Consider the following 144,179-nt stretch of genomic DNA (forward strand, 5'->3'; position numbering starts at 1 on the left):
TCAAGAGTCACTCCTACCAGAAACTGCTCAGTGACCAAAATTTCCTCTTTGGCTACTGCAACCGAAATAAGTCAATTATTTAACTGACATCATGATATTTCAGGCAGTCGCTGGCCCTTGGCTCAATGCAGTCTTCCTCCTCCAAATGCTGCAAGAAAGGTCGGACCTGATGCCAATCCACAGGCTTGCAGCTACTGCGGTGGGTACCAGGTCTAGTTCTACAAAAACAGGCGCTTCATAAAAGCTATACCAACATTTTATTTCTCTTTCTGACCCTCCTTTTCTCTCATTTCTTTAAAGTTTTGTGCCATCGGTCAAGTTTATCCACATGGTTTTGGCTTTCTTCAACGCACTTCTAACAAAGCAGCTATCCAGAAATATCTGGAGGGCTCAGAAGCGGTACGATTGCTGTGTGCCCCGGTGCCCCAGAGCGCGTCCTTAATGAGTGCCCAATGCCAAAGTGAGCAACCTTATGAAATGCAGCTTTTACAAGAAAATTTCAAAACCATTTTCCTTATCAAAATAAACAGAAACTTAAAAGTGAATCCTTTCTGCCTTTCTTCCCAGTCTTCACATCTCTGAAAGCCTGGGGAGCGGGAAGGAAACGTTTCTTTCAGTGAGATACTTGTGTTTCCCTTCGTCTTTGAATTCTTAAAAGAATATTTTTTCATACTCTTCCAAATCTGCACGCCTTTCCCCAACTCTCACCTTACCTTCTCTTCCTCTCTTTTCTTGATGACTATTTTCTTTCTTCCTCACTGTTTTTCTTTCTTCTCGTCTTCTCCTAGCTCTGCTCCTCTTGTTTCACCATCTGGTTCTGTTCTCCTTATCGGTCTCCTTCCCTCTGCCACAGCCCTCATTTTCCCCTCACTTACACCTTCCCCGTCTTTTTTTCTCCTCGCCTTTCCACTCGCTCCTTTCCTGTCCTATTTCCCCCAAGGTTTTCAAAGCGAAACACAGCTAGGGCCAGTTTTCTCTTCCTGCCTGCTACTAATTGAGCACTTCATGAATTCTCTCTTCTGGTGGTGGCTTTGCAACTTTCTAGCTCATTGTTAAACGAGACGGGGACAGCACCAGGCAAACGCACAACTAAAAGCCAACCAGCCTCAGCCAGAAAATTATGCTAGAGGATGAAAGTCACAGTTCCCACTGGGTTTTTTCTATTTTAGCACTTGCTTTTTTAAAGTTCTTTACCATTTTCTGTGCTTCTTGAAGGTCTGAGTTGGACTTTAATATACGGTTAACAAAAATCTTATTGTGAACCGTTATACATATTCAATGTTGAAGCAACAAGTAACTAAATCGGTAGCCTTTTTGTTTTCTTATCGTGCAAATCTACTCCTGAATGCTAACAAGCAGGTCTTTATATACTTCGTCCACTTGATAATAGACTAATAATCTTATCACGATGGTTTCTTGAACTTGAAACTAGGTGTACAAAGTTAAGGCTGGAAATATGGGAAATTACGAAATTATATAACATTGCAGAGATATTACAAGGAATTTCTTATATTTCGCAGGGAAATATTGCCAATTATTGTAGCTGTCAATTTAACAATAGGCTTATTCACTATGGTGTTTGATTAATGTGAAATTATTCAGTTGGCTACCTTGTAGTTGGCCTATTTTTGTGTCCAATTAGTATGCTAATAATGGTAATTATGTTCTATACTGCATGTCTCATCACCTAGAGGGTTTTTAAAATGATAAAATAATGAGAATAAACAAGCTGATGCTGACATTCACTGGGCCATTCTAATTACTTACTGAGAGCACACTAGGGAATCAACACTCAACCAAAGAAAATGATTCTTGCTTACTTTGTTAAAACTACTCTTTTCAAAGAGCATTAATAGTTTGCTGCTGTTTTCTTTATTACAAGGGACTGCACTATTTTCCCTTTTATTTGCCCTGTTAGTATACAGTACCAGGAAAAAGAAAAAAAGATAATCAAATTATGTTTGACTGGAGTGATAACTGTTTGCAGGGGGTGTCAGAAAAAAACAAATAACTGTAATTGCTGAATTATACACCTCTGTAATGGCTACCATTTATTTCTCCAATGTGCGATAAACATACCATCACCTTTCTCACCAAGCAAACGCGGCATTTTTTTCAGCGTGCCGCTATTGCCAGTGCTATACCCCAGGGTGGGCCTTCGCTCCCAGGCATCGCCAGCATCCGAACCCACAGCCATTCTGTGGAGCGGGCTCTGCTCTTTCCCTCCCATTCTCTTCCCCCACTTGCAGACCCCTCGGCGGGTTTTTTATTGAGCGTTGGATGTTTGTAAAGATTATGCCCTACAAAATCTGTTTTCTGATGAAATTGCTCGTGATGTGTAAGGGGCATTATCATAAGCAATAAATAACAGCACGTCCACTTTATACTAGCAGCCAGTTTTAAAACTATGCCTGGCATCTGTGTGTAAACATGCAGACACCAGAAATACATACACAGGGTTTAAAAAAAACCACATGTATTTGTTAGTCCTCCCTTATTCAGCAGTAGCAGTACGCCTGCTCACTGGCTTCAGAAAAGTTTGCCCAGGACGGCACTCAGAGACATCTGTTGAACGAATGCCAGAACAGAGTCTAGGGATTTTCCAATTTCAGCACAAACTAAAACAGAGTTGGGTACAGAGGGTAAAACTGAGCAGCATGTGGGAATTCAGAATCCTTTGTACATCAATTCAGGATTATGCACAGCATCAGAAAAAGAAATTTTTTAGAAGAATGACAAGTTGGTGACAACTAGCATATAATAAAGAAAAAATTATATGAGAAATTACTATCACGTATACAAGGGAAGCTGTACAAGAAATTAGAGTGGTCAGAGGAACACAAGGAAGGTGCAGACCTGAGGCAGACAGACAGACACCAGTTTGTCAGGTACTCCCTAAGCCTCAGCAAATTAACTGATTGTACAGAAGCTGGGTTCTGAAACACCCCCAAGGTCTGAAAGCCAAACTGCCTTGGAAAGTTTAAATATAAAACTGAGATGTGACTAAAAAGATTGTTTAAAGGTAAATCCCTATGATGACAATATAAAGAAAAACTATAAACAACATTATATGTTTATCATGATGCTAATATTTTACCCCACATACTAGCAAGCTTGAAGACAATCCATCCTAAAGCCTAGCTGGGGTGGTGGCTGCAAGCACTCTTTGCCAACACGGAGCAGGGGCTGTTTTTAATAAAGGATGTAATACGTGACACGTTAACAGGGAGTCATTTGTGCACCCTATATTGGTTACTCCTTTCCTGTCATTTTGAATTAAGTCTCAATATATTTTACTTGTTAAAAGTAACCGTAACTACCAGCAAACAAAAAGTTACTATAATCTGGAAAAAAATGATTGAGAGATAAGGTATTACAAAATACATTTTCTTTGCAAGATGTGAGATACACGTTCAGCTTAGAAATACAGACGCAATGCTAAACAGAAGCTCTTTGGATGTGCCGGCTCTCCCTCCCCACCTCCTCCTATCCCCAGCAGGAAAATTATACCTTTGTCTCATTGAATATGAGCTTATTTTTTTTTTTGGGGGGGGGGGGGGGGGGGGGGGGGATAATCGCAAATGTTTATCTTCCACCCCACGGCACTGGGGTTTATGCAGAGAGGCTGCTTGCAGACAGAAGTGGGTTCGGAGCGTCGCAGGGACGTTGAATCGCTGCTCGATGCTGCAGCGTTCTTACCGATACGCGAATTCTTCTTCATTCTCATTGTTTTGGACGTTATTTTTATTTCAGAACAGCAAGTTAAAGAAAAGGGAAACCCTGCAAATTTGTCTGAAATCAGGAGTTATTTGTGCCTTTTGTCCATTAGGGAGATAACCAGCAGTTTTTTTGCCACAACCGGTAAAGAATTAGCCCTTGAATCAATTCCTGAGAGAAATACAGAGCGACAGCTTCACTCACAGGTATGTTGAAAGTGTTTAGCGCAGTTTAAAAGAGTCACCAGCACCAAAGAAGTGCAGCAAATATATTCCATAGTCTTCAACTGTTTTTAAAAGCAAGACTGAAAGATCAAGAAGGTAATTTTAAAGCGAAAGCTGGTAGCCCAGGAGCTAATAATTAAATGCTGTACAAGGGTGATCCGGATCAACTCATCTGTAAATCCTGTAACTTTTACTGAGAAACGAGTTGTTATAAGTGACAAATTATGCCAGGCTGCACATAGCTTTTACTTGACGATAACCTCAGCAATTAACATCACAAGGTAAATTCTAGGGTGATATCTTTGATTTAGCATGCAGTTTAACACAATATACATCATTAGCTTTGTGAGCCTTTGCCAAATTAATCAGCCATTAGGAAGAACAAGTACATTCAAGTAATAATAAATATAAATATGTACATTTGTAGATAACAGATATATATATTATTCATATACACTTTCTTATAGCATGTAAATCTGAGGGGGAAGAAGATCACAAAACAGGAAAATCTTGCTCCTAACTTGCTCCTAACTCCTAACTCAAGTCTCCAGGTTTCACTGAAAAGGAGAACTACTATTGCTTTGTAGGTATACTGAAATATATTGTTCACTACGTCATCCAAAGCCACAGTGTTAGAAAGCTGGTTGCTTTTATAGATACAGGTATATTGCACTGATAAAAAAACTGCAGAAAAAGTGGACTTAGTTCTGGTGCTTCAGATCTCAGCAACTACAAATCCAAAGATCGATTTGCAAAGCCAGGCTGCTATCTTGGCATTGACTGCAGCTGCTGGAAATTAGGGGGGTTTTAATGCTAGCTAGCAAAAACAGTTGATATTTCTCACTGCTGTGTTCCTGATCACTATTGGTTGAGATTTTGTAGAGGCAAGAGGAAGACTGCTTGTTTTTTTCTTGTACCACGAGAGAATTAGGAAAAAAATGATTTTTCTCTTGCTGTTTTCTCAGCACTGCATGACAAATTACCTAGGAGGCATATTTTCCTTTTGTTACCCAAGGGTGAGTTGGAGGGGAGGGTTCATTACTTATTTAAATTGTCATTGCTAGTGTCAGTTGGCTTCTGAGCACTTTTGCAGCTAAGACAGGCACCTACAGATCTTCCTGGGAATTTGCTCCCTGTTAACAATTTCCCCTAAGTAAAAACTTTAAAGGTTCCAGCAGGTAAAAAAGGAAAAAAGTTCAGAAAACTACACAACCCTAGGTAGACTTTTCTGCAAGTCAGTCCACCTCCAAAGCTTGGGAGAGGAGAGCTCGCCGAAAGCCTGATACTGCGAGGCACTTCCCCACGCTGCCGAGCTCTTGCCAACAGCCGATAACTGGGTTAATCAATGAAAAAATTTAACCTATGCTTTCCAGAATAAGATATCCTGAAGGTTAGAGAAACCTGACTTCTGCAAACAGCCACCTGAGCAATCTTTGGCTCTTTCATTGCTTTCCCATTATCACCCATCTGAAAGTCACTTCTTTTTTGGAGGGCTACATGGGGTTGAATTAACCTCTCTTACTGGTCATGAACATATCTGTTGGAGACATGGGGGAACGCCTGAATTTAACACCCTCTCCACTCCCCTAAATTGAGCAGAGATAGGTTCTACATAGCAAGATGACAGTATTTCACCCAGGTCTTCTGCTCATCCTCTGCACATATAGACTAACAATTAAAGGCAGAAGTCTTTTTTTTTTTTTAAATCACTATTTGGATAGAGCAGGACAATGAAGTACAGAAGAAATGATGTGACCCTCACCCCTACAACCACTGCTGCCAACTGCAAGCAGTCATTCACCCAGCCATTTATATTTTAAGCCATTTTAAGTCAGGCCTCATGTATTTTTGCACTCTAACATCCGATTTCCCAGCACATGACATCAGCAAGAAGTGGAATAGATAAGTATCTCCCACCAAAACATAGTTCAATGACCTAAATTACATATTCAGCAATGGGAACGTTGTGAATCCTAAATCTCACAACCAGCTCTTAGGGATCAAAGGCTGCTTCTGCTACGGCAGCACTTTTTGGAAGAGGAGCGATTCCTTCCTCAATTCCGACTCTCTCCTCTGCTTCCCAAGATCAGCCAGAGCAGCGTAATTGAAAAGGCAGTGCAGAAACAAATAAATTATACAGAAGGCATTAATTAATGTAGGTTATAAGCCAACTTTGGACACTTCCTTGTGCATGAGTAATGCAGACATCAGGGCATTATGTTCCTTCTCTGGGCTGCTGCTTTTAGAACTGTAATTAAATCATAACATGCAGTTTTGTATATGTATTAATTTATAAATTCATTCCTGATTTGCCTACACCTATACTGCTCACTTCAAAATGCGCAGCGTATTATTACGGTTAATCACTTCATTACTAGCTAGCACCGGGTTTTTGTCTTTTCAAGTCTGAAGAGGTAATGCATTAAAAGTAACATTTTTCAATGGACGCGAACGACTTAAGATCCTGGCCTCCATTGACATCTCTTCATTATTAGGCTCCCGAATTTATCCAACAGGATTTTACTTTAAACATCTTGGACAGAATTCTTAGCCATTTTTGGAACAATCCAGTGATCTGGAGGGTTTGGACACATTTAGGGCTGCCACCAACCAGGGCAGAACAAGTGGCCGTTTCAAACCCAGGTCTGCAGCCTCCTTGGGCCACCAGGTCAGTGAAACAGCCGAAGGGACACTGATCTCTCCCAACCGTAGGTTATAGGCTGGTACCCCATATTCAAGCACTAGACACAGCACGTACACTTTTCCTTTTGCATAGGCATGCTACAGAGTTACAGACCCCTGTTCCATCCCACCTCAGACAACCTTCCTGTCCTTCGTTTGACCAAACATCTCATATGTAAAGTCACTCCAAAACTGGTACAGGCAGCGACTGAAGGCAGTAGAAAAGTAGAGCCAACGCTGCTGAATACCAGGAGATTGACCATGTGGCAACCAATCTTCTACCTACGTGCTCAGGGCAAAAGCCTCTACAAGGGAGCTAGACGGAGCAATTTAGTTTTTATTTTCCTAAAGATTCGTTTTTAAGATCCTTCTGTTTCCTTGCGTGTTTCATTTTGGTTTTACCTTTCAGGGAAATGTATGCTCCATGAGGAAGTCTCCCATACTTCTGCTCAGCCCTGAAACCCAAATGCTCTCCCACCCCCTCCTCCCACAAATCTGAAGTAATTAATTACACAGTTAAAATACGACTGCCATTCCTTTGCTAGAAACAATCAGCGATTTCTACTACCCAGTGCTACTCACACGCATTACTTCAGTGCCAAAAGCTTAAACCCATTCTTGGCTGGGAATCGGCTTGCCGGGGGAAGCACCGGTCCCTGCAGCATACCGTGCCTCCCTGCCAAAGTAATTGGGGCCAGGCAGGGAGTACCCAGGCACTCAGAAGCCTGGGTCTGCACATGCCACTGGAAATAGAAAATAAAATGTTGCAGCCATTAGTGAGTTGTCATTAATTGTTCTCCTGGTGAATGAATGAATGAATATCTTTGAGGGAAGAATTCCCATCTTCTCCCAGTAATAATTATTTCTGCTCGCCTGACAAGACATCTCAAACCAGGAAATTCACACAGAAGGAAACAAATCCCTGTTTTATTTTGAGTCTTGTTTAGGCTTGTCTGGCACTTGAAGTATGTGCCATGGAAGTGGGTTAAATGAGAACTGCCAGCAGTTTTATTCCCCGGCAATTATTTCTAGTGCAGAGGCCTTCTAGCACATAAGCACTTGGATAAAGCCTGTTCTCCATAACAAGAAAAACCTTCACAACACTGACAGCCCTCAGACCCCTACAAACACTCCCTGTCCAATCTAAAGCAATCTTAATCTGAAGCAGAGATCAGACAGCAACATTAAGAAATCCCGTACACAGCACTTTAACCTAAGAATTTTAATAACCAACCACAATTTTTCCCCCTCAGTTTTACAGGGAGGGTATTTGTAACCCTCAACTTAGAGACAAGATAACGACCTTTTTGGGTTGGGAGAACCCTTCTCCCGAAGATCTAGCATTATATGATTATACTTTCTTAAACAGGAAAGTTCAGACTGCTGATAATTTTCTCAGAAGATGCTAAATAACAGAACAATACCCATGGCCCTGGCTGACCTTGCGTGCTGGTTATCAGTGGGCTGTCTCTATTGCCACAAAAAGATCTACGTGTAGCACCCTAAGCTGGCTTCTTCCTCCAGCAAACAGAAAACACCAACTGCTAATAAATGCCAGTAACATAGAAGTTCCATGAAGCATAGGGGAAAGACCCTCCCCTCCCTTAAATATTTCCCCAGAAAATATCCCAAATAGCAGGTGGAACTTCATGGCTCAGCAGTGCAAAATCGCACCTCTGACCATCTGCTTTAATAAGCCCTGGGCTGGGGCAACCAGAAAGTTGTTGCAATTCTTGCGGGGCTGCTCTAAGCTGGTATTTCAGTGAGCTGCCAGCCAGGCTGAGAACAACAAAGGGCATATAGCATATGGCTGAAGGATGTATGTTTACAGCTATATTGAATATTGATGTATGCATAGTCCACCAGCAATAAACTCCAGAATACGTAGTCAAAAATTCCGACTCATACATCCTTTCTGTGAAGGCTCAAGGACATGGGGAGGCCAGATTGCTTCTGTATACATGATATTTCTTCACATGCATCTTGGAGTTAAACAGTGTGAAGCATAAGATCTGCCCAGAGGAGGGAGAAACAAAGAGCAATTCTGCAGGTCACTAAAAGCTATAATAGGAGCTATTATGTATTGTGCTATGCATCTCCAGAATTTGCATTGGGTGGGAAAACACGTTTTGAAATAAAACATTTTCAGAATAAGTGATTAAAGCACTACTTAACAAAAAAGTATTTTTTAAAAAAATCAGATGCTGATATGAGAAACTACTAAAAAGAAAAAATATCAAGTGTTTTGACTTGCAGTTTATGAAGAGATCACCACAGTTGTGTATTGATGTACAAGAAGCCTGAAGGAAATCAGTCTTTTATAGCGGTTATGCCACAATAGTTCTGAAGTTACTGTATAACAAACTCTTCCTAGCAGTCATTTCTTTGCCCTGTGAATCAGTACTAATAAATGACAAGAACAGGACTGACCAACTTCCATCTCTTATCAAAGGGTAATGGATGTGGTGCCTCAGGTATCGCTTTGATGCTATTTTTCATCAAAAATAGTAAATTATGTAAAATCCTCTAATCGCACTTCTTACTGCAGGGGGTTTTATACCCGAAAAGGTTGAAGATCCTGAAGTCGTGATAGCCCTTGCAAGTAAATTAAGACATTTGTTTCCATACTGACAAACTCCAGTCGTAATTTACATACTTTTCCAGTAAAGGGAAAAGAAAGCCTTTATTTTCTTTCCAGTGCCCAATGCAGCATCGCTTGTAGCTTTATACTAATTGCATATCCACAAAATCACAAAGCAGGACCCCAGGAATGAGACTAGCTATAAAAAATCTTGATATTTCTTTAATTGCTTCTTTTTTGCCGAGTCTTGCACAAACATAGAACACACCAAGAATATCCACACAGAAAAGGGACTCCTGCTGAATTGCATTTCAAATTCATACGCCAACATACTCCCATCACCACTGAATTATCATTCAATTGCCACTAAATTATTTGAAATTAGTGTCCCAAAACCACTACAACCAGTCCTTTTTAATCAATGTAATAGGCTACATGTCCCTTCCTCACAAAAATGTTCATGCTTCCCCTCAATGATACTTACACCTATGACTATATTGTTCTTTAATTTATGTTCTGCCCAAATAATTCTGCCTTTATGCATGAACACCATCAGCTTTACAATTAACAGCAGAACCATCAAAACCAGACATGCCTCTCCTAATCACCTTTTGCTTCCAACTCCCTGAAGAATCACCATCCATCTTTTCCTTCCTCGTAACTCCACCTCAAAACACCTCCGCACAGGCCAAGGTCCACCATCAGCAGTCCCTTCCCTGGCTTTTGCTGTTGAACAGCAGAGTGGACAGCACCAGCAGAAGAACTTGGACTTTTGCCTCAGCTTCCTGTTCTTACAAAGGCAGCACCAAGACAGGCAACAGCTTTTCTTGTCTTGACCAGCTCAAGTAAGTCTGCCTTTTCTCTTCTCAGCCTTGGAGTTCAAGGCTGGCTAGAGGCTGAGGAGCAAAGGAGCCCATCTCATGGCTGTACACAGATGGAAACTTCACACAACATCCACTTTCTCACCCCAGTGGAGACACTCCTGAGAAACCATGCTTCCAGTCAGAGGCGATATTCCCAGGAGCCCACAAACAAGTCAAGAAAAGTGGTCCACACAAAAAGCTCACAGTGGGATACAACTTGCCTGGAGAAGACAGCACTGATACATTCATCATCTACATCTCTTCTTGGAGCTCTGTCCCAGCTTTAGAGACTGCACTGTTTTTCTTCACTTTCCCCTCCGACCATGCCCTGTCCTCTTCCCAACTGAACCCAATCCACTGCTTGGCCCTTACTCTACTGCGTTACTCCTTTTCTCTCCCCCAAATCTAACAATTGCAGAATGAAGAGCTGAATGACTTCCCACCAGGCAGATATAGCCTGTCAGCGTGAGATGTGCAGCCTCCAAGTCTAGTTACAACGTTTCAGGTGAAACACTTACTTTGGAACAAGAAAGGGAAAGAGGCAGAAGCCGACATGAATTCTGGTACATCCAAACCAGAGTGCAAGAGAAACCTACAGACTAATTAATAATTTATTCCAACACCTCTACTAAATGCTGTGACTAAAACACCATTGGGAGATTGTTCCATCTTTCTTAATCACCTCCCGGAGCATTTTGCCTTGACAAAAGTTGAATAGAGGCTCTGCAGCACCGCTGCTCTAAGGAGCAGGACCTGGATGCTCCCAGGATTGCTCCGGGGCTGCAAGCTGGATGCAGCGGAGATGCAGCGTGGGGGGGTCTGCTTGAGCCCACCAGCACATTGGCCTGTGGAATCTGAACAAGTAGCACTTAACACAGGTTAACATCCCAAATGAATTATTACTCTGCAAAAATAAGTTATTGCAAGAATTATTGCAATTAGGTGTATAAAATGAGGGGAAGCACACTGAAATCAAACCATAAGGATAATACTTAGATAACCTTTAAAATGAATATGGGCAAGATATGCAGAGCAAGTCCAATAACCAGCTTTAAATCTCGCCACATACTGGGAAAATAGAAGCAAAATTGTTTCTGTAAGACTTTATATTTCTCTGAAATTATCATGCTAAAACATCCCACTGCCACCACTCTGCTCTGACACAGTATAAACAGACATATTTAAAATATGTATTACATACATGGACTTAAACATATGAATCCAAATAAAGGAGGAGTAGAAAAAGCCCAAATAAAGCAGAAGAAACTCAAAGACTTTGAGGTTTTCTTTTCAGCTGCTGTGGGTGACGGGTGACAGAGCAGGGAACAAGAGACCCAGTTCTGTTGCATTAATATTCAACTTGTTCTACTAGAAAAAACACACAACATAAACCCTGTTCATTTTAATTAGCTTTTATGGCACTGCGAAAGGTTTAAGCTCCAACAATGGTTCTTCATCATTTGTGGTCCACATCCTGCAAGTCACCGAAAGAGTTCAGCAAAGCAGCCAAGGAAGAGGAGCTGGGAAGATCCCCAGGAACCACACTGGCCACTATGTCCTTACGTTTATGGGCAGCTCTTTGGCAAATTTCATATTCCCTGTCTTTCCAGATCGTTATATTTGCACATTTCTTCCTTGTTTTTAACACAGCTCACAAACAGGCTTCTTGGTATTTTGGCTTTTGGTCAGAGGATGACAGATGCCCTGAACTTGACAAAGCCACAGCAAAGTTTGGAGTTTTTGAAGCAGAACATCAAAAATATGACTTTACAGGAAACAGAAGCAGTTCCGGGGAGCATATAAGCAACTAACCACGGAGTCACACCCTCCTCCTTTTTCTGAGAAACTATGAAAAAAATAAGAGAAGAAAGCAAATGCTGGGAAAAGCATGCAGAAAAACAAAATGCCTGATTCTTCCCTTCAACCACTGTGTTTAGGTTCAGGTCAGCCTCCAATGGCAGTACACGATGATGGAACAAGTTGACCTTCTCTGGCATAGACATGATTTCTCAAGCAAATTAACCTTTTTCTCACCTACAGACAGAACAACAAAAACAAAACAAACAACCCATAAATCAACCGGTAAACCTGTTATTCTAGAAAAGACAGAGTAGTGAAGTAAATTCTTCCAATATGCCCTTACATCATTCATACAGACAGAAAAACAATTACAAAACAGATCAGATCCTTTCTTTAATTGATTGCACTCAGAAGTCCTTTCCTTGAGAAGAAAAGTTGCCAAAAAACAGTCAACCGGTATTTCAGCTCTGGACATCAGTGAAAACATAACTGCCTCTGGACCATTATTTTTCTTTCCAGCAGTCTCTACACTACTGCTTTGGATTATCACACACACATAAGAGATCATTAACAATGCAGCCTGGAGGTTTGGGGAGTTTGATTTTTTTAAACTGCTCTTTTTTAGCAGAAAGAGGAAGACACATGCAACACGCCTCTCCATGCCATGAAACGCATCAGAGCTCAGTAGTGCAGGTAGGAAGCCCATGGTGGACTGTGGAAAGAAGAGCTAGAGGAAAGCAGCAGGTTAAAAATCAAAACCCTCCTGTCACTTCCGTGATCGACCTTGGCCATGCCCTAAAAAGTGACATTGAGTTTCAGCAGGAGCTGAAGAGGAGATTCTGCTCCAAAGTGATGACAGCTCCAAAACCCAAGTGGAAACCGGCTGAGGAATAACAGTTAAAGCCATGGGAAGCCTAGATTTTCCACATTTAGCACAAAAAGTAGAGCTAACCCATGCTGATGATGAGCATTGCACTTGTTCTGTTTTGAACAATGCATTAGTTGAAATCTTTCATTCCTGTACCTTAATCTGGTGAGTTCAGGTCCAGCTTTCAGCACAGTCTGCCTCACTAAACAGCTGTCATATATTGTCCCAGCCTCTGGGACGATAATCCTCACACACACTGACAAAAAAAAGGCTCTCACCCAAGCTGGAACCTACACAGCCCTCCTCTCAGCTCCTTCCCGGGCGTTTGGCTGGAGGAAATCCTTGTCACTTAATGCAAACTCAACCTGTCACACCACCTACGCTGCGGTGTGCTGGGACGGTGGTAAGATTGATTGCCCCGATTGCAGTGTGTATAACATCACGGTGCCACTGTATGCCACCTCGCAGGACTGCTGCTGCTCAGCAATGTGAGATATCGGGAAGGAGAAGAATGGGTTGAAGTCAGGTTTCTTCATCATTTCAAATTATCCAAGTACAAGAAGTTATAGGAAAATTGTACCCCTAATTAATTTGTGAAAAGGCTCATGCTCCCACTCCCTGTGCTGCAGGGGCTGGGGAGATAACAGCTCTAGTCCCCAGAAACCCAATTGCTGAGAAAAATCAGCTCTTTCCCAGTTGTCCTTCAATACAATTCAAAATAAAATTTCTTATCATGATCTGTCTCTTCCTATAATTCGCTGAAGACCTTGTTTTCATTTACTATTTCCCTTTTTTTCCAGGTACATCTTCTGTTCCCTTCTCTTGCACACAGGGACAGAGAGCGCGTCTCCAGTTCTCTCCAACTCTGCCTTGAATTGCTTGTTCTTATCTTCTAATTAAAAAAAGATGCAGTGATCTGGATTGAAATCCAATTGAATTACCTGACACAGAGTGGTCTAATGGAAAGTACAAACAAACCCAGAAATATTTTTATTGTGTCAAGTGCCTGGTTTCAGATCACAGCGTGCTTTTGCTAAGTAGACCATTGAATTAATGACTGAACATATATCCAGACAAAAGCCACGAGAAAGCGCTAATCCTTTTGCTGGAGAAAGTTTATCACGCTGAGGTTAGGTTACAGCTATGGCAGAGAGACCATATACATTTTTTTAGATTATATTCCACTAAAAGATTATCCGTTAAGTGAAAGAAGTATCTTTTGCACTAAAAGCCTTAGTACTCTATGTAACTAATGATAAATTAAAGCTGGCCATGTAAATAAGCAAGGTGTGGGTTGATGCAATTTTGCACTTTACTGAAAAGTGACAGAGTAATCAATTCAAATACACTACAGAAATATTTATTGTGAGAACCAACATTTACAATTAAAGCTTTCTCCCCCTCCAAATAAATACTTATTTGTGAAGAATGCTTTTTCAATTTGAACCGAAAGCACACATTCTGATTGCAAATTTCACTTAAGAGTAAATGCCAAAGAATAAAAAAAAGAGGTTTAGGATGTTTTCATTTAACACAAGAAATCCTCGTTCTTCTCTGTCTGCTGCCTTTCTGAGGAAAAATGCAGTAGGTGGAAGATAGAAAAGAAAAAGCAATGAAGGTAAAGACATATTTTGAAGTTGCTCTTTATGAAAAATTAAATACACTCAGATACATCATTTACTGTGCTTGAAAGTGTTTCTTGAAAGCAGTTGGCATTCCTATTTTATTCTCCAAAATATAAGTACTCAGAAATTATGATAAACAAATGTATGCAATCATTCAGTAGAGAGCAAAAAGAACACCAGATACAAAAACAAAACCTAATAAGCCATGACATTGATAAGGTCACTTAAAGTCAATATTTTATTAGAAGTATTAATTACATATTACTTCTAATTGCATATTACATACACCTGGGAAAACGCAATCCAGGAGTGCAGCCCAGGCTGGGGAGCAGCTCTGTGGGAAGGGACCTGGTAGAGACCAAGCTCAGTCTGAGCTAACAGCGCGCTGCCACAGCAAAGAGAGCCAAGAGGATGCTGGGTTGCATCAACATGGGCTTGTCAGGCCATCCCTGGAATATAGCATTCAGTTTTGGTCCCCGCTGCACAAAAAAGATGTGGACGGGCTGGAGAGGGTCCAGAGGAGGGCCACAAAGATGATCAGAGTACAGGGAAGCCTGCCATACAAGGAAAGGCTGAGAGAACTGGTTTTGTTCAGCCTTGAGAAAAAAAGGCTGAGGGGAGACCTTACCACCACTTTCCAGTATTTAAAGTGTCTGCAAGTATTATTTTCATCATCTGACGTATGAGAAGATGATGGCTTTTTGTAAGGAGTTCTTGAGCAAGGCTTCTGTAAGCGCAGTTATGACTGGTGCTGCAGGTGTGGGGGAGAATCAGGGCTGTAGTCTTTCAGGATTTCACTAGGATTAATGTTCAACCAAAAGTTAGAAAACAAGCAGATTAGATTTTAGCAGAGCAAAGTTGGGAGACTAAGTGCAGGGTGAAATTCAACATGATAAAGCTGGGGAGAGAAAGGACACGGAGGAAATAGAAAATGTTCAAAGATAAATTAATGTATGCCCAAGGGTTATGCGTACCAACGCGCAGTAATTGCACTGGGAATGTTCAAGTTGTTTTTTCTATTTTATTTTTAAAGCCAGTGTGAAGGAACAGAGAAATGTAAAAGTAATCAACAGTGGAAAAAAAGGCAGACACGAGTTATAAAACATCAAATACAGAGCAGGATTGGAACAATTGCATAATGAAGTTGAGAGCATAAAAAGCGATAAGAAAAGCAAAGGCAGCAAATGAAAGGAAACTTTACAGGGAGGGTAAAATAAAATTTGAATATTTTTCAGGTACAGTGCAGAAACAAGAGGCTGGAAAGGCACTCCGGGTGTCTGCCAGAGCAAGGGCAAGATATTATCCAAAGAAGCGACCACAAGAAAAGACTGAATTATTGTTTTACAATTTGGAAAGTAACTCAGATTTAAAGCTTCTCACAGAAGAAGACAGCATGGAAGAAATAAGCCCAACATGTTTTCTGTACTGCTATTAAGTAGCGTCCTAAAGAAAATTCCAGGCAGGGTGATGATGGCTGCTGGGCAAACATCTGCACCAAGCTGGCCTGGTCCTGAGGGCAAGGTGACAGGCAAACACGACGCTTTGCCAGGTGGTCTCCTAACCTCAGCGAGCTCAGGGAACAGCAGCCACCCAGCAGGCACACATGGGCCTGCCAGATTCAAGTCTTCCTACAGTAAATCCTTTCCTCGGGAAGCCCTAACATGAAAGGGGCTCCAAAGCAACAGCCTTTAGAACAGGCTGATACTGATAACTTTTACAGAAAGAAGCTGACACTGGGCTGCCGTGCTAATTCACAGCTCTAGCTGGAAGGAACAGAGTTTGCTTCTCACTCTGAAGTGGCTAAGTTTCTCCCTGATGGAAGACTTCCAAATTCATGGACTAATGCACACGACCTTAGAGGTCAGGTAGAAGTTTCCTGTGTTCCAGGGACACCATGCATGTAATAAGGTGCAGTACAGACACTAGTCGTATTGTCTTCCTTGGGCCTTCCCAAGGCAGAGCTCTCCACTCCCAGAGCCCAGGTGGACCTTATCAAGAAGGAAGGCAAAGTTACACACATGCCACCCCCAACCCAGCGAGGGACACCTCTGCTACTGCCCCACAAAGGTAAACTCCACCGCCTGGTGTCTACCATCAGCTGCACCAGGTCAGGGGTGTCCTCTTGTGTTTTCTTCTGAAAACATCTCACATCCTATAGTTTAACAACATTTAGACCTTGAAGGACACATTGCCCCTGAATTTAAGATGCTATTTCAACCTTTCCTTCACGTAATCTCTTCAATTAAAGTAACACTTTACTGAAATAGTCTCACAAGAAGCAGTGACTGAGTCACAGGGACCAAAACACTGACAAAAGCAATTCAGAAGCCAACCAGGATTAAGCATTGCAGCCAGCCTCCCTACACAGATCAACCATTCTACTCCAGTCTGATACAAGTATTAGGGGTTTTATGCCCTTAAGCAGTAAAGGCATTAACAGGAGATGGAAAGCAGAAACAGGACAGGAGTGGTAGATCTGATTCATTGTGCTTATTATCTGACTTTGAGGTGGTGGTCAAGGTCTTCTGCTCATAGATACAATATGTTTTCCCCTTTCCTGTAAGGACATGAGGGATAATTTAGTCAGCTTTGAAAACACATGGGTTTAAGTTTTACATCTCAAGCTAGCATGATAACCTCAAGTGTGATTCAAGTGCTCACCAAAGCAATTGTCTGGAGATCTCCCATCCCTTCCTCTCTGCCAGCTACCCAGCGCTAGGCATTATTTGCAGGGCTGGATGCTGAGCAAGCTCCAACAGATACTCCTGACTACAGTATCTGCTCCGTGGTTCTCCCAACAGCAGAGACTAGGACACCAAACTCATTAGCATTTGTGTTTATCAAGTTGCCTTAGCTATATTTTGAGCCTCAAGGTCATTTCAAAAAATAGAGATATGTCCTCTTTACGGTATCTTGGTTTTACAGGTATTTAAATGACTAAGGAGAACCATGAAGTTGTAGACATTTCGTGTCAAATTAATCTTTCTTTGAAGTTAAAAACAAACAGCAGGTCTTTTACCTCGTATGCTTTTCTAAAACAAGTGAAGCTACCTGGTCTGAGAGCTCTGCATCTTCCTTTCTGCTGCCACTAGAGGGAGAAACCTGTTCCTGGGATCTCCTGGCTTCTAGGCTATTTTTGGAACAGAATCAGAAATATTTGTTACATGGAAAAACGTTTGTCTGATTGCACTAAGCATGGACAACACAAATGGAGAGCCTCTAAATAAAGTGGGGTATACATTCTCCCCCCTCCCCCAAAAAAACCCTCCAACTACAATCCTCAAACCTTGTGAATTTAAACACTGCTGCAATTGTTCTTCTTTGCTGGGAATACAAATCCTTCCACTGTGTTTGCTCCCATTGCATCCAGGGCAGTGGAGGCCGAACAGGAAGAAAGGAGAATACTGATTTTCTATCAATATAGAAACAAAGGATGTTTTCTAGTGGCTTAAACTAATTCTGATTAAAAAAACCCAAAATTTGTTACCTGTAAGGAACATTAGAAATTCATTCTGGACTGAAAAAATCCTAAAGTAGCATTTAAATAAACTAAAAATTCTAGAATTCTGAATTTGCAAATCCTCCCTTCCTTTTCTTATCCTAATTCAACCAAAAGACTTCTGCTGATGAATACTTTTTATGTCACTATATTTTAGACACTTGAATTAATAATGATTGCTTTTGATAAGTATTTATAGCAGTGACAGTGTCATTCCACTGGTATGGAAAATGTCTTTGCAAAACATTTTCAAACACGGGTGCAAAAAACTTTAGCCAACAAAATCTACCCTCCCTAAGCAGAAAATGTCCTAGCCTCAGACATGCTGAGTAACCACCAAAATGTGCTTTCAAGCGTGGGTTGCTGGTGGCCAGCAATGAGCAACCAGACCTGGCTTCATGACACAGAACGTGACAGCCTTAGCGGGAAAAAAGGCCATTTTCCCAGACAACGGGACAGTTTGCAGATTCAAGGCTTGACCACATTCTTTCTGCAATACTCATTGTCCTTTTTCTCTACAAAAAGGAGGAGAATCACTGACCCTTAAGGCCAAGAAGGATCTCTGCATATCTTAGGCTTCATTGAACTGCAGGAGCAAACAATACCACATTCCTAGAGAAAAACTTACCCCAAAACTATTACTTCCTTTCCTTCAAAGGCGATTGCAAAGGGGGTCTGTTAACAAGTCATGGAATAATTCTGTTTGGAAGGGGTTCATCTGAAGGCTTGCTGATCAAACCACGTGTGGAAAACAAGGCCACCTTGAAAGGCAGAGCCTCTTTCATTCAAGCTTTGCATATTGACTTCTTCACTGCAAGGACACACGGGTGACTCCTATTCAGCTTGTCCACCAGGACCCCAAGGTCTTTGGCTGCAAAACTGCTTCTCACCCAGTCTCCAGCCTGTATGAAGTTACTCCAAAACAGGTGCCAGACATCACATTTGTCTCTGATGGCCTTCGTGAGGGTTGTCAGCTTTTCCTGGTTTGTCTGTCCCAACCTTCTAGTGCAGTGGCCAAGGTTAGCAACTAATCCCTCCCAAGTCCACTATGTTTTATCCTACAGAAGTTTAAGTACCTTGCCTACAGTTTTGACTGGAAGACTACCAGTCATCACTTGCTCTTTTGTCAGACTGTCTTATAGCTCGGACGTTATTAGCTTAGATATTGTTCTCCAACACATTTAGGCTAAGCTCTGCCTCTCCTCATCATGTACTAAACCAGGAAAACAAAAAAGAGGGTGAGATGAGCAAGCCAACCGAAGGCTTCTACCTGCAGAGGCTGGCACTGAGGCATGGAGAGGGGAAGCATGTCCCCCCCCAGCAGCCACACACCTGGGGAGCCAAAGCATCCAGCAGAACAAGCTTTTCTTTTCCTGCTGCTTTACTTGATGCTTTTTCAGCCCAGCTGCAATCCCTCCCTCACCAACTGTGAGGTCACTTTAGCACTGTTGCTGTAAAAGAGGCTGGAAACTAAACCTGCTGTTAAAAGTTCTAACTCATCACCCATTGTCTCTACAGTATTTTACTGTTGTCATATTTGTGAGGATGTTTGGTTTAGGATTTAAAAACTGCAGCTATGTTTGTTTGATCCAAGTGATTTTTCTTTTCCTGTGATGATTTCATATCAGGAAACTTAAGACAACATTCCAAGGGTGTTTTCCTCTTAAGTATGAATGTGTCTGCATACATGCACACATATATACACAAAATAGAAAACATTCCACAGTAAATTTTCCTTTCTGAAAGGATTTCCACCTGCCTTACAGAGTAACGGCATGTGCAGTAGGTATGTCACTCAAACGTTTCCTTTAACTGCAAAGTTTATGTCAAAATCTGTTCTCAAACAACTCTACAATGTGTTCTTCATATAACCCTGAATTACAGGTTAGGCTGCATTTTAAGTATGAAATATCAAGTGAGCTCATAATAGCCAAATCACTCCATTGTCATTCCAACATGAACTTTGGCTGGCAGAGCTCGTGCTCAATGATGTCACCATTTACACCTTGCCGCAGTGGCAAGCGGAGCCCAGTTCATATAAATTAGCTTCAATCGATGAGAAGTATTAAACACTTTTTATTTTCACTTTAAAGCGCACTTCAAATAATCAGTTGCTTTTTAGTGTTTGAAAAATGCATCCGGATGAGTTAAGTAGCAGGTTAAAATATACGGCAGTGACAAACTGCCGAAGCATAGCTGCTGTGCTGGAAGCCGAAGAGACTGGAGACAGCAAACACCCCCCACAATCAGCAGCACTTCCATGACGTCCAGGCAGTGCCATCCAATTTGCAGGTTGGAAAGACTATCAAATCCCAGCCCTGAAATAGCACAGACAGCTGTAGGATGGATTTCACCATCCTTCCACACATCAAACACCGTCCCACTTTGCACCAGCTCCCACTGAAATAAATAACTCCAGAACTACGCAACATAAATAACAGCAGAACAGTTAGAAAAAAAATCATCTCTCCATCTTCTAAAAATAGCTTCCTTTTGGCTAAGTTGTTCCTTTATGCCTTTGCTCGAGGAAGCTGTGATGAACAGAATACTGATCGGGAATCACTAGCAGAGGCTGCCTCAGGAGCATTGCTAAGAGGCACGTTTCTCCCTGAGCCTCTCGCTTTTCAGAGGAAGGGGTGTTTTCCAGCTCCTTTTTCTCCAGGTTGGAGCTGTGACTGCCCGCTCCCTGCTCCTCTTCATCTGTCCAGCACTCTCCTCTGCTCAGTGCTGCTCTTGGGCTGGGAGGCTGGCAGAGCTTCTGAGCTCCCACGGGAAATTCAGCACAGCCCCAGCACTTGCAGGGAGCTGCCAACAGGTCCTACAGACACAAATGCGAGGGAAGCTGCATCTAAATGGCCTTCAACAGTCCTTTCCCTGGGTCATCTCTTCACTCCATGCCGTTAATTCTTGCTTTCACAAATGCAATGGTTATCTCCTGACCGGAGTTAACCTGAGGAACACCCACTCCCACCCTGCTCCATTTCCACCACAAATCTGCACGGACCAAATGAAGCTCTCCTCACATCAGCGCATTTGAAGTTAGACGTGACCGCACTGAGTTCACACAAATAAGCTCTACTCTACTGCTTTCGGAGCTTTCTATGGTTTGCCACCAAAGCAGAAGAGGTTTCAAAGTCAGTTCACATCTTAGAAAATACAGAAATGAAAACTGATTTCAAAGGCTGCTGAAGGGGGACACCACCATCCTCTCCTTCCGAGGACCGAAGCCGCTGAGATTTGCAATGCTGTTGAGACTTCACCCAGAGCCTGCAAGAGGACGGGCAGTCTGCTTTTCCATAAAACATCCAAAGCTCCTCTGGAGGAAGAGCTTGAGCAACCAAACCACCTTATTGTCCCACATCACAATGTTTTTTAAATTCCCTGAAACATTCCAAAATAGAAGAAAAATGTCCGCACTGGTGGTGCTTGAGCTATACAGGCTGTTCGGGAAGGGAGTGACAGGAGTCAAATGCTGCACTAAGCATACACTTATAGCCAAATAATTGGACAAAAGGTCAAATCAAGGACTATCCACAGTCAAGGTTTATTTCAGGACCCCTTCTTCTATCACTACTAGGGGAGCCACAACCCTTTCAGAAACAAGCTGTTCCTGCTATTGCTGGCTTTGGACAAAAAGCATACCGCTGCTAACCTCTTACATAAAGTGAGCAGACAAACAGCTGAATTGCTGACCCCGAATGGCCTTTTCCCTAGGATTTGTGGGTTTGCACAAAGCAGCCAACATTTTACATGCAGCCCTCGATGGAGTTTGGAATTGTGCAGAAACACTGTTGAGTGCACACTCTTAACCCAATTGTTTGTGTACAATGTTCCTCCTCTCTGATGCCAAACACTGTAGGTCTCTGGGTTATGTTTCCTTTTTTTTTTTTTTTAAAGCTGCTTGGCCATACACAACTTGGAAACCCTGTACATCCCTCCACCACCATTAATATCACTATAGAAATACAAACCTGCGGTCAGGGCCGTTCCTCTTTGTTACAGTCCATCCTTTTTTCAGCTGGGCACTCAGAGCTCAGTAGATAAGGGCTCCTAAATTATTAAATACTTCTTGGCTACAAATGTGCAAGTTCTCTGCAACTGAGCATAAGAAGCAGGCAGCAATATGCATCAGGTTTACTTTATGAGTGGGAGATGTTTAGCAAGAGCAGTTGACTCAGCCTGCATTTTCAATAAACAATTCTCTTCATCCTTACTTGCAAATTGATTGATTGAACAGATTTTTTTTTTTTTAAATAGACTTCTGTCAATTGGCAACAGATGTAAAGCCTCCATAAGGAAGTACCATTTCCCTCTGAATGGAGAACGACGGGCAAACCTCAGGCACAAGGTGCCAACCTGGAGTAAAGCAGCACCTTTCCATTAAGGCGCCGGCTGTGCTGAATTACCCTGCCCAGCAAACCCCACCCAGTGCCTCCAGCAGCCTGCCCCCCTTAGATCCATTAAAACTACCCCCACACGATGGTAAAAGCATGACCGCAGCAGAGTATTTCAAAGAGCATAAGCTCCCTGTTAGCAACACCCTGAATGTTTTCAGGCATCCCTGAGTACTCAAAGCCTCACACCTCGGAAGATAAGAAAGTGCAAGCAATCCAACCACCCAACTGGTATATTTACACAAACTAAGGATGAAAGCACCAAACACTACAATACTTGAATTCAACAATAACAAAACGGCATTCAGGCAGAACAGTCAGCACAAAAATCACCATTGTGCATTTGATTTCCAATTGTTTGAGCTCTAAGCTACTCAAAACTACAGTATACGCTACTCTGTACTCTTCAGCTGCAATAAATCCTACCTTTGCATTTTTGTTTTACTTCAAAGACATACTAATTGTTGTGAACACACAAAGTATTACCTGGAATAACACTTCAAATGCAAATTAAGGGCTCTGTAAAATTATTGTAACACAAGAGTACCATGGTTTATTAACAGCAGATTTGCAAGGTTAATTTTCAATTATGTATTTCTTATTAGTTTCCTAGCTGTCTTGCTATTATTAAATTTAAAGAGGAAAATACTTTCAATGTGTCCAGCTTCTGTGGCATTATTACTGATAATTATTCCTATTTTCCAATTTGTGTTACTCATGTCTTGCAAAATTTGTAATTAATGAGCAAATAATTATAGCAGCACTTACTAGAGCTGCTTTAGTTAAAGCTGTGTCAGCTTTTGCATTAGGATCCCCATTTTTCAAGGGTTTATAACTCAAGCATAAAAATTCACTCTGGGCAGAGTCTTGTCATAAGAGCTGTCTGCTGAGCATGATTTTTTGTTTTTAAATGTTTCCAAGCAGCATTATTTGGTTCCTTTTTTAAGTTAGGGCCATTTAAAAAAAAATCTTAAGCTTCCAAGGACATGAAGTCTACAGCTCTCCATTTTTCTATGCTCCTATGTCTCTGAAATAAAGACATTTTATTTTAAGGTGAAGGCATTCACCTTTAAAAATATGAAATAAGATGCCTCCGCATCTCCAAAGACCAGAACCAGGTTTTTAATGCCTGGTGGTCATTAGCTTTACAAAACAGACACAGATGAGAGCTTGACATTCAGGGCTGTTTGTGCTGATCCTAACCAGTTAAGCATTCATACACATATGCAATTAAGGCAAACGAGTGGTCCTTAGGAGTCAACAGGCCTGGCCACGCTCTCCGAGACACACACGCAGTCACCGCCCCGATTCAGTGAAACAAAGCGTTGCTTTTGACACAAGTTTGAGGCTGTCCCCATTCACTGCAAACTGTCATCTGCACACTCGGGAAAACTGAGCATCACAGGGTTCAGTTCTTCAGGGTGCTGAGGATCCTGTGGCCCTTAAACCCACAAGGCTTAAACAGCTCAGCGCCTGCTTGGGGAGGCGCCCAGCATTGTCCAGTGTCCTGTCTGGTCCCAGTATAAACTTATCACAAAGCTGTCGCTTCTCTTTCATCTGGAAGAGGAAACCCAAAGGGGAAAAGCAGCAGATCCCAAAACACCAGGTTTGCCCTACACTCCATACACTTTGCCACAAAATAAAATTTGATCGTGACAGCTCTAGAGCAAATAGATTCTGCAGAATTTAGGCACTCTAGAAGAGCTCATCACAGCGCTTCCTCTAAACACCCTACGTGGTTGATCATCCAAACACTGAATGCACTCCTTCACCCTCTGTATGCCTCCTCCTGCAGAAAGCCTTGGAGCAGTCACCCAGCTCCTGGGAAGCCACTCTTGGAGATGTTTGACCCAAATACTGAGTTTAATTAAAGCAAGACCACTGTAATTCAGCAAGCAGGGAATAGCAACAAATCAGCAGCCTTAGTTTTCTGTGCGTATCAGATTTAGTTCATTCTATTTAAACTTTAAAGAGCAAGGTAGATCAAGACATTTCTAGCAGCAAAATAAGCAGAAAAAAAGCACACCAAAGAAATATCGTTACTGGAAAACATAGCCAGAGATGAGACAAAAACAGAGAAAGACAGGACCCACCTGAATCTCTGACAGCAAGTCATGGAAAGCAAGGTTTGTCCTCCTGAAAGTCCACACAGCTTATCCCCCCAGCTTCCTCACCAAGAGAGGAGCAGTTGGCCTCAGTGCACCTTTTATTTACTTTCCTTTGATTACTGTCAGCTGAGCCTCTTCACACCCTCCTTTGGTGTAATTATCCCCTCATCTTTTGAGTTTCCCCTAATGAGGGCAACCCATTTCTTAATCTATTAGTCAGCCCAGAGCCGTGGCACTGGAGCCTTTCACCACAACGACTGAAGGCAAACCCACCAGTAATCTGCAAACCTTGCGATGTTACAGGAAGGCTGATATCTTCATTTCTGCAACGCGTGTATGCGGAGCCTGGCCTGACTATGGGTGGTGGTTTTCTTCTATTATAAACCCTTGCTGTATAAACCAACCATTCCCCCTCACTGTAGGTGCCTATCTATCTTTCAGGTAAATATTTTCTCTTGCTGACCTAGTGCCATGAGCTTCCCCACTTAAGATGAAGTTGCTAAACCTGCTCAGAGGGGTCTATATGTGCTGATATTCCTTAGTTGCCGATGGCCTCACATTTTGACTGTAACCATGGAGCTGCTGGATTTATCATGGCTGCATGGCACAATGTGTATCTCATTATTCTTGCCTGGCAGCTTTGTACAGCTTTTATTTAGCTGTAAAAATAATTTACATTTCTTGAGCATCTGAATTAAGGATAAAATAGAACTATGGCATCGAGGGCTGAAGATTTTATGCAAATTTATTTGTAAATATAAATCACATTTAGAATGCAAAATTACACAAATGTCTACTGCACATCACCCATCTCTTAAAAAAAATTAATATTTTACCTTTTTTAAGAGTAATGCATTAACATATTACCTACATAGTCGCAACCTGAATGGAAACTTGGTAGAAAATTCAAAGTGAAATGTGGGTACCCTGGGTTACCAGTGAGCTCAGCTGTGTGACAAGGAATTTTTTGGCATCTACGTCACTGACTTGAAATTGCTCCAGGTCACCAGCCTGTGGCACTCTCCATCAGCCGCTCCCGGCCTGGGATGAAATTCTGGCTCTGCAGAAGTCCCTGACAAACTCTTGGTTGGCTTTACCGAGGCCGCGCTGTTCAGCTGTGTGAAGAGATGCGCAGGAAATGCGGTGACGTCACGAGTCCGCCACGTAATGACCACGTACCCACGCCACACACGCAACCGGAGCACCTGCTCCAAAAGTCATGTTGTTCAAATATTCCAGAGTAACAGTTCTGGGAAAACGCAGCTACTTGCATCTAATTCCAGTACACTCAAACATCATAAATCCGGGTATTTTTTATTGCTTTTTGGGATTTCAGAATGGTATAGAATATGTTTTTTAAAGTGGGATACAAGTGATGGCGTTATCCTGACTATAAAGCTACTTGCAGCAAATAATTTAACAGCAGTTATTTAGGTTTCAGAATTACCATAGATTTTGAATACAAATATGGCTTAATAAAATTTCTTTTCAAACTTTGACAGTTTCTGTCTGCTCTAACCTCTGGCTTTTCCTTTTAGCCCTTTCTGGTACTTGGTTATTTTAGTATTGTCTCCTCTTACACAAGATCTCTGCTTTATATTTATGGGGAAAAAAATCAGTGGTTGTTTTCTTGACTTTCCAATAAAATAATCCATATGAGATCTCAGTTTTGGTAGAACATGCCTTCTACTTGATGGAAGTAGCATCCAAACCATCTCAGAAATCTCTGTGCTTCTCATCCCTCCGCCACGCTGAGTTCTCCACTGTGCAGTCTTATTCCCGTTGCACTTTATAAAAAAGAGGTGAAGAATTGTTTCCTAAGGAAAAAAAAAGTGCATAAAAATATTAACTGCCAAAGCCCTGCGCTTTCTTTAGCTCTGCTGCTGTGTTGAGGCAAAATACAACTCCTGAATAAAAAGTAACACAGAAAATCACTCCTCCTTTAGTCAGAAGGCAGTTCCGCGGGGTGTTCGCTACGCTGAACCTGGGTAATCCACACCACCCGAATTTCTGAGCCTCGGCTCAGGTAGAAAAGCATCCAGCTGCATTCTGCTGTGTCTTGCAGAGCACTTGTAGGCAAAGTCAACTATCATCTCAGGCACGTTCATACAGTTATTTCAGCATTTCATACTAACTGACATGAAATTTATCTTTGCCTCTCGCCTGCCACACAACGCTGCCGAGCTTTCTGCTCGTACAGCTGGGGTGAACCGTGGGACAAAACTCTTCCCAGTCTGCATTTCTCCCGCCTGCAGCTTGCCTGCCAGCCTGGGGGGAGCCTGGGCACCGAAAGTCTGCCTACGGAGCACCTCAGGAGCCCTTTGAGTTTCAAAGACAGTTTTTAATTATAGATTTGGCCATTCAGCAGCCAACAGGCTGATCTGGCCATCCACACCTCGAAGAGCTTCGGAAGGCTGAAAAACTCCAGTACCCCTGTGGCTGTTATCACGTGTGCTACTGCTTTAGGGACATCCCAACTTGCTTGTAAAATTGGAACCTCAGTGTCGGAGTTGAGAGCACAAGGAACACAGGCTCAGGTAAATTTTGCCTTTCCAATTGTAATAAATAACATGTTTTAAATTTGTTTTTTTTGAATTTCACCTTCTGAGAAAGTGCACAGGGAAGAAACTCCAGGATTACAACAGACAATATTCATAAAATGCTCCTCTGGAATTTACCAGGTTAGAAACTTTCTGTCGACATTTATAACCATTCCACAAAAATCCTTAAACGAAATGTTAATTTTTGTTTAGGTCTCATGGAACAAGCTAAAAGAGAAGTGAAATGGATATTTCTGGTGGATGAACACTGAGGGCATACATTTTCCACGTTTAGTTTATCAGCAGTGCAATACCTTTTCTAGCCAATTATTGCTGCATCAGCATACTTCGAAAGTGCTGCGGTGTTGGGGGTGGAATCCAGTCATGCTCCCCAACATCACATTCATCTTGCTATCTCCAGTGTAGCAACATCCACTGTGAAGAGCGGGAGAGTGATGGCCATGGATGTTCAGCTTCGCGTCCTGGCTGGTACCGGACCAAATGAATTCATCAGGGCATCCAAACTGCAGAGAAGAAATGAAGAAATCAAAGGGAAAAATTGAAAAAAAAAAAAAGGAAGGTGTATGAATGAGAAATATCATAATTAAGAAGAGCCAAGTTCACTGGAGACGGGTTTAACGAATATAGAATAGTTTTACATCTCGGGAGGGAATAACACTGTTACAACCTCAGACAGGGCCCGAGGCCCCAGACACAAGAAGCTCCTGCTCTTCAGTCCCATCACAGGCAATCGGATTTAAGCACATGTTTAAGTACGTGGCTGAGCACGGATGGTTTGCGACATCTCTCTAAAAGCACAACCTTCCATTCTCCCAAACCATATGGGTTTGAATTCCCATATGGAGTGACAAAATAAAAATATATTCTCAAAATAGCTCTCAAAAGATGCACTGGCTGAAGGCTGCTTCCTGTGCTACAATTTGATTAGCCTCGTGTTTTTTTTCTTCAGCAGCGATTTCAATTTATCTCTGATATGGAGCATGAAAAGCTGCTTTTATAGTTGTAAGCAGAGAAGAGAAAGACATCTAGGAAGCAAATATAGAGAGCTCTTCTGGCTTTGTAGGAGCAGCAGCAAACAAAGTGACGCTGGGAGATGATCTATCTTTGCAATCTGTATTTAAGTTCCCTGTCAGCCCCTCCACGAGTGCAGAACATTACGTATTCTGCACAGCTCCAGAATAACCTAAAGGAGCCAAAAAATGTCAGTGCAGAAATCCCCCCTGTGGAAGGGATCTCTGCCAGCAAGGCTCTGCCCGGCTCGGCGCGGCGGCCGCACGCGGCTCCCTGACAGCTCCTTCTGTCCACCGCGACGAGAGAGGCTGGGGAGCGGCTCCCTCGGTGTGGCGGCGTTGATGGATGGCATCAAACACAAATATTCCCACTTGGGCTCAGCTGTAAGGTGCCTTCTTAAAAATTGTAGATTTTTTTTTTTTTTTTTAAGAAAAAAACATACTGGAAATTTTAAATTCCTTCCCACTTCGTCTGGGTCAGAGACCAAACCGTCAGCCAAGTGCCCGGGGAGCTGCTGGTGGCATCTAAGACCTGAAACTGCTGGCTTTGGAGGAGGAGAAAGTGGGAAGATCTGTCTTGGTGGGAGCCTCCTACCATCAAGTTCTTACCTGAAGACTCAAGAACAAAGTCTCGTAGCTGGGCTTAACAGGAATTACTTTCCCCCCCTGGCCTTGGACAGTTGGGGAACAGCACCACGGCACAAGCACCTCAGCATCCCTCAACACAGCTGGATCTTGGCTAGATGAAGGGTTGATGAGCCCTACAATGGCCATGAGGTTTTTGTGTTCTTGGCTTGAGACTGACGCAACAAGCTGTCTCAACAAGGATTCTTTCTTTGGAATCCACTACGAAGCTTCTGCAACTTCAGAAGCTTCCCACGGATTCCTGGGCTTTGCCGCTCACCGGTTTAGGCTGCTGCCTTAGGCTGAAGACCGGAATTTAACACCCACCCTTACTCCAGTGGCAATGTGGGCAGGGGAAGCTGTCGTTTAATTTTCTGGGCTATACAGGGCTGTCCAAACCACAATAGCACATGCTCTGGGAGAGTTTTCTGCCCTGTTTCTGGGTTAATATTTGCTGCTGTGATTGCAAAAGTGAAATAAATCTGATAAAAAATGTGTTCGTAAGACAACCATGCCCCTACCCTTGGCACAGGAGGGGATAGCAAACACCAGAGGGGTGGGATGGAGGGGGCTGACCAGCTCCCAGCTCCTGCTCAGCCCAGAAGGAACGAACAACCAGCCAAGGGCCAACCCCTCCGCTGGCCGTTTGCACCAGCCGGGTAGCTGGAGCAAGAAAAAACAGCCAGACCGGTGGCCAAGGACCCCTGCTAAGGGCACTGGTCAGGCTCTGGGATGCCCATCTCCAAGCCATGGCCCCAGCATCTGCAGCAGTTCGAAATAAAGTTCTTTTTTTCTTTTTTCCCCCTCTCTCTCTCACTAATCTATTAAAGCTTTAGGAATGTCTTTTCCAATCGGAGCTAAAGCTGTAGATTTACCCTCAAAAGAGACTTTTATAATATCAAGAAATACTAAAACCCAAAAATGAAAATAAAAGATATCTAGAATGGGAAGAAGATGAGCTGTAAAAGCTTTGGAAGAGAAAGGATTAGAAACCAGCTTTTCTCTAAAGAATTTATACAGAAAAAAAACACTTTGGAAACAATTATTTACAAAGTTTAAAGTATTTGGCACCCTTTGCTTCGGTAAGATAAGGGGCAACAAATAACATCCATAGTCACAAGGAGTTAGCCCAATTACTTCTGTCAGCAAAACTAATTTCACAAATAATATGTTTCTTCTAGGAAGAATACTTTTCTTGCTTCAAATTCATTTTTACATTGCTAATAAGTCTCTTAGCAGTAGATTATAAGTGCCTCTTAAGCCAGGAACACGTGGATCGCCCTGAGCACAGCCAGCGGTCTCTTCTCCGGAAAAACTGTGATTGAAGCCGAGGAGAAATTCGCCTGAGGAGGTTCACTGCAGGTGTTTGGTCCCCCGTCTGTAACCGGCACCCTTACAGAAGCTGTTAATGATTATTACACATCACCGGTCCTCAGAAACACGATCTAGGACTATGCTGACCTTTTTGCCTTGCCTTACATGTAGAAATAAGAGGGCTTTTAGGGCTAAGTGCCCGGAGAGTAGAAAAGAATCCACCTGCCTGACAACCCGTATAAGGCCTGAGAACGTTAAAAAATTGTCCAAAATGATCCAAAAACTACCTGAAATGTCCTAAACCTGGCACCTGCTGAGCCAGGTAAACCCTTTCAGGCAATGTAAGTTCAGAAGAATTTAACTTTGGTAAAAAAGCGATGGATGAGGGATGAAGACGCTCAATGACAGGCCTCTCCAGCTGGGACCAACGGGTCCCACTTTCCTGAGATCCACAGATGTGACACTTGTCCCAAGGAGATGCTGAAGCACGTGGCTGTGCTCTTTGGAGGGGAACAAAAGCCAGAGCTGCACTGAGGCGGGAGGAAGAGTAGCAGATACGGGAGACAGACAGAGAACTAAAACTTCTAGACACGTCACCAGAGCAATCTGAAATAAATTTTACTGTCCTTTCTGGATAAATGCAATTCTATCAACTCTGCTTGAAGGCAGTGAGAAGTCCCAGGCTGCCCTTGGCCCCTCACCTGCACGGTGCAGAAGTGGCTGTCCTCGCCGGCTGGGATTTCACCGCTCCGACTCCGAAGAGCCTGTCGGTGCCCTCCCCTGTGCTGGGAGGGGCAGAAAGAATATAAAGTGATTTTAGAGCAAACAAGAATCACAGCCAGTGACCCCTGTATGGAACCATAAGCTGTTGTCCAGGAGATTATTGTCAAGTATTGCCCGCTCTGCAGCTCTTTGCATGGAAAAGCATCAGAAACAACGTGCCTTGGGAAGCTGCCTGGAAAATGCATGTAGTATCTTAATTCACCCAAAGAAATGCTCACTAGTGCAAAGAAAATATTTAGATGGTGGAGAAAAAGGATCAGCTTCCAGCTTTGGAAATTCCAGGCAACTCTCTGATTTGTGCGTAGGCACCTCACTGAAGAAAGGAGATGAGAGGTGTCTGTGGCCAGCCCGGATGTTCTAAGAAAGCATCTGACAAAGTTACAAACCTAAATCCTGCACCTAGAAAAGGGGCTAAATTCTTTAAATTGAGTCATTTAATTTCAATTCCTCCCTTTTTTGTTCCAAAGGCTTTGTGGCAATTCATGTGAAAGCACTAAGTAAATATTTTCTTGCGCTGTGTGGAAGATGATGTCAGGCAGTGATGGAAGAGAAACACTGACTTTGTAGAACTGTTTGTACCTCAGATAGGATTGACTCATTTTGTGAGATTATAGAAAATGCATTCTGTGATTATATATGCCCCCAGAGGCCTCGTGGAGGTGAGATTATGCATCTCACAATGTTATTTTACCAGGAAAAAAATGGACTGAGTAAATAAAAAATCTGCAGGATGTGACTTCATCATGCACTGTTGACATCTGCTCATATGATTTAAAGGATGTGACTATAAATATGGTAGCTGCTAATGTAAATGATGAAGAAATCATAGGTCAATCATATAATAATAAATATTAGCATAGGATTCCCAAGGCCAGAAATGGCTGAAATGGTAATTAGAATTATGATTTTACTCTTGAATTATGTGATACTGAAAACACTTTGGTCGCTGCTGCTTTCCTGGAACTGCTTCATTAAAGCCAAGCAGATACACTCTCCAATCTTTCTTGTTCCAAGAAATAATGTCACCTTTTCATAAAGACTATTTTTCTTTCAGGTAGGTGCCCACCTCACCCCGTATGCTGCATCAAGTTGCCGTGAGCTACACGTTCACGGTCCCTATTGGTCTGGGTGCTGGTCTGAGGATGCAGCACCCCACCTCTGTCATCCACGTTAGATACCTCGGGGTAAGTTAGAAAAAGAGGAAAAAAGTCTCATAACGGTACTGCAGGCACAAAGCAAGGAGCTAACCCCGTCCTCAACCACTTCCCTCTTAACACCAGAATAAAGTGCTCTCCAAAAGCATTAATGCAATAGCCAATATATTAAATTTGATGAAAGACCGGTCCAAACAATATGGTTTAAATTGACAAAATACCTGAAACTCATGGCGTTATTTATGGCACCACTGAATTACCCTGGACACACAGAAGGCACAAAAAAATGTGACTGCAGCTTTAGCGTAATTCGTTTAGGAGTTATCTGGCAACACCTTGTGCAGCAAAAAATCACCCCAGCCAGCCTGGTGCTGGAGAGCAAATGCTTCCTTCCAGAGGGCTGATCATCCCTTTAAAGCACGAAGCGTCATTCTTCACCTGCTTCCCCCGGCTCCGTACATCTCTCCCTGCAATGAAGGCTGCGTGAATTTGTCCCAGAGCAATTGGAAAGTCAGAAGCTGCTAGATGAAAATATTTTAAGGAGCGGGAGTTGCTGGGTGATTACTGTATTACCTGGGGATCCCTGCCAACCGCTGCGTACGGCAGGCTTTGGAAATGCTGCTAAATCATACTGTTACAGGGAAAAAAAAAAACCCACAATATAATCCTGTAATGCTATCCGAATATTGTCGGGCTGTTTTCTTCTCATGCCTGAAACGCTGTGCTGACACTAAGCTCACAGCTGAGCAGCTGTGTCCTAGCCGGTGTCTAATGCTGAACCACTCTGTAGGAAAAAATCCAGATACGCTACGAGTATTTTAGCAGGGTTACACGAAAGTCTAAAATTAGGTCATAAATTATATAATCTTGCAAGGAAACAACAAATTTAATGACTATGCCAAACCAGAGATAAAAGCTGAGGAAGGAAATAGCATCTTTCTCATTAAATATTAAGGATCAGATCCTTCAAACATTTCTCAGCGATGAACTCTGTGGGAGTCTGGCATCTGTATTTGTGTGTGTTCTATAGAATATGCTTATACATCATATACAAGTGCTGAATGCGATTTATGGAGCGCGCACACGTAGTAAGTATATTTATAATGCATAAATATATTCCCTCAAGAGCAAAGAAGGTGATTAGTGACAGTTTCCTAAGAGGTTTAATCAGATATCATGATGGCTTATTTCCAGTGTTGTTCCAGAAGCGTTTTTCATTACAGGGCACAGAAGGAGCAGGTAGAGGCACCTCTTTTTCACACTTACAGCAGCAGCAGATATCACAGACTCAGAGACCAGCTCTGTGCATCCTCGGTAGGATTAAAGAGCCCTGTAAAAGAAGAAAGATCACCAAGTTAGAACAACGGATTTGAAAATTCCCTGCTACCTCTGAATCTCTCCCCTCATGCTGCCGTGCTATAGCCTTTCTTCTAACCTCACACAAGACAAGTTTGATTTGATCTGTTTAAAATAATGCAGGGGTGAGGTTTTCCGCATATCCTCTGAAAAGTTTTAAGTGATTCCCCTGGGCCCGAAGGCTGGTGCTGATGTCCTGAGTATGTTAATGAGGGGGAATGAGAATCTCGGATGGAAGAAGCCAGATAGTGCTCCCATCCTCGCTGTCGTCAAAGCCTCTCTGATAACCATGGCCGTTTTTTCAAAGATCGGAGTCATTTGTGGATTGACTATATAATCCTTGTGCCGAAGCCTGGGAAAACTGCTGTTGATGCCCTTGGCAAATTCTTATCCTAAAAAAGCATGAAAAAGAGTACCAAGTAATTTCAATTCCATAAAATATATTAAATGCAGCACACAGGTATGTAAATGGAAAACTCCGTAACTGTAATTTGCCCATTTAGAGCCTGATCTAAAGGCTATAAAAGTTAATTTGAAATCTTTTCATTGATTTTAATGGCCTTTAGATCAGGCTCATATTACTCACCGCATATCATGTTTGTTTCAGTGCAATAGTGTGTTTATCTGAAATGTGAATTTTGTGGATTATAACGCATACAGATCCAGTGCTTATGGTCCAAAGGCAAAGCTTATGAAATTTATTGACTTTAGCAACACACATAAAATCTAAAAATCAAAAGAAAGTCCCACATAAAGATTACACTTTTTTAAAATGATATAAAAAATGAGGAGGCCTTCTTTTCATTGTATACTAATACAATCTAAATGCATTTTAAGCATCATGAAATCCAAATGGAATTTCTCACAATTCCTCATTTTTGACTGCAGCAGTTCAACAAAAAATTACATGTAAATGATTCAAAGCCTCTTGAAGAAACAGCACTTTTTTCTAATTTGAAGAGAAGGAAAAAAAGTTTCGACCCAAGCTCAGCAAGAGATAACAGTATCACAGTCGCTGCACGGAGAATTTAGCCACTCATAATTCTAAATCCCTCTCAAATGCTTTATTGCTATAAGGTGGCTAATACCAGCCTCTACACAACAGGACTCCTGTAGCATTAACCGTGAGAGATACGCTTCCAGAAAGAAACTATAGCAAAGTAATTGTAAGTCTCTAATGATGCATAAAACCAAGCTGAATTGGTCCTGAATTCTCCACATAAAAGAAATGAACCATCAGAAGAACCAATTCTGGTGGCAGTATAACATACCCCAGTGTGGAAACTGTTTATGGTCTCTGCTGCAGTGGAAACAGTCCTACTAATATGCAAGCAATATGAATTTATTAAAAATACCCAAATGCTGCAACTTCTTATGATACCATGTGTGACATTAAAAACAAATCATGAGCCAAAAGAAAACCTTGTCTGTACCAAAACCATTCACAGTCTTCTTTCTCAGTCATAGCCAGTTGTCGAGATGATGAATTCAGTGGGTTCTGCAAGCTTTCAAACCCATCATGCAAGACTTTCAGGATGATGCTGTGCTCCGTGGCAGGTGCTGTTTCACCAAGCTGGGCTGTGTTGGAGCTCTGCCCCACCAAGACTGCACATCCCCAGGTCCTCAGCCAAACCTAGACTGACCAGATGGGCAGGAGATCAGCCTGGAGGCTCGTCACCCTTTACCTGGTGTGCTCATGAGGAGACCTGTGCTGGGACCTCCAACAGTGGCCTTCAAGGATACAGAGCCAAGGCCGTGTACCAGCAGGACAGGGCTGTCCCTGCTGCTGTGCCAACAAAAACCCTAAACCTCCCATTTTTTCTTAGAAAGTTTAGTCAATTCCTGCTGGATAAGCATCCAATAGAATACTCAAATCCATATTTAATGCTACCATTTAATTAATTAATGATGCAATCCACAAACTCTAACAATGAACCCAGCTCATTTCAGAAACCTCAACGCATAAACCTGGACCTTCACCCATTAATCCGTCCCTGTCCGGAGGCAACTCGCTCCAGCAGCAGATCAGATTGATTGTCTGAGAGACCAGAAATCACTTACTCATGCACAAAGGAGGCCCAGCAGACACAGAGGTCGTGCACGTTTCACCACGCAGCCTTACCCAGGAGCTTCAGCATGGCCTTAAACACGATTTCTTTTGAGATGAGAAGCCTGTCTTTTTTTCGCATCTAGAAGATCTCTGGCTTTTTTTTAGACGCTGCCAAGAGGTATTGCCTGGGAGGACGCTTTTCTGGCACTGGGGTATCTCTCCGCTGAGAACTCAATTGACAAGGCTGAAACAGTTGGGTTTGTTTGTTTTATCATTTCACAACTCGAAGAGCCAGACATCTGAAAGCTCAGATACATCATTGCACAGTGTCAAAATCAACGCAGGCACAGATTTGAAATCTGCACACGTGGACAAAAATAGGGCATATCTGAAATTAATTAAAATTTCTAGGCATTACCTAGAGAACAGTATTTATCCGTAATAAGCATGCATCAATGTATATCACATTTAGTGCATGGTTTTTAGTGAAGTTGCAGTTTTCAAGTTTTCTGTATAGGACTCTAAGGCTTAGCAATGACTTTTCATTTTAAAAAAGCGTTTTAAAGCATTCTTTTATAAAAAACAAGAAGCTAATGTCACTGATTTAAAATGAAGCTAAAAGGAAACAAAATGCAAGTGACCCACTGGGGCTTTCTCTGCTTGCAATTGAATCTATCTACACCACATACTACAAGTGCAGTACAAAACATACAATAACTATGTATAGGTGTTACAGCCTTAGCTATAATCTCTGTGGAAATTATAGGAGGAAGAGGTAAACTATTTTGTGGAGGATTTAAAAAAAAAAGGCAGCATTGATTTGACTCTCTTCCTACTGCAGTTAATGAAATTTTTAACACTGACAGCAGTAGAAAAAGTAAGGATAACAATAAAAGGCGAAGAAATTGTTTCCCTATTAAATATCCTCCTTGTACATATACTTCTATATATAACAATAAAGAAATGGAGAAACTGATGAAAGAGGGGAAAACTGCTGCAGGCAGAAGACACACGTGAACTAATTCACACTGTTACAAACTTTGTTCATGTTAGTGAGGTGCTGGCACCCTGAGCATCTTTTTTATTTATTTATGAGTGAGAGGTCTTACCCTGTAAGCAATTTTTCTGGCGGTTCATTCGGGAAAAAAATGTCTGAACTACTTGACCCATCGCCCCAAGGATCTCACAGAAGTGAGTGCCATCCAAGATACTACATCTGACACCTCTATATTCAAAGGTACCTCCATATTTTCCAATCAAATCAGAACAACTCTAATTAAATTTAAACAAGAAGCTAAAGTGAGATGAATGGTTTATAGGTGCTTCATGCTTCCCTACATTGATTAATAGATAAAGAATTCATGCTTCCACCAAATTAGTTGACAAACCCTGATGTAATTTACTCCTTGTACATGACGATGTGTAAGCACAGTGCCTTCCAGTAGGGACTGAGCTCCAGCTCCCTCTAAATGTATTTTGCACTAGCTGGCTGCACCCGCCAGGTATTTACATTCCACAAATCTTGTCTTCATATTCAAAGTTTCCCGGTATGGTTTTCATTTGAAATGAAAGTAGCAGTGATAATTCTTGCATAGCAAGCCGTTGTTTGTGAATCAGGTTTGCAGTGCGGGCAGTTGCGTTGGACCGTGCTGTTTCCTGCTGCCTAGACAACTGCTCTGTTGAGTTTTATTTTTCCTTTTGTTTCCCCTGATGTTGTCCTGTGCATGACTCTGCTCTGTAAGTGAGCAGCAAATTCAATTTTCTTTCACATACAGATGATATTTTGCAAGAGCCATGCAATTGCCACTAGAAAATCAGGCTCTTTAAGCCCAAAGCTGATTCAGAAGATGCCTGACCACTTCTAAAGCAGAGCAGCACAAGCAGAAGGCAGGCCAGGGGCTGCACCAGGGGCTACCTGTCTGCCCCAGCCAGCAGCGAGCCCCAGCCACCACAGACCAGGCTGCAGCCATCCGGAGATGTGTTCCGACTTTTGGAGACGGCACTGACTGAGGTTGTGTTGAAGGAGTTTATTCTTTAGAATAATGCAGTTCAGGTTAAGGTATGAACCAGCTGCTGGCGAGAGGTGTATACGGGGTCCAATCTGAGTCGCCGATTACTTTGCAGTTCAAATTTTGCAAGGGGCACCCAGCCCTTGAGACAGATATCCCTGTGTCGGAAAAAGGGAAATCAATAAATCTATTCAGAAAGATGTAATTTCATTTTGCTTCTTAACCAGAAATTGAGATACACACATTTCTCCCCACTCCTCCCTGACTTAAATGTATCCTGTGTTATATAAGTAATTGTTTTGAACCCACTCTAGGACACAGTCAGAGACCTGACTCCAATAACACATTATCAGTAAAACAAAGCAAAACAGTTTCATGTCCCTGCTGGGTTTGTATATACACTCTTAAATGAGCAGATTCTCTCATCATTCACCCTCATCTGGTCACTGTATGCTTAGTCACAGCTGTCACAACAGGTGCCCGAGCGTCCTCCCCCTTCATGGCACTGCTTTTTCTTTCTAGATTTTGTTGTCAAATTCCTCTGCTGCCTTTCTCTGGTGGCTTTGCAGTTCCCTCTCTGTCTCTTCCCAAATTCAACTTCATCATTACTTCTGAAATCATCCAGGGCTGGCTGACTCTGGATGCGACACCTCTTCGTCTTACACAGCAGCTCTTCTTTACAAGTTGATGTTCTTCATCCTATCACATGAAACCGGTTTATCCATCACCTTTGGCCATGCTTTTCTTGCCTGGACCTTTCTCCATTTTCCTTCATACCTCCAGGGACCACTTCTCCCAGCTGCAATGCACAAGAGTGTGTTGCAAGATATACTTCGGGCCTCTGTGGGATTTAGAGGCTGATTCCTCCACTAGTCCAGTTTATCTCCCCCTGTGCCAAACGACAGCAGGAGTCTCCAGTGACCTGAGGATTTCCAGGAGGGCTCTTGCCCAACAACATATTTAACATGAAAATTCTTTGAAATCAAATTTATGCCCCAAGTTATCACCTCTTCACTTTTGTTTCTCTCTAATGTCCTTCAACAGTCGTTTGGGGTTCCCAGAACTGAGTGCAGAACTCCTCTCCTCTTCCACCCCTCCCACTGCAGATTTACCTACTGCATTTTCCCACTGAGCTTCGCACTCATTGGGGATCTTTTACTGCTGAAAATCCCACGAGTTCTTAAATTATCAGCACTGTGCTACTGCACACTAACAAAGTTTATCTGATACAACAGCATATCAAACATTTTTAGTTCTGTAACAAATGTTTTCTTAGCTGGAAGCAAGTCTCCTCTGATATTAAAGTACCTCCAAATAAAGAGATAGTTTTATATGAGTTTTTTCTATTATCTTCAAGGAATATAGTGTAGGTCGAGGGCAAGACATACACAATTCAACTGCTTTTATGTTTTGTAGACATCAGAATTTAGGGCCTGAATTCCGAAGTGCTGTAATCCATCAGTCCCACCGAATTGCAAAGGCTATGTAACCAATACCAATCACCTATAGCACTGAAACGATTGGGAAAAACATGAAGGCGAAAGCTTTCTACAATTTTACTTCAAGAAAATTACACAGGAGCAAAGAAAATACCCAACTCTTGATTCACAGAACAAATAGATCCGTTACAGTACTAATACCATTTAGTCTGTTTTCTCCTTAAGAACCCATAGTTAGGGGTTAAGCCATGCATTTATAGCTCAGGTTTCATCCATTTGGGATTGAAATATTTTTTCCTAGCTTGCCCTTACAGTACTGCCTTTCCTGACCTACAGCACGGTGTAACATCCCTGCAGCAATTACAACTGTTTGCAGTTGAGAACAATCACAAAAATCTTGATTTCATTGCCACCTTTTTTAACGCAATCCATCAAATGACAATCAAAAGTAGAGGCAGTGTCATATATTCACCCAGATTTCAGTTGGTCACCTACAATTTGAAGAATTCATCCCCTATGTTATCATACTTTACAGCTCTTTGGACATATTAATTAACATGTTGAGCTAAATTGACTTAAATTCTTGCTGCCTTAAAATTGAAGAGAGAATTCATTCCTCTCTTGCTTATTCTCCCTCTTTTCCCAGACTACTTTAAAAGTAAAGTAATTATTACTGGTGTGTGCAGCTTGACCCTTAGTAGGATGAGAGATCTCCCAGGCTTGCACGTGATCACTCCCTAAACTAGAATGGGAACAGCTCATCTGCTCTGCTGTGGTGCAAGCCTGCCTGAATGCAGGTACGCAGGGATCCTAAAGAAAACATAAACCTGCAATGGATACAAGGAAATTAATAGAGGTGAACAGTGATTCAGGGGGGAACAAACCAGAATGGAAAGCTGGTGTACCGCAAAACCAGCAGTGCGAAGAAACTCGAGGAAATGAGCTTAGCCATAGCTTTTTTTTTTTTTACCTTGTACTAATTGCTTTAATTTATGGCTTTACTTTACCTACTTTCACCAAAAATCGTTGGGCAGAATGAAATAAACCTCAACTGCTGTCTGCCGAACTGACTGGCAGGCATCACTTCTCCAGAGGTAACAGGACGCTATCGCTCCCAGGGGCAGAAAGCAGGAGTTTTCAAACCGACGCTGTTTTACATGGCATCTCTATAGCTGTAAAAGCTTCATGTTCCATATTATTAACCTCTTTCTATTCAAGGATCCAGCAAAGGTGGCCGTGTCAGCCACCCGACCTGAAGTTGGAGACCTTTCTGGGTGAGGAGACATTTCAGAGCATAATAACTACACAAAATCCTTATCACACATTGTCGGAGAGTTGGGATTACCGGTGGTCATTAGTCAATAATTGTTAGAGTAACTGATGGGTAAGTGGTAACCCTTCAGATGCAATTCTTCTGCGGGAATGAGAAAAGCAGCTGGAAGGAATTCATAACAAGAACCTCGCAGAGCTCAGAGAAATGTGATGTATAAACAGATTATTATTTCCTGTGGATATTGATGATAAATGAACCGGATTTGGTATGTCTAGGAAATATCACCACACTCTAAGCCATCTGAACTCCCTATGGCTCAAGGTAAAAACCTCTCCTGTAACATATGAGAACTTGGCATAAAGAAAGCACTAAATATCTGGGTCACTAGAAAACCAGAAGCTGAACATTCCTTTTGCACACTTTTCATTTAATTAATCTTTCCTGCAGGCTTTCAGTGTAATGAGTCATTGATTATTGCAAAGAGTGCTTTACAGGGTAAATTAATTCATATAAGAGAAACAGTAACAAGTGCTAAGTAGCCAGATAAATAAATAAAGCCCAAAGTGTGTTGGTCATCTGGTTGCAAGTCAGCCCCAGGGGACTCCCATTTCTGTAAATCAGCTACTCAGTGAATGCTACCAGTACCTGTGCTCGTCTGTCCTCATCTTTACCTGTACCTACAACCTTATAAAATATGAAAAATCATTGTAGAAAAGGCATAAATAATGAAAATGCTCTTCCTCTACTGGAAATTAGACAACCTATAACAGGATGATGGCTAATTACATGAGAAAACATATGAAAAAAATTGGCTTTTCCGTTTAATTTAGAGTAGACTTCTATTCAGTACATGGTCACTCAGTTCAGTGTAATAAACCACATTTTTAAAAAGAAAGCAGGAGGAGTAGAATGCCTATGTTTGTGGTTAAAAAGAGAAAAGGCTGACGTTTGGAGAAGCTGGTTCTACACATGAAATTAATCTTAAAATACTTTTATGGGCATGGGACAGGTCTAAAGCTATTACCTGGCTTTTCACAGTGCTTCCGAAAAGATTAAATTCTAACGAAAATGACACTGAAACAAGAAACATGCTCAATGCAAAGATGAAAAAGGAGCCACCTTTCTCCTTGACACATCTGATTCTTCTTTAGCTTGAGTCATATCAGGCATATATCAGTATATTTATGCAAAAAGTGGTTTACCAAGCCAGTCAGCAAAGAGTAAGCTTGCAGCTGGCCTGCAAAAATTACCCACAGGGGAAAACCACACCAAAGAAACAATACAATTCCTCATGACCTTACCTTGAGACCAGTCATACTGCGAACTTGCTTGGATCAGAAAAGGTTTTGCCCCACTAAAAATATTGAAGAGATGGCAGGATTATAGTTTACGAAGACCCCAAATCCGCTGCAGTGTTAAACTGCGCAAATCCAGAGTAAAAGTTGCCTCCTATTTCGACTGTACACTCAGCTACAGCACACACGCATATCTGAGCTGCTTTGATGGCTTTCAGCATCGAGCGGGGTTCCCATCACTCTGTGAGGAGATTTATTTTCATCTGTCTCATTTTGTCTCTGCAAGACATTCCCTTTGCCGTCCACAGCCTTGGAAAGTGATGTTTAGATGTTTGCCAGAAGCGTGCCGTGAACATCCAGGCAAGGAAAGGTAACAACCACCTCAGTTTGCAAATAAAGATTTCTCCCATTCATACCATCAGAGAAAGAAAAAAAAGAATACCTTTATGCTGGAAAATATTCACCGAAATCGCAAATTAAGCAGGGGGAAATGCTAAATTCAAGAAACAAGTTAGTCATTTATAATCACAGAATCACAGAACGGTAGGGGTTGGAAGGGACCTCTGTGGGTCACCCAGCCCAACCCCCTGCCCAAGCAGGGTCACCTAGAGCAGGACTGCGTCCAGGCGGGTCTTGAATATCTCCAGAGAAGGAGACTTCACAACCTCCCTGGGCAGCCTGGGCCAGTGCTCCGTCACCCTCAGAGGGAAGAAGTTCTTCCTCATGTTCAGACGGAACTTCCTGTGCCTCAGTTTGTGCCCATTGCCCCTTGTCCTGTCGCTGGGCACCACTGAAAAGAGCTTGGCCCCATCCTCCTGACACCCACCCTTGAGATATTTATAAGAATTTCTAAGGTCCCCATGAGCATTAATGTGCACTTCTGCACTTAAACCCAACCCGAAACGTGCTGTTAGTTCATGTTACACTGCACACCCCTCGGGACACGCACAGTCGAATTACAGCGCATTAAGGGTACTCACCAAGCAGCAGTGCTATCAGGTGGCCGTACTGAGCAAACTCTGCGCCCGTGGCACGGATGAGCTTGGACAGAATAGCTTCCACTTGTGGGAGAGCTTTCTTACAGCAACGGACAGCTATTAGACTACGTAAAATCTGAATTAGAAAACCCAGTTTTAAATATATCACTTAAAAAGTAGCAAGGAGTCCTTTCGCTCCCTGGAGACCACTGGTTTCCCAAACAAGCGGATGGATTCTAATAAGTCATTGTGCATTCTTTTCTGTTTGTCAATGACCTAGTTCCCATGCTGTCTGCTGTACTGAAGTGGGAAACTAAAGCCTGGGGGTAGATCTTCAGCTGGAGTAGTTCAGCCCTGCTCGCTGTGTCAGTACAGCAGCGGGCAGAGAGCATCTCCCAGTCAACACACGAAACCCAGAAAGTTTCATTTCTTGGCTGCAACAAGATGAGAAAGATGCCTCTCCAACATCAACCAGCAGGTGAGTAGGAACATATTGACAAACCTGAATTTTGGGGTGACTTCAATGAGCGAACTCTGCTTGTTTGACAACTCACAAAGTCGAGGTGCATTCCTGAGATGAAATGCATAGATTTTAATTATTGACCTGGGACTGATTACATAATGAAGCTCAAATGGCTGTTGACATAGGGATTTTTTTCAGGATTTGTTTGATTATTAGAATTAATATAAGCATATGGTGAGAATATTCACAGAAAGAGCTGCATTCTGCCTTATTATCTCGGTAAAATATTTTTCATTTTCTTGAAATTGCATATGTTGCACACTGACGATCCTTGCAATGCCTTACAAATAATGCATTTATACATCATTCAAATAACACATTATAATTTATAGGTTAGTTATTTATTTTGCTGTCAATCAAAATCGGAAGCTGTATGACAGGGCTCAGATTAGGAGAAAGAGTTTTTTCACAGTAAGCTTTAATAAACTAATGATGATATTATACGAGGTATCACAGAAAAACTTGCCATCTAATAATAAGCTTGTTCCTGTTTATTTGAATGTTCCACCTTGTGCTTGTTTGTAAAAAGTTAATAATTACAGCATAGTTAAACTTATGTAAATAAGTGAGTCTGCACTGGATAAAACCTGTGATTGAGCTGCAGCTCTACTTAAGCGGTGAAAATTTTGAGATATCAGCCTTTTTTACTGCAGCATACAACATCCTTCTGAAGAGGTGCTTGATGTTTTGCCCAAATAACTCCTGTAAGCTTGGCAGGGTGAAGACAACCACTCAAGCCCCTTCCCAGCACAGCCACAGGGAAGGATTTGAAATGGCGCAGCCTTAGCAGGCACTTCAGTACGGAGGTTCCTGGATCAGCACAGACACCAGCACACACAGCAGCCGAGCAGGAAGGCAGGAAATCACTGCAAAGTAATTTCCTCCTAGGTCTGCCTTGCCCTTACTCCACCAGGGTGGTAGCTCCTGGACTGTGTACTGCAGCTTCCAGTGGTCCCCAGAGCACACACACAAGACGGTGGTTGTCCTGCTAGGTAACCACTATTCAAAACTTTTTTAATTAAACATTTTTATTTACATTTCCTTACCTGTATTTGTCACCGAGATCTTGAGCCATCTGACAATGCCACCATGAACGTAGTCATATCATCAACAAGGTTTTCCTTACGCACGTGGCTTGCAGCACACACCAGACAGTCTGCTATGTCCTGGCTGGCTTTACTTTGCCACTGAAATGCTGTCAAGCAGCTACACTGGCCCCATAAAAAGGTTATTCTTGAATACCAACTGTCCCAGCATCCTGAAACCCAAAATGTACCCACGTGCTCCAACCGCAGGGGGGCACGGTCATCCTGACTGCTTCTCTCGAAAGCCTCCCAGCAGAGACCAGGACAAAGCTCACTTCCCCAACTCCAGGAGACTGCACAAATGCAACAGGTACTCTCTGCTTGCTGCCCATGCTTCGGTAGTTAAGTGCTGACACTACTCCCTTGTACACGGCAGACCTCTGGCAGCCATCGATAAATGCAGGTTCTGGATGGGCCGTGTTAGATCACAGATATTTGTACTTGTAAAGTTGTCTCCTGCTGTGACCCAGCCAACCACGGCCATATGGGACGGTGGGAACACCGCTGGTTACATGTGCAATAGCCCTTTGGTCAGATTTGGCAGCAGCACTACCCAGCGGCCCTCCACGCTGCGTAGAGTCACCTCCATAAATCAAGTGCTGCCACGCTTCTCTTGAACCACCTGGAGGCCATCCAGCTGGACCACGGGCTCAGATCGTCACCTCTTGGCATCGTGGTGGTGGGCGATGCTAGCAATGCAGCTTGGCCAGCACAGGGTGCTAACTGCTCTCCACGGTAGAGGGATGGTCTCAGAGCAAGGCAGGGCACCAGCTGAAATCACCTCAAGCCCTAAACGAACCCTGATCTTTCCACCACCACCCTCAGAGGAAGCCTAAGCAGATGAGTCCACCTCAACTGACATGAGCCTTTCTGCATAGAAAAACCCAGGTGCTCGGAAACCAAACTTTCCTCTTACAAAGAAGAAAACACCTCTCACGCTCATCCCTTCCAGCATTTTTGCTGCCTAGAGCAAACTGTTGTTACTGTTGTTGTTGCTTTCCTGCAGAAAGGAGCAGCTTAGCCTACACGATTTAGAAATATCATTTGCCTTCTTCCCCACAGATGGCAAACTCTTTGGTTTCTGCCACCACTAAACATACAAATAAATCATCAAGATATGATCTGCTAACATATTCAAAATGATGTTTGGACTGAATTTTTTTTTTTTAGCTTCAAACATCAATTTCATTTCGTAATGAATAAATGCTTCGTCTCATAACATTTCGTTTTTCATACATTTAACAAAATTGCTTAACTGATACGTTTTTTCCAAAACAGATTTATTTCTACCCTAAAAACATGCAAATCAAAGACTCATGTACTTCTAAATTGCACAAAATTCTCTACTGTTGGTTCAATTGCTAATTTATAAAATATTCATATCTACATTTTTTTACAAAATAGATTTGGTATCCTGAGTTTTTTAAGTGAATCATCTTAAGGCATGCAGACAAAATTTTACTGGCCTCTCCACGCAGATACTTCCATGGTTTTTTTGCTCCCCTCTCCGAAGGACAACCTCCCCAGCACCCACCCACGCGCTCTGCACGCCGGCAGCCTTATCAGAAACACCGGCGAGGTACATCCAGCCCTCCCTTCCTAAGCTTCATGCCCTTTGCAATTCTTGTCTGAGCAGTTGTTAGTTGAAGACAAGAAGACTTATTTCTATTCATTCCCGGCATAATCCACCTTCTGAATTTACACCTCACCTACCCGCACATTCAAGGACCCAGAAATACAAAATATTTCCCACTGTGTTTTAAACCCACATTCTCCTGGATGCAAGATAAGAGCTTAATAGCTTTGACACTGCGCTGTTTTCATATTCGCGCATAAGTTATGGATACAGCAACAGATCAGCACTTCTTTGTGCTTCTCATTGGCTCTGGTTCGCTGCCTTAAACTGTCGGAGTCAAGGCCACGTTTTAATGCCACAGACGCTCTATTCAAATACCAGTATGACCACATTTTAAAAGCCACCCTGTACCACTTCATTGCCGCAGATGTCCTTTACATCTGGCAAGGGCCGTTTCTCTGCATGTCAACAGTAATTCAGTTTAACAGCTGTCTCTTTTGACAAGCTTAGTGTCAGACTCTAAAATGACAGGGTGACAGTTTTCCTTTTCTTTAACAGAACATAGTGCAAATTAACCGTTTGAATGCAGGATCACCAAACGCCTCCCGGATACAGTTTTCAGAGTCAACCGAATAGGATTTAGGAATTGTTGGTATGAACAACCAAAGCTGAAAACCTGTAGGGTCTGACAAATCAAGGCACTTCTGCAACTGAGATTCGTACCTGAAATCTAAGTGTTCGACACCCAGAAAACCTTCCATTGAGAGGAAACAGATGTCAGAAGTGAACACTGGGAATTTGCAGACTGGTGTGGTGAGTACTTTTCCTGCATTGCATAAAAACTTGGGACAATTTTCCATATATTCACTTACAGTGCCTGTTAATACAGCAGCTAATGGTATTGTGTGTATCGGCTTTCAAATGCCATGCTGTACACACATATTTTCCGCAAATGCCAGACGTACAAAAGCGCTTCTCAACATAATTTCCCTAGGACTAAAACTATGCCTGAGATAACACTCTACATCTTAGTGATTGAAACCTTTAGCGCGAAAACCAGCTTGTGGACAGTAACAAAGTGCCACCATGATTTATGAACAATCAGTAAATGCTACAAAGATGCCGCTTTAATCCGGTGCAAGAGTGAGCTTTATGAGGCTGGCTGTATTAGGCTCCCATAAAAGTGAATTTAAAAAAATATAAACATTACGCTACACTTCTTTAAACCGCATATTGATAGAAGTGGTACGGCGAGCCACTTCATTGTGTTACTGTTACACCATGGCTGCCACAACGAGGAGGAACGATGCCTCCCTGATTTGGTTCTTGTTCTATTGAAATCCATAGCAAACCCCAAAGTAACTGCAGTGGGACTAGATTTCAGCTCTAACAATTTAGGTTCTTTTAAAGAACTGTGAAAGCCCTCCTTCTGTTTGTTCCTGGGTAAGCAGTTACGTCTAAAGCATACACACAACAAATGGGTTGAAAGGATGACGCAGAGAGCATACCATTCAAATGCCTTTAGCAATTGCTTTTGTTTTCTTGTTTATATATTGCCGTAAGTATTTGTATGTGGTGCCCACTGCCATAACACCTGAGCATCTCATAATATTAGGGAGTCACACCCCAAAGCACATTACTATCTCTAAAAGGCATGCCCATTGATACGAGACTTCTCATGAACTGTTCAGTCTCACAACATAGCCAAGTTCTTCCTCTCTTATTCAGCTCTTTTCAACACACAATTAGTCATGAGCTGTAGAAGAAGTCACTTGTTCTCAACCATTCTATAGCCAGGTCTCTAGTACAGTAAAATTTGCATGTTTCTGCTCTGCAGGCGCTGGGACAGAGATGCTGATGGTGCCGACCTCCCTACTGACTCCTCTCTTACCCAGCGTCCCCTGTCTCTTCATTTCCGCAGCCCAGAAATTCATACTTTCAAAGCCAGAGGTGAGCTTCTGTGAAGGGAATGTATTGCTAATATTTTATTAATATATCACGCAGCTCAGTCAGCTGCAAACACATATTTTTAGCACAACATCAGCCCCGTGGGAGTGTGCAGGTTGCTGGTTTTGGAGGGGTAGGTTGCTATTAGTATTGCACACTTCTAGCTCAGCTACACAAGCATATATAATTACTTAAAATATTTAACCTCCCTAAAATCTATCACATGCCTGAAACACTAATAATTCTATAACTTCAGCTATACAGAGTACTATTCAGCTGTAAATTTTATGGCGACTATCTCCACCTCTTCCAAAGTGTGAAAAGAGGCTTCATATCTGTCAGTCTTTTCTCAGAAATGACTTTCGCTGATTACTTAAACTTTTGTTAAATAAGCTTTCCACAAGCTGTAAAAACAGAACACAGTAGGGAAAAAATTGGCTCTCTTTTAAAAGTGCTGTAAAGTCTCTTTTTGAATGAGTAATTAGAAATGTGTAAACTCTTTTATGGATATGTGAGAAGCACACACAAAAAATTTGACATTCCATGCAAGTATTTCTGCGTGCTATCAAATTTCATTGTATTTCACAGAGAACAAACTATGCAGACCCAAAATACACATACATTAGTGGACATGGGTTATTTGCCAAGAAGGAATTTACATACAGTACAAGTAAAACATCCTAATTTCAATCTACGACAATGGATACTCACATTCTTAAAGAGAAATCAGAGCTGTTTGTCTTTCTACTCGTATTTATACAGATTGCAAAGCTGTTGACAGAGCACGATTTGAGCTGGGCCTTTCCAACTGCTCACTGTTATTTTTATTGCCATTGTCAGCTATCATTTCCATATTGAGAATCGAGCCTAGATGAAGATGTTCTGATTTCCCGAACCCATAGAGGAACACAAAGAGACGCCATGCGACCCAGCAGTCATGCAAGGAGCAGGCAGCGGGGAAACCCAAGTCCTACTGCTGGCCCGCATCCCCTTGAAAACTCCTCAAAATGCTCAGTTAAACCCATGCACTTTGCTGTCTTCATTTCCCCCCCCACACACAAGCAGTCCATCCCCAAACCAGACTCTGCAGATACTCTATGACCCCCCCTTGTACCTTCATTGCTTTCAATCCCTCTCCCTTCCCTTAAAACTCACGTTATCTGTGTTGAAAACTTGTGTTGACTACGAACCTCGTGATAGCTCCACAACAGGGGGGGAAATATTTTCGTCTAAGAATAATCAAAAGAAACCTATAGAAGGCAAATATCTTCATCTAAGAAACCCATAGACAAGGGAAGATGGTTGGTACCCCTGGGGTGATTTCCCACCTCCCCTGGAGAGGGGACAGGGCATCTTGGGGACACCGAGGTGGAAAGCCTCCCCCCCCCAAAGTGGTAGGATGTTTGCTTGAAAAGCCTCTGGATGTCACGCTGTGTACACGTACTGTGCGCTATAAATAGTAATGTCTTCTATGCTCCTCTCCATGGAAAAATCTGCAGGAGGGGAAATAGTCTCAAATCTGTGTCGTTTTTGAGCCAAAGAGATCCAGGCTCATTCTCTCCTCGGTGGGGAAGCCATAGGTAGGGGGTATACACCCCTCCGGCCCCATGGAGTCGGAGGAGCCAGAGGAAAAAGCAGGTCCCAGCTAATGAACCTGGGGGTGAAAAGCTGCCCCCTGCTCGCTCACCGGCATCCCCATCCCCGGCAGGTCCCGCAGCCGTTTGCGCTCCCCCTCCCGGAGAAAACTCAGCCCCTCTCAGAGGAAGGTGCATGGTTACGTGGACAGCATTAGCTGCCACACGGCTCCTTGCTCCCCAAAGCGTCCCTGTTCGAGGGGAACGCACCCCGAAGAGCAGCTGCTGCCAGACTCTGCTCCTCCTCTGAATCCCACAGATTTCCAGCATGGAAATGGTGCTGAGGACTCCCAGGGAGAGCAAAGAGCACGGCAGCGGGCTCTCCCTCCTCCCAGTAAAGATGTTAGTGCTGCTATTATTATTTTTTTCATCCCCAGGAGAGTGATTCGGACCCCACCTGCAAAGCTCCATAATCCTGTTGATAGCAGAGCAATGCCACCACTGCCGTTCCCCACGGCGCCGCTCCGAACAAGCTCTTTGGCAAAGCATTCACAGGTGCAATTTGGTGCCAAGTCCATTATGAAACCAACCACGGTCTGAATGTTTTCAAGTAGAAGAACAGAACTATGAGAAAGGGAAAGGCTTCACACATCTTTAGCTTGGAGAATGTATTTAGTGCTCCCAGAAGCTATTAGATGGGGTGATACAGGCAATTTATTGTTTTGTCAATACCATTTATTTTGATTTAATAACTTACAAAACCTACCGTCTATCTGTAGTGCAGCCTCAACTTTCTTCATGCAACCCCACTTAACTTTCACTTTAACTTTCAGGTCAAATCTCTGTCATATTGATAAATGGGGCTATTTAAATTTTTATCACTGAAAAATTCTCTCTGGTGTCTTTCTCACTATCAGATTTCATGCACGAAATAACAGGAAGCTTCTTATTTTTTGTGATCCGCCACACACAAAAATAGAGTCACTACAGAAAGCAGAGCTGTCGTGGTGAAACATCTGTAATTCATCTGCAGTAATATCATTCCTATAGACATTTCTTATGGAGAGAGGTACTACATTTTCAAGAATAATGCTTAAAAACACAGGGTAGAAAAGCCTACTATAGGACATATACACTAACTGCAGCCTATCCCTTTGCTAACAAGTAAACAAGTCAAAGTGTTTTACCCTCATGAGGCATTACTACGCATTATACAGAGGCCCCAAGTGGAGTTTAATCTTATTTGGCTATCTGACTATCGCTTCATTAAGCAAACTAAGAAAAACGGCTGCAAAGTCAACAAATTTTTAGATATTATTGCAAATAATCACCTGGGTTTCCTGCCAATAGTCAGGACCACAAATATAATCCTTATAGCCCTAAGTACGCTATATATATTTAACCTTTACTTTAAAATGGTATTAAATGCTGAACACCGTGGCTACTGTAAAGATAGTAAAAACAGATACTGTAGGAATATAACAGTGTTTAATGCCAAGTTACAAAGAGTTCTCCTGAAAGAAAAGCAAGAGCAAGAAAGGTTAAATAAACAGAAACCACAGTGCTTCCCATCTTTCTTACGTTAACTTGCAATAACTATAAAGTAAAATCTCTGCTATATAAGAGTTGATTTCCCAGTTCTGTGCGTTAAATATTTACTTCTAACTATAAACTTGTGTGAGACCCAAACAAAAACTAATTTGCATCATTAATGATGCAAGAAATGTGATGCTCAGCCCCTTAAGATTTGTAATAAAGAAGAAAATATTAGAGATTTACTTTCTTTTTCATTTTAAAAGGCAAGTTAAAATGATAAAACTTATTTAATTAACAGAGACTCTATTTATGAATTAGCTGTTTCTGCCAGCAAGAATGTTTAAAAAAAAAAAAGTCTGAAATGAGGCTGAGACTACAAAGAGTCCATTTTCATCTTGGGAGTCTCAAGGGAAAAATCAAAGGGTTTCTTTCTTTCAACAGTTTGGGTGAGATGATATTTTGAGATGTTGACAGCTGCCAAACTGCAGAACCAGTGAAGAACTACCAAACTGAAATCGTTTTTATCTTTTTGAATTTTTCTCAACATCCAGCTCGACTTTGTTTTACAGCTCATGACCGAAATTTCTACTTCGTTAAAAGGTTTTTCCCGTCCTTCAAGGCTCATGTCTACTGCTTTGGCCCAAAAACGAACCCTCTGTCTTCTAAAATGAACCATAAATAATAGAGAACCATTATTACTACCTATTAGTAGTGTTTCTATTACAGTATCGTATTAATTGCCATCCATTTCTTCCTTCTTATGTGCTCGGTGTGGAACCAAATTTCAGTGGTTAATCATCTTAATCGTCTCTATCACAATGAATGTTCTCACTCCGTTTACTTAAAAGATATTAGAAAAACAGAACTGTCTTTGCCTAATAAACAAAGTAGAAGTAAAAGCCAATATTTAAAACTTCCTTGCTGTTTTTCTGACAGAAGCTTTTTATTAGATTCAAAACAAGCCAGCCTTTAGTAAATAATAATAATAACAACAATAACAATAATAATAATGACAACAACAACATGTTTTCCATGCAGCTCGTACTATTCTTCATTCTCCATTTTCTTTCTAAATCCTGCTTCGGCTGCTAAAGCCATCACTCCTTTTCCAACTCCTTCACCTCTGTAGGTCCCATGACCAACCCTGTGGTTACTTCTCCTCTGCTTCAGAGCTCTGCCCCACGCTTCCTCTTAAAGCCTCTTCCCCCACAGAAAATCAACCTGTGCATTTCTTTCTTCATTACATATTCATCAACCAAATCAAAGTTAAACAATTCCTTTTCTCTCATTGTTCGAGCTGTCAGCCTCAGCAACAGCCTCTGCTTTATCTTCTTCCACCCGCTTCTACTCTTTCCAGCCTTCCCTCTTGCTGTCGCATCTGTGTCTTGAAGAAGACCTCTTTACTCTTTCTCCAAGCAACCATTTCTTTCTAATCTTGTCCTTTAAGCATCTGCCCTCTGCCCTGTCCCCCTGCACCCTTGTGCACCCTCCCCTGCCTGTGCTCTGGTGGTACCCATCTCCTTTAGGTTCGCTCCCACCAAAACCAGCTCACGAAACACCAGACTGAAGGGAGTCAAGAGTCATGTTCCAGGATGGGAAGGGCAGAGCCCACACAGGGGTGAGCCTCCGGTGCTGCTTTAGCAGTTCCCATTTCTGATGTGTTCTGCCATTACAGCACCGAGCATGACTGAGCGTCTTCTGAGCTTGTGCCCCTCATCACTGTGATACAGAGGACCTTCTGGATTCCTCTAACAAGGCAGCTCCATGCTCAGCTTTGTGAGATATGATGCAAATATTATTTGGGAATAGCGAGACTGACTTCTGCTAGCACAGACTTCTCAAAATTTGTATTAACTGCACTTTGGGACACTTTTTCATAAAAAAACCCCAGATTTGTGTTTAATTAAAAAAATATTAAAGAACAGTTGTTCAAATACTGGCCACTGCAGACACTGAATATCTTTAAAAAAACATGTTTTCATATGAATTTTCATGAGAGCTTAATGCCCAGCAAAGACAGTGATGTGAGAGAGGGTAATATCCCCAGCCATACTCACAGATCTCTTTCAATCAGCGATCCAAGGACTAACTCACAGTTACATGATGAATTAGAATGGATTTGTATCTTTTTTAAAAAAAAAAAGTTTGTTAGCACAGAAGGCAGCACAAAACTGTTTTGGGAGAGTTCCTCTCAACAGTGAAAGAAAAATATTCTCCCCTTTCAAGCAGACCTGTCTGCACCATCATGTTCCTCAACCAGTAAGACACAATATACAAAGCCTTCCTTAACTCTGAAAATAAGACAGATATATATCCAAAGATTAGCAATTCAATACTTATAGGATTAATAAAACCCATGAAGACACTCAAAATGATGCCTCTAATCCTGTAAACACAGAGCTAACTGGGCAACCCATGTAAGTGAAGCGGGTGTCCAGAGAACACAGCCTTGCTCTCTCCAGCCGTTGATCAGTACTTTTCATGTCCTCAGAGGATGACGCTCCTGCAGGCACAGGCTCGATGCAGAGCACATTGCCTGCATCCTCTCCCCGGGGCAGGAGAAGCATTGCCATGGCCAACAGCAGGGCAGATCATGGCCATCGGGTCCTGGTGATGCTGCTCCCCTATGCCCAACACTCAGTGTCAACAGGAGTCAAACAAGAAATGTGTTTACCTGCTGTTATTCCCCTGCCCTAGCTCTGGACATTTACATTTGAAAATAGTATCTGTCACTCCCACAAACCAGGTATTTTTCTTTTCTGTTTGAACACGGATGAAAAAAATCCAAATCCCTGGGTGTCTGACATCAAAGCTTGGTAGAAGGAAGCTATTGGGATGGCTTTCTGGCATTAACGTGGCACTAGAAAGGAAGAGCAGATGGGCAGTGAGGAAGCAAATCCTGTTGAAATATGATTAAGTGACACTTAAGATAAGGAAAACCATGAAAACTAAAGGGCAGGTAAGGGGATTTTAAGTGCAATAGAAAAGGGGATTTGTGGCACATGTAATTTCTCCTTTAAATGCTGATTAAACATAGATTGTTCTTTTCCCTCTCAGTTATAGTTACAGATCATTTTGTTTCTGTCTGTGCTCTCTGCGAGCATCGGTGAAAGCTGAAGGTGCTTGGCACTTTTGTGCCTACCGTATGCTTACGTTTTATTCTCGCTCACTAAGTACATTTACAACTAAAGATGAAAACAGGAGGCATGAAGAGAAGACCGTGCCATAAAGTATCTCCAGCGTTCTGCGGAAAAAACTCATGATCTTCTGGAAGATGCTGGTTTAATTGCAGCCACACTCCGAATCACGTTGGATCAGTCACGGTTTATGACTCGGCATGCCTGGCCTCTGGTCTTGTTGTTCCTTACATGTAATTTGCCAAAGTAGAAAGTCTGCTGTAAGTATTACGGGATGGAGCAACTTGATTTTATTTTTTTTAAATTCTTTGTACTGATGCATTTGGTTACATATTTCTTTAAATTACTAATTGTGAGTGAATCATCACTCTTCGCATTAACAGAAACAGGCATTATTCTCCCATTCCTGTACACACCCACCTCCACCAAACTCAGCCCTTGATATGCCTTTTTTTTTTTTTAAGCTCATTTACAGACCTAAGCTGACTAGAGCAAACGACCCTCCTTTTCCTGGCGGGACAGCCTGCTCAAGAGGTGGCCCTTCAAAGTGTTTCATCTCATCGTTTCTATTATTTTCTCTTCCCCTCCAGAGAAGATGACTTAATTCAGTCTTTAAATTCAACAGGATCCCTGGTGGAGGGGGAAGATAAGGAAGGAACAAGGGATGAGTAAAGAGAGGGAGGAAATACCTTGTTTCTCTATTGGGGGTGGTCACATGCATTTTGCTGAACTTCTCCGCAGTCATAACCCCAAGGGTTCCTCAAACCCCTCTCCAAGCTGTGCTGCTCGGCTCCAGCGCAGACTTGGGATGGAGAAGGGGAAGGAGAGGCAGGTGTGTGCAGACGAGGTGGTTTGCCCCAGCACTCCAGAAGAGAAGACCTCTGTACCGACCCTGCAAAACTAACATTATACCGAGATAAATATGTACCATTCTCTGGATATTGAATCTACATCTTGTATTTTCCTTTGTATGGGAAATCCTGACTTCTGCCTGTGGCTGGGATTGGGCATGTGTGATGGGTGCTCATCTAGCATTGCTTGTAGCCAGTTAGAAGAATCATAGAATCCACCACAGGTTTAAAACTGAATTTAAACCTGCCAAGTCTCATAACTTCCAAGAAGGCAAATTTACCATAAAGAGAATGGTTTCCACTTACTAGATTTTATATTCAGATCTCTGGCACACAGACTTGCCACCAAAGAAGTCTTCTACGCAAGCACATCATCAACAGAAGCCTTCATTTTCACTGCGGTTAGATTTAATGCGATAATGAATATTCCAATGTCAGCTCTGGGTAAACTGATGGGTTTCACCTCAGATTCCCTCCTTTAAATATCTCACGCAGGCAGACGCTTGCTGAGTGGTAAATAATTTAGCAGCCACAGCAGAAGGACACCTGAGATGTATTCAGAACGCAGGCATACCTGTCTCGCGTATGTACCGCCCCGTGTTCCTGCTCTTGTAAACAGCAGCAGCAGCGCGGCAGAGAGCGTAAAGGCTTTATTACCTATTTATACCTACCCCTTGAAATGGAGAGTGCATGTAAAAAAAGCGCAGCTTCAGCAAGCTGCCTGTGGAAAAATCCCCCCTGGATGCACCACGGTCACCCATGAAGGTCTCACTGGGCTCCCCACTGCTCAGCTGCTTCGGTGGGACATAGAAGGGCTGGGCAGGGAAGCTCAGGGGTGTTGTCCCAGACCAGATCCCGAGCCACGAGGAATCCACATTCCCTAATCAGCAGCATTTATTTTTATTCTAATTTGCAGAACTACAGATTATATTTTGCATTCATTTGAGAGTCTCTCTGCAGTTTGCAAACATTTACCCACCCCATATGAGACCAATGCTTTCAAGCTTTTTTTACAGACATGGAATGCAGCTGAATTAATATTACTGCGAAAACCTTCGCTTCCAGATTTCCCAGCCCGTGTCACCATATTTTACCCTCATTACCTGTCTAGGACTGCCTGGGGGAGCAGCTTTCCAAAATAATTGTTAGGGATCAGCTTTTTCTTTTTCTTTGGGCTTTTCACCTATTTTGCAGTTATTCGCTGATGTTTTTCCTCTCCTTCTTTTTTCCAGTTTCAAGTTTCCACTCCAACACCAAATGCTCTCCTTTTTTTCTGCTGCTGTTAACACCAGGCAGATCAAACAAACACAAAAGTGTTTTCTCAAAAAATAATCATTAAGCATATCATGTGGTTTAGCTCAAGTGACAGCTGAATATTTGTTTCATTAATAAGTAATTTGCGATTAATTCGTGGAGTCATTTCTAAAAGAACATTGTGATGTTTCCATGGTTTTAAAGTGGCAAAACACTAGTCATTTTCTGACAAAATTTCAGTACAAATTGCTCATATGCATCCACTGGAAAAATCCAACCTCAAATGTGGGAACATGGCTCCCATGGCAAGGCACCTACATAAAATATGCAAATAACTGCAGTATTTAGGGTTGGAATTTCAGGTGCACGGGTGCTCACGCTGCTCCATTCAAATGATTGGTAAGGATATTACTAAAGCTAAGGTTTTTTTCGATTTAAGGCTCATAAACAATTCTCCTCCATACTGGAAGAATAACAAAATCTCCAGAGCAAATTGTTCAATTGATCTGTTTTCAATCAAAAGGCTGGACGAACGCATGATTGTTACTCTGCCACCTGAAACCAAAGATGCTCCAGGTCGCCAAGGCTCCTGAGGCTCTAAAATCACGCCAGGAGTCATGGGCCACCCCTCCAGTGGATGAGCATCTCTCCTTGGAGGTCCAAGGGCCTCCATCCTCAAGACTATGAAGGTCACCTTCTGCCTGGGATGGAATAGGCACCATTTGCATTAACATTTTATTAAGAATTCAATGGCAATTTGCCATCTTTCGCAATGCTCTTTCCAACCTTACAGACTGGCATGATTTGGAAATAAATTGCACAGAAAAGTGTCTAATCCTGGACACCAGCATCACTTCCACTCAAAACCCCAGGAACTCATACCTGGCCAGTAAAGACTCAGGACATCTCTAAGCTACAGAAACAATTACATTTGTTGCTAGATCACCTTCTCAATAACTTTCCCCCAAAATTACAGGTTAGAGAGTTGTCTGTAATCATTAACTGCCTGAGGGAGAGAGACACATTACCAAAGCAACAAACCTCTAATCAGCAGAGTGGGAGCAGTGCAGAAGAGAAAAAGAACTCCTTAACAAGCAAGTCGCAACAGTTCAAAAAAAAAAAATCTGATTTGGCACATACAGTTAGCACCCTACAGTTACAGAATTAAAATGTTGGAAAAAGTGAACATCATAAATTTGTGCCTACTTGGGAATGTACTTTGCTAGATTTACACTTCTAGATGGAAGTGCTTAAGGATTTCACATTCAGAGCAAGAGGACCAATTACATTAACAAACTGACACAGCTCTCGCAGAGACACAGCAGAGAGCTAGCAAAAAATTATCAAATATTTATTTTTCAATTAATAATGAAGAAAAAAATTTTGAACTGCAAAAACACCCAATTTCAAGCTATCCTAATTGAGATGAATAGATGGGTAACTTGGTGTCTGGAAAGCAAAGTTCTAGACCCTTTTACAAAAATCTTTAACTGGAAGGGTTTTTTAATTTGTCATAAAGATCAGGTTAAACATAACACTTTAAAAATTATTGCAATGCTTTAACTTACAAGCTAAAAATTAATAACATTGGATAAGAGAATCTAGAAATTATCTGGTAAGAAAATCTGGAAACAATCAGCTATTTTGTACCTCCCGTCGATACACCGTGCTTGCTACACAACGATTTCCACGAGAAGGTGTGCCTTTGCCTTGAATGCGATTTGCAACCAATTAGCCTGATCCAGTTTCCACTGAAGCGAATGAGAAGATTACCACTGACTTTGACGAAAGCTGGATTACACTACGTTCATATTCAGAGTGGGGAAAAAAAAACCACTTAATGATTATTTATGCCAGAAATTCCAGTTTAAGAAGCAAAATTGGTGAAAATGTGTTGAAGAATTGGAAGAGAAAAATGAGCAGAGTAGATATAAAATATGACTCCACTAAAAATTAGAAGATGACTAATTACTCTGAATAAGCTTATAGAAATGATATAGATGTAATTACATGGCACAAATATACTTCAAAATCCAATTACAGCAACGGAGCAACGATTATATAGTTGCATTAAGAGTTAAAATAAAATATGATATCAGATAAATGTGTATATTAGAAAGGCATTATTAGATTTTTCTTGTATTTACCCACCATAGAGTACCACTAACCCTTGAAGCTAGGGACAAATAGATGAAAACAGATAGAGAAGAAAGATTGAGTTTTCTTGTTAAATATAGCCAGTAACCATTGAGGAACTTCTACTCACAAAGAGAAAAGCAGAGGTACCAGCTACCAATACACGGCTTTTACACTACAGATCAAAACACTGAGTCTTATTCACAGTCCTACAGCTCTGTCAGAATTAGCAACTTTTGTAAGTACTACACCATAAAAGAAGTAACACTGGAAAAGGATTTACTGCAGAAGTTGAAACATCCCAGGGAAAACACAAAATACCAATAAAGAGCCAATTATTACACCCATCAATATTCGGCAGTGGACTATCAGAGGAAAAGATATGCAGATTCGATTAGGAAAATATACAGTCATGCCTATCATTTGGCAGAAGAGCATTACTTACAGACAGGAGAAGGCCCACTTGCTTTATTTCTACGTTTAAATCATAATTTGATACTTTACACATTATTGTCAAGAAGTTAACATCAAATTAGAGGAAGCAAATACATGCACTGTGTCTCAGGGAGTCCCTTTCTTACTTAAAACTAAAGTCATCCTTTGCTTTGTTTTCTCCTGCGCTTGAAAGTCATATTGATTTAAAATAAATATATATGTGTGTTTGTATATATATGTGTGTGTGTGTGTATATACAGTATATATTGTGTTTTCCAACTTTTGAAACCTAAGAGAAATATCTACCAATTGTCAGAAACTTGTGGGGCATACTTAACTCACTCACAACCTTACCTGGTTTTAAAGTTCAAACACAAACCAGGCACGATTTACATGGATTTTTTGTGAGGATTCTCCTCCAGTGGGTTGGTAGATGTTGCTTTGGAGATTTCCCATTAATAAAGACCTGCTGCTTATCCCTGTTTTGCAGTCACAGGGAGAGGGCTGGTAAGGATTTCAGTTTACAACATCACACCGACTGTATCTGCCCCCCCAGCTACAGGTTGGACCATTAGCAGAAGAAAAAGATGGGGGGAAAAGGGGAGAAAAAACCTCTAAAAATAGTCTTTTATTCTGCTTTGCTGTAATACTAGAAAGAAAAACAGAAACATCCACATGCTCAGCTATGCCTTGGCTAAGCAAACCTCATAAATGTCTGAATTTCCCATTACGGCCGTGATTTCTAGCGGGAGATGAAATCTTTACCTCTCTCTAAATTGATGGGAGTCTCTCTCCTCCCTTCACATGCCAGCACAGGGAAGCAGAAGACTATCCCTCTGAAGGCTGTATTTTATAATACTCTGATGAGATGCCTTTTGATTTAGGGTTTGCATGAAGGAAGAAAAAAAGTCCATGCAGCCTGCCAGCTCATCTCACCCAAATTTAATCACTTACTGTGTAGACAGCTATATCTGAGCTAGTCATCTAAAATCCCTTTAAAGTCAATGGTGAGAAATAGATGGGTTTAGGATGCAATTAATTGATTGGAGGGAAGAGAGATCTATCATATATGGAAAAGAATTGTGGCCCAGAGGGTTCTGCTTTTCTCCATTTACTTTACAGGGAGTTCACACGTCTGCATTGTAGGAGTCATCCTAAAGAGGTGAGAAGAATATCACTGATCTCTATTAACCAAACACTCTTTCTTTATTATTTTTTTTTGTAAATCTCTTTTACTGTTCTTCTTCCCTTCTGTTTCTACACCTAGTCTCTCCTGGGACTCCAGTTCAATTTTTTATATTATAAGCCCATTAACCCCTCAAGGAAATGGGTTCATTCTTCTGATGGTCATGAAAACTTTTGGATCATACATGACCACTCATCTGCACCACAAGAACAGATCCATCAACTTTAAAATACACTTTGATGGATAGTTTCGCGCCCATTGTCACAGAAATATTCAGAATTGCGCAGATAAGAGAAAACTGCGTACCGTTTTGCTACTCTCCCAAGGACTCACAGGCCCTTCAGCTCCCAGGACTCCAGGTCACGTTCAAAATATACCAGAAAATTCGTGTGGTTACACATAGCCTAAGGTGTGGTGATTTTCATGGAGACAGAGACAAATATTCCCCTTCCAGAGGATGTGGCAAATCTTTTGACTTGGAAATGTAGCAAACTTCAGGGAGAAGAAAAACTAATGATAATAAATTTGTCTTCATCAAGTAAGATCCAATGAAGTCAACTTGAAATAAGTTTTTCCAGACTTGAACGTTGAGGAGACCCCCAGATGCCCTTCTTTTACCTACCACCCAATGGTTAGCCCTGTGCAATTTTGTTCTGCTTTTACAAGCTGGTGAACCAGCCTGTTTCCTCTCACCCACCAAAGAGCAACCATTGTACTGAAGATCTTTGAGAAATCTGCCGCACACTCTGACATAAGGGAGTAAGTTTTGTTTCATGTTTTCCTTCTGCTGGGGCATTCATCTTCAAAGTGCCTCGCGTGCAACCGGGGAGCCTTAGAAGCATATCAGGGGCAATTCAAAGAGCTTTGCATGGAGCAGGAGGGGGTTCCTGTTCAAAGCTGCAGCCTTGCATCTGCCAGAGAAGAGCAGATTCAAAACCGCAGAGGTCACTTCACCTACCTGTAGTGGGATCTCATATTCAGAAGACTTCAACTAAAAATAAGGGATATTTAGACAGTGTGATAACTGAAACCCTCTAGGCAATGCTCTTTCTCTCTCTCCCTCACACACAGACAGATACAATGTCTCCTTTAGGAAAAAAACGAAACCATAGGAGACATAATGGCCTCCAGAAAACTTACTCACAGATTAGCTCCATCTATAGCATCCTCCTGGTTTGACCACAAAAGTTTCCAAAGAGCTGGACCACCACAGACCTCTTTTCAAACCACCTGAGACAAGGAAACTAGAATGAGCAGTGCTTTAATATGCAACAGACCAGTAAAAACACTGGTTTCTTTCAATTACCCAGTTTAATGACATATAGAAGAAATATTCTGCTTGGTTTAGAAACTACAGTTACCTGTTCTGTGGTCAGATGTGGAAGCCACTGGATACCATAAGGGCTCTGCTAGGGTGGGCACTGTCTACACTCAGAGTAATACAGGGCTGCTTTCCCCGGAATTCGTCATTTACACGGGAAACACAAAAAAGTACGGAAGAAAGTACTGTTCTCCTCATTTTATACACGGAGAACTGAGACAAGGAGAGATGCCGGTTCACATACAAGAAGATCAACAGATGTTTAATGTCATCGATGAGGTTCAGGAAATCAGACATGGATTTTTAAGTGAAGCAGAAGTATAATGATCTTGCAGTCTATGGAGACTTTGTATCAGGCACTCGACTTTTTTAAAAAACAATTTAGATTAAATCTTTGTAATGCCTGTTTTTTGAGAAGAGGTAAGTAGCTCTGCATCTGCAAGGAAGTCTCAAATTTGCTACCGAGAGAGGGCAGCTGCATTTATGGGATTTAATCCCACTGCTCTGAGTTAGCAGGGGCTATCATTGCTCTCACTGCCATCACACCTCTGATGCTAGCCTCTTCCTTCAAACATTCACTGCTACAGATACAAATCCTATCTCTGGATACAGTTTGGACCAGCACAGGGAAGACATGGGCCTGGTGGAGCAGGTCCAGAGGAGGCCACATAAATGATCCGACGGCTGGAACACCTCTGCTATGAGGAAAGGCTGAGAGAGTTGGGGCTGTTCAGCCTGGAGAAGGGAAGGCTCTGGAGAGACCTTAGAGCCTTCCAGTACCTGAAGGGGCCTACAAGAGAGCTGGAGAAGGGCTTTTTACAAGGGCAAGTAGTGACAGGACAAGGAGTAATGGCTTTGAACAGAAAGAGAGTAGATTTAGATCACATATAAGGAAGAAATTCTTCATCATGAGGGTGATGAGGCCCTGGCCCAGGTTGCCCAGAGAAGCTGTGGCTGCCCCCTCCCTGGCAGTGCTCAAGGCCATGTTGGACGGGGCTTTGAGCACTCTGGGGTGGTGGAAGGGGTCCCTGCCCATGGCAGGCGGGTTGCAACGAGATGATCTTTAACTGCCCTTCCAAACCAAACCAAACCTCTATGATTCTGTAATAGTTCTTCAGTATCTATTGTCTTCAAGGACGTCTTTTTTTCTTTTTTTAAATAGTAGGTTAAAATGCACAGCATCCTACACTGCTTTCTCAGACTTCTCTTATTTATATTGTAACTATCTTATTAAAAGCTGTAAAGCTTTTGAGACAGCGTTTGTCTGAATGGCACTTCACGTATACTGTTACTCCCTGTTTGATTTGTTTTTTTAGAAGTACCTGGTTTCGTTTTGCTTTTAAACCCAATTTAGATGTTGCCTCCATTGCCACATGCTTCATTTTGCTGCAGTGCTGACTGTGGTATTTCAGATTCAGCGTGCGTACTCCAAGTTCAGTTTATAACAGCAGGCCAAGATGGGTCATAAACTTTATGTCTGATTCCACTCCTTCTGTAACATTTGTGCTTTTCCAAGTTTTCCTACGTAGCACTTCAAATCTACTATTCCTTTAAAAAAAGGGATCGAATATACCGGTATCCGGGAGATAATTTAAAAATTTAATTTAATTGTAAAATTATGCATGTATTACAGAAATGCTGTCATCCTGTGCAGCTTAATTTGCTACGAGGCATCCCTCAAGAAGAGCTAAGCGTTTTGAGACCCTTCCATACCATAAGGCTGCTAGAACACACACTATGCTGTACAACCTGCTTTCAGATGGTTTCAAAGCCTGTATTTGCAATGTGTTTCCTTTTTTCCATATTTTATTCTCACTTTTGTTGCTCTTGCAGTGACCTCACCTGGAGCAACGAGGCCGCAAGCCCTCCACAGGTCTTCACAGAAAGAGCAATTTGTTTATGCCCCGTATGTTTCCCACATTGTGAAACACCATAAATATACAAATGAAAAGCCTCATAGTATTTTTCTTCCTGCCGTGTGCAATCAAGCCAGAAAGTGTCCCTCACTCTGAAGGAACCTGCACATTACCTCAGCGTACCTGACCCACCAGCAGTAATACCATTAGGACCTTTTTCCCCCACTCACTCACATCGTCGGTGTGGCACAGGCTCTCCTTCTGCTGAGCTCCTTCAGTAGGTCTGTGATGCTGCCTGTCTCCACAATACCTGGTTTGAAAGAAAAATCCTGAATGTCAAAGAAACACAAATCTTTGCCACCAAAATATGTGCATTATTTCTAAAGAACTGACATCGCTTTACATATTGCAGAATTGGTCCCATATATCTGGGAAGTCTGTAACGGAAACGGATCTAAAGCAGCTAAGAAATAATCACGGGAAAGCATTTTGGATTCAGCCAAGTATGAAGTAAGGCAGTCTATTTTCTTCACAGCAAGCTGGGGCTACCTTTCATTCCATGCAACTACATCAATTATATAGAGCTTTAATGGAAAAGGATTTAAAAGCACAAAGGTAAAACAAACATTACTGCTATGTCCAGTAGGATGAAACGACTTGTTTCTATAGTAGGTACAATTTTAGAATTGATAAAAAAAGGAAGGAAGGAGGAATGGAAGGAAGGATTTCTTGTACCTTAACCAGACTCACTGCAACAGTGACATAAACCCGGGATATGGCAACACATACATTTTGGAAATTAGCCCCCACGTCCCCAGCCTCATTGCCAGAGCTCAGATCTGAACTCTCTATTTCTGTATTTCCTATTTACTTCTCTCCAGAGAAGTACGTTTTTTCGTAAAAGGAAAGTTTTAGATAATAAAGTTGCATTTCTTTAAGTCTCTTCAAATTGTGCCTGTACTGCCACGGATCACTGCAAACTATTTACTTCTGTCTACTTTCATCCACACTTCCATTTGCAGGATGTGTGCCATTCAGCTCCGTGTTCCTTAAAAGTTTGATATCAAGTTCTTCATATGCCTAATTTGGGTTTAATTCGAGGCTGGGGTAAATTGTTACAACTCAGATGCAGTCAACAGGAGCAGAGTGACTTACATCCGCTGTGTGTCGGTAAATACTGACAAGATTGATCTCAAACTTTTTCAGAACAAAAGATTTTTTAATATTGGATTAAACAACATAAATGCTGAGCTGTTTTGCCAAACTGTAAATGGCATAACACATGCTTTGTGTGACATCTCTGCATTATCCCTTCGTGGTAATGTTGACATTACATGGTATTGACTCATGGAAGAAGCTTAAATACCCTTTTAAGTTTTCAAGACTCTTTGACAAAGCACTATTTCATTAACAAAATGTTAATGGAATCTAGGAAGCTTGAATCTACAGTATAGCCTGCTGGTTTCAAGAAGCTCTGTTCACTGACTGAGAGATGTAGCTGCAACAGAGCAATGTAACTCTTATTTTCAGGCCAACGGAAAAGGGATCATCTCAAACAGGGCACTCATCGGTCGAGAAAAGAGGACCCAAGGCTGCACAGTGCTCCACTAAAGGGCTACCACACCTTCTGCTGGAGAAGGTCAAAATAGCACAAACGAGAAAATACATCATACCAAGGAAACCCATAGAGACAGCAGGGTTTTCACTGACTTGGAGCTCAGGCTTGTTGCTTGTGGAAAGGAGGAAGACCTAGAGAGCATCACTATGCAGAGTACATGCTCTGGGGTCATATTTGGGAAAAGGGTTAATTATGTGCCAACAGCTAAAATTGTTGGCTTTAACTATGCTGCTAATGGCACACATGCCTCTCAAATAAGCACAGGGGGTTATATTTGATGGGTTCACTTCTAGTGACAGATCTTGGTTTTCAGGTTCTTGGTCTGACGCAGAGCAGGGACTTGATGGTGAGACTGGGGCAGCACAGGAGGAGGAAATGGCCTCACCGGATGTCTCGTGTCACTCCCCAGGACAACAGGAGGAGATGACAATGTGGCAAGGCAGCGGCACGGGAGGGATGGGTTTTCACCCCAGCCAGAACATTTCACCTGTGAATGGCAGAGAGCAGGTCCCCCTTCTGATGGCGGTTGTTTGCTGTCTGCTAGGAGTGATTTTCTTCACAGTACACACATGAAGATAGTGTTGAATGCTGGAAAAAGAGATGCCTGTTTTTAATCCTTTGTTTTCTGAAGTCTAGTAGAGAAACAGGCTGCTTCTGAACAACCAGCCACCACTCTTTTTATAAATAAGCTTATAACTATTTATAATGCATGCTGCTCTTGACTGTGACATGCTCCCAACACCTATTCAGCATTGAACCCTCTGTATATCTTATTTGTAAGTCGAATCTTTGCATGAAAGGTGACAGAGCTTTTCAAGGGCAAAGTTTACGCACACACTGAAAAGTCAACTTCCTAAAGCTAAGCTTTTCTGCCAATTTCTAGATCTGCAATCTCTTTAAGTTAGAAGGAAAGTTATTCTTCACAAAAGAAGAGGAATACTGAATGTATGTCCATTTCCTCGCTTTCGACATTTGACAGTGTTTTGTGTACCACCAGCTTCCACTTTTCGTCCTCCACATTGCATTTCATGTTTTATATGGACTCACATAAAGTAACCCCGAAAGAAAATCATGTAAAAAAAGTGAGAAGTTCAGTGCATAAATGCAAAACTTGACTGAGGCACCCAAGGGCCACCTTGCTGCCTGAAACCGCTTCTTTACTTCTTTAAATGTTTGTATTTCAAGTAGATAAAATCCATAGTAGTAAAGACAACTTTGTCTGACTTACCAGTAGAAGGCATGATGAGAAGTCTGGGAAGGGGGGAAGGTCTCGGAGATATGTTTATGTGCATCCGTGCAATATATTAAAAAATAATTTTAAAAAGACAGCAGTACAGCAGCATGTACAAATAACAGAACTAATCAAACACAGCGAAGCTGTGAAATCTGTCTGCTCTCAGGTACCGATGACTGGATTAAAGGATGGAGCAACCCAGGTGTTAATGAGACAGGAGTCAGGGAGCATCGTGGGACCTGGCTTCGCGCCTGCCGTCTCCGACGCCATCGACAGATTTGCCTTCAGCATTGATGGGATTGGGACCAAGGATTATAAAGGAAAAGAGAATCCTCAGCTGACACATTTGACTGATGGACAAAGGGCTTGTTCCCTGGCTGAAAACAGGCATTTTGGGGCAATAGCAAAGCTTCATACACATCTACCCAATTCCTAGAGAACCGAGTGCAAAGTGATGCTGATGGTCACTATTGTTGCCAGGTTAATGCTCTCCTTAAAAGTATCTTACCCTCTTGGTTTTGTTTTTTTAGTTCAGGTCAAATTACCTTTGCCTCAAGAGGTGTACAAAAACTACAGTATTAATCACAGTCTGATGTCCCAAAGAAAAGAAAAATACTCCTGTAGAAAGGGACGAAAGATTTTGTGCCAAGCTGAATGCAAAGTGCAGACAATTCATCTTTTCAAACACCTTGCTCGCTCTCAGAAGGAGCAGAGGAAACCTGCACCGCCTGAAGAGTGCTTGGCTGCACCGCAACGACGCAAAGAAGCCCTGCAAATCCTCTGCTCAGGGGATTCCTTCCAGCACAAAGCAACTCTACCTTTCAATTCACCACCAAAACACAAGAGAAAAGTGCCCAGAGCACATCCTTGGCAGGCAAAGCAGCCCCCGGTCTGTCCTCCAGACGTGGCTAGTAGAGGGCACTACTTCAGCCAAGAGAGGTTCCTCAAAATTCTGAGGTAACTAAATTAAAAATGAAAGATTGAGGCTCTTCAGGAATAAGCAAATAAAATCCTGAATGGTTGCTACGGTAATGATGGCCACACCAGAATCAGCAGAGTTTAACCTCTGCACAAAATGAATACATCCTACGAATAACGGATCCAGGTGAGCTTTCAGGGCTCAGTATCCCTACTCCTACGGAAATGCAATAACATAATAAAGGAGAAAGTAAGAACTCACAGAACATTGCTCAAAGGTTTCATGGAGAATATTGTTGGCTTTGGTATAAAAAAATTTAAAGCAATTATAGAACAATTAAAATTCAAGGGAATTATAGGAAGAAAGACGTTTCAATTTTGACTACAAAGTATTGGATTCAATCAAGGACACTGAACTTTGTGATCTCCCTGGGGTCACGAATTTTTCACATGAATTAACAGATGCCCATTGAGCTGCAGCGACCAAGCAGGATTTCCATCCTGGCTGAAGATCTGCCCCACGATGTTCGCATCCCGTTGCCAGGAAAGCATCTCCCACCCTCCAGATAGCATTGGTCAAAGCTCTCTGTGAATAACCACTTTATAATGCGAGACACTTACTATGCAGTGGGTCACTGGTAGCAGGGTTGAAAAAGGGACATTCAGATCTAAAAATCACAAGCCTCTATAGTCAACGTTGAAAACATCAGCTCTGTCTCAAAGACTCTTACTGACCTAGGAGGATCAACACATTCAAAGAACAGATTGCTGCAGTATGTTAGCAAAAGTTAGGGAGAGCTGAAAACCTTAAGGTCTTTCAAATCAATCTGTGTGTTACACAAAAGTTTCTCCTCTTCCAAACCTGAGAGAAATGCAGATCGTATTCGTCACACTTTTGGAGAAACCTTTAATCAAAATCTCTCACTTTCTTTTGAACAAGACTACAACACTCCAGAGACACAAAGACAACTGGAAGGCAGAAGTTCTGCAGAAGGGGCATTTTACTTGTAAAACTCCACTTCATCCCCCTTGTGCTTACACAGATCTCTAGTACCCTGTCGACTCAGTGTATCACAGAATCACAGAATGTTCAGCGTTGGCAGGGACCTCTGTGGGTCATCTAGTCCAACCCCCTGCCACAGCAGGGTCACCCAGAGCAGGCTGCACAGTACCACGTCCAGGAGGGTCTTGAAAATCTCCAGAGAAGGAGACTCCACAACCTCCCTGGGCAGCCTGGGCCAGGGCTCCGTCACCCACAGAGTGAAGAAGTTCTTCCTCATGTTCAGGTGGAACTTGCTCTGCTTCATTTTGTGCCCGTTGCCCCTTGTCCTGTTGCTGTAGTTATACCCATACTTATCTTCAGCTGCCACTTTTAGCCACGAATGCTGTGACCATAAATCAAGAAATACTTTTTTTTTTCTTCTAATTTCCTCAACCACATCTGCAATTCCATTAACATAAAACTCAGTAGATGCAACGGGCACCACATGATAGGATTTTTTCTACTCCATCCACAGGAAGGAGTTGAGCTGAGCTGAGCTGTAGCCCACCCTCCTGCCTGCCACTCAGGCACCTCTCTCACCAGCCTTTCCTCAAGGAGAGCATCTGTTATTTCAGAAGAAAAACACCTGTGTAGCATCAGACACCGCCAATTTTCTTGAGGTAAGAGGGTATTTGCTATCTCTGTAGTACAATTATAGGAATCAGCCTTTTTTTTTTTTCTTATCTATGGATAGGTTTTTAAGTCAAAAGATTAAAGAACCAAGAAAAGGTATACAAAAGCTGATAATCCCAACATAGAGACCTTCCAATCGTAAATACTTATCATTCTTAGCATAATATGCAACCTTCAATATACCGTCCAGTTTTAGGCACATTGAAGTCCCCTATAGAAACTACTTCATGCTGCTAAAGAACTTGAGATGAGTTTGGATCCATCATCTTTCACCATGTCAGCCACTCTACGGATAGTTACACACACTTTGTCTGCTCAGTTTTGTCAAATAGCTAGCCCTAGCTTTTATTAATTTACACTGGCTTGCAGAAACTACAGGGCTCTTATGCTTATTTATAAATTACATCCTATCTTCTATCTGTTTTCCATGAAACCCAAGATTTAGAGATACTTCAGGTCTCTGGTGCTGGTACTTCCGTAAGACGGGTATCCCAAATCTTGGCTTGTGGCTTTTACCTTACATTTTTCTGTTGTTTGTGTTTGCTGGGATCTAAACTTCAGGAGAAGCATTTTTTCGTTGCTGCTGCTAACTACATTCCCAAGGGCAAACAATTGATTTGCATGGTGGGTCCTTCTCTTTTGGGATGTTCAGCAGCCTGAGTTGACTTCAAACCTTTTACTCTTCAAACAATTTCACATCTGTGGGATGGGTAAGCATCCCTGCGTAACCAAAAACCGAGAAAATCTGAACTTCCCTTGTCAGCAGAGAGAAGGAGAGAAAACTGGTGGCCATCATAATGCTATCACCATCCCGTGTGAGGTCTTGCTCCCTTTTCCATAAATCACTAAATTTTTGGAAGATGCGACAGAACCGGCCATTACAGAAAGCAGCACACTACAGCACACCTGTACAGCAGTAGCCTACCCAAACCCAAGCTGTAGGCTTGTTCGTGAAAAGATAATACAATGTCCACAGAAATTTCACTCCAAAACTTTTCCTGATGTGAAGTAAAGAAAAAATTCAGTATTTTAGCAGCGTAATGTGGCAGCTCAACAAAGCTGTAACTGTCACCATGGACCGGATAGCTTTGTACAGACAAACTGGTGTTTGGTGGGAAGAGCAGCAAAGGTCTCAGCAGACACGTTAGAGCTCACGTGCACGAGGCTTTTCAGAGGAACAAGCTAAAATTTTAGAGGGAGGACGGAGCCACAGGACGTTTGATGTCAGCAAAAGGCATAGCAAGGATCCCCAGACTGGCAGCAGCCATATTCCTCTTTGCAACCAGGGCAAAGTGTCTGTATCAGGGATATAAGGGGGCTCTCCTGAGGGTACAGAACAGCCTTCCAGCATCATCAAGACAATAGGCCACACTAATTAACTGCTATCCACAACAGCTTTCCAAAACGCTCTCCCCTCTATGAATTACCTTGTGTACTACATATCAACATGCATGAAGGTATACAAAATATCCACTCATCTAGCATGCATAAATCTCAGTTTAAATACAGGTGTGTAAGCACATGTACCTGTTAAATCAACATGATTTTAGGTTTTGTGCTTGCAGTGGAAATCCTCCCACGTTATTGTCAAAGCCACAATTCTTAAGCTAAGAGTTCTACTGCAAATAAAGAAAAGGAAAAGCAGAACAAATATTTGGCATGTATATATATTCAAAACACTGTATGTGTTTCCTCTAGAATGCTGCTTTATCAGTTTATATATAGCATTTTTCTCCTCCTCGCTGACTTTTTGCTCTGTAAAAGCTGTGTAACAGGCACAGCGTAAACCAGAGCTATCCCCAATGCAGGGAAGAAAGGCTCCCTTCACACCCAGAGCCCTGCCCATGCAGCACAGCCACCCCAAGATCACGCAAACCCCATGTGGCATCCACAGCATCAGTCCTGCAAGCCCACGCTTCAAAGAAACAGCAAAATGCGGAAGAACCTGCTCAGGACATGGACCTTGCTGGGTGGCTTGGGGTCTGCAGCTCCTGCAAGCCTCCTGCCACATGGCCACCCCTTGGCCCACCTGGGGTCTCCCTAGAGCTGGAGGTCCGCATCACCACGGCAGCTTTGTGGGCATGGTGAGTCCCAGAGGTGGCTCCCATCTTCATACACTTCCCTCTGGAGCACTTCAGCTACCAGTTCCATGTAGTAGAATATCTGATCCATTTAATGAGGCTTCTGGTGAAAAAACTCCCTTGAAGTCCCTCAGACCATGAGAGCAATTAACTCATGACCCATCTTAACTTTTTTTATACTTACTCTTATTCAACATCAATGACCTCACTGATGGTGCAAGTTCTTTCCCTACATAAGCAGTACAGGAATGTGTCTCACATCCAGCAGATACAGTCAGCTGACAAAGCAACCTGATTGCAGTTACAGCCACGACGTGTGGTTTCATCAGTGTCCCTGGGCTCATCCTGATTTTTTCAATAGCCTCCATTTTGCAGACCTGAGAAAGTAAGGCAATTCATCGCGTTCGCTGCTGGCAGCATTTAGATATGTAACCTACTGCACCCATAGACGAGGCAAATCAGGATGGCATTGCAGGAGAACAAAATACACAAATGGGATTGGGAACGGTGGCTCCTCTTCATGAAACTGCTCCCAAGCACATCCCACTTCAGCATTACATACACATGGATGTATTCAAAAACTTTTACCCAAATGTACACAATGTGTATTCTTTGCATTGCAAATAATTTGTAATAATGCACATTGAAAAGGAAATATGGCATCAAGTGGAGTATAATTTTATATAATTTTTAAAAAGACAAACTGACATACAAGTTTCTCCACATCAGAAAATGGAAGAAGAAATGAGGAAGACAGCAAGCAACAGATACACAACCAGAGATCATTAGTCTAAAAATGCCCTTGAAAGAAACTTTTTCAAGGTTTTCTGTTTGTTTTATTTCTGTTTCTGTTTTTTTATTTGTTTGGGGTTTTGTTTTTAGAGTGAGCAAGAATGAGGATAAAAGGAAACTAATTCCCCACGAAAGGGCCTCCTACGGCCCAAGCGGGATGGCCTGCTGACTCCGGCCACCACGCCGTAACCTCTGCGAGGGGGAAGGCATGTGAGTGCACACCTCCCGTTGAACGAGGCTTGGGACAACGATTCCCACTGATGGCAATGCAGATGTCACGGGGAAAACAAAAGAACCTCCGAACCCTTCTGCTGGCGTAGGTCTGACGGCCCCACCTGCATCCTATACATTAATCCGTTGGCCAGGAGGGCATCTCCGCACCCCTGAGGGCACAACAAGCCACCACTCCAAAGTTAAAAGGCAGGTGAAACAGTTGCAAGCTGGAACTTCTATTCTGTGAGAAATTCCAGTATTTTCATCAGTGCAAAAGGGAAATGAAACCTTAAAAAATTCCTGCAAAATTGAAGTTATGACAACATTTTATGGAAATGTTACATTTTAATAATATGCAGTGGTCACCTGAAAGTGTTAAAATTCTCCAAATGTAACAAAATATAAAACAAAGCGTATAACAAATATGGGAACTACACTATAAATAATATTTTAAAAAACAGAAACCTGTACAAATTCAGCGTCACCAAAATGAAACACCTCAACTTCACGCCAACGGAGACGAAAGTCAAATGATGCGTTGGAACACATTTTTGTCTCCAAACTCATTATAATCAACAAAATCTGTACAGAAAATTTCATTTTTATTTGAACTGGGTTTCAGATTCAAGGCTGTTTGAACATGTTTTGACTACCTATATCCAAGAAAATTGCTGCCGCCCCGACCTCGTCTGCAAAGGTGATGCAGGCAAATGGAAGAGTGTTACTCATTCCTAACGAAGGGAAGCCTAAGCCCTATGTTTTCTATAAAATTGGTGGTCTCGGCTTATTTCTCAGCAAAAATGCTCTAAGGAGGGGTAAAACCAAGCTATTGTCACTAAGACTTTCTTCCTGTAAGAAACCGTACTACAGTGCATTTACTGGTATGCTGTGAAATACCATAAATCATTCTGACAACATGATACTTGTCAAAATAAAGGCATAAAATACATCTCAGAATAAAATATCCTCAATCTTATTTATTTGTTTGCTCACTCACGCCATTTGGCTTTTCTCAGTGGGTTTCCCAGTCGTTAGGGTGAATTAGTGAGGTTCTGCTGTAAAAACATGACCGTGTGCATATTCACGGGCTTACGCACACCGAATACCTGCATGTAGCGCTGCGCGGTGTTCGAGGGAACGAAGAATAAAGCTTTCAAAGGACGCATCAGTTTTCCTGCAATATTTGTTCTCTTTTCCAGCATTTTTCCCCCCTCCCTCCCCCCCCCCTCGCCAAATATTTCACTAATGCTCAATGGTGGCATGGTTTAAGGGAGTCCTGCATGGAAAGCTCCTTCAGCTGCTTAGCCCAACAGCATAAATTTGATCTCGTAATTAGTATTCAGCTCAGCATCTTGGACAGAAACCAATGTTACAGCCAAGAGGTGGTTTAAATCACATAAATCATAGATCAATGACAGAACTCTAAGCACTGGATAGATTACAAAAGTAAGCTTTAGTTAAAAATAGATTAACCATTTCCCTGCAGGAATTCCTTCAAAAAAGCCCTGAATATAAAACAAATAAAATTAAATCTGATAATTTTTTTTCTAATGTATGCATATACTAGATGAATTGTTCCTTCCCTTGACAGTTACACACTGATTAAAGAAATGTGTTAACATGCTATTTCAATGGAAAATACTGTAAATTGTGGAGACTTTAATTTTTTTAATGAGTCTTCAATAGCTGGAAAGAACGTACCAGTGATGTTGTGTACAGCTAGGTTTATAACAATAGTTGCAGCAACCAACAGATATTTCTTTAGCTGCAGTTTTTTCCCAAGCCAAGAAAAATGTTTTTAAGAAGTGTTTTTGAAGTATTATATGTTTTAATTTTAGCTAATAAAGTGCCCCGTTCTAAGAAGTATCATGAGCCACCTGCTATCCTGATTTAAGCGCCCGTGGGGGTACTCAGCATCTTGAAGGATTGTGCCCAAGATCACCAAATCGTTAAAACTTCAGTGGAAGAGCAAATACGGAGCTGGCTCTCTTCGCCTTGACTAAGGAAGGAAGGAGGATTTGGCTCCTGCAATCCAGTTCTCCGCTGGTGTAAACCAGCATCGCACCAAATGGGGGTGTACCGATGGGGGTGGGTTGTGTCAGCCGGGAATCCACCCTGCAAACCGAGAACTGCAGAATACAAATAAAAACTATGCGCTTGCTCCTGTGTATTTTACTGTGTTTTCCTCCCAGGAGGTCAGACATTATTCAAAAGATGGGGAAAAAACAAAGAGACCCAAAACTTTTCAGCGTCCGAAGGAAAATTTGCATGTCTATTTTCTTAGCTGCAGAACTGAAAGCGAGAAATGCCTGAGCAGCACCTCAGCCTTTCCTCCGGCCAGAGGATCCCCCGGTTCCAAGCCGCCGCGGCTGGAATAACGCCCTCCAATTCCTCCCGCTGACGGGCAGGCGCACTGGAGGGAGAGAGCCTGTTCAACACGCACAGTCCGAAGCAGCTCAGGCAACATCAAACAGATGGAAAGCGTCAGGCACCCGGTCCTGCCACCTTGTATGCCATGTTTATACTCTCTAAATGCAGTTTAAAATTAGCTATAAAATGATCAAATAAAACGGAGACAAACCCCAAACTTCCTTTTCCTGGACTACCAAATTTCGATCAGTTGGAGAACTGAAAGTACCAGAAGTTGCCCCAGTAAAAACTTGCACGATTCTTAGAGTAGTAAATAACTGTTGTAGCCACGATATAATGAAACCAAACCTCCTGAGCACCAGTACCTGTTTGTACTCCCCACAGATCACAAAAATATGAATGTAAGGGTTGTTACTATATCTGGAATTTTAAACATAAACAATACCACTCTTATAGGCATTTACTTTTTTTTGCAAATACTTGAGATCCATCAAAAAGAACACTTTTAAACTTGTAGTGCTTTATGGAAATCACTGCTTTCGATTTCCAGGACCTGTTCCACCAGAAGAAGCAAGAAGCAAGCTGCTCGACAGCTATTTGAGGAACAGCATTCAGCTTTCAAAACCAGCACCCTGAGTGATAGAAGGCTGCAATATATGCAATCAAGAGATAGATTCAAACAATAATAACTAGCACGGGCTCCAGGGCATAGCAGAATGTGTCATTTACTTCAGACCCGATCCCTTAAACTTCAGTCCTGTGAGCAGTTCACTGGAAAATAGATGGGACTGCACATGTAAGCATAGACTACTCACACAAGAAAGTTTTCAAAGGCTCTGCATTTTCTACGGTGCTGAAAAATGCATCGCAAGTTTAGCAAAACTAAAAAAAAGAGAGAAAAAAAATCTCCTGTAATAAGCCAAATTGTCAGAGAGATGTCAGGGTTAATTTTTAAAGGCACATTTCCCTCCAGCAACAATTCTCTTTAATTATTTCCATGTGAAACACATTATCAGGCATGTTCGTTCCCTGTTCTCAGCTTGCAGTGGCTGACACAAGATGGGTGCAAGATGTTAAATCTTCTCCAGTGCTGCTCATACACGTGGGTGCTGGGTACCCTGGTCCTTGCTGGCTCCGGTCAGAGCACCTGCTGTCCCCACCGCCTCCCGCTCCTCGTACAGAACTTTGGGGGCCACCACCTCGTAGTCACGACAGCAAAGCTGGGGGTGGGGGGAGATATGGCTCAGGAAAAGCTGCTGGATTTCAGAGTGTGGCCCTTGACACATAAACAAGCACCAAGCACAGCACAGAGCCCGCAGTCACGCTGGTTTAAGGTTTGTCAGGTAACCAGAGCACACGTAACAGCTTTCCAGCATATTTGCATGGGAATTTATTCAGATTTTTTGGTTGTTTTTTTTACTTTGAGTTTTAATAGTTGTGTGGCTTAGATCAGGCAAAGTCCTGTCGAGCTGCTGCAGGATACGGTCCCATAGGATACTTCTTCAGGAGTTTATGAGAAACACCTAATGTTCCTTGCAAGTAGTAAGGACACTGTTCAGAGATCCAAAATAAAATATCAGCTGAAAAATACAAGTGGCAGTGGTCTCGAATTTACATATGTAGAAGAAACCTTGATCTAATGCATCGGTTCAGTGTCGCAAAGCATCACGTTTGATCAAGTGTTTCCGATGTTGAAGGTGGGTTTTTGATTTTCTAACATTATTTCAGATTTGAGAGACATGTATTTAAAGTTCTTAAATATGTCAGTAGTCACATCGATCTATTCAAACCTCTGCTTGGTGCAAGGAAAGCCGAATCTTTTTCTTGAGAAGGAAGGCTGGAAGGGAAGGGGCTTTGGACCAACTCTACCAGATCATCTGTAATCTAATGGTCTTTTTTATACCACCCACAGTAAAACTCACTATATAGCTAGTCATAAGATTAAAAGCCTTTCAAGTTGCTATCTTGGGAAATTTCTTTCAAGGAAATTACTACAAAGCCTTGTTTTAGTGTGTTCCCCTACTGTGAGTCCTACTGTGTTTTTTTAATAAGGAAAGTTATCCATCCATAGAGGTGTATCCTGTTCTCCATGCTTGAGTGTCTAACAGCAGGCACATACAGTAGACACTCTGATGTTTTGCCTCTTTAATTTTCACTCCATAATGTTGGTGCCTGGTTTTCCTGACTGCACCTTCAGAGCAGTTTAATTATGGGCGTGCACAGAATTTTGAGAGGGGATTTTCAGCAACAAAATTCATATGCTAGGAACAAGTATAATACATAAAGATTCAGAATTTTTTACCATAAAATAAAATCCTGCTACGCAGTTATCACAGGATGGAAAGTGCGATAAAATTACCAAGAGAAAAAAACACAAATACTTCATGACTAGAACAGAAAAGAGTATAGAGATGCTTCATTTAGTCTTTAAAAGATGCTTCATACAGATACAGAGATGCTTCATACTGATATAGAGATGCTTCACTGTAGTCTTTAGAAAGACAACCGTATGCTAAATATGAAATTACAGCAGATACATCGCCGTGCTTTCAAGCAAATAGGACACGGTCATAGGTTTCTACACTCAAACTCCCAACCAAACAAAAATAGCTGATGACACTGAATGTATTATCCCAGGGATTTTACCACTGATTTTGATGAAATTTTTAAAATCAAGTCCAGTATCTCCCCAATAAAAGATTACCGTATCACTCAAATATCAGACTTGAAACGTGGTGTTTTTTTTAATAATGGGCCAGGTACCGGGATATAAATGAGCACTGCTCCATTGACTTCAGACAGGGTATGAAAATTGATTCAATGGAGCACCATCAGTTCTCACCAGCTGAGTATCTGTCCCTCTAATCACAACTAAAAAGATTTTCTTAGTCAATTAAAGGCTTGAAGCCTTTACTCACACAGAATCGCTGTTGAAGTCGGTGCTAACAATGCATCCATTTCAATCTTAACAAACCGCAGTGCGCGCTCTGCCTGGTGGCACCGTTAGTGCTATATATTGAAATATGCGCTCCCGCCATCCTAAGGCATCGACGGAGCGATACGTACCCTTCCATACTGTCTCACGTGGCCCAGAATAATACCTGACTACCCTCCAATTCTGACGCGTTTCTTCAGTAACTGACAAAAAAATTAGCACATTCATTATTTTTGCTAACAGGAGTATGAGCTATATGAAGAAAACATGTACCTATGCTGACAGAATGGGAGTACTTTAATTTCCAAATTACATACATAAATAAATCAAGCCACATAACCTGATAAATGAAAGATTATGAAAATAGTAATATCCTGCAAAATATTGAAAGGCATCATAATTCCTCAAACAATTATCTTCTGTCATATTTGTGAGTAGCCCATGTAGTTCCTGAACAGAAAATACAAATGTGCTCCTTTAAAATTCATGAAACCACTCATTCTGTCATAAAAGCAGGCATCTTTCATGGCTACTTATTTCACACAGTCTCATAACTAATACTGACAGATACTTGGAATGCAAAAAAAAATGAGCACCGGACAAAGAACAGGAGCTGCGCAATTCTTACATTTTAATGCTTAAAACAGAAAATAAAATCATAGATTCTCTACCCTTACAGAATTTCTGGTACAATTAAATTAAAAATTGTAGATAAAAATGAGATTGTACAAAGACTGGTGGTATACTGCTACCAGGATTGGGCTGTGCTGCATCCATGACAACAGGATGGAAGGTTGCTTTTAATACTATTATCTTACATACCCACAGCTGAATGCTAATGCAGCTATACTGAGGAAATCAAGTTTCAGATCCGTATCCACTGAACTTACATCCACTAGGCAGGGAGTTTAAAAGCCAGGCTAACATACAAAGACCAATATTATAGCTCTGTCAACTCCCCAAAGGTCAGGTATTTCAAAAGGTATACACAAATATTAATTGTCAGGTAGTTCTGTACTGAAGACCAGAACTGAGGCAAAAATCAGGTTATGTGACCATAATTTTCTTCCAATTTCATTTTATAAAATGCAGGTGCAGAAGAAAACAAAGATTAACTCAGATCAGTTTATGTTCTCAGCACTGACACACGATGATGCTGTTTCTTATGAACGTTGCTCAGAAAGGATTTTACCTGTTTTCCTCCATGAAGGAGACAGAAAATATGTGTGAAAGCATCTGGGCAGCCTGGTTTTCCAGCGGGTGCCAACAGTTCTACTGACCTGTCCTTATCCCGGCTGGGGGACACAGCTCCCGACTGCAGGCTGCCCTTTGCCCGCACAAGGAACCTCTGCTGTACCCAGGGGAACAGAAAGCTCTCCCATAGAATCATAGGTTGGAAAAGACCTCTAAGATTACCAAGTCCAACCATCCACCCAACACCACCATGCCTACTAAACCATAGCCCGAAGTGCCACATCTACACTTTTTTTTAACACCTCCAGGGATGGTGACTCAACTACCTCCCTGGGGAGCCTGTTACATCTTCCTGCATAAGTAACCTCATCAAGATGTGGACCCGCATCAAGATGTGGACCTTCAAAACAAACTCAGCCAAAGCACCAGTCTGCTGTTGCCTCACTCCCTTCTTGAATTAACTGTGCAAAAAAATACATGTAACGTCAGACAGAAACAGCACCAGGCAGAGCCCATCCATAAAATCCTGCAAAAGATTTGCTCTGGGTTCGCCCATGGGCACCTCCGTACCCGCCCAGCGCCTTCCACAGACATTGTCTCCAACTCCTGAATTCTTCTTGTTCTAGATTTAAAAACACAGTTTGCTACAAAACCATTTAAAAAACAAAACAAAACAAACAAAACAACAAAGTTACTATTCTTTGGGGCAACTAGCTTAGTATTTCCCAAATAAAAGAATTTCGAGATGTCTTGTGAACTTGATGCATCTCTTCCTCGTTGGTGCCAACAAAACCACAACAGTTCATCGAGTCCCCAGGCAGAGAAGCCCTCTAAAGCCTTGTTCTCCCAGAAGTGATACCGTGTGACTGGCAACACTGATCCACCTTCCAGAAGGTGAAGACAGCCTCACAAATACTTTAGACTCTGCTTAGCACCCAGGTAATTCTCAGACATCCTAAGCTATCTATTTTTCCTTCTCCAACCCTCTACTCTTCTGGATAGAGAACTCCAAATTATTTCAACTACTTCAAATTATTGAGCTACTGACCACTTTCCTACAATAGGTTGTAACCCATTGATACCCAAATCCAACTTACTTATAAAACATTGGCTCATGTGCTGTCATAACCTGCACCGTTTCTACGTGCAGTACAAGGCTGTTGCAGCAAAACCTTGCTCTGTTGTGCTCTTGCACTGTCTCCTGCTGTAGTCAAGCATGTGGACACTCTGGCAGGTACAAATGCCCCATTTTTTTTGTGAATGCATTCTTAGAGTTACTACACATGAAATAAATACAATAAAATAAATAACACATAAATAAATATAATAAAATAATCTGGACCAACTGAACTATAATAATGAGAAGAGGTGCTTCTGGTGAAGGCTTTTCAAGCCCATAAGGTGTACTTGCAGGACACCAAGCCAGCCATCATGGAAATGAGGGTTCACTAATAAATCACTGCAGCAGCACAGTTCCCAAGGGGTTGATTCCCCTGTGCAGAGTATCCTTTCTCTTCAAATGCACGGCTTCAGTGGGGGAAGAAGAAGATGCTTCATTTAAGGAAAAGTAAAAGGCGGCAACAACGGTCACAACGATGAAAACATTGGCCTCTAAGTGGCAGAATGACAAAAAGTAGTAGCATTTTATTATATTGTAATTGAAAAAATATTGTTAGTGGAAGTGTATTTAAGAAACGCCCCACAAGTGGATGGAATATAAAATTAATCCTCAGAGCCCAGAAAGTCCCTGAGGATGCAGAATCCATCATGAAGTTACCTCCTGTCCCAGATTTTCTTGTTGCTTGCCTCTGCTGACAACAGTTATCTTTTCATTAGAGTATTTGATATCAATTTACTCAGACACCGGGGGCAAAAAAAAGATTTCACTTTCTTCTTCTGAAAGACACTGATCCACAGAATTAGTACTTTGAACAGATGCCAGGGTAAAATAGTGACACATTTTCTAAACTAATAACCACAGGTGGCCACAGCAAATTGTCCAAAGCCTCTCAGGTCTGCCCAGGCAGCTATGACTCTCCTGAATTTCTGATGATTCTCATACAGACAACATCCCTGAATGCAAAGGTGTCTCCTTCCAGTCATCTCTTGCTGTGGTTCATATTTCTAAACCAACCCCATAACAAAAAGTCACCATTTTTAATGTCCTCTTTCAGATAATGCCCACCCTTCTGCAGCAAGCAATGCAGTAATTGCCTAACATGCATTTTCAGACTAAAATATCTCAGAAGACGTTAGTCTCCTTTTTGGAAAGTATTAAGCATTAAATTAACTTCATGCCATACAACAAATAACCTCAGGCAGGATGTCTACCTCACCTAATTTGACAAAACACTTGGCCACCTTCTGCTTCTGACTGTTTCCAGTGCTGCAAGGACCAATGGTGCAAAGCACCTGGAGAAGCCTTCAGCCAGCCAGCAATGACCCAGTTGGCACAAGGCTGTCACACAGCTTATTCCCAGCTGACCTAGTATCTGGTGAAACCCGTGGTTCACCCCAAAGACAGTGTGAAACTTTGCCTATTTAGAATGTTTTTATGGTCTTCGGATCATTTCTTTTTCAAACCTTGATTACACTGAGGATTTGTCACAGAGACCATTAAAAAAACTGAACTGCCCTGAAGTGACTGGTTCTGCACCCACAAGGCATCCGATATAGGTGCTCAGGGTAGAGCCCAGTCATCCAGTAGGAGCCCAGGCAGGGGAACAGCCTTGGCTGAGATGTCACAGAGCTGCACTCCTTTCTGTGTACCCAGAGTTAGGCTTAAGCAATAAGCTGACTCTGCAAATAAAGAAATGCTTCTGGACTTGCAGCAAGCAGAGCTTGTGCTTTGCCACAGCCAGAAGAAACAAAAATTGGACATCTAAAATTAGACAGCGTGAGTTTTCTCCTAAGCGTCACTGTGTCTTGGTGGAAGAGTAGAAAATGAAGGTGGAAACCTGAGAGGACCAGAAACGAACCCCTCTATTTATCAGCAGGACACCCACACCATGGGCATGGGAGCCTCTGTACTCAGTACATCACTGACCTACGATGATCCCTCACATACAGCAAAGATCTGTGCGGGTTTAGACTTGACAAGGCTACAAATAAGGTACAAAAAAATGTTATTTTTATCAGAAGACTTAGGGATCGAATTGAGACAACCAATTTATTCCAGCAGAAACCAACCCATCACCTGAGAATACTTGCGTAGAAGGTTTCCCTCCAAAAACAGAGAGTCAAAGGAAATGAAAAAGCATCGGTTATTGCTGTTCCTCCATCATTTTTTATCATATTACTTTGATGCTAAAATGAGCTTCCTCACTCTGAACCCCCCCTCTCAGGGTAGGTGTGCTGGGAATCCGGTACAAGATGCAAAAACCAGCCTGCAAAACTGCGAGACACTGAGCAGAGCATCCACTCTGATCTTCAGCTCCTTCACTGCCTTCACCGCAGCTTCAGCAAAGACTGAACACAAAATCCCACTTTCTGCCCTCAGAGGAAACTATAAGTGGTCATATTTTATCCCATAGTCATTTTACAACGTGGACAACACCCAAAATCATGAATCCGGCTTCATTCAGATGAAAAGCTCTTGTCCCCAGAAGAAGCCCTGATCTGGGATGGGACCTATGGGTGGGAGCGGGAGTGATGATCCCAGTGGTCTTCCCACTCCACGGGCAGGGATGATCCCTGGGATGCTGAGACCAGAGCTACGGGGCTGAATCCACTCCCAGCCCCCATTACTTTGACTGCCAGCCCAGGCAGGGAAAATACACAGCAATTAAATGTGTTCGGACACTGCATTCGGGAGATTTCATTTCAGCCTCAGTTTCTTCCACTGAACATTAGACCTGGGGCTTTTTCTAGTCAACTCTGCTTTTCTGGAAAACAAAAATACTCAAGAAATTCAGCCACTTTTAAAAAGAAACCTTTAAAGAAGGTTAGACATTGTGTTTTGGAAGCTGGTCTGAATGATTGGAGTAAAAATGCTCAAACCAACCTAATACCTCTTGCCTTTCATTAATTTGGGTATGCAGGCATCTAACTGTCTGAACATTTTTATTGGCTACTTTAAAAATAGATATACGGTTTGGCTATGATTCCTTAGTATTTACTTCCGAAAAATTCTGAGGTGATATTGTTGTTTACGGAAAAAAAAATCATATTCCCTCAGTCCATTAGCTTCCCAGTTGTCAGCAGTTTATGCTGTCTTCAACTTGGATATTCAGTATTCATTTAAAATTATTTCTCTAATGTTTTATCCTGCTTTTCCTTAAACAGCTATTCCTGTTTTGCTAAAGAAAGTCATCCAAACATTATTTGTATTTCTATTACTAATATAGAAGTTTTACAAGACAGGGAAGTTCTGGGTGAGACAGTCAGCTGCTCAGGCTGACGATGAGAACCTTTGAAAAATGCCCTCCATAAACATGACATTGACATCATTACAACATCATAAAATCACAGAGTCAAATCCTTTAAATGTGAAAATACTCCAGTTACTCTTCTATCTGCGTCTGCAAAGCCAGTCACTTGTTGCTGTGCAGCACTGCACTCCAACTACCGAAGCCGTGTTTTCCCTTCCCTGAACAGCTGACCAGCCTTGGGTTTTGAGAGACAAACTCGACCCAACCTCCACCCAATGACTTCAGATACATTTTTCCCATTTTTGACCAATTCTCTATTTTTTTCTGAGAATCGCGTGGCAGGCATTTTCTTGGCAGCGTTCGCGGGGCAAAGCGGGGCTTTCCCTCCTCCTGGGGCTCCCTGGCAAACAGCCCATCTGGCACCCACGCCGCAGCCTTTGCTAGGTGGGATCTGGCATTACCAGTAGCAATCACGGCCGTAAGCAGCCCCACGACACACAAACAAATGACTTCCAGATTACTCTTTTCCCCAGGACGTGGAGAAAGCGAACGTATAAAACACCACTTGTTTTTTTTCACTGCAACTCACGGTGGTGATAATTTAATGTGGGTCTGCTGTAATGTGCTTTTCTTAAGCCACCCATTCCTCTCCAAAGGCTTTAACACCGCAAGGTCTTGCCTAAGCTCGGCTCCCAGGTGCATCACCGAATGTACTCGATGTGTAACCCTCCATAGTGTACGATCTAAAGAGCAGGGAGAATACGTGTGCTATAGCCAAGCTACCCCAGCTGAGAGCTGTTTGTGTTTCATATATACCCTTTAGGATTCCCTTCATTATGGGGGAAGGGAGCTATATAAACAGACTCGGGGAAAAAAAAAGAAATGCATTGCTCACATTTTTTTGGAAGTTGCCTCAGGCAGTGATAAGTTACATAAAGTTGCTCCCGTCCCTGTTGTAGTTACGCCAAAGTTATCTAAGGTGACTGGCATGAAGTGACAACTACGAACCTGGAAAATCAAGGTTCCTAAACGGGACCTTTTCACATACATATCATCAGAATATAACCGACAGCCCACAAATAAAGATATGACTTCAAAATTTCATGGTAATCGTGAAGGTTATTCTAAGATTATTTTTTTTTAAATACACAAAACATCTCCGCTTAAAACCAGAGTGATTACTTGTAGATTAGCAGAGTCTGAAAGCAACTATTCTTGTTCCCGGTAGCTGCATTCATGGACTTCATTTAGCCTGACGCTTGTGTAATAATGTGAATATTTAGCTTTTTTGAGTATTTATTCTCTACACTCATGACTTCTAGAAATCCTTCAATATCTATCACCTTAGAAGGAGAAGAGAAAATGAGAGATATTCTGGGGAAAATTACTCCCTTTTCGTAACATTCTTCTTCCCCCCACACATACATTCTCAATTTCCCACACACATTTTAAGGCACTGCAACGCAAGTTTTCAGGAGCTAAATCTACAAGAGAAATCTAAAAGAAATTACTTTTCAAAATAATCAAGACAAAAACGAAAATCTTCCCTAACTAAATAAAATGGCCAAAAGTTCTACGTCTTTTGTGTCTTTTATGAGAGGAATGATTAAAAATGTACCAAGAGCCATGAATGCCGTTTTACTGTCATTTCCTTCAATTAACCTTCACCCGACCTCAGTCCCTAAGGCAATTTCAGTTTCTTTTTGTTCTTCCATTTAAATTCTGCAGTACACCAGGTGAGTACATCTCCGCCACTACAGAACATTCGTGGAGAACAGATTGGTTTTGGAAAGGATTTCAGAGAAACTGTTTGTTATGAAGAATCATTTGCAAAAACCTTACCAGGGAGAATAACAGGTCACATTTATTCCAAAACTGGGATTTTTACGATCCCTGTGGAGTTATGTAATGACTTTTCCTAGGTATTATTTAAAAGCAAACCGCACCAGTTTATACCAGAACAGGACCTCGGTGCTGCTGGCTGGTGGAGGCTTACCAGCCCCGTCATGTTGGCAGTTCTCACCAACGTCTCTGCTCTGCATCTGCAACGATGTCTGCTTCCAAGTGAGTTAGAAAATGTAACTTGCCCACTGGAATGGGAAAAAAGCCACCATGAATAAAAGCTTAAAAAATAGATTATAAACCCTTTGCAGAAGGCATGGCAGCATTCAATATTTGCTCAGAAATCTTATAGTACAATACTTTCTTATTTTAAAACTCACTATTTTTTAATGAGTCCCACGATCTTGGGGATTGAGTAGGAATCATGAAATTTTGCATGCTTAGACTCTGTTCTTCAAACTTTAAACTGCATAATGAAAAATGGACAAACTAGGAAAGGGAAAAAAATATCTACAAAATAGTATAAGATCTGTAAAGTATGCTGCTGATGAAATGTTAAGGAAGTCTGACCTACTGAGTTCATCAGACTGACTTACGGGATGAGTCAATCCTCAAGCATAAGAACTGATATGATGCTGAGGCTTCTGAGAGCAAATTTTTAATCTGCCAGGAAAAATATCTTTTGAGATATTGAGATATTGATAATGAGATTCAACAGTCAAATAAAGCCAAGAATCGAGGTGCAAAGTTTTAGTTCTCGGGAACCACCATGAGCCACCGTACCAGCTTACTCTGGGCTGAAGAGACATTGCATCACATGTGGCCTGTATTATTATTCCAAAAAATGTTCTATCATATAAGTAGAAGCTATGGATTCAACGGAGGCTTTGCTTTTCACTGCTGTCAGCCAAATTTGTGATCTGACTGGATTCTTAACATCTGAGTTCCGTATTATTCTCCCTAGATGAATTTTCAGGATTAAAAAAAAAAAAAAAATTGTCCAAAGCTGTGACACAAACCATCAACACTGCTTGCAAACTGCCATCCAAAAGAATTCAGTTTGGATCCACTGAATTTATGGACATGAATCATTTTGAAATGTTTTATTTCCCCTGCCCTTTTTAATTTTCATTTTCTTCCTATCGGTAGATAAATATTAAATTGAGATTAAACACAAATCTGTTGCATTTCATAATGGTAAAACAGCCTATCGTGGCAATTTCCAAACTCTACAGTTGTAAAGGTGATTCAGTAACTCCGATCCTCTCCTGTTAGCAATTTTATTCTCCACAGCCTGACACTCCCTGATAACGTGAAGGAGTTGCAACAGATAAGTCCTGTTGTTCTCAGTCATGATCCTTTTCTGCTCTTAAATATTTAATAATATTCCTAAAACAATTAATATACACTCTCAAAATTCAGCTATCTTCAACTGCGTTTATGCAAGTTCTGCTTCCCTTTCATTTCTAGATACATCCAGCAAGTGATACCACCTCGGCACATTAGACTGGGTCATCTAGCCTGTGGCAGCTTCTGCACAGTTTTCCATCACATCTCTACCGACTTCTCTAGTAAAATGGCCAGCTCTTGACTGGCAGACGTGCTCACCTGACAGAGTACAACGCTTAAATGGAGGAACAAAAGGATCTGAAACCGCCTCAGGGAGGGAGGTCAGGTGAAGGTTAATCAAAGGAAATGACAGTTCGATGGTATGCACAGCCCTTGAGATTACATATGTGTGTTTTGTTGGGAAATATTTAACTGTTTTTCCTCTATTTAGAAAGAAACCAAAATACAGTGCACATAAGAAAAAAAGGCAGACGAATCCACAGATGTCTCTTAGCCCAGTAGAGCTCGCGTTGATGGGATGCAGACTAGCTGGTGCAAGGTGAAGAAAGCCAAAAGATGACAACTCTTTGTGTGGTTTCACTATTACAAAACATTTCACTATCATAAAATACAACAGAGTAGCTGTGGAGCCAGGGAAATTCAATACAGCTCTCCTTTATCTTGCTCCCATATTTACTCCCAGTAGTTAGTGGTCTTCCCTCAAAACGGGTGCTAGAGCTAAGGAGGGTAAACTATATCTGGAAAATACCGTATTGTAGAAGTATGTAGAAGTCTACAGAATCTCATTTGTGCTTTGTAAGACACTTGGTTTGGCCTTATTCCTGCCTCATTTGCATTTCCTTTCCAGCATTTTTCATACACTTGGATTTTTACTTTCAACAGTACTTTCAAACACTGTTTTTAAGCTTACATGCATGTAGTAAGGGATTTTTTAATGCACTCTCCTCAAACATTTAATCATTAAATTTATTCCAGTATTTGTCCTCAGTTAATTGAGGAATTAGAACCAATGCCACATGACTTATCAATCACAAATAAGTAACACACCTGAGTTCTGATTTCTAGTTTTGATTAAGAAAGCCAACTAGTCAGTAGAACTCATGAAAAATTTTGACAACTATATTTTTATTCTTCCCACAGAATAAAAGGCAAAATTCACTGAATGAATTATTAATTATGAGTTATTCATCCAGCTCTACTAAAAACTAATCTGTTTCTTTTTTAAGCATCAAAAAGGTCTTTCAAATAGAAGTTGCAATAATGAAATATGGCAGCAGATCTTGAAGTGTGCCCTTACCCCGTCTGCAGATATGTAAAAGGTTACACTACCAGAGTTATTAATCCCCCATCACTCTGACAATTGATTTTGAACACAGTCTGTTGCAGTCTTTATAACGCAAGATCATAAATGTTCAAGACTAATTTATTGCTCTTTGTTCCACCTGGCAAAAATTTACTGTCAAACCGAGTTGTGTTGACGCAAAGATGCAGATGAGTGTTTAAGTCTTCTCCGCGTTAGTAAATGGGTTTGCAGTACCTGTGTGTGGTTAGAAACTTCCACAAAGGAGCAAAGAAAGAGGAAAAGATTATGCTGTCTTTAATCAACAGGAAATATTTGCGCAAATAGCAATAGGTATTTATTTCAGAATTAATGGGGAAAGCCATTATTTTAATTTCTCAGTGTTGATATTTTCGGTTTGTGCTCTGCTCCCTGGTGTCTGTCAGGTTTTCAACAGTGCACGTGTAAAAGCACTCACTCTCTCGGCAGGCTGGTGGACCTACCAGGCAAGGGGTCCCCACAATCCAGTGAGCGATATGCAAAACCTGCCATCCTACGTGGCTTTTCAAAATTAGTAATTCCAAAGTCAGAACCAATTCCATTTATACTGGAAATTCCTGAACGTGCCTTTTCTGCTTGTGGCCATCGCCACTGCCCCTGCCCATGCCAGGGAAGCTCCAACCTCCAATGAGGGACAAACCAGCAGAGGAGGGGAGGGGAGGGGGGCGAAAAGGGAGAAAAGGATCCACTTGACGCTGATGTAACACCTTCATTTGTAAAGGAGAAGGGTTGTTTTTACAGAACAAAAAGAATATATTACAACGCAGCTTATTTTAAGAACAAAATCCTGTCCCACAGACCAAGCATTTCATAATGAATGCATTACAAGTTTTCTAAAGCCTACTACAGAAGCAGGGAACTAAAACCCAAAAAACAGAGACAGGAAAGAAAACCAGAAGAGAGTTTCGACATGAGAAACATGCCTATCCAGAAGTCTGCTTCCTAAAGTCTCCAAAGTAGTTTTTTCTCAGTAAAAAGATGAACCCATAAAATTACTGTTCTTTCAAAATAACCACATAATACCTCTTCAATAACAGTTCTCAACCTTACATATTCTACAGTCCAAGAATACAAACTTCATCTTTCCATTATCTAGAGGCAGAATCATTTAACTGTCCTGGCAAGTTTACTCCTTTTGAATTACCATTTTTACCACGATGATGAAGTAGGAGAGCTATCTGACTGCTTGCTAGAACTGCTGCATTCATGACTTGTAGACATCTGTATGATATTGAAATTAATTTCCAGTATAAAACAGTTAACAGAATAACCCTAGATAAAGGCAAGTATAATATTAATTTCATTCTTTTTGTTGGCAATGCTGTACAGCTCATTGCTCAAGTAAAGAGCACTTTTCTGAGCCAGATACAAATTAATTTTACCATTCTTCTTCAAATACGAATTTTAAAAGTCAACTAAAGGCTACAACAGCTTTGAACATTCCAGTGACTGTTTTAATTACCTATCATACAGCTGTGAGACACTGCAAAAGGGAGGGGGGGAGAGAGAAGGGAGAACAACACCTGGTGTACCAGCAATTGTTTTTCTGACATAAAGAAGAAAAAAATAGTTTCCAAGCACTCAGAACAGCAAAAAGCTCAGCAAAGTAAACACAGATTTTTTTATCAGTACATTAATGTGGTGTTTTTATTCTGGACTATGACCTTTCATACTGTCAATAATCACTTTCACTGTTAAATAAAACCACTGAATCTCCAAACGTTAAATATATGAATTCTGACAGCATTTAAACCTTGCTTTTCAACCCAAAGTCGACGCACACGCTGCAGTAAGTTGCTAAAGGCACACATGGGGCTGCTTTCTAGGGTCTCCTTCTCCAGCAAGAAAGCTCGCTGCACTTTTACAGGCAACCACACAAAAAGGCATAATTTTTGTCATTCCAACCCTTGATAGAATTGGGATCTAGAGGCTACTGGGACTTCTGCTGGCCTTTGACACCCTGGCTTCCAGCCCCTCAGCAATCAGTCAGTGCCGGGGTAACAAAAGACCGCTCAAACGTGCGGTTGTCATCCCCACGCTACATCTGTTGACCATGCTGTTTGGAAGTGTTGACCCCAGCATTTCACCGTAAACACCATCGAAATCAACAACAACAAAAACAGAAATCAGAAAGGAAAAGGGATGTCAGAAGTCAGGTCAGAACATTTTATTTGCACGTGTGTCAGTAAAGATAGAAGGAACCACTGAACTAAATTAAATCAAAGCAAACCTGCTAATTAAAACAGCTAAAATTATGTTTGTGAAGATGTGTGACTGGTTTCCTGCTTATCTGCAAATAAGCCTCCCCATAATATAAACATGTTTCTATCTCCACTTCATTTATAATAAGTCTTTAGGCAGATTGTAATTAGTATTTTGAGTTCCTAATAGAAGATCTATTGTGTTGCTGGAGAAATCTTTTTCCTGACCATCAGAACTCTTATTATTTCAGCTTCATTCTCAAGGGTTCTCACCTGTTCTCCTCGTGCTGGTCAAAGTCTTGTAGCCCATCTGCCTGAATCAGATTGTTCGGGTATGCGTCTGAATACCATCAGCTTCAAAACGTGCTGCTTGTATTCAGCCACCAATGCGGGCATCGTGTTCAACTCCACCTAGGAGCCAACGTAGAAATTATTACCAGTTCTGCTTGGGTTCATTCCATAGTTTGCTTTTCACTCCTTCTTGAAAGAATGATCAAATTATCAAGCTAGGAAGCAGAAGAATGGGGTCAAACCAAAAGTTTTGCACAAAAATAAGACTAATAAAAAAATCAACTTTTTGTTTCTGTTTTACTTATTCCCAAGTTCACAATGCATAATTTTATACAAACCCAATTACATAGCTCAGTGATTTACTGGCAAAGCTGGCCAGGAGAAATTATCTGGCTTTAGCTAATGTGTTTGCCTATTGACAATCAAAACAAATCCATAGAAAATTGCAAAATGGCCACAAAGAAAAAAAAAGGTCGAGTCAGAAATGTATCAGAAGTGATACAGTATGCAAGCTGAATAAATCTCACCTTATATTCTGTTTTCACTGAATAGTTGATAAACCATGGTCACGAGTATGGAGTCAATCTCTCAGCTCATGCACCATTTATTTATCCCAGTATTTAACTTTAGGCATGTAGGTAGTTTCATTGGCTTGGAAAGCACGGTGTTTTCTTTTTGCCCTTTTCATAATTTTTTAAGGATTAGTCTGCACAGTAAACGGATGCGCGCACTGACTTCAACAGGATTGCTCCGATGTTTACAGTTACCCCTGGGTTGGAGCAGGTTTTTTAGATTCAGAGCTATAAGGCATGAGGCCACGGAGCTGCATGTGCATCGCATTAACAAACGGCTGCCCAAATGGAGTGCGATCCGATACCGGTGTCTTGAACATGAAAATTGTAACCAGTAACACTGCAATAACGCCTGCGTACTACTTACACTGACTAATATCTTTTTTGTTATTGTTGAAACACTTCTGAAACAACACAGGATGCCTTGGGTGGAGCATAGGCTCTTTCTATAGTTAGTGTAAAGTGAAATTTCTAACATAAACAAAAAAAAAGTATGATTTTTTTAATAGTACGCCAAATGATTTCAGATTATTGTATATATTTTCCCTGGGATGACCACTGGGCAAAACCCTCAGTCAGACATTTTGTTGGGCATGGCCCAGAGTTCATTTACTCACTTACCTTAAAGCAACTGCCTCCTAAAAATACATCAAACTGCAAATATGTTAAACCCCAAATTTTGCCGTTAACTGCCTAAGCCAGCACTAAGTCCTACATCAGTCAAAAACCCCACTGATGTCAGCATGACTTGTGACAACAGGAGATTTCCCTCCCCTCTGTACAGCTATAAAACTGGATCCTTGGTGAGTATATTTGAATTCTGTGGATTATATATGATTAAACAGATTTGGATTAAATCACGGCGATGGGCTGCCTTATCAACAGCACGCTGTCGGGACCACGTTGATGTACAGTAATCAAGGTGACCTTACAGACTTGTTATGACTCTGATCAACTTCAGTGGATGGGGATTTTTTTTTTTTTCTTACTCTGCAAAGATCAGGCTGCAAGATGTAAGGAGCTCAAGCGCTGTTTTTCTGATGAATAGTTTTCATGCCTTAAAATTATGATTCAGGCAACAAAGAGCAATCTTTCTTCCAGGGGAAGCCGATCTCAGCTAAACTGCTTGAGCTCTGTTTCCTTCATCGGGATGGGAAATATGGCTGGCTGTGCCTTGTCCTAGCATGCAAAAAAATCCAAATAAAGGAGAAAAACATCTGCATAAAGAAATACACCAAAATCCCACCCAATCCAAGTTTGCCTTTCATTACTTCATTGCATTATCTCACCTATTCTTTTTTAAATTAATCTGAATATTGCTGTGAAACCTTTTTTTTTATTACTGTGGTTACCCTCCATTTAACCAATAAACATATAGTAGGGTTAACAATAAACAACAGAAACAAATGTCCTCCTCGGCAGAGTAGCGAGGATACAGCTGAGAAATGGATTTGGCAACCCAATTCTACAAGAACTTGCAGCTAGCCAGAGCTAAAGCGTTAACTGCCAACACTCCAGACATCTCACGGGCTCCTGCTCCAGCAGAAGGGCTTTCGCAGCCTGGCAGCGCGTGCCCTGTGGATGCCGACACACATCCTCATATTTAATAAGGGTAACATTTGGCAGCCATCGCTACTGAGGTCATTCTAAGGGAAGGGAGGAAAAAGAACTAACAGATATAAAAAGGCAAAAAAAAAAAAAGACCCTGGCTGCCAAAGTCTGGGGGCTTGGCAGAGTAACAGAGATAAACTAATCAGCAGCGCAGCTTTCCTGCACCGAGGCTTTCAGATCTCTGCACAGAACCCGGTGCCTCTCCCCTTTGGGCTGAGCAGCCCAGAAGTTCCTGGATCCATACGTAAGGTTGAAGAGAAAGAGGGAGAAAAAGAGAATGTAGTGGTACAGGAATACTTTCCTGAAGTTTACGGCAAGTTATACATCAGCTCAAAAAGATTTTTAGCCCAAGATACCAGATAAAAATTTCAAAAGGCTTACTGGGGGTGGAAAGCTGTTACATAACCTCTTAACACTTCCAGTAGTTTGTGCTGCATTACATCTCGTACAGACACGTGCAGCAAACATCATGCTCTGAACCTCTGGATTCCCACCCGCACTGAAGGACCTGGGCTGTGCGGTCAGGTTGTGGTGAAGCCACAGGTCAGGAAACTTCCTCCCCTTGAACATCCTTCCTCTAAATGAGTCCCCCACCCCGTCCTCTCCCCCACTGAGGACATTTTTAGTAAGATTGCTGTGCAGCTAATTACATTACCATGGCATCCAAGTACCACACAGTCATGAGACCTACTTCTGTTAACACCCCTTGGGTTTGTGGAGAGGAGTTAATAGGGAAACATCCTCACGTTTGGAGAGCTGAGGCACAAGGTCAAGTCGTTTGTCCAACAGCACTGCAGAAGATGCACAGGGCAGGGAATTGCTCGGTGCTGAGTAGCTGCCGGAATGGACTAGAGCCCAAAGCAGCTGTGTGACCACCTACTTGGCCAGCCACCATGCCCTCAGAGCCACTCTCAGGAGACAGTGCTGGGACTCCGAGAGGAAACCTTGAGCAAATAGAGCAAAATACTTGCTCGGCACCTGCACTCTGCAGCCTCCAGCTACACCATCAGTCCTCACACTAGCATCGGGCTGAACTGATGGCCCCAGGGCCTTGCCAGCTTCCCAGAGTCCTTCCTTGTGGAGTGCTGGTGCCTGCTTCTGCAAAGGCAACTGAGATGTTTGGGCAGCCTGCCCCCAGGCAGAGCTCGCCCTGCAGACGGGAGCAGTGCAGATGCCCATGTCAAGCGTCACAGACCGTGTGTCCTTTTGCTCTGCAACAAACACATTTCTGCGGCCAACATCAGGGAACTGGAGCTTTTAACTGGGCCAGCTTCACCAGTCCTCTTGCCCAGCCTTGGTATTCCGATGGTATTCCTTGACTATGAGCTTCCTACAGACAATGGTCTGAACAGAGCTACCACTTGCATGGATTTCCCATCTGCCCCAACTCGTGTGACCTTGGCTGAGACAGCTACTCTGATCCCTTTCAGCTCTTCAAGAGCAGAGCACAAACCCGAAGAGCTGTTTTCTCCATGCTAATCTTCCATGCAGAACAGAATTACTCTTTATTTCTAAAGCCTCTCAGCGAGTTCTCTCATCTGTTTTCATTCACTTTCTCTAACAGACTCTGGAGTCACGTCTGTGCTGCTGGGAGAGTTTGGTCATGACTTACTTCAGCCCGTGTTCATAGGCCTAGTACTGCTACTAGGTCAGTTTAAACCTCGAAGAATTGCGTGTTTTCATTGGTGTCACCATCTCTCACTGCTAAAACCTTTCTTTTTATATACTTGCACAGCATTTTCACCAGATAATTACTAAAAAGACACGGCAACAAAACTCGGAGTGGAGGGCTTAAGCCCCACTCATGGAAGGCACACCCTGCCCAGTCCCACTTCCAACCACACCACCAGCACAGGCTGTATGCTGGGAACAGGCTTAACCACAGCAGTTTGACAGGCTCTTGATTTATTTGATTAACATGAACTCACAGCGCTGCTTCCTGAACCTGCCAGCCAGCCGAACTAAGGCAACCAGCTGAGTACCAGGATGTATTCTACCGCTGAACTATCTCGCTGTGTGAGGCTGACATCTGATCAAATTGAGAGTGCACTTCAAACAGCCAGGAGTGAAGGACTTTGGCCAAAGCTGTTCCCCACCAGAGAGCTCACTTCTAAGATAAAACTTGTTCAAACCACTGCCAGAAAACATGGACGTCATGTTGTTGGTCTGCTGTAGGTTATTCAACATGCAAAACTTAGAGTAGCAGACAGATTAATTAATATAGATAACAAAAACAGTAGCATATAATCTTAAAAGAAAGAGATGAAACCACAAAGGACTATTGTTTCCCTGTGGTACGGCGGTATTGTTTTTTTTCAAACATCCAGTCTCGCTTCAACTGTATTTTTAGAGGAATAGCAACAGGCCAGATACAGCCTTGGATAGTCGGTGGTGGAGAGAGAGAGTAAAGAAAACCCTACTCCTGACAACCAGCATCTACCCTTTAAGCTGCAGAAGAAACATCTGCCTAGCTACTCATTAGAGATGGGATTTGCCAAACGCACTCCTCGATGCTCTGTTATGCCAGGTAGCACTACGTGTATTTTCTCCTTCCACGGGGATGTAGTCTAAGCCATTCGTATTTAGTTCTCCCGTCCCCCTAAATCTTCTCCACAAAGGACACTGTCGCCACCAAAGCTCTGCGACAAGGATGGTTTATATATCTGACAACCTTTAAACCCCCAAAGAAAGGGAGAGGGAAGTGGTAAAGCTCTCTGAAGAGCTCTTTGGTGGAACAAGCAGAATTATGAGCAGCAGGAGAAATATGAGTAATTAAGACAACAGTATATCTATATCTTACGGCTGACAGAGCGAAGCTGCAAGTTAGCTCTGGGCAAGGTGTTAGCAGAGGAAAGAACTGAGCAGGCTGTTTCTAATGTTATTGTTGAAAAGCCAGCCCAGGAAAAAGGCTAAAGGGACAATTTCATTAAAAAGAAGGAAGTAGATTGGCTTAAGAGAGCAGTGAGATGCAGACTGGTAACATTAAAGGAACAGGTCAACAGCTATCCGTAACAAGACAAGCAATCGTCTGGGGAGTCAGCCAACGTGGCACTCTTACTGTTCTTAAAAGAAAACGCTCTTAAATTATCTGTCGGTGGGTTATACGGAAATTAAAGCTGCGGAATTGCAGCACCGCGAAAAACAAAGCACTAGGGTGGGTCGGGGCTGCAGGAGAGCAGACCACGACTCTTTCCAGCGAGCAGCCCGAAACAGCGGCTGGTTTCAGGCAGTCCACGCCCATCCAGAGCCGGCGTGGTGGCCAGGACACGGCGTTCGCTCCTGCCCGTGATCCGACCGCCACGTCCCCGCACCAGCTCCGGTGCGAGGACCCGAGTTGCAAGGGCTGTGCCCCCCGGATGCCATCGGGGCTGGAACCGCTGCACGGCGGGGACGGACCCGCTCCCGCGCCGCAGCTCCTCTGACAAGTGCATAAACTCCATTTCTCTCCTTCCTCCGGCGCTCTGCATGCTCCAGCGATCCCCCAGCTGGCAGGACGGCCCTTTGTGGCTACAGCAGCATAGTTTATAGCAGCCCTCAGGCTGTGTTTTCCATCTAGTATATATAAGTGAATTAGTGGAAAATTTGAGCTTACACAAATCACAGAGCCAGCGCGGAGTTTGTCATGGCCGGGCAGCTTTTTCTCAGGGCTGGAGCAACGTTAAGGAGGTGCAGTGGGCTGCATCCATGGTTCCTGCACTGCAGCTGGGTTTAGAGCTGGGAAGGGAACTGCTGTTAGTCGAGAGGAAACAAAAAAAAAACCAGACCAAGAGCAGCTCCCATATCTACATAGATCGAATGTATGGCCGGCACAGTCACCTGGGGCTCGCAGCCGAAAAGATCGATGCGCAGATATTCAGACGGAGCAGCCTTCCTCCCTCACCTCCCAGGCTCCATCTGTGTGAAGGAGGAGACGGGGATTACACAGAGTGCAGTATTTGTGCCGGAGAAACGGCAGAGGGGTTGCTCCAAATTCACGTTATGGTAAACAAGAGCAGCGTTTGTCCGAACGATAAGAGCTGTAGCAAGAGCAGAGCCAGAGGGCACCAAGTGAGGGTCACCAGCTGCAACTGCTGTTGCCACCCAAGCAGAGGAGCTACACATCTGCAGCAGAGGTGGAAAGATGGAGGACGGCGGAGGCTGGGAGGTGCCAAAATTCTCTCGCTACAGTTCTCAGGTGATTTCCCCAGCACGCCTCTCAGAACATCTCGTACAGCCAAGCTTCTAGCCACGTTCTGACCAAGTGCCCCAGCAGCTACTTGTTCCTGCTATGCCTTTCTTTCTTTGCACTTACAAGTCCCGACCCTTCTCAAGAATTTGTCTGGCCCTGTCAACAGAAACAGCACTAATTTACCTAGAAAATACACTTGGAATACACACTTTACATTGAAGCACAGGGTAGGTATTCCTTGTCTATTTTTCTTCCTTACTTTCTCAGCCAGCGCCTCAGTGAGTCATGGACCATGCCATCCCCGGCCACTCCATCACTTACTTGGTATAGAGAGTCTGAAGCAAAGGGGTTTCTTGCTACAGATCGTTCTTTGCCGTTTTCTGTACTATACAGGATCATGTGAGCCTGTGCGAGGAGCCTGCATCGCCCTTTCCTGCACAAGACGGAGGGGAAGACTGCTCTCTGCACATTTCAAACCACAAACTCTAATGGCTCCTTAAAATACACACTTTCATTCAGCCCATAAATCAAAATAGGTAGTCGAATCCTGCTTACAGATCTAAATCCTTTTTACACCCTTGTGTAGCTCCATTATGTAGCTAAGGTGTCACGCTACCGATATATTTCTGCCTCCAGCTTCAGCCAGATCCTAGCACTGATTGAGAGCACCAGAGTGTGCAGCCCTTAAAAACTCAAAAATTTTTCACATTTCTGAGCGCCAAAATGCATCTGAAATTGGGAAAAATGACCTCCTGTCATTTAGTTGACTTGCCAATGAGTTTATTCACTCACTCCTCCCGCAGAGCAGTTGTTTCATGGAAATGCAAAAATGTTGAATATTCCACCGCGACACAAGGCAGAGCTACCCGAGTCTCACCCCAGTGCCAAGCAAAGACAATCACAAGGCTGAAACCTCTCATCGGCTCCGTTTCATATAAAGGTGAGCATCTTTACAATTCTTTGGGATATATATTGTTAGAAAGTGAGCTCAGAATTTCATATTATTATCATATGATAGGCGGCATTCCTTTGATAAAGGGTCAAAGATCAGGAAGACAAGAAAAATAAGGAAATAAAACCCAGCAACGGTCAGATCTTTAGCTGGCATAATTGGACACCGAAGTCTACGGAATTGTGTCTATTAGCAGGAGTGGGTGATCTGACCCATATGCTTACCACTTTCAAGTAGAAAGATTAAAACAACACGCCTAACAGCAGAAATGGGTTATACTGCATTTCTGAGAGGTTTGGGTTGCCTAAAAACTCTGGAGAAATCTGCAGCCTGCCATCAGAAAGACTTCAAGGCTGTTTACCCAAACTCCCCAATAGCTCCTTCTAAAAAAGGATGATGAGCAACCATGTTCAGCAACACAGATTTTTAATGTAATCTGTTTATAGTTTTAGAACAATTTCCAGAATAGAACATTTTTCAAATGTCCTGAGCCTTTAGCTTTCTCACTTTGATCATCTCCCATCACGTTATGGTTCAGAACAGAACGTGATGGAGCCAGGCTAACGAATCTGCCAGAAATGACATCAGAAAGCGAAGTGACCTGAAAAAAAAAGTGCTTTATTTGAGCACCACGCTCTTCTTGAACATTTTCCTTCTTATTTTCTTATACATTTCAATTAATGTTTTACTTCCACTGGATTTATTTTGCTTGCATGAAATCTCAGAGCTTGTTCTCAGAAAAAACTCCAACTGAAAACAAAAGGAGCCTTATTTGACCAAGGGAAGACTGTAGGAGGTCCTCAGATAACAATAGCAAACAATTCTTTTTGGGTTGCACAGTTTAAATAGCGAACTCTTTCTTAGGAGGTTAACTCTATGTAATAATTGTGGATTTTGTAGCCGGTGGAAGGGAGAGATTGGTCTTTGACAGAGTTTATATTGCTAGCCTGATGCGAGCAGACAGCTGCAAAAATGAGGCGATATCAGTGATAAAAATATTCCTTCTACGTTTAGGCAGGAGGAATTGCACAGTTGCAAAGGGCAAATCCTGCTGGCCTACACACAGGCAAGCAGTCCGCACACACGAAGGCAGGGACGGACGGACACGGCATGACTGGTAGGTGGACATACCGACGTAGTAGGGATTTACTTTAAATATTTTTTAACACTTCATGTGAAATTTCACATATATAGCTCGCATTCCTTTTGGAAACTTTATCTACACAATAGCATTGATTGCACGTTTAATTCAAGCCACATTAGAATGGGCAAATAACTCGGTTAAAAAAAGTGTTGTAATGATAGCCCCCATCCCCCTCTAACTGGTGTAGAAACAGATAATTTCTACTACTAAAAGCGATGAAATTTGGTGCATTTCCAACTTGTATTTTAACAATGCATTACCTCCTGAATTGCTGCATAAATATTAATAGACAGCCTGATATGGAACTTTTGCCCGTAATGCCCTTGGAGAACCATAATCATGGCGAGTGGAGCAAAAGAGATGAGAGGGTGCGCTGAATATGGTGGCTCTATCCCCCAGCTTCGCAGAGCTACCCTAGGTCAGGCACTTGCCACACAGCAGCACCGGTGAGCAAGATCTCCAAGCCTAGACTTTGTCTAGCAGGAGATGAAAATCCTGTAGACGTTAATCTGCCTGATACTCCTCTGCAAAAATTTCCGTTGATACCAAGAAGAGCTACACTGATTTGTCTCCAAAATGGCTAGGCTTAATTTTTGACATAGTGTACTTTTAAATTTCATCCGCAGATATCTGCTACTCAAATCACCTTGAAAATTATTATATGGCATTTACCTACCTGAATTTTATCCCTCTGATACAAGCACATTAAAAGTCACGACTGCTCTGGCTACTGTTTACAAGCGGCCAAGTGAAGCTCCTCCGAAGCCATGCTCTGCCTTCCTGAAAATCAGTCATTTATTCAGATCCCTAAATATGGGCTTTGGGGGCTGAAAGTCAGGCCACCCTTTTGGAAAAGCTTTTTAGGCAGCCTTTCTCCTCTGCCATAGGCCACGTTTCTGCTTTCTGAGAAGATGACACTCTTGTTTTTTGTCACCCTAGTGCAAGAACCTCGCTTGAAACCTCTGAATACCGACAGTAAAAAGTGCAAGGAGGAAAGATCTCTGTGTGCAAACACCTACTGCACAGCTGTATTTTGGACACCAGTAGACTATGCTAAGGGTTAAGTTAATTTAACTTTCACCAAGTTAGAAAGCTATGAAAGTTTAATCACAGATGAACTCCAGTGGGCAGTTTGGGAGCTCACAGACAAATGTTCTCATTTTTATTCTTTATAGGCAGCGCTCAAATCATCGTAAACCACATTTAAGGAGGGAGAAATTTCATGAGAGGTGGGAGCTGTTTCATGTGATAGAATAAGAGAAAAAGGCAACTTACTCTTTTAAAATTTAAATCCAACAAAATTACTGGAAACGCCGGTGGAAAGAGAACGCTGAGAATTCATTATTTTGTTTCAAAGTTAGTTTATCATAAATCTGCCCTCTGACACGTAATAACTAGTAACGTTTCGAAGGTTATTTGATAGTAAGTTCAACAGTGTAGGTGACTGAACATGTGAGCTGCATGATAATGAGTCCCAGGGGAAATCAGGCTTTAGGATGCAGGGTGAAGCATCCCTAGGCTTGTATTCAGATGGAAAAAACATATTCAAAAGTTTATTGTTTATCTCCTCAGAACATCAAATAATACACAGTCCCTCGAATCAAATGTATAAAGCACGCTAGAAGACTGTTTGCTGGGGGGAACTGACTTGATCCAAATTCAAAAAAAAACCTAGTAGCTTGTACACTGAAATGCATAGAGAGATTTTGATATAAAAAGTGGAGGGGAGTATTTCGGTTTGTTCTTTTACAGAACTAGAAGGCACAGCAAGTCAATTTTCTCTTGCATCAGGCTCTAGAAAGAGGAGCTAGAGAGCGTTCAAACTAGTTGTTTTCATATCCTCGGTACAATAGAGTTCTTTAGGTGTGACAAACACAAATTGCGTTACTCATCCTGAAATTCATTCCCAAAGCAGGTTGGCTGTAATTGATTAATTCAGAGTGTACAAACTAATTTAAAGCCAATAATGAGAGGCAAAGATTTTATTTTTCAGCAGGGAGGTGTGGTACGCACACCCCACTCCAGCAGTGTAATAGAGCCCCACCTCTCAGCTCGTTAAGCTGTTAAATAACGAGTCTGATGCTGCCCTGACCAAAGTCAATGGTAGTTTTGTCATTAGCTGTGCTGGAAGAGTATGTAAGACAGAATTTCTTTTATATGAAACTCTCTGTATTGCAAACACCGAGGGCAGCAGCGTTCCAAGCCTGTAACTACCCGGGCGCTGGCATCGTGCCACCCCGCTGCAGAGCGGGGATGGAGGGGACGGGAGCCGGGTCACCCACCTCCTCCGGCCTTCCCCGGGCACGACCCATCCGCAAAGCAGATATTGCTGCTCGTCTCCAGCCCATGCACATTGCTGCGCGTGGAGAAGTTTGCGGAGGAGGCGTTGTGTTTAAGGGCTCTTGTTGAGGTTGGACAGATCGTGGAGAACACCACTGCCAAATTTCTGTCTTAAGAGAAACATCTCGGCTCTTAGAAGTGCTCAGACGTGACTCCTGCTGTTTAGGTGTACACCTGTACCTGGCAAGCACACCAGTTACCTGCTTTTAGCAGAGTTACGTAGTCTTCCCTGTATCAAGCGGCTGTTATAATGTATTTTGAACACCGAAAACAAAATTAGACTTTACTTTCAAGGTATCTTTCAATAACCAAAATCCATCTTCTGTACGTATTTTTAAATTGTCCTCCTTTTTTAATTCATTACCTAAATTGTTGCATACCCTATACTTAGGCAGTGAGAAGTGATGCAGCATACATCTTACTTAACTTCACTCCATCAGTCCTAACCCTCAATATTATGATGGTTTTTTTCAGAAATTTAACTGGCAGAGGTTTACCGACACACCACAAATCCTAGTTATCATTGAAACTCCCAATTCTATATTGACAAAAATCAGAGGTTGAAACGCTTTTATCTTGACAAGCTCTAAAATATCCAGTGAATGTTTTTTTATTCGCTTACTATATCAGTATATATTTCCAACATTACCATTTTCCGTACCTGAACTTCAGGAAAACAACAGCATTTAAAGATGCACCAAAGGCAAAGATAAATAAAAACAAGCAAACGGGTGATAACGCTGTCTAAAACGCTTTTTACCATTCCTAGCAAGGAATTGCTACGTAGAAGATGATCCAACCGAAAAACTAGCGCATTCTCAAAGGTTACGAAGAAAATGTGTTTAGAAGTGATGGCAAACTTTCCGGATTCATTCCTTGAAATATTCCGTTACCCACAGTTCAACTTTTTTACAGATACAAGGCGTACTGAGAAAATTCAAGCTATGTTACGATACCAAAGACAGGAAAAATGGCCACGGAGCTATTAATACAGATATTATATAAGAATGGACTAAAAAGAGATCAGTCGTGAACTTCTCTTATTATTCCAGAAAAGAGTTAAAAATGTGCGTTAGTCTCTCTCTGCCCGGCGCGGCGATATTAAAACGTGCATAAATCAGCTCGCTCGTTTTCCTCCCGAGCCCCACGCTCCCGGCTGCCAGCGATCGGAGGGATTCGCAGAGCCACGCCGGGCAGCTCTACTCGGGGTCCTTCCTCTGTGTGGTCTTTCCGAACTGTCGTTATCAGCTTTCTGTTTATTATTGTGCCTCAGTTTAAAGGGAATTTGCCAAGTGATCCCTGGACTCCAATCTTTAGGCCTGTTGTCAGGACAAATTAATTTCTGTGGAAACCCACTGTGCCTCAGATACCATCTAGGAAATGTAGGATTAATGGAGTCCCTGTACAACAAGCTTTGTAGTGCAGCTGCTGGGGGAAGGGAGCCGCTCTTGGAAGGGAGAAATAGCACAAATAAAGCCCTGGCACTTGGGGTCAGTTTGGGGGGACTTCACGCTTTTTTACTACCTCAGCTCACACCGATAATATTTAAAATATAGTGTAGTAACTGAGTATGGACGGGCAACATTTTAACAGAAAGAGCAGTGAATGGAACCTCTGTGTTACCAAAGATGAGGGATCTGAGGTCTAATTATCAATATTTTATATTTTATGCGCTCAAGCCAATCTCTTCAGTAGGTAAAAACAGGATATTAAAGGAAACCGTCTCCTGTGAATCTTAGTAGAAAATAATGAAACTCAACACATAATCTTTTGGAAAAGGGGTATTAAAGCTGGATTTCCTACAGGGCCAAGTCATTACAATGTTAGCTGACATTTGAAACTCTTTTTTTCAAAACGCGTATTATTTCATTGTTAAAAATGTCCAACTGCCCCCTTTCTTGCAATAAATATACTTTAGAAAAGACTTTCCTGCCTAGAAAAAAGAACTAATTTTTTTTTTCTTAGAGATGCTAAATTAGGTCTAAATTTAGAGATGCATCAGCGTAAAGTGATGTTTACCCCTTGTGTGTTCTCTTTGTCCACAGTATAGCAGAGAGAAGATAAGAGGGAGAAGAGGGACAGAGAGGGGAGAAGAGGGGAGAAGAGAGGGGAAGAAGAGAGGGGAAGAAGAGAGGGGAAGAAGAGAGGGGAAGAAGAGACCACTCCCATACGTTTTTATGGATGCTTTTCTCATTTTCAGGAGGATGACTCTGCCCATGGTTAGACATACAGGTTTAATATCTTAAAAATTGGGAATTCTTACCCTTATTCTTTTCTCTTCAAAAATAAATCAGCTGATAATATAGAGAGAAAGACAGTGGACACACAGGTCCACATTCTGTATTGTATTACATCTTGTGACTCCCCTGTGGAATTGGTGCATTGTCAGTCAGCCCTGAAGTCAGCCTAAAATGGCACTAAAACACCTGGGGGGGGGAAAAGGATACCACTGCTTTAAGGTCAAATGCTACAAGCAATGTTTTATTTTCTAGTGTGGTTGTGATGTTCGACTGTTAACGGCGGTGCTAATTTTGCCACAGTGCATTTCCAGTGCGCTACTGGTGCCTCGCAAGCTTGGCAGGTGCTGATGAAGCTGAAGGTGCAGCAGAAGGCTCCTGTGACGTCCCTCTCCAGCTCGCAAACACCTCGGCGCCCGCTGCGCTTCCTTCAGAGGGCAAAACGGGAGCGCTGCAAGCAAGCATGGGTTTGGTGGGGTGCCACGTTTGGTTTGGGACAGCATTTATGGAGAAGATTCATTTTGAGAGATTATCTTACTGATCTTCAGCTCACCTGCACACGAGAACTACTTTCTTTCTGTTGAACATTCCAACTCAGTGTTTTCTTCCCTAACTAAAACATTTAATCTTGAGAGACTTGTTATATGCCAGTTTTTACTATTACAGAAATTCAATTAACTCCATAATTATGAACACAATTACCATGGAGCGTTACGTTTCATGGTAGCATCCACAAGGCACACACAAATACACTCCATTTTACGATTTAAAACTTACAGTAATCATAATAATAGGCAAAAATTCCCAAAGATCGCTCTTATTCTTCGGGTCGCATGCAGTGTTTTAGGCATACAAACAGCTTTTAAACATGTTGTTCTTATTTTGGCAAGGAAGCGTTTAATGGCAGCAAGCATGCTATCTGCCACCAGCGGGGCTGGATTCCCGGGTGACAGAAAGTCACCCAGACTGCGAGGATTTACCTGAACCATCAGCCCAGCCCCATTAACTCATTCCACGACAAACCCAAACCCACGGCAAAGGCGGTAAATGGAGCCCCAGTGATTTATGCACGAAGGGGGAAAAAACTAAGCTAAAAGAAGAAAAGGAAATCATTTATGGTGGAGGAAGGCAAACTCTGCCGAGTCTTTTACAACTTTATATACAAGCGCTGCTAAGAAAAGAGCCTCCAGGCGAGGGGAGGCTGCGGAAAACCTTTCTCACCCCGGCACGCTGACCAGGGGTTCCAGGGTGGAGGTGGCGGGTCGAGAGGTGGGATCCATACGTCTGGATATGGCAGGAACCATCACGCAAACCGGCCACGGGTCGCTCTCGGAGCAAGGGGGGGGGTTGCGGGCTGGACCGCTGCCAGGCGCATCCCCAGACCGCTTCATGGTTAAAGCGCGGCCGGTTTTTTTATGCCACGTGATGAAGCGCCAGGTTGGGGTCAGAAAGGGGCCTAAGGCGGTTACACGTGGGGTTTTTTAGGACCGAAATGGCTAAAAGCAAAGTTGAGGAGTACAGGCACGATATGGCCTCGCAGAGAGCTCAAGGTGGGACTCAACACTCCCGGTACGCACACAGCCCTCGCAGAAATGCCTCAGGTCACGGTCGCCACACAAAAGCCACCGTTCACTTGGCCTTGTCACAGAGCCTGAGTATCTGCGGCATCTCCTGTGCCATAGGCATCTGTTGGCTCCTCGCTGGAAACCTCTGGTCGTGCCCTCGTCGCGTTGGGTACGCTGCAGCCTCTGCGCGTCGGCGGTCGGGCTGCGTCACTACCACGCTGCGAACCCTCTTACACGGGCTTAAATTATTTCAGACATGACACAAAATAGCCCTGGTATCACTCACGCAACCTTTCGCTCAGACTAAGCCAACCTCCAGTCCACGTAACTCCGCCGAGCTCCCCGAACGTCAGTACCGCTGTGCCCATTTACGGCGACTGAAGGTCTGTTCTTCGTCCAACAAGAACCCGACTCTGCCGACACAGCAATATCTACAGCGATCTCCACCTTCGCCTCCTCTCCTTTGTAGGAGGTTTTCCCACCTACAGGTGCACAGGTGGGCAAGACTTCTCCAACGCAGCACCCAGGGCTGTATCAAGAGACGTCCGTGGACTTTAAACGCACAACAAGTCAGCGGTGTTTTATTCTAATCACTCTTCGAGTAATTGAAAATCAGAATTACCCATGTGGCTTCCCTAAATAAAAAGTGATCTGCAGCCTACAGATCTGAATTCAAAGCATGCTCATGTGAGACACTCCAAATACGAAGGCAGTTACAGCTCGGCCCTCGGTGGATGCTAGTCACTATTGTAAAATTATTGCACGTATTATTTTAAAACAATAAAGCGAAGAGTAGAACAAGAATCGGGGTCAAAGCGTTTCCAGACTTGCCAGGGGTTAGGTCTCACCAGCAGAGTAAAACCTTTAAGCTTTAATGGAAAACTATAAATGCAAATATGTATAAAATGAACCATAACATGGGCTTCTTATGGAAATTCATGTCTCATAACAAGAACGGTACAAATATTTCATAGCATGTCCAGCCCACTGTATATGAACATTCGTGCTTTCCTCGCTCCTGGCACTATAACCACAAAAAAAGGTAATTTAATGGCACTGGTAATGGGAGTTATCCAGTCTTGGGGTATGGAATCTATACCTTGAGAACCTGGATAAGCCTGCAATCCCGGTCCATGCATGAAGCAGACAGGAAAGATGGGAAGACGGCATCAGAGGGCTCAAAGCAGCGAGACCCCGACCCAGCAGCCCTCAGTCTTCGCCATCCTTTAAAAACACACCGGCTATACCACTGCAAAGCACGTGAATTGTTTTCTAAAACAACGTCTCACTCTGCCACAGAAGAAATTTAGTCCTTATTCCTCTTTAATATTCATGAAGTCCAGAGCTACATTCGCAGCTAAGTTTTAATTTCAGAAACATTCTGACATTTAGAAAGAACAGATTCCAGCCCTGGTTTCACACTAAGTTTTTTTTCCCATTATCACTGTTATTACTGGTATTAGTATCACTGCAGAAGTGATTAAAAGGTCCTGGACTTCTTATTAAAATAGCCTAGATCTGCTCCCCTCTCCCTCCTCAAGACATATTCTCTTATTTCATAAACAGGAATAATTTTTCTGGAAATGGAATCTGAAGTATTGCCTATTCCTCACTTCCCTCTGGAACAGAGGCACTTTCGCTGTTAAATTGTATGTAAGAATTATTCTCGATATTTGAAGGAGAGGCAAAAATATTGACTATTTAATGCCGAATGCTCCCCAGATCTGCTGGTAAAATGTGAAAATAATAAGAGAACAGCACCAAGCCGAAGCTTCAGAGATCTCAGGGAGGTCTCGGAGAGAGATCCCTCACGGAAGCCAGCAGCGTTAGTCCCTGCGTCTGTTTGCAGGGCAGCGTTTGCTGAAGCACAGGCACTCGCGGCCGGGGATTTCAAAGGCAGGGCTGCTTCAGCTGCACTTTGGGGAAAATGCGTTTCTGTTTACCGAGATAGCCCGGCGGTTTAGCTACGTGTGTTTGTGCATCAGACCTCTTCTCCATATTCTTCGCTAAATAGAAATTCAAAAGAGTCCTAGACGTAGATTAAACGCTTTCAAAAATCAATTCTAGGCTGGCATAGAAGTTAACCGGTCTGACCTCGTGATTACAGACTGAACACTTCCTCAGGAAACAAGGCGGAGGAATATTTTATGTTTCCAGGATTATTTGAGACAGTACCACCAAGTATAGAAATGAGAAACCACGGCAGTATGGAAGGGAGCTTCTCTACGGGTAGATGGACGAGGCATTAACACAGGGCTCACTCGGGAGGCTGGGACACCGTGGCGTTAAAAAACATTAACGACAGGCGGTGCCCAGTACACAGCTCACCCAAACCGTACCGATCACTTCGAATCTCACGTAGCACTGCGAAAAAGAGAAGCACGTAACCTAGTTCCTACCTGATTACTCCGATTTTTTTTTACCTCTGGAACCTTAATATCAAGATACACAACGGCCAAGAGACCAGTAGTAAGATACACACTTATTCTAATGGCTAAAGAGCATCTTCCAAACCACCTGGGCAATGACACGGAACAGTTACAAAACACACTTCTTCAGTTCCATATTCCTGAATATTCCATATTTAACGCCCATTTACCAATGTGCCTTGCAACAGCGTTTTTTTCCCCTTCTTACCAGTGCCAACAGCAGGGCGACCCCAGAGCTTTCAAGCAAACGTTTGCATTAGTTTGATCGCGTCAACGTGCTGCCCGGTAATTAAATACGGTTTGTATTTTTAAAGCGCGCGCTGGGCGATGCTCCGCGCCGAGCCAACCCGCCTCGCGTTTGTATCCACCGCCTCGCAGTTCTGGGAAAGCCATAAACTCGGTTGTCAAAGGTAAAAATACTTAACACAAAATTGCTTCTAACTCTTTGGAAACAGTTTGTTAAAACTCCCGGCATAGCGTTTGGCTCTAAACAAGTTTCTAGACAAGCCTGCGATTTTCCTGCTCTGAAAACAGACTGCTTCCCCTCCACGAAACCAGAACAGAGGGGCTGAGAGAAAGGAAATTATTAAGCATTCGAGCGGGTTTTTTTTTTTTCCAACAAAAACTAAGATAGAGGTCAATGAATAAGTATGTGCAGGCTGGAACTTAAATCCTCTGGGGTGACTGTAGGCTAATTAATAATTAATGCCAGAGCCAGGGTGTTTGAAATGCAGATGTGATAACTGGAGGCCTGGCAGAGCTGTTCAGAGGAAGCAGATTTGGATGCTACAGGGAATAGGCACTCCCTTGCCGGCTGGCTCTGAAAGCAGACCTGGGTGCAAAGCAGGGCCCGTGGTTTAGATTATATTCCCCTCAGCTGTTAATTACCTGAACCCGCTTTGAAGTTTTTCCCTTTTTATCCTCTGCATGAAAAGAGATTGGTTCAGCCAAGGGACTTGAAAAAATGATCAAATACACGGAGCAGAGGAGGGGAATAGAACTTCAGATGTAAAAAGAGATAAGGAAGAAAAACACTCAGGGAAACACACAGGAGCGGATTAGGCAGCGCGCGAGCGGGGCTCGATGTTTCTAGCGAGTTGCGCCGCTCCGAGTTATTTCAGCCATGGAGTAAACCCCCGTGCATTCCACACGTAGATTCGTTAAGAGGAATCTCTCGTTACACGTATATAGTTTACATTAATTATTTGACGAAAGTACCGTAGGTGATTTCCTACGCTATTTTTAATTCAATAAAGTCATTTAAACCTCCTTATGTTTGGGGCTATTTAATGGGGTGTGTAACATTAACAGAATCACCAATGAGCTGTTACTACAAGTATGAAGATTTTTTTTTTTTTAAATAATAAGAATAATAATGACTCTTTTTCACAAAGGAGAGACGGGCACAGCTTTCTCAGCTCCTTCAGCCTCCCAGCAAGCGGGGACCGGGCTGGCACGCTGGGTCCTGGCACAGGCAGGGTTGATGATGGGGATGAAGGCAAGGTTGGTGGTGATAATGGGGATGAAGGCAAGGTTGGTGATGATAATGGGGATGAAGGCAGAGGGATGCTGCCCGTACCCCGCCGGCAGGTGGGAGGCATGTGGGCACTTCACCCCCGAGCGCAGGACAGCCCCCCGTTAGCAGAAGGTGGGGGGTACCACAGGTGACCCCGCCGTCGCGGCCACAGCCTCCCCACCCGTTTTGGCTTCGCAGTGACACCTCTTCCCTTCTCAAAGCGTCTCCAGAGTCTCTTTATGTTTTTTGCCGCTCTTCCCCACTCGTTAGAGCCTGTCCCTTCAAAGGCTTCCCCGGCTACGCTGCCCAGCGACTTCACTAAAACCCGTTAAAACATGGGGACGGGGAGATGTTTTCTTTTTTCTTTATGGCTCTTTTGGGGGTGGGGGGGCTGTTTTGGCTCTTTGTTTGGCTGTTTTGGGGTTTTTGGCTCTTTGTTTGGCTGTTTTAGGGTTTTTTGGCTCTTTTTTTGGCTGTTTTGGGGTTTTTTGGCTCTTTTTTTGGCTGTTTTGGGGTTTTTGGCTCTTTTTTTGGCTGTTTTGTGGGTTTTTGGCTCTTTTTTTGGCTGTTTTGTGGGTTTTTGGCTCTTTTTTTGGCTGTTTTGGGTTTTTTTTGGCTCTTTTTTTGGCTGTTTTGTGGGTTTTTGGCTCTTTTTTTGGCTGTTTTGTGGTTTTTTGGCTCTTTTTTTGGCTGTTTTGTGGGGTTTTTTTGGCTCTTCCTTTTTGTTTTTTCTTTTTTTTCCCCCTGGACTACAGCAGGCTGAAGCAATCTCTCACGAACTCGGGGCCGCCTGCATTTAAAAATTAATCTGAAAACCTCTTCCAGGCACAGGCATCTCGCGTTTAAAGCCTGTCACCCCGGCATCTCGGCACGGCCTCTCCTCCCCGCTGACGCGGAGACCCTCCGGATCCCTCCTCTTCAGAAACCGAAATATTTTTACCCAATTTCTCTTTTCCAGCACCGTCTCTCGCCTGGATGTGAGGGAAAGGGGGAGGTACAGCAGCCCTAGGCTGTAATTCGCGATGGGGGGGGGTGGTGACCCAGCCGGGTGTTGTTTACCTACAAGCATCGAGGTGAGGATGAGGAAGGCGGGGACCGCCTCCATCATCCCCGAAAGGGGCGTGGGAAGGGCGTGGGCGTTGGCGTCACGGGCGTGGGGGGGCCGGGGGGGGACTTTTAATGAAATCCTAACATCCAAACGGTTCTCTGCTAAATCCTGCTAATTTTCTAGGTGCGGGCTGTGAAGTGAATGCGAGGAAGCATTAAAAGGGAATTGAATTTGCATTCCTTCTGCTACAGGCACATGTTTACATGACCTTTAAAACAGAATTAAAGCTGTATCATCAGCAGCTGTAGGCAATTCACATTACTAAGGCAATCAAATCAGAAGGCTAAACTAACTATAAAACATAAATTAAACTGATAGAGAATCACCCTAATTCACTAGGTTTACTCGCAATTTACTTCTCCGCTACTAGTAATTTCTAAACAGTTTGGAGAAGGAGGGAATAGCAAAACCCTTGCAGGTGGCACTCCAGAAACGCGTTGGCCGAGGAGGGTGCGGGGACAGGACCCCGGGCCCGGGGTCCCCCCCCCGGCCAGGGGACGCCCCTCGGGCCCGCACAGCGGTACCCGCAACTCCCGCACCGCAGAAGCCCCCGGGCTGGCTCCAGGCTCCCGGAGCCCCGCGGGCTCTCCGCGGGACCTCCACGCACCCCGTTGGTTTTCTAAAACACGAAATATCTCGGTGCCAAATCGTGGTTGCGTTGCACCCCTCCCTTCTGCCCCCCTCCCCGAGAGGGAAGCTCCCCAAAGTCTGAAGTACGATCGGAAAAAGAAAAAAAAAAGATTAAAAAAAAACCCCAAAAATCGATACCGCCGGTGATCTGATTACAAGTTTGCAGAGTGCGTTTCCCCGGCTCGGCTCCAGCGCTCCCGGCCCCCCCCCCCAGCACACCGATTTTGATTTATTCCTATTTATTCCTCGCAGCCGAGGGGCTGCTTCCCCCCACGATGGCCACTCTCCCGTGTGTTCTTCCTTTCGTCCGGAGGACTGAGCCCATTCCTGACCCCCCCCCAGGCCCCCCGTCCCGGGGAAGGGGTCGTGCAGCCTCCTGAGGCTTTCACCGGGAGCTGGGGAGGGGGAGAAAATGTCACGGGGGTTCCCGCAAGCTGGGGGAGCAGCTCAGCCCCAGCAGCTGAGGGTCGCGGGCTGGGGTCTCTGCTGGGGGGGGGGGGGGACGGACAGCGAAGCGGAGTGGAGCAGCGGGGTCCCCCCCGCCCCGGCATCCCCCCGGCTGGGCGGGGGGCGGTGGGGGGATCCCCCTCCCGCGGGGCAGGGGTTCGGGCTGGTGGAGGGGGGGTGGGTTTCTCGGGGTCACGCGTGGGCGCAGCCTTTGTCTGCCATGGTCGCGGGTGACCGAGGGGACCCCGCACGGCCTCCGGTCCCCCCGCATCTCCTGGACGCGGTGCTGGAAGGAAACCTCCCCTCAGCAAGGCAGCCCGGCCTGGGAGCAGGGCTTTCGGAACGGCTCCGATCGGCGCGACCCGACCGAAACGGGGAGTAAACTTTCCACCGAGGCGTAAAGGTTTCTCCTGCGAGCAAAGGAGGAGTCGGCGGCACCGCCTGCGTGTTTGCGAAGGCAAAGCTCGGCAGGACGAGGTGCGGGGAGCAGAGCCCGCTTGCGAGGTCGGGAGCATCGCTGGATGCTCTGCAAGCTGAGGAAAAAAAAGCGTGGTTTAAGAAAAAAAGATAAAGAAACAGGTTGAAATTGTTCAATAAAGCTACCCAACAACAACGCCGGTGTTTGTCACCCGAGGAACGGAGCTGCTCGTCTCCGCCGTCTCACCGGTCACCGGGGGTCAAGCACCGCGCCGTTTAGCGCGTTTCCCGGTCCAACCCCCCTTCCTTTAACCGCACCCGAGCAGAGCTCTGTCCGTCCGGGAATGGCACCGGGATTATTTCTGGGACACGGGCGGGATGGCCTCTGCTTCGGCCGGGGAGCCAGACCCCGTCCCCGCCGACGCCACCCGCACCGCCCCGCTTTGCGGGGAGCCACCGCGCCCGGCAATAGAAAACACACACACACACACACAAAAAAACATTAAAAAAAACCCCAAAACAAAGCAGAAACACGAAAAAAGCCCAGCGGGAATTGGGTGCGGGATGAAGCGAGTGCCCTTCCCGCCATCCCGCCCACCCGCACGGTGCGGGAAGCGCCGACGTCAGCGGGGAGCGAGCCGCACCCCCGCGCGACCCCCGCACCCACGCGCCCCGGGGAGGCCGGGGGGCCGGGCCCGCAGCTCCCCTCGCCCCGCAGCCCCTCTCGCCCTCCCTATTTCGCCGTTCAGCAGCAGAAAACCCGACGTTTCACCGCGTGGATTTAAAAAAAAAAATTAAATTAAAAATTTTGCGCTGTAGAGAGACTTCCCGGAATATTTTTCTTTTTTCTTTTTTCATTTTTTTTCCCTTTTTTTTTTTTCTATGCAAACCAACCAAACGTTGGCGACGGTACCTGCTACGAACCAACCCAGCTATAAAAAAAAAACAACAAACCAACAGTGACCTGAACCGTGACGTGGGAGCGCACAAATGAACGACATTTTTTTTTCTCCCCCCCCAACCCCAGCAGCAAGTACATATTTCAAACATTAACAACGTGGCAAAAAAAAAAAAAAAAAAAAAGTCATCATCATCGTCACGGGCGATCCGAGCAGAGGAGCGAGGAAGACAGCGGTTAGAATACAAATGCGATTTACCTTGTGAATTTTTTTTTTCCTGCCCGGGACTGGCTTTATTGTCCCTCCCCAGCCTTTCTCCGGCTCAGCAACGCTCCCTCCGAGCCGGGCTTATTGCGAACGGGCTCGGGGAGATTTGGGGGGGCTGGGGGGGGGGGCTGCGTTCATTCTTACATTAGGACTGTTTGAATTTGCGGTCTGTCAGTCCATCTCCCGGCTGCGGCTCCGAGATGGCTGCGGGCTCTCCCTCCTCTCCCCCTCGCACCGCGTTTGCTCACGTTCAAGAGCAGCCAACAGAGAAACCCCCCCCACCCAAAAAAAAAAAAAAAAAAAAAAAAAAAAAAAAAGAGGAACTAATTGAGCTTGTGCTGGTATTGGCTAATTTCTGCTAATAGTCTGCAAATTCCCCTTTTCCTCCTGTTTTCCCCCGCGCCACAAAGCCTCTCCGGGGATGCGGGAGCCGGTTTGTGGCCGGGCTTCGACGGACCCCACGCAGCCCTCGGCTCCAGGATCGGTCCGGTTGCCCCTTCCCCCCCCCCCCGAGTGACTCCGCGTTTCAATCCGCGCCTGTTCCCACCAAGCGCGGGGTAACCCGGAGTGAACTTGTGCTAGGGGTGAAGTTTTCAATCTGAGGGGTCACGACACCGAGCCGCAGCTTACCGCTCCGAGCTTCATGCTGTATTAAACACAATCAAAACGAACCCCTTTTAGACCTCTTTTTTTTTTCTTCCCCCCCTCCTTTTTCTCCCCCCCTTCCTTTTTTTTTTTTTCCCTCCCCTCCTTATCTTTTTCCCCCTCTCGCAGACGAACAGTGAGGGGGGGATGAAACAAAATAAAACAAAACAAAACAAAAACTCGAAAATAGAACAAAACTCGGCCCTGCAGCCCGTTCCCCCCTCTCCCGGGCTCGGTCCCCCCCAGGTCCCCGCCTATAGAGGTGCCTACGGAGCCGGCCTGAAGCCCCCCCCCCCCCCCGCCGCACCCCGCGTTTTAGCTACAGCTCTTAAAGGGGGCTTGGTAGCGGGGCAGAGGGGAAGGCACCCCCGAGCCACGCACCCGGGTGACCCCCAGAAACCCCGGGTGTCCCCCCCCCGCCTGGGGGGACCCCGCACACCCCAGGAGCGAGGTTTTTTTCTCTGCAGCGACTTCTCGCTGCCCCGAGACGGCGGGCTGCCTGCAGCTATTGTGCCAGCTTTTCCACGCCAAAGATTAAGGGGGGGTGTAGGGGAAGGGGGGGGGGAAATAGATATTAAAGCGAATTATTTGGTGGGGAGGCGCGGGTCCCCCCAGCGCGGAGGGACACAGATCCGGAGGGCCCCAGCGCACGGTCCGAACTCAGAAACTTTTTTTTTTTTAATTTTTTTTTTTTAAACTTTAACGTATTTCAGTCTATGAAAAATAAGTTACAAATTCTTGCAACAGTAGCTTTGCATGTACTTATTTTTTCTCCCATGTCCAGACGGGGTCGTCTATTGAAAAAGGCTCTTTTATTCTGCATGGGGCAGGGGATTTGTGGCCATGGTCCCCCTTTTATTCCTCTCTCTATGGAAACCCAGATCATGGGGAGAAATATGCGAGGCTGAAGAAAGAAAAGCAGCAGAAAGGACCGCTTGAGAGCGGCATCTGTTACACTTGGGAAGTTAGACTGACAGGAAAGAGCTAAAGAAACCCTCTCCAGCAGATTAGTTAGAACAGCAAGGAGATTTAACTATATGCAGATAAAAAAAAAACCACACCACCACCCCACACTTTAAAACACACCGTGCTCTCCTGGAGGCGAGCTGAGAGCCCGCTCCGCCAGCCGCGGAGCTGGGCTCTGCCTTAGCTACATCTGCAACAAATATTAAAATGGGACGTTCGGGGTTTTATTTCCCTGCCAGAGACTCTGCCTTAATTAAACGGCGGATCCCAACATCTATTTTCACGGGCGATGGGATTTGAAAAATTGTTTCGGAAGTTCAAGCGCAAATTAATTTTAAATAATTTAGTTACGTTTTTATACAGCGCGGATTTTTTTTTTTTTGTTTGTTTTATTTAAATTTTCTTTTTTTTTTTTTTTCCCCCGGTGATGATTATTTCGAGAAGCTTGTGAAGGCGGGGAGGGGGGGAAAGAAAGGGGGAAAAAGAAAAATAATAAAGAAAGAGGGCTGCTGCTCTTAGCCTTTCTCTGCCCTGCCCGCCTCCCCCCGCGCCTTCGGCGGGCCCGGCCGCGGTGCTGCCCCGCTCCCCCCGCACCGGAGCCCTCCCGGAGACATCTTCCACCCTCCCCACCCCCGAGACCCCCCTCCCCGCCCTCCCCACCTGCAAACTTCTTTAATTATTCTTTTTTAATATATATATAATTTTATTTTCCGCGGGGCCGCGGCAGGCGCGGAGCGGGCGCGCAGCTCTCCCGCCCGCCGGGGACCCGCAGCCTCCGCGATATATCGCGATCTGCCTCCGACCACGTAGCCCCGCTCCGCTCTTTAACGGCCGGCCCTGCCTTTGCCCCCTCTCGCAGGCGAGCCCCGGCGAGAAATTATCGTGATTATCGTGATTATCGTAATGAGGACGGCGATGCGACCCGGCTGGGAAGGGACCGGCGGAGCGCTCTCACCTGATTTATATCTATTTTCCCATTTTCTGGAATTTCCTTCGGCTCTGTCTTCTCAGAGAAACTAATGCCTTAATGACTTTCGGGTAGCTGCAAGCCTTCTTTTATTTCTGCTAAATGTATGAAAATGTATGCAAATTTAAATCAAGCTTAACCTAGGAGCTCTTGCAATATATTTAATGGAATTTCAAACCAATAAGGGGACTGGGATGCGGGCTTCAGGCAGCGCGAATAGAATCGCGCAGCGAGGTCCCCTCCGACGTTCCGCGGGGAAAGGGCATCGCGGGGACCCGGGAGCGGGGCGGTGGCACCCGGGGCTTCGCCTTCTCCCCGCTGCCGGGCCCGGGCCAGCCGGGGGGGGCTCAGAGCATCCCCCCCACGACCCCCGGGGGGAGGGGGGTTGGGGACCGCACGCGCCTTCCCCCCGTCGGATTTTCCTTTCCCCCTCGTTTTTCCCTTCCCCCCCCCCGCAGACCGTTTCGCATCGCGAACTTCGAGGAGGCAGCACCGGGATTTACCGGCGGGGAGGGGGGAAAGCGCCTTCCGGGGCTTATTATTATTATTATTATTATTATTATTATTATTATTATTATTATTATTATTATTATTTTGGGGTGTTTTTATCAGAGTTTTTCTTCGGCTCCTCGGGGAACACGGCGGGGGACGCGCGGCTTCGGGCAGCGGGGCAGCGGTCGGAGCAGGCCCGGTTCCCGCACCCCCGGGGGGGTCGGGCGCGGAACGGTGGCGGGGGTCCCGGTGCTGGTCCGGTCCGCGGCGGGGGTGGTGCCGCAGCGCTGCCGCCGGGACTCCGCCGTTTAACCTCCGCCTCGGCGCTAATCGCTCCCCATTTAAGCCATGCCCCCCCCCCCCCCCCCCCGCCCCGGTCCCCCTCCCCGCCCGGCGCGGCGCGGAAGGAGTTAACGCATCGTCGCGCCCGGTGCCGGCGGAGTGATTCACTTCCTGCCTCCCCTCCCGCCGCCTTCGCCCCGCCCCTCCCCGCCGCGGAGCCCCTCCTCCCCGCCCCGCCCATTGGCCGGCACGGCGGCGGCGCTCTCCCATTGGTCCGCGCGGGTGGCAGTCTCCCCCCGGCCGCTGACCGCCCCCCCCCCTCATCCCGTCCCGCCGTGCCGGTGGATGTCAAAGGCTGAGGCGGCGGCGCCGCCACGGTATAACTCGTGGGGGGCTGCGCGGCGGCGGCCATGGCCACAGCCGCCTCCAACCCCTACAGCCTGCTCGGCTCCGGCTCGCTCTCCCATGCGGACGGCGCGGGCATGCAGCAGGGGAGCCCCTTCCGCAACCCGCAGAAGCTGCTGCAGAGCGAGTACCTGCAGGGCGTCCCCGGCGGCGGGCACCCGCTGGGGCACCACTGGGTGACCAGCCTCGGCGAAGCCGGGCCCTGGCCCTCGGCGCTGGCCGGGGCCCCGCTGGAGCAGCCCGACGTCAAGCCGGGCCGGGAGGACCTGCAGCTGGGCGCCATCATCCACCACCGCTCCCCCCACGTCACCCACCACTCTCCCCACGCCAACCACCCCAGCGCCTGGGGGACCAGCCCGGCTCACGGCGCTTCGCTCGGCCCCCCGGCTTCGGCCAGCGGGCAGAGCCTCAACGTCTACTCGCAGGGGGGGTTCGGGATGCTGGAGCACGGCGGGCTGACCCCGCCGCCCCCCCCGGCCGCCGCCGCCGCGCAGGGCTTGCACCCGGGGCTGCGGGGCGAGGGCGGCGGGGAGCACGGCGAGCTGGGCGGGCACCACTGCCAGGACCACTCGGACGAGGAGACGCCGACCTCGGACGAGCTGGAGCAGTTCGCCAAGCAGTTCAAGCAGCGGAGGATCAAGCTGGGCTTCACCCAGGCCGACGTGGGCTTGGCCCTGGGGACCCTCTACGGCAACGTCTTCTCGCAGACCACCATCTGCCGCTTCGAGGCCCTCCAGCTCAGCTTCAAGAACATGTGCAAGCTGAAGCCGCTGCTGAACAAGTGGCTGGAGGAGGCCGACTCCTCCACCGGCAGCCCCACCAGCATCGACAAGATCGCGGCGCAGGGGAGGAAGAGGAAGAAGAGGACCTCCATCGAGGTGAGTGTCAAGGGCGTGCTGGAGACCCACTTTCTCAAGTGCCCCAAGCCGGCGGCCCAGGAGATCTCCTCGCTGGCGGACAGCCTGCAGCTGGAGAAGGAGGTGGTGCGGGTCTGGTTCTGCAACCGGCGGCAGAAGGAGAAGCGCATGACCCCGCCGGGCGAGCAGCCGCAGCACGACGTGTTCTCCCACGGCGTGAAAACGGACACGGCCTGCCACGACCTCTGACCGGGGCTCGGCCGGGCGGGCAGGACTGCGGGCGGCGCGGATTGCTTTTTATTGTTTTTTAATTTTTTTTTTTTTTTTTTTTTTCCGCCGGGGCTTTAACTTATGGTTTCCGAGAGGCGGGAGGAGCGGGGGCTCCCCGCTCCCCGCCTGGGCAATAGATTTCCTTTTTTTGTTTGTTTGTTTTCTTCTTTCCTTTTTTATTTTTTGTGGGTTTTTTCCCCCCCTCCTCTCTCCGACCTTTCCGCTGATCAGTACACGGTGTTTCCTCGCAGACAAGGTTTCTTTTCTTAGGACGAAGGAAAAAAAAAAAAAAAAAAAAACAAAAACAAAACACCAAAACAAAAATAAAAGGAAAAAATAAATATAAAAAAAAAGAAAACCCACGGGACAAAGAAAAAAAAAAAACCACGGGAAAAAGGAAAAAAATAACCCGACAGAAAAGGACAGACAGATGTGTGCCTATGAATAACCTTCCAGCGCCTTGGTTATATCAGCTGTATTTCAGGTGAATCTGTTTTACAATAGACTAGTTTTGCATTTTTAAAGACTTCTATAGCGTTTTTAAATGTCTGAGGTGTTTTACTACAAACTGTACACAATATTTGTGACCTAGTTTGTATGGAATTGATCAGTCAAAACGTTCCTCCCTTCCCCACGCACCGGCAATGTCACCCGGCGGGGACGGGGCAGGGCGGCCGCGGCCCTTCCCCCCGACCACCCCCCCGAGGGGACGGGGTCCCCTCCGCGCCCGCGGTTGTGAAGAACGGGCTGGTTTGTCGCAGCTTTTCTCCGCCTTTTCGAGAACTTCCCAAGACCGTAAAAAGGTCGGGTTAACAACCCTGACCTCCCCCTGCTTCTCCCAAGGAAAACAAAAAAAAAAACCAATTAAAAATGATAATGATTTCTAAGAGATTTATCCGAAATTAAGCATCGCAAACAAACCCGTGGCACTGGCCAGTCCTTTTTCTTTCCGAAGATGAGTTGGGCTTTTCGATCGGCGCCAGACGGAGAGGTCTGTAGTAAAACACCTTTATACTCCTGCGCTTTGGCTTCGGAAATCGGTTTTCTCTGTATTTTCTTTCGGCAGCGGAGAGGGAGGGGGGGTCCCGTGGCTTTCGGGAGGGAGGGGGACACGAAGCGCCCGCCTTGGGGTCGCGCTGAGCTTGGGTCCGCGCCACAGGGAGATGCTGGATTTGTTGAAAAGCTTTTATAAAAAAAAACAAAAAACAAAAAAACCACAAAAACAAACAAAAACAGAAAACCTAAAACCAAAACGAACAGGGAGAAAAACAAAACAAACCTAGAAAAAGTCACTAAAACACTAAAACGCTAAAACCGTCCCCGTTTTTTCGGCCCAGGGAAGTGCTGAGCTGCAACCTCCGCCCGTCCGCGGGTCCGCAAGGACGGGGGGGGGGGAAGGGGGGGGGGGGGGTCGGGGGAGGGGGTGCAGCACCCACGCAGCCCCTCGCGAGGGGGAATTGCTCTGTGTGTGTGTCTATGCACGGCCAAGTTCACCGGGCCGGCCCCCCCCCCCCCCCCCAGCACGCAGGGACCCCCCCGGGCCGGGCCGGGCTGGCCCCGCTCCGCGGCTCCCCGCGCAGCCCCTCTCCCTCCACCGACGTTCAGATTTTTTCCTTTCGACATTTATATTTTTCAAGTATATTTCAGTAAGCGCTTAAAAAAAAAAAAGAAAAAAAAAGAAAAAAGAAAAAAAAAACAAAAAACCTCGACACTGAGGACCTGCCTATTTCTGCCAACTTTATAACTGTACAGTTTTGTATATTAAACGTTTTTTGGAAGTTATTAATTTAAAGAAAGATCATTTAGTTTATTCATTTAGTAACTGATGTATAATAAACGCTATTTTCATTAAAGGTTGCTTTTTTCAACTATTTTATCCAAAATTGCCTATTGCAGTTGCCAACAATTATTTATTTTCAATAAATTCCGCATTATGTTTTAAAAAAAAAAAAGGAAAAAAAAATAACGTTTCAGAAAGAAAGGAAAAAAAAAAAAGCCTAAAAGGGTGTTGGAAAAAAATGAGAATAACGAAACACACGAGTCACTGTAACGTTTGGTTGTCGACCAGTTTTAGTTGAGGGGTTTATATTGACGCAATATTTTATTGTTGTAAAAGGAAAAAAAAATTTTAAAAACCCAAGGTTTAAATAAACATTTTTACAAAAAAAAAAACAGGAGGAAAAAAAAAAGATTAAAAATTGCGTTGTTTGTGCGCTGGCTGAGCCCGGGGTGTGGGCAGCGGGGGCTCCTCGGCAAGGGGGCGGCGGGGACCCCCACCCCCGGCTCCCCCCTCCCCGGGCAGGGCCATTGCCCTCCCGGGAAAGGGGGCTCGGGAGGGGGGGAGCCGAGCCGGGCAGCCGGCCCGCTCCCGCCGCAAAAAATGCGCTTTGGGGCTGGAAAAGGGGCTCTGCCGGGTGGGGTTATGGTTTTTTGGGGTGGGAGGGGCAGGACGCACCACTGCCTATGTATACAGTCTCTATAAGTATTTATCTGTGTGTGTGTATATATATATATATATATATAAATATGATGTATATAGGCTCTGCACGCCCGCCTCCTCCCAGCTGGCGCCCACCAGGTTCCCGCAGCCCACGGGGACCCACCTGGGTCCCCCCCCGCCCCAAGCAGCAGCAGTCGGGGCACGAAAGAATTTTCTTTTGTCCCTTGTCCCCCCCCAATCCCCCCCAGGCCGTGGGTCCTGCGCGCCAGCGGAACAAAGCCCGTTGACCCCATCCCACGGGGTGAACCGGGGCAGGAGGGTGGGTGCTGCTGGGTGGGGGGGTGCAGGGAAGCGGCAAACTTCACCGCCGCATCACCAGCGGAACGGCCTTTTATTTATTTTTCTCCATCCCCTTTCCCCTTCTGGAGCTGAACCTTGGAGAAAACAATAACCAACCCTTCTGCGCAGGGTTTAGGGGAGGGGGAAATTACCTTTCAGAGTCCCGAGCGGCGACCCCGAGCGAGGAGCAAGCTCGCTTGCCTCGACTGACCCAGCAGCAGCGGGAGCACGAGCGGACGGGCGCCTTTCCACGCCGGCTGCGGCAAACGCACAGCCCTGCGCCCGTTAGCGAGCGGGATTCGGGACGCGGACGGTGGGCGCTGCTTGGTCTCTTAACCGTAAACCTGACCTGTTGTTATCTTTGCTGATCTTTGGAAGCTGCGGCGCGGGGCAGAGGCCACGGTGCTGGGGGGCGAGAGGCCTGCGCGTGCCCCTGCGTCGGGGCAGCGAAGCCCGGCTGCCTCCGCAGTGGGACGACGACCTGCGACTGCTTCGGGAAGGATTATGACAGGAGGAGAAGGAAATACAGCCCCCCCCAAAAAAAAAATCAATCTACACCGTGAACAAAATGAACGTTCACTGAGTAGCGCAGGTACCAAGCCAGGAGTAAATGGCCTCGGTGCGTAAACAGCCCCAACTAAGGACGCGGAGGAAACGCTCCATGTTGAATGCGCCCGATGCGGTCACGCTGGCTCTGCACGTTCAGGGTCCTGGGAGGCAAAGCTCTCGGAGCCAGCCGTGGTTTGGAGGAAGGACAGACGGCATTTCTCTGAAATTAGCCTGGTTTAGAGCCCCTTGGCTGCTCCGTAAATACGACCGCAGCGAGGGCTGCGTTACGTCTTGTTTTAAAACAAATCGCGTCAAGAGAGAAGAGATGCAACGAAAGGCGAAATAAAGCAAGTTTATCGACAGAAGCGCTTCCAAGACTGCTGGAGAGCCGGAAAAAAACAGGGAAGGAGAATTTCATTTCAAGGAAAGAAAAATCCCTGCTCGTCACTCCCCGCAGATCTCCTGCGAGCAAAAGGAAACTCTTTTGTGCCACCTAATGTTAAGTACAGATCACTGTTGTCTTCTCTGCCGCCCGTCACGCGTCGCGGGGAGCCGAGCAGAGCGCGACGGCCGGGGGTGCTCAGCGCCCCAAAGTCCCACCCAACCAAGGGCAGGAGAAGAATCTTCGACTTCGCAGCCACAGCTCAGGCTGTCTTCTGAATTGAGGAAATTGGTAAAAAAACACCTCAAGAGGGGGTGGAAAGAAGCACAGGGGTCGTAAGAAGAAGAGGCTCCAAATTTGGCCTTCGTTATCCTAAAGTAAAACCCGAATGAGCGCATCCAGGCTTGGCGCCAGCCGCCCACCGCCCAGCACCCGTCTCGGCCACCTCTGCGAAGCTCTGGGCTGACAGCAGCTCCCCCTCGGCGCTCCGAGGAGGAGCGAAGCGGCCTCGCCTCGACACCCTCCGCACACGCGTGTCACCCGCTACGAAGGATTTACGGCGTGGACTCAGCAGCCGTGCGCGCTGACGGAAGATACTCATTTAGCACAGAAATATCTCACCTGGTCCTTGGAAGAAGAAAGGGTTGAAGGAAAGCATTTCTCTGGTAACAGCGAATTGCACTGCGTTTGTGATTTTAACGGAGAATGTTAAACACCTTTGACGATTTTTGAGGCTGGATCTCCTTTTCCATAAAAACTTCACTTTTTATGTTAAGTAAAAGAAGAGAACCCGCGGCTTTCTTTGGATTTAAATTTCAGGTATGCTTAGGCTGTGCTCTCCTCCCCCCTAGAGCAGGCGAGGAGCAGAGGAAGGGGCTCACCTGAAAGCAGAAATTACTATAAGTTAGCCGAGATGCTACCTCACTTCACAGTGGTCTGTATCGATCATTCACAGTACGGACCAGTTAATCTGTACCTGGACTGCATTTGACCAAGGTGTTTTCAAAGTCTTCAGCCATGAAGTATTTTGAGTTTTTCTTTCTTTGTGTTTAAGCAGCAATTCCACAGGTCCAGGCAGAGCAGACTGGAACACTTGGTCCTATTGGGGCTGCATCCGTGTTCCAAAACCGCCACTGATTTTTAGGGTGGGGGCACCCACAGATGGAGCCACGTTTGAAACGCGAGTCCTTCCCCCAGGAGCTTGGGAGCACGCAGGGTGCGGGGGGAAGCCCTTCGGCCAAGGGCCCGATCCCCAAACCCGAGCACAATTCAGCATTTTACTCACCAGAGCAGCTGCTGTGCAGTTCAGCGAGCTCCTCCATGTAAAGGAAATTATTCATTCGTGTCTTCACACGCTCTCATCCCAAGGCTCCGTCCTAGAAATCAAGGTACACACAAGATTTTAGGCGGGTGACCAGCACCACGGAGCGTCCCTGAAAACACTCGCAGAGATCAGGGCCGACATTGGCACTCCCTTTCCCCTTTTTTCTGGCGTCCTGTAACTGATAGACCGGAAAGGCTCCGCAGCGATTACATATTTAGGATATGCGATAGCCACAGTTCGGCTCTTCACGACTGATTGCAGGATAAAATTTACTTCAAATGTGCGAGAGCCCGTTTTTAAATCCCGGTCTTTCAGCTGCTTTCCATTATGTGTATTCTGAAGAATCAAAAGCAATTAGAGTGTACGGAGTCTAAATGGTAAATAATTTCCAAATCAAAACCTTTATTAAAGCAATAAGCATCTGCTTTTGTTAACCCTGTAAGATACGGAAAGGGCCAAACTAAAGAACTTTTGTTTCAACATAGCGGAAAGAAAGCTGGACTCCTACCATTCTGTGACCAGTATGTGAAATCTCGCCCCAAACAGGCTTTTGGCTGAGTTTTTAAGCTTTGGGACAGCAGGCTGAGCAAGAGGATTTAAAGCTACCGTTTTACGTGGCGGTGATGCGAAGGGTGCCGTGGTTCGCACTCGCTTGTGAAGGGATTTGTGCGCGGACCTGTGGCTTGCTGATTCGCAGCGAGCGCTACGTGCTGCGCCGGCTTGTAAATATTTGTAGGATCAAATCCTTAATTAAAATGGTAAACCAGAATTAAATCTTGGAAGGGGATAGGATGAAGGGAGCGAGGAAGAGCTGCCATTGGAAAGAGCCTGCGAGCAAGGAGCTGAAAAGCTCACGGTAAATATCATTTCTGCGGGCTCCGGCTTTGCGGTGCTATCGGTCGCCGGGTCCCGGCTCTGCGGCTCCGTGCGGCTCCTGGTCGAAGTTCTGCCAGCACAGAGCAGCGCGGAGACCACGCCGAGGAGCCTGCTGCTGCGAAAGCGTGTTTTAAAACGTAGGTATTTCCAGCGATGACTGCGAGAAGCTGGGCAGCAGCCTTTCTCACCCCTGGTACAGAAAATGCCACTCCATTATTCTGCCGATGGATTTTATTTTTAATTTTAAATTATGCCAGTCCTTGATTTCTGCACCGCAAGTACAAATAATATTTACCCAACGTAGAAACGCCATCTCCGAACCAAAGTTCTTTTCCTTTTTGGCCAAAGCATGAAGTTTTGTTTTGCATATTTATCTTCAAACTTTGGGAAGGAAAAAAATAAGATAAACTGAACTCAGCTCACAGCTCTTACTCACCAGAAAGTGGCTCGGCGGGGAGATTGGCAGCGGCTGAACTCCTCCCGCCACGTCGGCTGGGTGCAAACGGAGGCAGCGCGAGCTGCTCCCCGTTCAGGGCTCGACTTCTGTCTAGATTATGGGATTAGCCTCCGTTACATCTATCTACAGTTAGGAACTTGTGATCCAGTTAAAGCAGCTTGAAAGGCGCCCAGCAGGTGCTGGGGGTTGGACTCCGCAGCACAAATTCTGTGCAGTTACTGGGGAAAAGCCGGGGCTGATGTCGCGCGGGGCTTTCCAAGGCTTCGTGCTAGAGGAGGTAAAAAGGGAAAAGCGAAGTCCTGCCAGAAGACACTTGCAGGCAGGGAAAATTAGCCACAGACTTGCCCCCCCCCCCGCCCAACCCCTAGATCCTGAAAATGGAAATGCTAACACATAAATACGAATGCTGTCTAACATGAGTTTGTGATACTTTGCTGCTCCTCGGACATAGCAGAGTCTCTTAGACCTAAGAAATGCTAATTTAGGGCTGGAATTTTGTTTTTGCAGAAACTGTCCTGTAAACGTCACGGGGGATTACTAAATCTACAGGAAGATTATAGCTCTGCATACGAGTAGACTATTGATTTAAAACTTTATTACCTTTTGTATAGCTTCTTCACAAAGGGAACAATTCAGCAGTGGGAATACGGTACAAGCAAAGAAGTTGCAGGGTCGAATCCTTCTGTACAACCCTGCTTTTTGATGGAGCAGACATCTCACTGTAGGTGATGCCACAGAAGCCCAGCACGAGTGCGGGAATGATGCGGCACCACGTAACCGCGAAGGTGGCTCCCAAACCCTGCCCTGCTCAGCCAAAGTCTCTCGTAACCACAGCAGAGAGAGTCTGCAACATGTCCAAAATCATACAGCTGTGAGAACTTTTTTAATGGAAAAAGTAACAGTATAGGTTTTAGTGTCTTATATTCTTCATACTATAGTAAAGCTGTAGTACAGCCCAAGAAAATCTGCCTTTGTAACAAGATCTGTACAGAAATGAATACGCAGCAATGTGACTGGCAGTGGTTTACCCAGAAAAATACGCAGTTGTGCAGTAAGAGAGTTATAACAGGATTAGATTTCAAGTACAAAGCTGAAGTTCAAAGATTTTTTCAGGCTGGTGTACTAGAAAATGACTAACCCGGATTTTTGAGCTTTCGGTTCCCTGGGGTGGATGGAGAACTTCTGTGACTCAGCATCATTCGGGCCCGTCTCAGCTGCCCCTGTTCTGCTGCAGCAGTCCCAAGGTCAGGTTCAGACGAGCACAGCATTCGAGCTGGGTAAGGTCCTGGGTTCCCCGCCCTGGATCTGCACTTGCCGGCGTCTGGCACCATCGGGCTGGTCACTCGAGGCACGGCAATCTGCACACCCAACAGTCAGTGCTGGTTCTCAAGCCTTTGTGCAGGGGCTTCGCCTTTCCTAGGAACACGCACTATTGAATCGCTCCAAACGCCATTCCGTGGACAAAAATAGTGTGTGGAGCAATTTAAACCCCATCCAGTAAAAGCGAGCACCTGTTACAGCACCTTCATCCTAAATTCAGATTAAAAACTGCAATATCTCTTTTGGTTTACGTCCATTTACTACGCTGCACACCAATTTCAGGTGACCTCCAGCTCCACCACATCTGAAGCTTCAAACTCACCGTGTACGTTTTCTGATCTATAACACTCTTCATCCTTGACTATAAAGTACTTATTGCTGTTTTATTAAAAATAAAGTACATAAAATGAAAGAGTACCTAACAACTCTTTTAGCAAAAGATTCTTGAAGGGGGGGTTCCTAATCTCCTCAAGAAAACCTGTGCGCAGTTTGTTCTGAGTTGCTGCTACCTCTTGTGCATATTGAAGGTCGGACAAGCCGGGAGACGGGGCGAGAGGAGGGCGGACACCCGGCACGGCCGTGGGAGAGTTAACTCGTTTCCATCCCAATACAACGTCTTTCTTCAGAAAAGATTTACACCATGACATTTCTTCCTTCTGCCCCAACCTGAGCCACAAAAACGGGGCATCGGGATTGTAACGCCTCATATATTCTAAGGAAGGTGATAGTAAACTGGGCTGCTTTGACCTTTTCGGGATTTCTGCTGTTCGATTCACTCGTCGCGGCCATCCCTCGTGTTCGCAGCTGTAACCCGTGGGGATGCGCTGCGGCGAGGGCCAATCCAGCCACAGAATATTGAAAAGGTTAAAGTCTATGTTTATGAGTCTATTAAATGTTTATAGTCTTTCACAGGCCATACTGGGCATTGAAATTATGATACCTCATTCTCATAACAAACACTGTAACGAGAACAGAAAACGGCAGAGTACGAATCCGTTCTGCAGGCAACATTCATAACGAGAGTACGAAACCAGCACAGTATTAATTGGGTCCTTTGAAATAGTCAAAATGGAAGAGATGTGGAAGAGACGCCACAAACCCAAACCACTCGTAGCACAACTTCGTGACAGATGGCCCAGCCAGAAGGTACCAGCGACCCATCCCACCCAGCTTTCCATCCCCAACACTGACCAGCAGCGGATGCTGCAGTGGAGACTAGGAAACCTAAAGGGAGAATAGATGTTTCCTTCAGTCCCCAGAGTTTTTAAGCTAAAATGCAGAAAAATAAAAGTCTGGGGAGACTGCTGGCACAGAGGGGTGCTGCTGGGGACGCCATACCTGCTCCTACAAACTCCTCGAAGCATGCTCAGACCACCATAAGCTGCCTGCTTTGCTTTTACACATCCCACTGGGTTTTATAGGCCAATTAAACACTGTGCGTGGTTTTTTTCTTTTTATCTTTCTAAATATATCACATATTAATTTCACTGGGTGTCATAAGATGGCTACAGTACATTAACGAGCGCCCATGACCACGGACAATTTACACCCGCTTCAGCCAGGCTCCAAGCACACCCCACATCCCCCAGCTCTGGCTGTGCGTAATCCCCTAGGTAGAATGGATCCTACAAGGACACAAGAAGACCCAGCCACGGGCAGAGTTTTGGTGACCCACAAAGGAGCAGGTGCAATGGGGGCTTCATTATTCCTCCAGCAGTTTTACATGAGGAGTGACCAAGCATGACTTATTTATAGTTCTCCAGGCCCACATTCCAGACCAGTGCCAGGGTGACGTGATGGGCACCAGCCCTACCATCCTGCTAGCTAAGTCCCCATCAGTGTTCCTCGGGCACCACGATGGAGAAATTTAAAGAGAAATTCAAAGATGAGCACTGCTGCTAATGATGTGGAGTTTCACCCCAGCGTGAGTGGCAACGCACGAGAGAGTAACGGAGAACTGAGTTTCTTTGAACTGTGTTGGATGTCGATATGAAATCGTAAATTGACGGGCACATATAAACACGCAGAGGATCAAAGGAGCCAGCCTAAGTGCAGGCAGCGAGCTCACAGCCGGGAAAGGCTCGGAGCCCATCCAGCCGGCACTCATGGTAGTGGCCAAGGTCCCCCTAAAAGTGGGACACCAGCAGGCTTCAGTTCAATGCACCCCACAAATTACCAGGTTTTAATGGCCAGGGAGCGGCCAGAAACCTTGACGGAGAGAAAAAAGGTAAATATCTTCCCGCCATGTTAGTGGGGTCTGTGCTTCCACATTTCTCTTGGCAGAAGAAAGGCGAGACGAGCTGCTGAGAAATAGGAGTGGGTATTACTGTGGAGTCCCCCAGCCCAGTGAAAGCCACAAACTTTGTGGCTCCTGGGCCTGCTGTGGACAGCTCATTCTTCCCAAAAGCGTCTGTACTGTGGTATGGCCAGCTATGAATGCAAAGACCAGCTTCTCCAATACCCTCATAATTTATCTACGTGTACCATCATGCCTTTCACCACCACCACCACCACTCATATGGGGAGCTGTCCTCATTTTGCAGGCAAAGCTGTCTACAAAATGACTCCATTCTGATGACTCAGGGTCCCCTGCTACTGCCAACTTACATTGTAAACAAAAGCAAGACCAGGGTTAAAACAGAGAGAGGAGAAGCCAACAAACACTAGGCTTTACCTGGAAGGCTCTGATATCTGCACAGTTGATGTCACACCAAGAAAGAAGAGCATTGGGTGACTGCAGACCTCCTGATGATTGCTGAGACCTGGATGGAAACTGAGCAAAAAGGGACCAACGAGGGTGTTTGTCCGATGAACAACCAATTGGCCAATAGGTGTTAGAGGAAAACATCTTTAGGCTGGGCCCAAAAAGAGATATCGGGAGTATTCTGCTAACATATCCCTTCAGAAAGAGCACGATATGCCCGGCGACCAAGAAAAAAAAGATTGAATACCGCTCTTGTCACTCCTCATGCAGGTAAGCTCACAAACATCAAATGTGTTACAGAACGAATAGTAACAAACCCAGTGGCACCCTGAACCAACACAGGGGAAGAAGGGGAAAGGATTTATTCATCTACTCATGGGTCTTGCAAAACTCAAGAAGTACTTTTCTTTAAGGGAGCCATCAGCGTGAAGCAAACCCCACTAGCTCAGACCAGCGCTCCACTAAGCCTCACCTTCAAGAGCTGCCAGTGCCACCTGTTCTGAAAGATGAAAGAAAATTAAATTTGTTGTGGAAGAACTTCTCTGAGGATGCATCTTTTGCATCCTTTGATTAATATTTGTATAAAATGCATTTTTTTTAAAAATCCTGTGCTAAGTAATACCCATAAGTGTCTTTGTAACGAACCGTCAAGGTCTGCTTCAGACTATGGGCTGGTTGAGAGTTTCCATTGTATTTTCCAACCAGAGGTGACAGCTGAATTACACCAATAACATCGTGTCTGAGGCATTTTGGATCTGTTGTTCCTTCTAGACATTCTTCGGGCACTATGGCACACTGTAACACAAATGCCAAGAGCCACCAAGTACTGCCCTCCAACTCTGCAGTTGATTGATTCACGTAAAAATGAGATTTCATCAGTTTTGAAGATTTAGTGAGTTCTCCTTTCTAATCAATTCAGTTTATAGGTAGCTATAATCTATTCTGTCAACTGAGATTTACTGATTAAAGTATAAGTGACCGAATGGTTACCATATCGTATATATCAAAACAATACATAGATGAATTCATAGAAATACAAGACTAATGCCCTCTAAAATTCAACTTTCTCCTTGCTGGGCACTATGCTTAGTAGACCCCTGGGTAATCTCCAGCTTTGTAGTGGTGATTCCAGTAAATTCTTTAATAAATAGAATATCATTTTTGATGAAGTTGTAAGAAAAGTTTTGAATACATTCAGAAATGAAAAAAAAACCCACAAACCCTTGAAAAACAGTGTATCACTGACCAGGGACCAATCCCATCAACCTTCCACTAAGCTCCCATCACCACAACAGGGCAGGGTCTAGATGGCTAAGGACCTGCAGACCTGCAGGTCTCATCCTACCCCCGTAAAATTTCCGATTGCCACCACGAATTGCTCTATTTACACTTACAGTCACCTGGCAGAAGACTGAAGACACCGCTCCTTTCTCTTGCCTGTAAGCAGCAATCCGTTCAGGAAGAAAAACTCCCAAATGAGAGCCCGGTGCGCTCGTGAGCTACTCAGAGGCTGAACTCAGAGTAACTTCTGTTTAAAAAGAGCTATGAAAATAAAATGTGCAAAATCATTAAATGTATTCTTTCCTACTATAACCTCAAACATATTACGGAGAAAATGACACTATACTATTTTTTCATTTTCAGATCGCTTCGGATCTGATAGTTGATAATGAAAATAACAGGTCGTTAAAACGGCCATTATTACAAACACATGAAAAGTAAAAACAAGACATCAAATATAATGATGTCATTGGTATCTATTTTACTTTCCGCCGTATCACTAACATGCTTTTTTATTTGTTTTGTAATAGAGTATTAAAAAGCTATATACATAAAATATTATATGTTGCAAAGAATTAAAAATGTAGTGCAGGCACCAGTCCAGGATTAGTATCACTTAAATAGAAATACATGAATTAAAGTTAACTAACATGTGGTACCCAGCAGGGGCTGAGAGACCTCAGCACAGGAGAAGAGGACAGGCAGAATCGGGCTGTTAGGTGAGGTTAAATCAGCCTTTGCAAAGCTTACACCCCAAGTGCTTTATGAAAACCAGACTTCTAGGAAAGGAGGAAAAAAAAAAAGCCCCACAAGGTTCCACAGCCATTTAAACCCGGTCGCAGGAATTCAGCGTTCCTTCCTGGACCGTGGCCATCATTTACCTCCCGTGTTGAAACATCGTGAAATTCCCAATTAGGGCCAGGTTTCCCTGGGGCAACCGCCCCGCGCAAGGCGGCTCCGTGTGTGGCATCCCGGCCCCGCGATGACGAGCTGCCATTGCCCTCCTGGGGAGGGAAAGTTCCTCCTGCTCTGCAAAACTGAGGCAGGAGAAAGAGGGGACCAAGAAGGATGGAAAAGAAAGAGCTGAAAAGATGGTCTACCAGGAGATGGGAGGGTTTCGACCTCCTCTGTGCCCAGCCAGGCGTGTTTCTGCGCAGCTCGCCCTACGGGAAGAAAAAAAAAATGATAAAAAGCTGTAATTAAGGTGTGGGCTGAAGCATGGTCAGATGCTCTGCTGCCTATGGTGGTGCTGGCTTTAGATGGCAACTTTCTGGGGCTGTTACTGAGCGGCTGCACGTAATGCAGGCGGTTCCTGAGCTTCCCTGGTGCTCATGCAGGTCTTTGTGCTCCAGAACTAACAGCGTGGTCAAATCATCATTGCTGAACATACTTTAAGGAGCAGTTATTCTTGTATGACAGAAAAGCAGCCTTTACAAATTCAGCTCATTTAGGAAAAGAAAAGAAAATCCCTAAGTAGGAGCTGTTTTCTCAGAAAAACTATCACTCCTTCCCATGTCCGTAGCAGAATATGTGGTCTCCATTCTGGAGCACAAATATTTTTTCCTGAATATTTTTTTGTGGGTCTCTCTTAGCTCTTCCACAGAGGCAGGGAGAAACGCAGCCTGATGACTGATTTTTGCCATCCCGTTTGAATGTGAAAGTGTTCATGTAATGTGTTCCCACAGCAAACCAGCAGATACACTGGTGTGAATCAAGACGACGAAGAGCGTTCAGTAGGGTACTGAAGACGCAGGGCTGTGAAGCTGAGCAGCCAAGCTTATGATTAGACAAAAACTGCACTTTCTTCACGGTGCTTAACATCTATGCGACGGATCCGAGCAATATATTGTGCAAACATCTGGCGTTCCAGTGGTGAGAGGGATCACGTGGACGGATGATCAAACACAGCGCGGCTCATCGCTCTTCCGTCGGCGACGCGCGGTCACGCAGCGAAGGCGCATCCTCCTGCTTGCTCCGGCTGCAGATCTATTGATTTCGAACCGCTCGGATTCCCCCCGTGTCTGCCTGCAGATGCAGAAGAGACGAAGCAACTGGGAAATCAGCAGAGCAGCAAGCTGAGCAGTACAAATTATTTAATACTGGGAAGCTGATCTAGTCACCCCCTGGTAATACTGTCAATTAACTGTATGAAATTAATATTAATTATCAATAATGAATTGTTTGCAAGTGTAATAATGAAGAGAGAAAAGAAGAAGAAACACAGCATATATACGATGCAGCAATGCTGGTTGTCTCTGAATATCTCCTCTGAAACCTGTTTTGGTTCTATTAAGAAATACATTCATAATTATATTTTCTTCGTATTTGAGTTGCAAATCAGCCTAGACAGATTAGAAAGTGCCACAAAGCAAATGTCTACCCTGAAATTCTGTCTGATCCGAGAAGTTATATTCATTAAAAAAAAAAAATACATCAGAAAAAACCCACAGAGATGCTCAGCAAGAGCAGTCATCTTTGAAAAAGAGGAGACCAGCAACACTTGGAATATGTTTCAACAAGGGAAGCGCACACTGGAGTATCACTCCCAGTCCGTGCTGATGCTGATCAACAGATTGCAATAACTTTCTTCTCATGTTGGGGAAAAAAAAAAAGCCAAAAGGAAATGGTAAACCTATTCTATAAGCGAAGCAACCTTAATCTCGGATGTGCAATCTGTAAGTAGTTTTAACGAGTATTTTTAATCAATTTCTGGATTAAAAGTGCACTTTGCACCTGGAAAGACGAGATGCCATGGGAAAAAGCTTTTGGAAAAAGGCATGAACTGGGGTGTGGGAGGCCCCTGAGCTCCCTGACCCCACAGGAGGAGAAGGCGGTGGCAAACCCTGGCTTCGCCTGCCTCCCCTCTCCCGTACGCTGCTTATTCTTCATTTTAGTAATTAACGCTGTTTTGCTCTCTATCTTTACATTTAGAAGGACAGAAACCTTCAAACACGTGAAAAACATTTTCTGCTGTGTGTAGATGGCATTTGGGAGAAAGGGCTCAATGTCAAATCGTTTTTGTGGTGGCGAAGCAGTGCAGCAATTTAAACAGGAGTGCAAATTCTGTGTGTGCCCCTGTCAGTCTGGGGGAAACCCATTCCCCTTGGCGTGGCATCTGCTAGGGAGAGTCTGCTGCTTACAGCTAGCCATGTTCTCAGAGCTGCAGGAGAGGCCTTGAGCATAACGCTGCTAACGAGGGCATCTGATTATGTAGTGTATCACAGTGAGATTTGATCAAAACAAATCTTTAGAGACATATTTCCCTCCAGAACTACCTTCACCCACCCCCAGAAGTTTGCAGAATACTCCCACCTGACAGATGGTGCAAGCATAGCCGAGTCCAAAGGCACAATAATTGTTCATCACCAATCGTGTTGGGTTTTTCAAAAACTTGTTTGTAGGACCGGAAATGACATTGTCCCTACTTGGGATCATTTTCCACTTATATGAATTGAAAGGTGACACTAGTTTCTAGGTTAGGAAATTGTTGGTAAAGGTGCAGCGACAGGGACAGTATAGGCAGGAGGGATGCAAGCAGTTGGTCTTCCCAGTTGGCTGGGTTTTTAAATCTATACGCAATAGGCAAAGAACAGTGGAAATCAGTGAAAGCACCAGTTCTCCCGTGGTGTTTGCCACCAGCTAGGAGAAACTGAAAGGTTTAATTTCTTCTGGAGTAAGAGCGCGGTCTCCACCAGCACAGCCAAGTCCCGAGGCATGGGTGGCCATCAGAAGTCTGGGAATAAACCAGCTCGTGACTCTAAACCAAAACCAGCCCCAGGCTCATACCAGCTGCTTAGAAACACCAGACAATCAATACTCAATCCCCAATTCCAGAATCTACACTTGGAGGGAGGAAAAATTCAGCTGCAAATGTTCCTTTAGCTAATTTCCTACCAAACATCCACGCTTGCTTCCTCCGTAGGGCTCCTGTGGCCGTGGGGTCGGGCTGTGCAGCAGCGTTCCCAAGAATGCCGTAGCCTCTGGCCGATGTCGCAGGATGTGTTCCGGCACCACGGCGGGTGCAGAGCTCGGGAACAGCTCCATGAGGTGAGCAAAAGGCCCTTGATTACCACAAAAATTGAGTCGTACGTCCGTCGGTCTGTTAATACAAGTGCCTGCACAAACACGCGGTCTCTTTCTGGAAGGACCTGTGCACTAACCAAGGAGCTGATGAACTTCCGAAACCCTTAGTATCATAAGCAGTATTAATCCTTTTTTAGAGCCATTTATAAAATGATGGATCTGTTATGCTGCTTGAGGAGCATGAATATAATTTCTTCAGACAATCACGGTTAGTTCTTTGCAATTTTTTTCTGAATAGAAAGCAGGAATCTCAGTTAAAGCCAGATTTACGCTCACCTTTGCCTAACCCAGCTCCAGAATCTCTGATCCCAAGTGACTGAGGAAGCGGAGAACTCTCTTCTGCACGGGGCGTTTCTGCTTGAGATGTGCAAAAGCAGCAAAACAAGTAGGATCTCTGGGGGTTAAGTCTTTCGCATCCTCAGTGCACGTCATGGACTTAGTCGAGCCACAAAGTTACACGTTATGGTTGGCACGCTGTGGAGGAAGCTCCTATATCCAAAACAAACCTGTTGTTTACAGGGGGAAAAAATTCTTCTAGAAGAAGTTCAGTATGACTTTTTCAATGGAAAAAAAAAAAGTAGAACCCAGATGAAGTGTTCATGCTGGCAAACCGCTCCTCTGCTGCTGCTTAAGGAAAGCAGCAATGCAAACTGGACCACACAGAACTCATACAATACATAAAGAAATCAGTGCAAATTACTTACCTAGAGTCTTCCAGAAGGCCTTTGCGTTAATTTTGGTGTAAAATGTTCTGTTACTGAAATGCATTTGTAGGTACAACATACAAGTTCTTTTAAAAGCACTTAGCAAAATTAATTGAAAGTCTGTGGCAGAAACCGAGTAACACTGTCGTTTCCAGTTTGAATGGCGAGAGAACTGGGGTAATAATAACACCACACTGGGATTTCAGCGGGACAGCTCGGGCAAACTGCTCTTCCCATGGGGAAACACCCGCTAACACCTTTGGTAATGAAGAGTAATGAGAGCCCTGACCCTCTCCCAGGGCCAGAAAGCGATCACTGGGAGAAGGTCCCACCAACAGACCGCCTCGGGCAGCCACCCCCCTCACCGCCATCCCGATGCCACCCAGCCCTCTCCCTGCTCCCACCTCTCCCTTTCCTGGCACTGGTCGGGCTCCCCAGGCTGACACCCCTCTGCACATTGCCAACATCACAGCGTCTGCAAGAGCCTGGGGGAGTTACTGCGGGGTTTTTTCCCTTTTTTTTTTTTTTATTTTTTTGCAGTAATTTCTGTCCCTCCTCCCCACCGTGTCTGGCAGCATCATGAGATCCCACTTTCTGTCCTGATTAAAAACTATTTTTACATTAAGCTTGTCGAAGAGCGGAGCAGCCGCGCGGATGCAGGGTGTGGGAAAGGCCAGAACGCGCCGGCCACGGGGCTTTGGGCGGCCAGCCCGCAGCCCCACTGCCCAGCCACGCTCACATTCAGACAGCTGATATCCTTGACAAAAAAAAAAACATTGCTTTTAAATTTAGACTCTTTCAGAGCATCAAAAGGCAGGTGAATGTTAAAATTGAAGTTCATAGGAGAAACTTTAATTTGGACAGGAAAAGTAGGGATAATGAACTATTCTGGATACAGCTTCCCTCTGAATGGACCTATGTGCCAGTTCGCACTGGATTGACTTCAGGAACCAGAAATCAGTTTGACACTAAAAGTAGCTGCAACCCTTTGAAATCCATGGGAGACTGAGGGAAAGTAAGTCTGAATAATACAGGCCTTTGACATTAACTTAAAATGATTTTTTAAATAAATCGAGTATAGTTTTATGTGTAAGTCCAAGCCCTCTGCAGCTCACAGCACTGCTCAAGGGGGAGTAAAGCCGACCTTCAGCTGGTGTAAACTGTCAGAGCTGGAATTTAAAGGAATTGGCACCATTTGTGATGGTAAAGGTCTGCTCTGGAGCACTGCTCGGGACCGTAGGAATCCCTTCTCTTTCAGGAGAAAGGCTGTCTGCATGTCACTCACATTGCCCTTTATTTTTATCCATTAGACAAACAAAATGAACGATCACATTTACACCGCCGACAGAAAGCCGACCCCACAGGCTAGAAGTTGTGAAAAGAACTCTTTCTACCGAGCGAGATCGTGCTTGAAAAGGTGAATGAAAAGATTTCAGCGGAGAGGAAAGCGTCCCTGTAGGACCCTTCCTAATTCCGAGCTCTTCGGCAACGTCAGCCTCGCTAATCCGTACCTAGCTGTGAGTTCAAATGAAAAATTCATTAACTTTGTGTCCTTTAATTTATTAGGTGTAGCAACACTCCTCATCAGGGAAGGGCTGAAAAGAGGGGACAATCAGGGCTCTTTTATTCCTTTTGCAAATCCACCGGCTTGCAAAGGGAGGGAACCAGTTTGTGAGAAATTACACTCGCCTAATTAGCGGAGCTGCGCTTGCTCTCGCAGGCACGCCGAAGCCGACCAAAGGAAAAACGCCAAACCCGCCATCAAAGACCTGAAACGGCCACAGCTAAAACCACGCCAGGAGCAGGCAACAGCGGAGGCACCTTGGCGACCGTTTCGTCCCACCGTGGCACACGAAAAGGGAACGCTTTAGGAACAAGAACAACAAAGCCTTTTCTACAGTGAATTAGAGCTGAAATCCGGACTGCCTGCCCCGCAGCAGGACTGGATGCTGCTTTACAGCCACCGCACCCACTGCCAGATCCCTCTCATGCCCGTCTCACGGCATGTTGTAGAGTTTTGCCCGGCAAACTGCCTGGGAAAGCTGAGTCTGGATGTGGGAAGGAAGAGCAGGAAATATAGAGGAGATTTTATCTCTGGAGGCTGTCTCGCTCCAGGGGCTCAGGGATCCGGTCACAACCCCTCTCTGCTCTTCTTCCACAGCTGAACCTGGGGAAGACAAGCCATTCCCATCTTGTTCATCGGGCTGATAGAAGGATTCAGCTTTATTCACTGTAACACAATATTTTGTCCTTACGTGACCCTCCCCTGGCGTCCCTTCCCTCCCTCTTTGGAAGGGAATAAATAATTATCCTTATTTTCTGCCAGGAAACACAGATAGCGAGTGGGGTGAAATGGACTGCAGCCAGGGCAGAGCCAGCAGCGGAGCTGCATCTCCAGCCTGCCAGTCCCAGGACCTATTAACATTAATGCTTAATTAGTGTTTACATTTTCCAAGCAAAATGTAAACATTTATCTGCACCAGCCAATACCAGCTGTGACGGGAGAGCGATGGTATCCAAAAGCAATTTCCTCTCCTTTCCGAGGGGCATCTCCAGGACGTAGGACCATAAAGGAGCATCTGAATCGCGACACTTCGTATTGTGTGTTTACAAAGCACAGCGGCGGGGTCGTATCACCAGCTACGAGGTAAGAGCAGCGGGTGTTTAGACTGACAAGAAAGGCTAAGTAACATAGTAGGAAAATGAAAAAATTCAACAACACCCCAAGCCCTTTGAGGATCCTGCAGCAGTTATATGTGATTTCAATTATGGAAATACAGACTGTCCTGATAGCCATGTGGATGCCCTCTTTGAAGAAGCAGATTATTGATACCAAAATTAATTGTTCTTTGGAAGAGCAGAAAACTCTGAACAGCGGTAAAACACGTTCACAATGAAATCTGAGTCTAGTGGAGGTTAATCTGGATTGAAGCTTCTTTACAGGTATTAAAATGAAGTTCAGCTGACCCAGAAGTTCATAAAATCAGCTTGTTTCCCGTGCCCGTATGTCTCTCACAAAAACGACACAGATGCTCTGGCTGTTGGCCCTCTGCCCCCTGGAACTGATGTCCTGTTTACCCAGACGCGTGGCATGTCCCCCTGTCACCAGCGGTACCTTCCCGAGGCTGGCTGGCCAAGCGTCTCCTTCCTCGCGGTCCAAGTCCTCCCGCTCCAGGGACCAAGCAGGCAAACAGTTGGAGGAGAAAGTCACACATCTGAGGATTTTCTGCTGAGATTACTGAAAAAATAAATCCGCAAACATTCTCTGTCACCGTTATTTCTAAAACCTCAGTCACATGGGTGTTAGGATAGAAATTGAGCACGGTTTCATGGGGGGTGGATAAAATGGGGAAAGAACAGCCTATGTTGATCTATCATCAAGTGCTTTTTTCAAATATTGGAAATTAGCATAGTGCTACATCACCTCCTGTACAGCCAAAAAGACACAGAAAAAGCCAGCTGGTCTCTCTTCTCTGTAGGAAACTCCTGGCAGGAAGCCTTAGGGCTAGAAGGTGAGCAAGTCACAGAATCACAGAATGGTGGGGGTTGGAAGCGACCTCTGTGGGTCATCTAGTCCAACCCCCCTGCCGAAGGAGGGTCACCCAGAGCAGGCTGCACAGGACCTTGTCCAGGCGGGTCTTGAATATCTCCAGAGAAGGAGACTCCACAGCCTCCCTGGGCAGCCTGTTCCAGGGCCCTGTCACCCTCAGAAGGAAATTCTTCCTCATGTTCAGCGGGAACTGCCCAGGCTTCAGTTTGTGCCCATTGCCCCTTGTCCTGTCGCTGGGCACCACTGGAAAGAGTTTGGCCCCATCCTCCTGACACCCACCCTGCAGATATTTATAAGCATTTATGAGGTCCCCTCTCAGCCTTCTCTTCTTCAGGCTGAACAAGCCCAGCTCCCTCAGCCTTTCCTCGTAGGAGATCCTCCAGTCCCCTCATCACCGCCGTAGCCCTTCACTGGGCTCTCTCCAGTAGCTCCTCATCTTCCTTGAACTGGGGAGCCCAGAAGTGGACAGGGTACTCCAGATGGGGCCTCACCAGGGCAGAGTAGAGGGGGAGGAGAACCTCCCTCGACCTGCTGGCCACACTCTTCTTAATGCACCCCGGGATCCCATTGGCCTTCTTGGCAACCAGGGCACACTGCTGGCTCATGGTTAATCTGTCATCCACCAGCACACCCAGGTCACTTGAGCAGTGGAGCTGAAGCAAGACAGTATTTCTGGAGGGGGGTTGTACAGTCACCTATTTCTTGCTAACCAGTTGCCATACTGAAAAATCAAATGATTTTGCAGCCATAAGCTGAGTCCCTCTAAGGTGGTGGATAACTAGCATCGAGAACCACCAGAGCTGATGCAGAAAAAATACAACCAACTGTTAACTGTGTATAAATGGCCATCAGTGCTTAGGTACAACATCAGTATGAGGATAGGTTAGATATATTAGGTGCTAATGCAGCTGCTTAAAGGAGGCACTTAAAAAAAAATGTGTATGACATGGAACCATCTCTGGGGTTGAAGACAGCTATCTCATAGTGTTAGCTAATTGGTCCATAATCTAAAACTACAAGAACTAACCTGGTTACCTGGCAAGAGCAAGAGGTCATTCAGGCTCAGGTGAGCAGCACAGGGAAAGAGCTGGCAAGGCATTACAAGTCCTACGAAATAAGAATAGTAAGTAACACGGCAATATCTTTATTCTGTCTTATCTTGTGGTAGAGTTCAAGTTTTGGTACTGTGACAAGGAAACATCTGAAAGCAAAGGGGACCTGGGAATACGGATGTTGTAATGGTAGCTTAAAAAAATCAGTTGTAGTGGCTTCAAATACAGTCATATGTATTTACTGTAGAGGAATTACTCATGCAGTTAAGAACATAGCTATGACTCCAGGGTCCCCAAACCAGCCTTAGGTCCCCAAAAGCAGGCCACATGAAAGAATAAAGGTGCAGGACTGTCCCCGCAGCAAGCGAGGTCGGTGTTATCACAGACTCATATGCGGGTACGTGCCACGGTTCTTGGTAAAGCATAAATCACAGGAATTACTATGCAAATATATGATGTATGATTTTTTAAGCTGCACTTGCGTTCTTCTGTAAAATCTTGAATTGGAATTAGGTTTTGTGATTGCTCTCCATGCAAGGACGGCTCTAGCACAGAGCAGTGTGTAATCTGTCACTGAGGCACTAGAATAACCAGCTTAAATGAAAATCACAAAGAGGAATTTTTCAAAGACCACCCTGGTGAAAAACAAAAAAGGTAACTTAACCTAGGAGAATGAAACAACGTGCAATGCTGTCATCGTATACCTGCTGAAAACATACATAACCGTAGCAATGCTTTTTTTGGAGGTTCATTGCTGTTTGCAGATCTCACCAGCCTTGCCTGCCTAGAGAATTTTCATCCCCTCCCTGACTTTCTCAAATATAGTTTATGAGGCAGTGCCCCACAGCCCTGAAGTCGGGCGATAAGTGCGTTTCACAAAGTAGATCTCACCTGGAGAAGTTGTACACCACGCTGCTTGGAGATGACACCCACAGAAGCAGCTCGGTAACCTGGGTATTGCCTCTCCCGTTAATTCTCAATCCTTCAGAAAAAGCAGCTTTAAGCCGCAGTAGGGTGGTACAACGTGAAGCATTTATTTGCATGCCACATCAATCTAGAAAGGTAGGTTGCGTCTATGTGAGGGCACTAAGGTTGAAAATTATTTATTATGAAGCATAACTTTGCAAAGGCTTAGCTAGATACCTTTGGTGTTTCTGAAGAGCACCATCTGAGCTCATTTTTGGAATAAAGTAGCTGGCTCAATGATATCTTCATTTCTTGAAGACAGTTGTTCAGTTGCTTTTCTATACTGTATGTTCCACATTAAGTCATTATCTATGCTGTTCACTCCATTAATTCTGCTAGTTTTATTAGCAAAGTTCTGCTGCCTGGTCCTGTAGCAGTGACAAGCATTTCTAAAAGCTAATCTGACAGATAATGACTCCATTAAGTGTTGAATACTAATTGGTTTACATCAGGGGCCTGAAATTAATTGATGTAAATAAATTAGCACCTGAGCATGCATCACCCCAGCTTTGGATTTTCCTAAATACCAATGATTTTTAAAGCTTGTATCTTCAGCAAAACGCAATGGAATATAAACAGACAGGATGAGTAATTAAAATGTGGCAACAAAATAAGACTATCAAGATGAGCTTAACAAAGATTGTTTACCTATTGATGGAAAGGGTAGTGCCTGCCTGTACAGTCTGTTTACACCACTCTGACTTGTACAAAAGATACTTTTCTGACAGCTTCCCAAAGATATAATTATCATTACTATTAATAACTGCGACACTGACCCCCACACCATTACTAAGATTTGGCAAAGTTATGTGATATGTGGGGAATGCGAGCTATTAATCACAACAAACACCTGCCTCCCCTTAAAAGCCAAGCCTTCAATTATTAATTCAAGGAAATAATAAAAGTTATTTTGCTTTAAAAGTATAAAACCTCATTATAATGGAGATTTGTCATCGGACTGACACAAATAACGACAAATTTCTAAAGCCTGGGAGAGCTGGAGTGTGCGTGTGTAGTTTGGGCACGTCAAGCGCAGTCAATAGGTTAGAAGACACCAACAGGGACAGTCTGTTTTTATGTACAGATTAATTATGTTCACTTTTTTAAGGAAAATAAAATGTAATATAAAGCAATACAAACCTGAGAAGAATCCGCATGTCTTGGGAAAGCAGATATCGTTTGGAGCAGCGAAGCAAATTCAGCCCAGGACAATACACGGACAGGACAAGGCAATGTAGGGGTGCGTGACTCCATCACCACCAGAGAGCTCACCCGTGTCACTGCAGGGGTGGTGGGAAGCTTTGGGATCAAAAAACCCCCATTAACTTCAGTCTGCTTTGGATCAACCTTCTAATTACTCCCATCGATTTCAGATCGGTTACACAGGTTATTTTTACATGCACAAAGAACACTTTGATTTGATAGAGTTATCACCACAGTGCAAAACATTAAATGACTTAAAGTTAGCCTGCAAAGGACATGATCAAGATTTCCGGAGGCTGACATCGTCTTCCTGAGGGAATTAGGAAACACGAGATTATCAGGAAGAAATTCGTTGAGCAAGTTTGTAAGGAACCTGCTGTGAGATCTCTTGAGACACAAAAATTTTTGCTTCTATGAACAATAATTTTGAGTACCGATTTAATTTTAGTGGATATTACATAAACTTCTGTTAGCCCCTAATCAGCAGAATTTTGATGAGATGCTATCGTTTGCCAGTGTTTGACTAACAATTTTACTCTGTGTGTGCGTATAGACATATATACACGATACATGCAAAGCTGGTGAGGAATGGAAGAACGTTAGATGCTGTGATGGCCACAGGGAGAGCCAGGGTCCTCCCCTCCCACCCAGACACCTGCACCTCACAAGGGCCCCGACCTCCAGCACTGATGTCGAAGCAGAAACCCAGCGTTCAGTGCCTACACGCTTGAAATGCTCCTCTGCGACAGCCGTTTTCATCTGTCCTGCTGTGCTCCTTTAATACTCCTCTTTGATCTAACGCCAAAGTGGCAAGTCATCGCAAACAAGGGGCTGGAGCTCTGCGCTGTGGTCGTAAATAACAACACAAGTGTTCCTCATCTCACCCCTCGGTCCTTTTGGGGCCGGGATTGTGAGGGATGGTTCATCCCATGTTTCAGAGGAGTTGTAGCTCCCGTACGGTGCATTTATCACCACCTCGACTCTGATTTCGAGTTTATCAGCTGCTTTCCAGTCCTTGAACCAGCAGTGATTTACCTCAATCAGCACGGATCCCGATTCCCGTGCAGAGGAACCTCAGCACCGTCCCTGAGCTGAGGTCCTCTCCTACATCAGGGAACCATTTTTGGCGTTTCATCATCAAGACATCATGAGCCGGGGATTTCGCTGGGGCTGGCACCCCCCAGAGCGCAGCTGACAGACAAAAGCCCCCTAAACGTTCCTCATGCATGACCAAAGCTGAACTGCAAGGAACAGTGGAAAAAATTCTTCTGAAAAGTAATTGTAATAGAACCAGCCATTTCTTGAGTCTAACACCCCAAGAGATTCCTTATTTCAGAGCTACTTTCCTTTTCTAGTAATAACGGTAAAAAATGAAAGTATTAACAACTGTGAAGAGATATATGAAGGAATAACCCCCTTGCTACTTACAGTAATGCAGCTAAAATACAGCTCCGAGTGATTAAGCAGCTTTTAAGCATTGCCTTGAGCTAAATAATCAGTTGGAAGCATTTGGTAATATCACGCCTTCTGAAACAGGCTTCCTCTAAAAGCGTTCACCCAGGAATGGCGCAAAGTGTTACCTCGTGGATAGCAGCAGTCAGCTTCCATCATCATCTAGATACTGGGCCAAAACCAGTTGACACCATTGAACTGCATACCAAGCTTTTCCCCTTATAACAAAGCAGCAGAGCCCCTCGACTCTAAAGCAACATCCCAGAGACAGGGAGAAGGCAGCTGCTACGTGGGTGCACGGAGGTTTAGTTGTGGTTCATCCTCTTCTCCATCTTGGGAACATCTTTAGACCAATTTCTCTCTCACCTCACTGGTGCAATGACTTTGATCCAGCCAGCACCAGTACAACACTGGAAAGTCATTGGCAGTTAACCAGTGAAAATTAGTTACAGGAATAAAACTTCTATGAGTTTCTCTTATCATCTGTATTTAATGGATATTTATTTGTTGGTGTAATGGACAACAGAGCTGAAAGTGTGCAGTTTTCTAGTGGTCACCGTAAATATGCTTAATGAGAATTCAAAAGACATAATGAATTAGGATTCCCCTGTTGGGCACTGAGTATTTCTTCATTAAATTCTAATGAACTGGGAAGAGTATCAGGTTTGCTCATGCAGTGCATTTTTCCCCTTTTTTATGGTTATGTTTAGATGCATTTAGTTAATCCTCATCATCCTTACAACAAAGAAGTGCTGAAAATACATGTTTGCTAAGAATGGAAGGAATACAAATATGTAAAGACAGAAAAGTCAACAGCACAAATTATGTGAAATAAAAGCTGAAGAATTTTTGCTGTACCATACAGAGCCCATATTGCCCAAAACAGCTATTTCTTTTTTATCTTCAGAGACTACAGCAATAAGGTTACGGCAAACCATGATGTGATCTCCCTTGATCACCATCTTCAGAAAGGAAAGGACTAAAACTGGTCCTGAGAACAGACCCAGCACAAACCAGCAGCCTCTCCCCATCCCTAAGCGGGAGGCGTCGATGCAGGCAAATCCAAATTGCTCACCACAGAACCATATGGCAAGTGTGTAACTGCCAAAAACAGCTCAGGAAAAACACCCCTCTCATCAAATAACTATTTCGAGTGTGACCGTGATGCCACCTGAACAGAGCCCTGGGACAGGAGAGGTGGCTGGGCCGTGCACACCCGCACCAGGCAGCCCCAGCTAAACAAACCCCAGGAGCTATCAGGTGTCCGTCCGTCTGAGGGATTTTCTAAAGGGCATCAAGCAGCAGAGGGGAAGGGGAGCTCCTGTGGCTTTGGGAACTGGAATCTCTACAGCCTGAGTTACCATAAGTCATGTCTTATAAGTACGTGGTTATTATAAAGAGTAAGCAAGCATAAAAAAAAATCTGTGCTGGCATTCAGTCAAAAACTACTTTCAAAAGGGCAATAAGAGGGCAAGAGGGTTTGAAGGGGGCCATGAAAACAGCTGCAATAAAACCATTACTTCTCTACACTTCTTCCAGAACTACAGCAAAGCAGAAATTCACTTACAAACCATTTGTTGTCACCGTACCCGCACTTTCGGCAAAGCCGCCGCACCACCGGTTTCCCCTCGCAGACGCCGCGAAGCTGCCCCCGGCCACGCTCCTCCGCAGTGGCAGCCGTTCAAAGGACAGCAGGTCACCTCGCTGGGGAAGGGGCCGCGTCCCAGCATGGTGACACTGCCCGTGCAGACCCCGCACCCCAGCACGTCCCCTCAATCCCTGCCTCCCACCTCGAAATCCGGGCGATTATAACAGTTCATCTGCTCACTGGCTGTTGGCAAGACAAGCAAAGCAATTAGGCTGTTATGGCAATTTTATGGTGCTTATAAAATTCATTAGCAGCCTATTAATTAAATTTTGTCATTATTATTATTATTATTATTATTATCTTTTCTTCTAATTCCTTCTCTGCTCAGGCTCTATTTCTTGGTCTTTTTTTTTCTTTTCCCTCCTCTTCCTTTGCCTTCCTTGTTTGCTTCCCGAGACAGACAGAGCCCAGCTTTGCTCTCCAGCCCTATGGAGGCCCTGGAGGGGGAGAGCCGGCTTTCCCGGCTCCGCTTGGCTAGTCAGGATGAGCCCGGAGCAGCAAAGCCACACTCGGCCGGAGCCCCACGGCAGCCAAGAGAGCAGCGCTGGTCCGGAGAACGGGCACAGCCCCAGCAGGACACCGCAGGCTGTGCCGGGGGAAGCCTTCCCGTAAATCAGCCTTTTACATCAAGGGACAAGATCTCTTTTTTTGGAGACCTGGGACGTCTCTTTGGTCTTTTTGAACAGAGGATGAAGATAAAGCCTGGTGATGTGGAATCTTCCCAAAGAGTTGATTTTTGGAGGACATTGCCATCAGAGATGAGGAACCAGGGCACTTGTTCTTCATGGACACCATCCAGGGGTTTCTTTTTGTTTGCTTGTTTGTTTTTTAACTCCACGTTGGGAATAATCTCCGAGAGACAGTTTCATAATATTTTATATCAATTTAAGACCGAAGTGTATTTTATTTGTACACTTGCCAGGATTTTGAAGTCTCTATCCCAGGCTCCTGTCCTCTTTTAAAACGTCTCCGGAGACTCCTTTGATGCTCCTAGCATGAGAGATCCCTCCACCCCACAACGCAAGAGATTGTCTGAACTGGAAAGTTTCCCAGAACAAGTTTGCTGGTTAAAGGGCTCTGTCTGTGATGAAATATAGCTCGGCCTGCAGGGTCTTACCTTCAGGACTCTCAAACTGTTGTCTCAGGCCACATTAACCAGTACTGCGCTTGACACGTTCCTCTCTCCTGTAAGAGACACCAAAAGACATTGTTAATAAAATTCCTACTGGGGCTCAGTGTGGCTTTGCCTGTTTTATCCTAGGTTTTCACTGAGTTTTACAGCCCCATATTGAAGGCCAGAGAGTGCCATGGACATCTGCACGGACACGACCAGCACACCTGGGGAAGCACCGGGTGGCTCCAGGGCATCTGGGTCCTGCCCTGCACCGGGCAGGAGAGGACACAAACTGAAAGACAAGCAGCACCACCATAGCTACACTGCGGGTAAAAATACAGGGGCAGGGAGTTACACCAGGGCTGCTTCTCCTCTGCTGCACTGTGCCCCCAGTGAGGGCCGTGCCCCATCTCCCTGGAGCTGGGGGTCACCGCGGTGCCCACACCAGGGTGAATGCTGGAACCCCTGCATGCCCCCAGCGTTCCCCACAAAACCTTCCGGCA

General features: G+C 44.2%; 1 protein-coding gene and 1 long non-coding RNA gene across 9 annotated transcripts; one reads left to right on the forward strand and one right to left on the reverse strand.

The window, feature by feature from the left end:
• Nucleotides 1-25,159: 25,159 nt before the first annotated feature.
• On the reverse strand, nucleotides 25,160-114,349 carry LOC142363144 (uncharacterized). Of its 8 annotated transcripts, none has more exons than XR_012765530.1 (9): nucleotides 113,915-114,349; nucleotides 89,029-89,166; nucleotides 64,729-64,829; nucleotides 62,858-62,933; nucleotides 60,591-60,676; nucleotides 33,074-33,137; nucleotides 30,572-30,655; nucleotides 27,216-27,425; nucleotides 25,160-26,178 (listed from the first exon to the last, which is right to left on the reverse strand). It is a non-coding gene; the product is annotated as an uncharacterized LOC142363144 (long non-coding RNA). The 8 variants fall into 8 exon arrangements; XR_012765526.1 differs by lacking the exon at nucleotides 30,572-30,655 and adding an exon at nucleotides 54,274-54,484; XR_012765527.1 differs by lacking the exon at nucleotides 30,572-30,655 and adding an exon at nucleotides 54,274-54,484 and having other exon boundaries at nucleotides 60,587-60,676.
• A 716-nt stretch (nucleotides 114,350-115,065) lies between these two features.
• POU3F4 (POU class 3 homeobox 4) lies at nucleotides 115,066-118,405 on the forward strand. The gene has a single exon (XM_075435813.1). The coding sequence runs from the start codon at nucleotides 115,111-115,113 to the stop codon at nucleotides 116,209-116,211; it is 1,101 nt and encodes a 366-aa protein (XP_075291928.1). The 5' UTR covers nucleotides 115,066-115,110; the 3' UTR covers nucleotides 116,212-118,405.
• The last annotated feature ends 25,774 nt before the right edge of the window (nucleotides 118,406-144,179 follow it).

This window comes from Opisthocomus hoazin, chromosome 14 (genome assembly GCF_030867145.1).
Source record: "Opisthocomus hoazin isolate bOpiHoa1 chromosome 14, bOpiHoa1.hap1, whole genome shotgun sequence".
Classification (NCBI taxonomy): Eukaryota; Metazoa; Chordata; class Aves; order Opisthocomiformes; family Opisthocomidae; genus Opisthocomus; species Opisthocomus hoazin.

What these genes read in the sequence shown, in the direction of transcription:
- POU3F4 (XM_075435813.1), top strand. Translation starts at nt 115,111, where the DNA reads ATGGCCACAGCCGCCTCCAACCCCTACAGCCTGCTCGGCTCCGGCTCG.